Genomic DNA, 144,179 nt, shown 5'->3' with positions numbered 1-144,179 from the left:
GCTTTGCAAACTGAAAGATTTAAAATGCTTACTTTAACATTCTTCTTGTCCGTAGGAACATTTCACAATACTATGGGTTACGGCAGAGAGGGCTCAGCAGTTAGTTCTTCAGAGCTTCACTTCTCCTTCCTTATTGTGGAGTAATTGCTGGGAACTGGCTGCTCTATGAGAGATTACATTTCCTAATCCCCTCCTCCTTTCATCTACATATGGGCATATAGCTGACTTGTCCCAGTGGAACCGAAGCAGGAAAGATATATGTCACTTCCCTTTCAACATGGTTAAAAAGTGAGTATGCCTTTCTTACCCACACCAACTCCTTTTGCCTGTAAGATGTCAACACCCAAGGCAACCTGAGGAGCCAGGTGTTGAAGATGATAGACCACCCCACCAGCAATCTGGACCCTACATTGCACAGGGCAAAGCCCCCCCTACTCCCCCACTAGGAACATCTGTATTAGAGTGTTAATAAACAAGAATAAATAGTTTATCTTGTTATGTGGCTAAAGTTTTGAGATTTGTATTTTACAGCAGCTAGTATTACTATAACTAATATGTGGAAGCTAAAAACACGTCACAGCAGCCAGCTGGGGCCTCAGACAGAGCTTCTTATTGTGTGGTGTCTTAGTAGACTCATCATAATATACGTTTTAGCTCTCTATATCATGGGTCCAAAGTTGACTTTGCTCCGGTGACCTAAAACTTACATTAACCAAAATCACAGGAAATGAATTTGTAAACCTAAATGGCAATATGTTAATTTACCAAGACTTCTATACTTATCATGCTGTCTAGAGGACCCAGGACAACTATTCCTAGAGACATATTCACCGATCTTAGCTTTTGACCTTCTCCTTTTTCTCCTAGATTGTATATACAGCACAGTCCTTATGTTAATATACTCACTTTAAATAGTCAAGTTATAGCACAAATGAGTAGATAAATAGTATACCGTTATCTCCTTGCAAATATACCTCACTCAGTAGAGACTCTGAAATATTTTATTTTTGTACCATTTCTTAAGGTGATTTACTTCACAAATGACTATATGAATTCACTTTAGGTAGATATTTGCTAGTTTCCCACTAAAGGAGTGACCTTTTCCACCATACAGGGGCCACCTTGACTGTGACGAAGATAGATACATATGACCTAAGGGCGTAGAAGAAAAGGAGTAGGAATGAAAAAAAAAAAAACAAGGTAGAACAATTAGGTATTAAAGGATAAAGAGCCCTGAAGAAAGATGCATACATCAAACTAAAAGGATATTTCCCATGATGTCAGCATCTAGATTTCTGGCCAAGACAAGTTAGGTTGTTGGATTATTTACAGAATCACTGCGCTTATGTTTGTGATCCATAAACATTTTGCTATGTCATCCTGCATGCCTGAAGTAAATGAACATCTAGAATGTACTTATGAAACACCTGCCTCCTAGGCTATCCTTCCCTCAGAGTCAAAACCTAGGTCAAAAGTGTCCCATCAAAAAGTAAAATTTCCTCTGCCGGGGATTAGAAGGACAGTTTTAAGTGGTCAGGTTTTTCAGGATAGAAGAAAAAGAGAAACATCGAAGTAAAGAAAAATTGTTCTTAATATTAAATCTGTATGATTCCAAGAGAACAGAATGTATCTATTGCAAAGTTTGGAGTGTGCTTAAACTCAATTCAACATAAGAAGTATCTTACTACAAATCAAAGGCGGCAGACTGAAATATGTTTTAAATTTTATGTTTTTAGCAAAATTCTGTACAGGGACTCTCTTCTAGTCCACCATGACATGAAATACCTTGTTTACCGTTGTGTTGTCCTTCATTGTGTTTATCTGGTATACCAGATAAGATGTAAGCTCCCCAAGGCAAAAACTGCATTCTTCTTCCTTTATGCTTTCAACAGCCAAGGTTCTCCAGAATACAGTGTGCAAGGAAGGTTAGCAAGACAGTCCATGAAAATGGAGAAATAATTATTAGAATTGTTATTAACAATCTCATTCTTCTGATTAACTATATTTTATAAAGCAACAGAATATCTTATTTGTAAAATATGTATTTAGAGACTGCATGCACAAAACTTAATTAATAGGAGTGCATGACTAAAAATTATATAGACCACTACCTTACGGAAAATAACATAAGAAATTTAAAACAATCATGAAAAGAATGTGCTGTCGGGGCAGTTGCCATGCTGATGGTGTGGCTGCAGAGAAAATGAAATGGATGCCCTGGCAATAGAATTCATTCTTTCATCAGCAATTATGCATTGGGTGCCTACCAAATGCCAAAGGCCTTTGCCACTGGAGAAGTGATTGGGTTGTTAGAAATAGAGTAAATAAAACAAATAGTAAAAATAGGTAAATCCATGACCATCCCCTCCCACACCTCAGGATTATCCTCCCTTTCCTTAATAGTGCTCTGATCCTTATCTTCAAGTAAGGATCCCTGAAAGAACCCAACCATTTCTGTGCAACTGAGAAACTACAAACTACACTATGATTATTTAGTGAATATGTATTAACATACTGAGCGTGAGATTGCCAATTGTGAAAAAAAAGATGAATTAATTCAAATGATTCCAGTTTTGCTCAGGATCGTCAAGTACATATACTTTTCAAATACATGGACTAGGATCCCAAGAAACTAAATGTATATCCATATACATTTGTTGTGAGTGCCAAAAAATAATTTCTCACTATGCCCTAACAACCATCCTAACAGATACCTAATGAGCCCTGGATGCTAATCTCCTAAATAGATATAGACAAACAGCAAAGTTGTTAACAAGATTAAAATTATAGTGATCCTTAAGTTTAATATACATGAGGGGAAATTCATAATTGGCAAGTTATAAACATAAGGCATCCATATGATTGGAAATAATGTGAGGCAAAAAGGAAATATCTGATGCATGTTTGGGTTTTCTTTTCTATTTCTCCCCCTTTAAGAACATTCACATGCCTTGCTCAGTCACGTGATTTTCTGTCTTGCAGACATCTGGCTGAATACATCATGATGTTGTAATTCATGTTGTGTCTCTCAAGGCAATGTTTCTGTAAAATGCAATCCCTGTTTAAACAAAAACGACCTTCTCTCTCCCTAGTCAAATTAAGATCCAGAAAAATAGTTTGGAGTGTTATGGGTACCAGCATTTTCTATGTCTGTAAGAAAGAAACTTCAACAAGATTCAATCCTTCTTCGAAAGACCAACAATAGCCAAGGGAAGTCTATTTATATAAAGTTGACAATGAGAAAACATGTGGTTGAACTGATTCCTTAGAAAGTGGGGGAACAGGAATCAGCCAACCAGTCAAGCTCTTCTCCATGCACTCCAGATAGCCAATGAATGAGAACTCACCCCAGAAGAATATTGCCTTTCTTGGTTCACAAAGCTGCCAGAAAGAGTTCCTGCTGTGAAGCACTAGACAAAGAGAAAATTTTGAATGTCACTGGCTTCCCTCCATCATTGTTTACTCAGTATAACAGAAATTTTCAATACATTTTTCATTGCCCAATAATCTTCTGTTTAATTGCTAGACATAGGATCTCATCTGATTCAGATTTCTGTATTAAAATGTAAAGAGATTATAGTCATCCTATTAGGTGAAATAATTAAGAATTAAGCTATTGAATGTAAAGGAATGCACTAGTAAAAACATAAACCCATTTTTCAAAAATGATAAAATTTCAACATACCTCAGTGTATGTACATTGTATAAAACATTAAATGTATGTGATGAAAATAATATGATATAGAGTATATCCAAATTATTTAGTCTTAAACTTTCAGTGACAAATAAAAATCTCTAGTAGTCTAGCCACATAGTCTTGAAGAAAGGAAAAGAGGAAGCCTGCCAACTTAGGAACTGATTAAGTATTCAGCAGAGAATTTTCTGTGGCTCTGTCTAAAAGCCCTGTCAGTGCATTTAACTCTGGACAAAAGGTTGTTGAAATCACACAAAGGAGTTTCTCAATTCAAAGGCTATAGATGAAATAATATTCACATAGAAGCATGCCAGATCTTCAAAGTTTAATAATGGCCATGTCTATGCATTTTATAACTTTAATGTGTAAGCAGAGTAAGAACTTGATATAAAACAAGCATAAAGAAATCTCTTTAGGAATGAAATTTTTAGTGTTAATTTACACATTTATTTCAAGGCACACATTCAGGAAGAAGGCAAGCTTTAGTTCAGACACAAAGAAGAAATGTGATCAGGTTATTTTGCCCCAGTATAAAAATAGCGTCATTTGTATGAGGCCTAAAAAGTCTCATTGTGTGAAAAGTGACCAAAGACTCTTGTATCAGAACATTTGTATAATGAGATTGGAAGTTTAGTAGAATGATCTGAAATCTTGCATTCAAAGTCACCATATATTAAAATTTGGATAAGGCCTAAGAAGTAAGCAAAATGACTCCATGTTCTTAATGGCTCTTTGATAAAACTTCTTTACGTTCATGGGCCAATGGGTACAATGACTTCAGTCAATATTAACTCAACAATAGAGGGAAAAAGCAACAGGTCAGTTTGCCTCCTCTTGGCGGATGTAAATGCTGTGATCTTCTTGTTATGACTCTGTGCTCAATCTGTGGTAGAATCATAGAAGGTTCTGATTTAAAAGAACTCGGTGACATTTAAGACAGAGTTTGTCAAACTATGTTCTACACATTCCTCAGCTCCACAGGGAGGAGAGGGTTAAAATGAGAAGGAAGCCAGAAAAGCAGAACTTCAACCTCGTCTCTGGAAGACCAGACCGTCTCTTCTCCTACGGGTCTAAATATGGGGCTCCACGTAATAAGCCATTAAAATGAAGAAAGAGGGAAAGAAGGAGATGGAGGAGGGAGTGTCCAACTAATTGTTTTAATTGAAAATTATCTCATTGTTAGAGAAAATAAAACTAGAAACTTGGGGAAGCTAATTTCTCAAAATCACAATGCTAGGTTGAGGCAGAACCAAACCATGGATACGGGTCCTTTGCTCAAACTCTTCTCAATGAAGACTCTGTGATGAAGAGGCCACTTCCATTTAAAGGCAGCAACACTTAGAAAATCACAGGCATTAACACTTAGAAGAGGTCACCTTATCCAACGTCCCAGCCAGCACAGCCATCCTTTCACAGCATCCATGACATTCAGCCTCCTCTCAGACACGGGAAGATCACCTCTTCATGAAACAGCAGATTCTTCAAGGGTAAGGACACTGCTAATCTAAAAGCATTTTTTGATACTGGAAAAAGTACTGAGACTTTTCTCCTTTAGCCTGAAACTTGATTTTACGGGTGGGCCAAGCAAAGAGATAAACAATCCAAAATCATCACAAATGTGATTGTCCAGTACTTGTATTTAATAGTACTTTTCCAGTATTTGTATCAACTTAGGCAGAGCCTGCTGTACTCCAACAAGTTCAATGTATCATTAATGCTTTCAGTTGCTAGTCACAAAACAATTTGACTAATAGTGATGTAAACCATAAATATATATATTTGGGCTTTTTTTTTTAATTAAGTAGTTTGGAGATAGGCAGTATCAATATAAGGTCAGTGGGCCTGGTGCAGTGGCTCACACCTGTAATGCCAGCACTTTGGGAGGCCGAGGCTGGTGGATCACTTGAGGTCAGGAGTTTGAGACCGGCCTGGCTAACATGGTGAAACCCCATCTCTATTAAAAATACAAAAATTAGCCAGGCATGCTGGTGGGTGCCTGTAATCCCAGCTACTTGGGAGGCTGAGGCAGGAGAATTATGTGAACCCGGGGAGGCAGAGGTTGCAGTGAGTAGAGATCGTGCCACTGCACTCTAGCCTCGGCAGCAGAGCAAGACTCCATCTCAAAAAAAAAAAAAAAAAAAGTAAATAAGGTCAGTGGCTCCATTATGCTTTTAAGGACCCAGGCTCCTTGGCTCCTTTGATCTGCCATTTTCGGCATGTCAACAATGTCTTTTCTCATCTGGTTAGTAATACTGTGTCCCATCTGAAGGACAACAGGTTTAGAAAAAGGGAGAGCCCAAAGAGAAAAAAATTATTCTAATATCTCAAATACTGCACATCTGAAAGGGTACTCTGACTTATAAAATTAAACACAGGATTCCTTTGGTTGCTATATCCCTAGATAAAATAAAATAATCCGGCTAAACTGGTCAATTACAGCAGTCCTGTGTTATATCATTCAGCTCATCTCTCACTTTGATTTTCAAATACTTCCAGTTACAGTACAGTTTTCCATGAAGAATTTCCTATTAAAAAAAGGCAATTAGTAGACCAGAAGACTGTGTATTTCAATGTAGTAAAAATAAAATAAATAAAACATAGTAGTTTTGAAGCTATACAGATCTCAATTCATATTGGTGTTCTGCTATATATGAGCTTTGTGAACATGAATGGGTTATTGAACATTTTGGAATTTTAATTTCTTCATCATTAACATGGGAGCATTCATAAATAGGAGAAACTATATAAAAGTTCAAGCAAAGAGGAGGAATTTACTAAACAACTTAAGGAAAGAGGGAAGGAAGAAAGGAAGAAAGGGAAGGAGGGAAGAAGGAAGGGAGGGAGGGAAGAAGGGGTGGAGGGAGGAAGGAAGGAAGGAAGGGAGGAAGGAAGGGCAGGAAGGCAGGAGGGAAGGAAGGTAGAGATTGAAGAAAGAGAGGTAAATATGTACATTTTCATTATTAAGTTTATATTCTGACTTATATGTGAGTGTCATCTGAGATAGGTTAGGGTAAGTCCATCAAAAATTGTCTCTGAAATCAGGCAAATTTTGGTTTATGGTCCAGGGGCTAGACTTAAGCTCCAGTATTCCAATCAATAAACTACCCATACATTATCAGCTCAAGCAGCCATAACAATCTCAAATGACAGCTTCAGATTATAAATTCTGGGCATCACATCCAATAGCTTTAGCAAGTTCTTCATTGTTCTTGGGTCTGTACAAAGAATGACATAAACCAGGTCCCTGCCTTCTAGCAGTCATCCTCTGAGATAGTCAATACAGACACATCCATAAGAGGCATGGAGACAGCAGGCTGGTCGTGGTGGCTCACACCTGTAATCCCAGCACTTTGGGAGGCTGAGGCAGGTGGATCACGAGGTCAGGAGATCGAGACTATCCTGGCTAACATGGTGAAACCCCGTCTCTACTAAAAATACAAAAACAAAATTAGCTGGGCATGGTGGCTGGCGCCTGTAGTCCCAGCTAGTCAGGAGGCTGAGACGGGAGAATGGCGTGAACCCTGGAGGCAGAGCTTGCAGTGAGCTGAGATCGCGCCACTGCACTCCAGCCTGGGTGACAGAGCAAGACTCTGTCTCAGAAAAACAAAACAAAACAAAAAAAGGCATGGAGACAGCAAAATAAAACCAAAATGCAAGGAGCCAGGCTACAACATGATGTAAATTCAGGTAGAATATTCTTCCTCCACCATTAGAGTCTTATTTTGCCTTCCAACAGCAGAATTCAAGTTAAGAGTCTTGTTTTCTGCCTGCATCTTGTTACTGACTACGGTCACAGAAAAACAAACTCTTCTGAAAACCCCTGAATGTGATCGACATGACTCAAGCATGTGGGAGTTATTATTAAGTGTGACAGAGCACAAAATATTTTTCCTTAAGCTAAAGAACTTTACCAAACATCATCCAGGTTAAAACAACATACATTTTGATTGAAACTGCAAAGAGCATATTATGTTTGCAATGCGGCTGGCAGGAGGCAGATACAGACTGTCCATCACTGGGAAGAATGTGAGGGAAAATATATCATTCAGACTGGATCACTCCTGCAAACAGCTATCAACTATAGGCATCACAATTACCTATGCAAAGAAGAGCTTAATTTCAATGTGATAAATGACATTTGGGCATGTATCCAATACTATAATAGTTCAAACATTTATCAAGCTAGCATTTTTCTCAAAATGTTTTCTCTCCATAAGTGGAGCAGTAAAAGATTGCCTTACAAACAAAGAGTGAAAAGATTCTCAAAGGATCTACACCTTCTGAAATAGCACTATGATTCAGGTACTTCTTGACCAACAAATTGTTTTTGGTATTCAGGTTTGTTTTGTTTTGAATTTGAACAATTCAAGTTCTTCTAATCCTTTTTTTCTGTAGCATCAATAGATCTGCTTGATTTTTAGATCTGCTTGATTTTTTTTTCTGACAATTTGTTAACCAAGTTTTCTGAGTGTGAATATGCCATTGTCCCAGGCCATGTGTCTGCACTGAATTCTTTCTTTGGGAAAGATGCCGTGATTCATAGCTTAACACCATATCTCTTCTGCTTCTGCCACCTTCCCCTAGTCCCTCATCAGAGAGTTGTCCATAATAAATAAAGAGCACCTACTTAGAAATGTGTCCCAGAAGGATGCTGTTGCAATACTGGCAGCGCATCACTAACTTCGTGTGAAGAACACTGGCACCAAATTTTTCTAGATTTCAGATGTTGAGCTCTGTTTTTAAGTCTCACCCTCACCACACACATTTGGGTACTTAGCCAGCTGGTCAGCTGGTCAATTCCTATGGATCAAGATGAGAGCAAGTAGTTATTCTTCTGAGAGCTTCCGATGCCTAAAAAAGTAGGAAAATAAAGCCAAAATGAGGAAACCAATGTATAATAAACCTAAAGAGATTGTCAAATTGCAGGAGCCAGAAGCAGATATTAAATGAAATCTGCAGCATAGCACCTGGGCCCCTGACTGATCTCCCTTTCACTCCAGGCACATCATATGCTTCTGTACCTAAAACCTCCAGGGCTGCAAATGTGGAACTCTACCCAGCCAGAGGACCTGAGCATGCGCCATCATCCTCTCGCTGGAACATCCTCTCCCACTTCCCTTCTTCTCATCACCCACTGTGCCTAAATGATTTCAACAAATCCGTCAGGTGTCAACTCAAGTGTCAGTTTCTCAGAGATTTTCCAAAACTTTACATGTGCTCATTGCACCCTCCGCTTATCTCAGGGTATGATTTCCACCTGCTTTTTCTCTGAGACTGTAAGTTCCATGTGGCCATGAACCACATCGGTTTATACAATAGTATATGCCCATCCACTAACTAAGCATGTGGCACTTAGTAAATGCTAATAAATATTTATTGAATGAATGAAACGTGTAAGGACTCAGTGAAGTTATGTGTGTCGAGTACTTCATATAAAACTTGGCATATGAAAGTCTCTTGGTTCCTTTTTGATATATTCAGTATTAACAATTATGAGCACTTGGCAGCAGGCCTGGAAAGCAACCAGTCCAGATTGCTTCAGAATCTTCAGGAAGAATTTATTCAGAAGAGAAGCAAAGCCACTCTTTGGTAGTTTTGACTATGTGCAAAATTGAATTGAGAGGCATTGCACAGAGTTATCAGAGTACAGAAGACTTAGGCTTAGATTAAAAAATTAAGAAAACAAATTTAAAAAGCAAACAGGCTACAGTAATAGTTGAAAAGACATAAAATGAAGGAAATATAATTTATATATATTACATGGCTTAAAAATGAACATGATCACTTTTTAAAAAAACTACTAGGTAAAAAGTTAACCTAAGATTGTAATATAACTATATTTTGAGAATTAAAAGAGGATTAGGAAAAATAAACTGGGAGATTAAAATCCTAACTCATCATAATTGAAGTCAGTTGACCAATTAAGTCTAAAATTAAATAGTGGGCTGGGCGTTATGGCTCATGCCTATATCCCAAGACTTTGGGAGGTCAAGGCAGGAGGATCACTTGAGGTCAGGAGTTCAAAACTAGCCTGGACAACATAGGGAGACTCTGTCTCTACAAACAACAACAGCAAAACAGATTAGCTGAATATTGTGGTACAAACCTACAGTGTCAGCTACTTGGGTGGCTTATTTGAGGCCAGGAGGTTGAGGTTAAGTGAACTGCGATGGCACCACTGCACTGCTGTCTGGGTGGTGGAATGAGACTTTGTCTCTAACAAAAATAAAAAGTAAGTAAAAAATAAAATAAAACAGAAGAATCAAATCAGTATATGCACATTATTTTGAAAATGGACACAAATAGCAGAATACATTGCTAAAAGGTGAGCACAGCAGTAGGTGGGGAGCATAAAGCTCTTTTGCACTGTCTTTTAGTAATAGTACAATTAGTGTGTTTTATTTTGACTAAAATAAAAATTAATTTAATATATGCTTTAAAATATTTAAAATTACTTTATTGAAACATTTAAGTAGAAAGTCATAACATCTATTTACCATGTTTTAAAATATTTAAATATGCATACAGATTTAAAGAAATAGCACATAAAGTAGGATTTGTGTTTCATTCACTAATCCCACTCTATTTCAATTATGGCTGAATTTCACCACACTTCTGTATGACTGACAGAAATCCAGCTTTCATCAAACTAACATCAGTCTAGAAGCCATGGTGTTGTTAGTGATCATACATTTCTAATTAACTTTTCTTAAAATAAAAGCTTCTGGAATAGACATTTGTGACACTTTGTGGTTATCCAGTGTTTTGAATACCTTCCTTTGTTGGGGAACTTCCCACACCAGGAGGACTTTCTCCCCGTGGGAGCAGCCAGATATTCACTTTCCTGGCCTTCCTATAGCTGAGGTCGAGGAATGTGACTTGGGCTTTGCCAACGCTCTCAAGATGGAGACTCAGGAAAGAGCACCGTGAGGGTGCAGACACTGCAATGTACAGAGGCTGTTCCTGGACAGGCAGTAGCAAGGAAGGTGAGGTCTGAACTCTAATACTAGGACCAGGTACCATTGTCAACTTTCCTCAGTGGTGGGAACAGTGAGATCTTGCAGGAGTCACCACAGAGGTATTTTCTTTTTTAAACAGGATCCAAATCTAGTTCATCCATTGTGATTGTTTCATATGTATCATGTATCTCATCTAATCCACAGGGTCATTCTTTGTCCATTTTTATTTCTTTGCAACTTAAGTTGAAAAACAATGTTTACCACGTAGAGTTTCTCAAAGTTTGGATTTTACTGAATGCATCCCCATGGTGTAGTTTAAATGCCTCTCTATCTTCTTCAATAATTACAAATAAGTAGATGCTTTAAAGATTAAGTAGTTTCATGCTAAAAATTTTTAATGGCAAAACTGCTTCATGGATGCTACTGTATTCTTCCACCAGGAGGTTCATAATTTCTGATTGTCTTATTTTTGTTTTGTTAGCAGCTATTGATGACCAATGCCTAGATCTGTTAGTTCCTTAGTGCTTACAAAATAAGGATCTTCTAATTATCATTCCTTTTTTATGTATTAGTTGGAATTCTTCCATAAAGAGAAACTTCCTCTTGCATACTATTTGGTTACAATTCACATGAGAAAGGCAGAATAAATGCCTGATTATTTCCCTTTATTTGCCAGTTTGCCAGTAATTAATTGGTTCTGTAGTATCCTTTAATACTAGATGGTGACCAATTAGGAATTTAAATTTTAAATGTAAATGGTGACCAATTAGGAATATTAAATTTTAGCATTATTGTGAACTCATGGATTTAAGCACATTTCATGTGTTTCGGTCAGTTATGCTCATTATTCTTACTGATATTTAAACTGTCCCATTTTTGGCCAATGAAAGTCTATTCAATTGGCTCTTGAGAATGTTGAACATGGATTTTGTTTTTATTTATGATTGCTAATATCTTCCATAGTAGTTTTTCCTCCATGCCATGTCACCAACAAATATAAGTGGTTTTGTCTCTTTCTTTCACTTCTAATTACTTTCATTTTTCTAATTTTCTTGGCTGATACTATCAACACAATGTGAAATAATAGTGAAAATAATGGGCAATCTTATTCTATTCCCAACTTTAATGGGAAAGCCTCTAATGTTTCCCCATTAAGTAAGATGCTGGCTTTTGGTCTAAAGTGTATGTTTTATCATTTTAAAGAAATAGAGAGCCATTCCTATTTTACTGAGTGTTTTCAACACACACAAATGGATTTTGCCAATTTTGCTGCCTATTTTCAGTCACTGATAGCTCTAATGAGAATCCTGAATTGTCTATTCCAATTATATTAGGGAAATGCCATTGGTTTGCCTTTTCTGCATGCTGAATTAATTCTGTGTATTAAAAAAAGTATTTTCTCTACACTACTTAACACACTGTATAAAAAGACTACTTCTATGATATCATTTCTTTATTCTAAAAACCCCATGATCATTTTTAACTGATCAACAATTCAGGGCCAGCTAGCTTCTATGATTCTAACCCTGCCATTCATCAAGTATCTAGTTGATCTTTTTCTTTTTTATACGGAGTCTCGCTCTTGTTGCCCAGGCTGGAGTGGAGTGCAATGGCGTGATCTCGGCTCACTGCAACCTCCGCCTCCCAGGTTCCAGAGATTCTCCTGCCTCAACCTGCTGAGTAGCTGAGATTACAGGCATGCGCCATCACACTCGGCTAATTTTTGTATTTTTAGTGGATACAGGGTTTCACCATGTTGGCCAGGCTGGTCTCAAACTCCTGACCTCAGGTGATCCACTCGCCTCAGCCTCCCAAAGTGCTGGGATTACAAGCACGAGCCACTGTGCCAAGCCAAGCTGATCTTGACTGATTATTTTGTATCCATAAGCAATTATCACACAGAATCAAATACCTCTCTTCTTTGATAAAGACTTAATTTTGAAGAAATATATTGGACTTGACCAGAAGTTATATCTTAAAATTCCAAGTAAAATATTATAAAGGATTTAAAAATGTAATTCTTTATATACATACTGAAAGTTAGAAAATTACAGAAACAGACTACTTTGGTAGAAGGTCTTATAAGGAAGAAATTAAAAAATAATGTCTAGGGAAAAATGTGTGAACAAAGAAAAGATACAGTAGTTTCAGTGAGATGTATTTGAATAGAGAATAATCATTTCCTGTGTTTCAAATAGTCTCCTTTTACATTGCTGTGCACAGTAAAAGTTTATTATGCCTAAAGAAAATTATTATTTGTAAATTATGATCAGGAGTAAAGTGTCATAACGTCACCAACAAATTCTCTATTTAGGTTAGTGTCATGTTAATGTAACTATACCTGGGCCTGTTGGCTATATACAGAAATGGCTAGTCCATTTTTTCTTAGAATTAACATTCAGCAAATATTGATAGATCAATCAGGCTCTCCGGATTTCACTTTCTTCATCCACCTCACAGAAAATGTCAATGCCATTCATTCTCAGAACTCAAACTTCTAGTTAAGAAGGCTAAAAAGAGATGCTAAACAAATTCTCAAATAAAATTGGGAGGTTTTAGGTAATTATACAAGAGTTTTTCTTTGCCTTGTACATCATAAACCATTGTTATACATTTCTAAAAACATTTTCTGCCTTTTGGCATATTTAATCAAAGTACTGAGGTGTCTTTAAATACAGCTAGAGCCAGAGGCTTCTCTGATTTAGAAAATTGCCACTCGATTATGCATGTTCCTTTAAATATTGGATTTATCTCTACTGATTCATTGGATTTATCTCTACTCACATTCCTGAAGCACTATGTGTTGGGTAGGTGATTTTTAAAATTTTTAGTGAAATAAGAGAATGGGCTTGCCACACATCTCCTCTTGTTTTCATTTATGAGATGTGCTTGCTTAATAAAGTAGAAATGCTGGAGGAGATGGTAAGTGCAAACTGTGTGGCAATTTGGCCAAATCTGAACTGCAGGGGGAAGGTGTGAAAAGGTGGATGAATGAATAAACTGGATGGGCAATTTGGGGTGAGTGCATTTGGGACACCACCTGCTAAACACTGAAGCCTATAGAAACATTGCTCATGTGGAGAATGAAGAAGGGTAACCATGGAGCAGAATTAAGAATTGTAGATGAGTCCACTGGTTGGAGATAGTTAACACAGGGAATATACTGAAGTTACCAAAGTGAGGACAACTGTCTTGTTAGCACTTAATTAGGATGATAGGTATATCCCTGGTACCCTATCAGGCCTCTTTCTTACTTTTAAATTGTAAGAGTTGGGTTATTAGGCATGGTCTCTTTAATTACCTTTATATTCACTTGTCCAATAAAACTGATAACAGTCATAGTGTCCTTCAGACTCAAAACATTAACTCTACCAGCGGTGCAAATGAGTACGAGGGAGAGGACCCTCTTCACCTCTAATAGGGCTTTTCAACCAGCCTCCTCATCAACTCCACAGCCTGCTTATTGCTATGAGCCCTGAAGATTGGTAACAATTACATGAATACTGGGAAGGAAGACTTTACTTTTTGCCTCTTGTGCCCATTAAAAAGACCAATCTCACCTAAAACACATGTAAATGACTCAGGAGACATCTGAGAAAAGAATGCCTGTTCATACCATGAGGCAGTATCCAACATAAGGTCTACTCCTTAGCATATACCTTAAGTCAAAGTAATCAATTCTTTTGGCAATCAGCATTCTGAGGCTTCATTAATTGGCACTTAATTCTGGAATCCTAGAACCAGAAGGAATCTTATTGAATAATCTAATTTAAACCTCATCTCAAAGCAAATACTCTCTTCCTCAATCACATGAAATGGAAGATGAGATATGCTCAGAAAAAGAAAGGATTTCATTCATTTCTGTCAGCATTAGTGCTTACAGGTTAACCTTGACTTGGCTATAAGTCAATGATGAATAATACAGGTGCCAAGCTCCCTATGAGATGCTGTGGGGAATTGAAATGAATACACAATTCCTGGCCTCCAGAAATTTACTACAGAATGACAGAGACAGAGCAAACATAGGACATTAGGCATAACTAGTTGTAAAAAGAACTTGCTACCCTCAGCACTGAACCCTCTGGCTCTAATGAGGTATTCCAGCGCCTACCCTGTGGCCAGGTTGCTGGATGTAGCTTCTTTGCTCAGTCACTATTGATTGATGTCTTAGTTGAATAATCTGTCATGTTTATCCTTCAAGATGAGTTCTGTCACACCATGTAGTTAAGCCTGGCCCAGAAGAATTTTTGAGACAAAGGTAAAAAGGACACCTCAGATATGAGAAATTCCAGCCAAGGGATCAGAGAGGAGCTGAAAGAACAAGGGTTTTTAACCTTATGTTATTTCCCCAGTGGGGATGAATAAGCAGTATCCATCACACCATAAAGTACTTATTAATTGATCCTTCAATCTTTTATTTTTATTTAACACTATCCTATTTTTAAGGACCCCAGAAATTTCTCCTACTTATTTTAGTCATTTTTATATATTTCTTTAATACTTTTAAAAGTCCTCCTCACAACTCTAAATATGAAACAATACATTTTAATAGCAGGAAAATAAAGTCCCAGTTCTTATGTGTGCAATAATTATGATTCTCATTGTAATTATGTAATTATGATTACTCATTGAGTTAGATAAGCCCAATGTAAGTACCTACCTGCAAATGAAGGAAATAGCACATTCATCAATGAGGCTCCTGCCTATAATTATGTGAGGGTGGAAGAGTATCATTTTGTCACATCAAATAAGATGAAAACCTTGTTTCCAATAACTATTATGGAAAAAAATGTTGGATACGCCTATGCTTAGTTGAAAACCTGAAACTTTAGTTCAAACAAAGTGTTAGCACATCATTAAAAGTAAAATATATTAATAATTTGTTCCTGTTCAAGTCACTAAACAGTATGTCACTGAAAAGATCTTTCAGATCCTTAACTATCCTTTCTGATATCTGTAGAGTGGCTGTTTTATCTACTAAACCTCATCTTGTTATAATCATGAGTGGTATAATTAACATTCATCTTAGAACACAAAGAATATTTAGGGATCCTTTTAGTCTACAAGTAGGAAATATAATAGGAGATCCTGGTAGGCTAAATGACCTAAATTATCAAATTGTGGAACCCCTAGTGGCAGGGGGTGGCCTTGCTTTGAAATCCTGGTCTCCTCTAGGCTATAAGATCTCACTTGGAGCTAAGGATGTACTGGGACCTGTGTCCCTCTTCAGGACTCATAAATCAGGATCTCAAGAAGAAATAGAAGTCACCACACCTCCTCCAAAATTATTCAAATGAAGAGACTATAATAAAGGGAATAATTACAGAGCTCGGGGAAAGGTTAAAGGAACCAACAAAGTATGTTGAGGCACTGATAAGCCACAGAAGGAAGTCATTACTATGTATTTGGTTAAAGAAGAAAAGGGAGGAAATAGTGTTATCAAGATACAATGAAAACTGGAGCCACGAAGAAGGTTCTGACAGGCAAGGGCTGTATTTCAGCAACTGCCAAAGATGCGGTACCAAAGAGGGGAGGAGGTGGAGATGAAATACCCTGATTATCTCTCCTTCTGTCCTTTGATCTCCTGCCAGGGTTTCTCATTGGCTGAACCCAATCAGAATCTAGAAAGGGAGCAGTTTTCAGGGATCAGCCTCCTGGGTAAAAAGCAGTAAAAGAATAGATTGGGAGAAAAACAAACACAGAAGAACTAGCATGACCACTGAAGAGCAGGAAAACCAAGAGAAGGCAAAAACTGCATGGCCTTCCAGGCTGCTTTCTCCAAACTGCTAGACACTTCTGAGTGAATTCTTGAAAGAACTATATACTCGTATAGTTTTCTCTAGAAAACTGATGAAGCCATTCCAAATAATTCTGGCCTACACATGCAGGGAGTACTTGGAGATTTTAATCAGGACTTACAGAATCAGAAACAGCCAACAAATATAGTCCACTGGAGGCTGAATCGGGAGCCCAGAGTTTTGGGAAACACTGATCAACCAAGGACCTGGATGAAGGTGTATCTGACAGCATATTTCAGTGACCTACTGAAACTCAGAACAACTTTATATCTTTCCCCGGCTTCCAGACACCTCCATGGAATAAACTACCAGCATTTCAAACTAAATATGTATCAAAAGCAAACTTATCATTTCCCTTTCTGCCTAGACTCTCCCGTATCATCCTCACCCTGAGCCTTCCCCTAAACTGACACATACACACTCCCCAACAACCAAGAGTCTATTCTTCTTTCTGTCTTCCTTATTTGTAATAATGGACATTATAAAACTATCACCTAAGGAATTTATTGTCATGTCATTATTTTTTATTCCTCCCTGTGTACTGACATCTGGAGAGTGATGCCTGTAAGAGCCAACCTCCCCCAACATGGCACCTGCCAAGAGTGACCACCAGTCACTGTGCTTAGCTCACCCCATTGTCTTGAAGCACTTTGGCCCTTCTCATTTTAAAATTTCCTTTCTCACTTCTGGATCCCAAGGACTGTGTTATATCTGTTAATTCAAGACTCGGCTTCAAGACACCTTGATTCAACTGAGGGCATCATTTACATCTGCCATCTGCACTACTCTTGGTTTTCGGCATCTCCGTGGTAATAAATACCCTGTCTGGACTGACCCAGAAACTTCTCTCATATATCTGATTTCTCCTTCCAAGTTTGCTCCAGCCTAGATAAGAAGAACTGAACAATTGCCTCCCAAAACCAACCAGCTCCCAAATCCCATAGATTCTACATAAGCAAATTTCTAATTTAAAATAGTTTTTTTAAAAAAATGTTGTGAGTTCTTTTTCTCTTCTATTATCATGTGAATGGTAGCATCTACACAAAGTTGACATTTAAATCAAACTAAGGAGCTTGCTCTCAAACTTCCCTGTGTGAGGTCACTATAGCAGGGATAAGAGACTTTCTTGGTCAGTAGTTCTCAACTTTGGCTGAACTTTGGCACCACCTGAGGATTATGGGGAAAAAATATCAAAGCTTGGGTCACAGCACCCTGGTTTCTAATTCCACTGTGCTGAGTATGGTCTAGGTAAAGGGATTTTTAAAAGCTCTTCCCACCGTTTGATTCTAATGGAACAGTCAAAGTTAAGAACTACTACTATAGGCTCAGCAAGTGTCTCCATCCCTTCTGCAATGGGTGTGATTAATTACATAAATGCATGGGATCATTATGACATTAAATACATCACATATATAAAACTGACTTTCACACTGCCTGGCATATGGTAGGTGCCCAATGAATGTGTTTTCCTATTCTCCTGCATCCTTCCAGACTCCTCCCTAAAAATGCCTCTGCAGTTTTAAGCCTCTCTGGAAGAGACCACATTCTTTTTAGGTGACAGCTATGTTATCAAATAATGTTCAGGCAGAAACAAACCACTGAAAAGGAAAATTATTTAGAGATTAGAGAAGAGTGACAGCAAGAATGAGAAAAATGTTGTTCTCAGGAAAAATGGATGAATACCAAAAATTAGGTTTACCTGATTCAGACTCCTAACTGATTGTCAATCTCTTCAAAAAAAGCCAAAATTGTTTGTAGTGCATGGAGATTTTTCCTTGGCAGTCAGTTTGCTTCTCAAAAGTTCTACCATTATGGACTCAGAATTGTCAATTAATGCAAGCATCTTTAAAGTGCCACTTAATGATGAGAACACATGGACATATAGAGGGGAACAACACACACTGGGGCCTGTCAGAGGGTGGGAAGAGGGAGAGAAACAGAAAAAAAAATAACTACAATAAAGGGCCATTTAAGATGCATCAGAAAACCCTTCTTTCTATCTCATTCCCTCATACCTACTAAAGGCACCTCTCATTCCTCAGTGTGCTGGTCAAACCCTATGTCTTCCAGGAAACTCTCCTAGATCCTCTGGGGTAGAATTATTCTCTCCCTCCACCTTACCATTGTGACTCTTCATTTATGAGCACATTATAACTTATCATTAGAGACATTTGTGTGTGTGACAATCTCTGACAAACTATGATGCTAGAAGGCAGGGACCAGAACTGTTCATCTTTGTATCCCCCACCATGTACAGAATAGTGTCTGAAACATAACAAGTGCTAGATCATTGTTTGTGAAGTTTAAGAGTGTGATGATCTATATATAATGTGATATACACATTCCTAAAAATCACTGCCGTATGCAATATCTTGTAATATAAACCACAGGGCATCTGAGAAAATATGGGATTAGGTGCCATGCATGTCAGTGACACATAAAAACAAGACAAGAACCTGGAAAAAAGAGTAGCACACATTAAGTGGTTAAGAAATACACAAATACTGCAGTAACTATTGCACTTTACTTGAACAAAATCCGAAGTTTGCTTGCAGAAGTGGGTGTCTGGAAGGGTTGTAGCTTGTGAGTCATTGTAAAGTGTTGAAAGAGGATTTTCCAAAATCAGAAAAACAAAAATGTTGTTAACAGTAGATGTGAAGGGGAGTGAGGGCAGTGGGTCATAATACACCCAAAGACTTTAGTTAACCGGGAGACATTTGAGGTGCATAGGGTGGGCTTTGTGTATTCCTTTGATGTAAGGGCCAGCTGCAAGGGCTGTAGTTTTCTGTGTTTACCTAGTGCTTCTGAGGATGAAATTGTACATTTATGAACATGAACTTCATATCATGTTCAAATTCTTTCTTTATATATTAATCGTGTTGAAGCCAATTCACATTTTCAAAGTGTAGCAGAATCGACTTACCATATTTTATATACAGTGTGAAATGTTATTGATTTTGAATTGAAAATCGTCAGAAAGCTTTACATCAAAACACATTCTCAAGGTTACAAATCAAAAATGAGGGCTATGATCTCTTTTCAGGATGTAATTAATGTAGGTAAATCACTTAGACTTACCCCATTCTTCTTTTTCATTCTCTAAAATGGAGATAATATGTTGTCTTCTTACCAGACAGGTGCAGTGTGAAGACTGGGTAATATTCCACAGACCACTGAAGATGAAAGTCATTTAGATAAACTCTGAGGAATAAGCTTTTATAAGCTTCATAACAAAGTCATATTCTTTGCATATCAAAGACTGAGTTTTGTCAACAGATATGTTTGTGATGTCTATAAAAAGTTTAGTAGTTGAATGAAAGTCAACATTTTCATATAAAGTATACAGGTCCAGTGGTGCATTGCTTAAAGAGAAATCACTTCCAATTACTTTGTTCATGTCTAGCAATAGCCAGCTGTTCATGCAAAATAATCCCCAACTTGTTCCTATGGCCCTATTAAAACAAACGAGTGAGAACGTGACATCATACTGCAGGTTCTCATTTACAAGTGAGAGCTAAATGATGTGTACACATGGACATGGAGTGTGGAATAATAGACATTGGATACTTGGAAGAGTGGGAGGATGGGAGGGGAGTAAGAAATTAGACAGTACTTAATGGGTACAATGTATATTTTTTGTATGACAGTTGCACTAAAAGCCCAGACTTCACTGCTATGCAATGTATCCATGTAACAGAGCTAAACTTATACCCCTTACATTTATACAAATAAGAAGATGGGAAAAAAAGGAAATGGCATTATATATTCTTGGCAATATGGTTATGCAACAGCTTCTTCTGCCTTAAGTTTCTACTCCATTTAACACTGTTTTTAAAGGATATTTTAAATGATCACGCTTGACAGAAAAAGACATAATAAAGGTGTTTTAAAGTGGAGATATCAAGTAGGTGATTTGAGGAGAAATATAAAATCTAACTCTGAAAACATCTATCTCTGAGAAAACTAATAAGCAAATGAACTGAATTGTACATCAGGTAAGACATCCAATCTCCACCTTCTTCTTTGAACTGAAATCTGGCTTACTGCCTGCAAATTCACTTTTCCTGCAGCCCCTGACCATGAGACTGATTTTTCTCCTGGTGCCCCATTCTGCACTATCTGTATGTCCAAGAGGCATCTCCACTCCCCATGCAGTAGAAGGTATTTCTTCCACCTCACGTAACTATCCCTCTTCTTTGACATTAATGAAACTTGGTTCCAGCCTCTTTTACTCCACATCCCTTGTCTTCCACTGAACCTTCTGACACTAATTCCACATTGAATTCAAGACTTTGGTGCCCAGTCCCAAAATACATCTCTGTACTCCTGCTTTTGTGTTGTCCCAGGGAACCTGAACAAGCAAGTGGACAATCCGTTTGTACCTTTGCCTCAGAGCCCCAACCTCTGATTTCAATGAAATTCAGCTGAACTTCTATACTCAATTCCAAACCTGAATGGCATTTCCTAACCCAGAACCACACCACTTCCACAAGATTCAACTCTTCAGTAGTTTCCCATGGCTGCTGTAACAAATTAATACACATGAACTTGGTGGCTTAAAACAGCAAAACCTTTTTTGTCTTGCAGTTCTGGAGGCTAGAAGTCAAAATCAGTTTCACTTGTCTTTTTCAGCATCTTGTTGCCTATGTAGATGTGTATGTACGTGTACATATCCGTATACAGGCTTACCTCAGAGATACGGTGGGTTTTGCTCTAGATCACGGCAATAAGGCAAGTATTGCAATAAAGTGAGTCACATGAATATTTTGGTTTCCTGGTACATATGAAAGTTATGTTTACACTATACTGTAGTCTATTAATTGTGCAATAGTATTATATCTGAAACACAATGTACATACCTTCATTTTAAAATACTTTATTGCTAAAAATTGCCAATGGTCATCTAGGCCTTCAGTGACTCATAATCTTTTTGCTGCTGGAGGGTCTTGTCTCAATGCTGATGGCTGCTGATTGATCAGGGTGGTGGTTGCTGAAGATTGGGGTGGCTGTGGCAATTTCTTAAGATAACACAACAATGAATAACACACAATGCCTCTTCCTTTCATGAAAGATTTCTCTGTAGCATGAGATGTTGGTGGATAGCATTTACCCACAGTAGGAATTCCTTCAAAATCGGAGTCACTTCTCTCAAACCCTGCTGCTGCTTTATCAACTAAGCTTATGTAATCTTCTAATCCTTTGTTGTGATTTCAGCAATGTTCACAGCATCTTCACCAGGAGTAGATTTCTTCTCAAGAAACTACATTCTTTCTTCACCCATAAGAAGCCACTCCTCATCCATTAGTTTTATCATGAGATTGCAGGAATTCAGTCACATCTTCAGGCTCCACTTCTGATTCTAGTTCTCTTGCTATTTCTACAATATCTGCAGGTACTTCCTCCACTGAAGTCTCAAACCCCTCAAAGTCATCCAGGAGGGTTGAAATAAACCTCTTCCAAATTCCTTTTAATGTTGATATTTTGAGCTCCTCCAATGAATCATGAATTTTCTTAGTGACATCTAGAATGGTGAATCCTTTCCAGAAGGTTTTCAATTTTCCTTTCCCAGACTCATCAAGGGAATCACTGTCTATGGCATATAAGAAATGTGTTTCATATATATATGTATGTGTATATATATATGTAATACATACATATAAGAAATGTATTTCTTATATTTCATAAGGTTATAGTATTTCTTACCATATCATAATCCTTTGACCCATGGACTGCAATATGAATGTTGTGTTAGCAGGGATGAAAACAATATTAATATCCTTGTAAATCTCCATCAGAGCTATTGGGTGACCAAGAGCCTAATCAGTGAGCATTGTCAGTGAGCAGTAATATTTTAAAAGGCATCTTTTTTTTGAGCAGTAAATCTCAACAGTGGGTTTACGATATTCAGTAATCCATGCTATAAACAGATGTGTTGTCATCCAGGCTTTGTTGCTCCATTTATAAAAGTACAGGCAGAGTAGACTAAGCATAATTCCTAAGGGCCCCATGATTTTTTAAATGGTAAATGAGTATCAGTTGGCTTCAACTTAAAAGTCACCAGGTGCATTAACCCCTGGAAATGTTGTGGCTGGTTTCATCTTCTATCCAGGCAACTGAAACTCCTTCTCATCTGTCAAGTCTCCATATAGTGCTTAATTTCTCCAGAAACCTCACCCCACCCCCAGAATGCACCTGCACACATACATCCATTTCTGTATCTTAGGCCAAGCTACATGGGGCATGTGTTTATCTTGGTTCTTGTTACATTCATTGCCTTTTTTAGTTTTTAAAAAATTTCGATACATGTTTCTGTTCAAGCAAATACAAAGAGAAAGAGAATAAATTTTTAAAAATCTCCCAAATTTTCATAAGTAGAAATTATCGTAGTAATCCAAATTATGGAAGGAGTAAGTGGAGGGTGAATGTGGATGAGATTCATGTACTGGGTTGGAGTATGCACTGACCAGACAACTTCTGAGGTCCTGCCCATAAAATATTCTATAATTCTAAAATAAATACTACATTTTAGTCTGCTTGATGGTTTATAATTCGGTTCTTTTTGTAAACTATTTCCTTAAAAACAAAAGTCTTGGCACACACCAGAACCATTGTCTCACCTCCTTGTGGAATTTTCTCACAGCGATTGGAAAAGCCCAATCCCGTATGCTACATCTATGAGGATATTTGCTTTGAATATCTATCAAGCTATTCTGAGACATTGCTCAGGATAAGCTAGGATATGCTCCAGTATACACAAGCAGACCTTGAAATCTTGGTGAGTTAATATACAACCCAATGCAAGTCCAGAGGCTTTCTTGGGCAGCTCCCCTCAAAGCCATGACTCCAGGACTCTTACATTGTTTTTGTTTGTTTGTTTGTTTTTCATGGATTCTCACTCTGTCGCCCAGGATGGTTCCCAGGCTGGTTCCCAGGCTGGAGTGCAGTGGCACAATCTCGGCTCACTGCAACCTCTACCTCCTGGGTTCAAGCGATTCTTCTGCCTCAGCCTCCCACGTAGCTGGGACTACAGGTGTGCAGCACCACAGCCAGCTAATTTTTGTATTTTTTTTTATAGTAGAGACAGGGTTTTACCATGTTGGTCAGGCTGGTCTCAAACTCCTGACCTCATAATCCGCTTGCCTCGGCCTCCCAAAGTGCTGGGATTACAGGCGTGAGCCACTACGCCTGGCCGACTCTTACATTCTTAACACATGGTCTCCGTAGTCAGCACAAGAAGAGGAAATGAGAACATGGAGGATATGGAGGGAGGTTTATGAAAAGGCCCAGAGTGAAGACGTGTCACATGTGATCACCAAGTGACCATAATATAGTCACACGGTCCTGCCTAGCTACCACAAGGGCTGGGAAACAGTCTTCCTACCAGCCCAAGAAGAGGGAATGAGATTGGGAAATATCTAACCATCTGTTGTATATTTTTGGTCCATTTAATTTCCCCTATACATTGTAGCATTATGAAAATCAATTCCTGATTTCTCATTTTATAAGGAGCATTGTGTGAACTTCATGGGGCCACTGAGACTAAAATGACCCAAAGCTCAAGCTTAATAAACATCAGTTATTCATTGGTTCACTCTTTATTCCATGTATAATTTTGTAGGGCTTGGTAACAAGTACCAAAATAACTATAACAGCTTAGTAAAATAAGAAAGTATTCAAATTTTTAATTATAATTGTATTGTATTAATAGTCTCCTTCAATTAATTGTATTAATGGCTACCTTGAAGTTATGTGTAATTAACAAAATGGAAAGCATTCTTTGAGATAATGACACTTCACACAATGTATCTCTTTAGTGTGTCTGTTATACATTTCCTCTTATTATAACTTTGTAACATTCATTGCTTCATGCCAATAGCCAAGCATTTAGAAGTCAGTGTTGCTTGTGTTATCCATACTGGTCAATGAAGTGCACTAAAGCAGTTTGCTTCTTCAGCAAGAAAAAACTTAAAGATTTGGACTACAATTTAATATTAGGTTTGCCTTTTAAGACAAGTGTCAAGGAGCCAACTTCAGTTTCTTTTCCTATACTAAGGAAATGAACTTATTCTCCTCAAAAATGACTTGAGGCAAAAGACATTAATGGTTCTTCTATTCTCAGATTAGAAGAAAGTAGAAGACCACATGAGTACCACATGAGATCAACTAGTCATTTCCTGAGACTCTGGTTTGGATTCACAAATAATAAAATGGGAAATAACTGTATTTTTTCATTTATTGGTTATGATAAAGATATTTGCATAATAAGATATTTTATATGTATGTACCATCTACTAGGAGGTTATTTCTTAGTGAAAGATGTGAAGGTTATCATTGTCCTGCATTTCACTCATTGAAAATTGACGGTTTCATTTGCTATATGTTCATTCATTCCATATTTCTGAGATATACATCCTGTTCCTAAACAAAATTGAAAATTTTATATCAGTTCTTAAAGTGTTATATTGATATTCCTTTCAAAAGTTATTAATTCTGATATTTTACTATATAGAATCAATATGTTTACAGTCTATTTTTCATGTGATCCCTTACAGATTTTATAGAGTACTATAATAACAATAATATATAATGTACATATAATTATATAATGCTTTCTACGTGTTAGAACTACTCTTCTCAACAGCCCTATGGGTTATGTAATTATTCCTGTTTTACAGATAAGGAAATGGAGGAACAAAGCAGTGAAGTAATCTGTCCAAAGCCCAAAAGTTGAATTGTTGAAACTGGCATCTGAAAGCAAGTAGCCTGGCTTCAGAGTATATGCTTTTAATCGCTGTGTTATATACTGCCTCTTTATATGTGATAATATAGTATATTTGTTAAGTTATTAAAAGAAACATTAGTTTCTTTGTTGCCAATTCAGAGTCCCAAACATAGTTCCAAATGAGCTCGAATTGCTTTTGTGTCAAAAACTACCTATCCTCAACCTGTCTTGCAAACGCTCTAATTTTACAGCTCTTGTTTTCTCCACACTTTAGTTGATTTTGATGATTAAAGAGAACTGTTCATCTACAACAAAAACAAAAACATTTCTGCCGATAGCAAGAAGTGACAGCTGAAACAGCATTTAAAGTACATCTTGAATAAATGTTCAAAAGCGTAGCCTTAGGGCAATTTCCTGTTTTACTGGAAAATCTACTTTGCTAGTGTCTGATAAAATTGTATGAACAGTAGAAGCTTAATTCTCCAAGGCATGTTCTATGAAGAATTTGACAGCTTATCTGATGAAATCTACTCTACTACCAGTTCAGAGAGATCATGTGCCCCTCACAGAGGAAGCCCCATTGGAATGGCTCTTGTAGCCTTGGGGCTGATGTTATTAGTTCCTAAATGAAGTGATTAGTGTTTCATTGACTTATTTTCCAGCAACTGTACATATGCTTGACAAGCCAAAGGTTTTCCATCTTGTACAATCAATCTACTGTTGAAAATGACTTGCTCGTGTGTGGAAATATTATTAGGGCCATTTAATACTTTAAGCCATCCAGGTGATTCAATAAATTTAGACAAAATTAAGTCATTACTTACATGAGATTGAATGAAGTGTTACAATTAAATGTCTCACTTTCTGTAAACTATGGCAGGAATAAGCCACCATTCCTAAATGGAAAGCCAAGGGGACAGCTCAATGCCTCAAGTCTGCCACGAGGTGGTAGAAGAGAGTATGATTTTAAAAAAATGTGTCCTATCTAAAGTATGATCTATGCCAAGTATACTAGCTTATTCTGAGCTTCACTGTCAAAGCTTATGGTGACATATATAACCACTATTGGAGTCTTTGCACTCTAGGTAGTTGCTCAAGTTTCTCTCTCTCTCTCTGTGTGTGTGTGTGTGTGTGTGTGTGTACTTTTTCACATCAAATCCTGATCAGTACTGATCAGCCTGGTTAAAGAAAATATTTATGACCTGATATAAATGTGATCCTTCAAAAAATGATTTGAAATATAGCCTTTGGGCTAAGGCATCCCAGCACCAAGCTAGACAACAAAACAGCATCATTTTGGGGTCCTTGTAGAATTGTTCTTGGTGGTTCTCATAACATTATTTTTAGGGTCCCTATAAGTTTATGTTTTACCCACTCTGGCTTATATGTGCTATAACATTATAAGGGAAAACATGAAAATTTCGATGATATTTACCATATAGATGCTGTAGAGGATATTATTCCTCACATCACACAGTGTCTTTCTTCTGAGAAAAGCCAAGAATACTTCTCTGGGGTCCCAACATTATTCTGCTTTTGAATCTCTGGTTAGTTCTTGTCTTGTGAATACTGTGAACGTTGTAATTATTCTTCCTCTTCCAGACAATGGAATACCAAAATTGCAGCTCACCCCTAGAAAATGCAACAAAGATTCCGATAGGCATTTTGTATAATCTGATCTCGTGCCTGGCTTCATACATTTTTAATCTGATCTACTCTTGGGATGTTTCTACTCTTCCACTTATTCGACCAAGAATGGTATCCATGAAATTTCTATAGAGCATGTCAAGGTATAAATAAATGAATGGTTAAATGTCCTAGGGTTAAGCCTATCTGTCAGTCACACTCCAAGGTGATTCTCATGAAGGCATGACTAAGATGAGGATGAAAATGAAGACACAGATTCTGAGCCTTATGAAGACCTGATAAAGCCAATGACACAAAATTCCTTCATTTACTGGCTCTGCAATCACAAGGAAATTACTTAACTTTCCTGAGTTTTCCCATTTCCACATTTTTAAGTGAGAAAAAATATATTTTTTGTAAATATTAGATGAGATAATTCATTCATTTATCCTACCAGTAGAGTAGCTACTACACTATGTATAACAAACTATTCCACATGCTGAACATAGGACAGAAGACAAGACAGGAAAGGTCCCTACTCCTCTCAATGTACACTCTTATGGGGGGAGACAGAAAATAAACAAGTAACCAATAAACAAACAAGATAATTTCAAACAGTAGTAAATGCTATGAAGGCTGTGATAGATAAATTGGTTGCATGAGTCTTGTTGAGAAGGTAACATTGAGCTAAGACCTAAGTGATGAGTAGCATCAGTTATATGAAGGAGAGGGAAGCATGGTTTAGGTAAAGGCATTAGCAAATACAAAGGTTATGAGATGGAAACACACTTGTTACCATCAAACAACAGAAAGAAGGCCACTGAGGCTGATTATGTTGAGTGGGGACAGAAGGCTTGAGAAAGAGAGAAGATATACATGTCACTTGCTCTGTATTCAGCATATAGTCAGTTGTCATATGTGGTAAATGTCAATCATTGTGTTGTACTATTTTTAAGTAAAGATTGGAAAAGAGATTGCGTACGGTTATGTTTACCACTCTTAGAAGGGAAAAAAAAAACCTTAAAATTCCTAAGTTCTGCCATGAACCAACATATGAAGCAGAAAGCAAGAAAGTGGGGCAATGTTAACTCCCTAAAGAGGCAGCCAGGATTTGTTCTCTGAGCATGAGCATAAAGCAGGGGCTGTGATCAAAGTACCTAAAGGTGTCATCAATACACCTCCAGAGCCCACTCCAAAGCCCTGATATTCCAAAGAGCCAGACTCTTAATCAGGATACAAAACTAGGACTGAAGTGGGTTCTTCCTCAGTCCACTCATTCAGTAGAAGCTGCTTCATCAACATGGAGTCAACTGAACTCAATTTCCCCTTCTCAAAAAAGCAATAGAAAAGAACTATAATACAGCTTCTCCTTTTCAGGTATTTGATAACTACTAAGGAGGCAAGAACATATGCACAAGAAAAAATGAAAAATTACTACTGTGCAATGGGAAAGCTCACTACCCTCTGCAAAGGCTGAACATATTATTATATGTTGCATCATGCCATGGTGTACTACCCCCTCACTAACTCTGTATATAATCATCCTTTAGAAAGACAATAGCTATTTATTACATTAATTACCACAATCATAAGGGAACTTTTAGAGAATACGTAGTCTTTTGGTCATTTCTAACCATTTCAACTACAGCCATCATCCTAAATATCCTCAAATTCTCAAGCAGCATTTGTTTGCTCAATGAGAAAAGTACAGTGACCAAATCTATGTGGCTGAACTGTCAGCAACAACTAGCATTTGGTCAGATTCTTCCTTTCTGATATCTAGAGGGTAGGTTTTTCCCAAGGGTGAATAAGCTCTGTGCTGAAAGACTTCTGATCTCTACCCAGAAAAGCAAAGCAACAATTAAAGTGTCACTGCTCACATATGGTTACACTTCAAGCTACAGAAGCTTGTAGCTCCCAGATAGCCCCAGGAACTTCAGAGCAGAGTGCTTTCCCAACACTCTTCCCTCAACAGTGTTTCGAGAGCCCCGAAAGCATGTCTTGCTGATGTTTAGTGGAATCTGATGCTCTGCAGCTGAGTTCTTTTTACCAGCCATTATGCTTCACAAGCTCATCAGAAAAGACAGCAGGATTCCCCTCAATTCCTAGAGTAGATACAAATGTGGAAAAAAGAATTTTATTTATTTTCCACTCTAAGGAAAATTTAGAGAAAAGATAAGTAGTAGAGACAGGACAAAAAAACAAAACCAACAGGCCTCTCTGCTTATGTGACTTCCTGATATCTACGTGACTTTTTATGTGATAAGAACCATCTGGCATTTGTCGGACAGTTGGGCTTGGCATTTGGGTTTTGTTTCTCTGTTGTTGTTATTGTTGTTCATTTTATGTAGCATAAACGCAGTTAGAGTGGCCCTTGATATCTTGCTTTTAACATTCTCCTCTAAAACCTTAGAACTTTCACATGGAGGACATAAAACTGATTTATCGTGAGGTTCTGAAAACAAACTTTTGTTGATTAGCATTCTGTAGAGAGTTTGGTGAATTTGCTTTGGTCATTTAAAGCTGAAGAGCAAATGAAATGAAGACCAAAACTAGACTTTAAAAATTTCATGTGATCATTGATTCACCTACAACAACAAATACATTTAGTTGAGTCTTACAAGAAAATGTCAAGAAGCTAACACCAGCACATTAATATTTGTAAAAGCCTGCAAATTTTTAGAAATTCCAAATATTTCCTTTAGTTATAATTTGTCATGGGAATAAAAAAAGAGTTTTTCTTCCAAACACACAATATACTTTGTAAAGATGAGTCCTTTGAATAGGACTTGATTGATATCAAGACTCAGCATTTGCCACTGGATTTGCCCCTGCACCTCAATGTGATCTGAGCTCCAGGATTTAGTAACATGGTGGACTTGCATAGTTTATATGATGAATAACTTCTTTTCAAAGCACAGACAAAAAATGAAAAGTGGGTAGACAGGCTTTTTCAGAGTTCACAAGTTTTTTCCATCCGTCTCTGCTCCTTAGCCAAGAACGTCAATACAGGCTCTGAACATGTGTTTCTAGAACTTCTTATTTTCTTCATGTAAAAACAACTTAGAGCAATTGCATGTGAATTTACATCACCTGGTTTTCAAGTAGTCTTCTCATCATGAGCTCAAAATCTTCCCCACAGACTAAACCAAAACTTTGCTTCACAAACTTGGGCAGGATTCAAAACATAAATCACAGGTGCCTGTCAAGTTCATGTAAGCAGTTGAAGGCTCCCCAGGAGCTCATGCACAGAAAACCTGCCTAATTCCAGGAGCAGAAAGAGAGCCCAGCTCCATTCAGTGTGTAGGTTTGCTTTCCTTCTGCACAACTCAGACAATCCTAAGCAAAGCCTGCCTCCTTCCTCTTCACAGAGAGTCAGCTGAATGTAACAAACACAATTTAGGCAAAAATGGGTTGTAACCTTGTTCAAGGGATGCCTTGGAGCACATCTTGTGTCTACAGATTCATGTACCTCCATGAAACAAGAAGCAAAAGAAGCAGCCCAACCAACAACTCTTTCAGGAGAGAAATTGCTTCCACAAGAGCTCAGGGAAGTAGCTTCCTAAAAGGTCATTGTTTGCCACTGGGAACAGAAGTCCTCCTGAGCAATGGCCCTGGAGGAACAGTACTCCACAACAGGACAGGCTGCTGGAAAGAGTCTCAGAGCTGGTTGTGGAGAACAGTGAGGGCTCAATCACATCCTGGTCAATCAGTCAAAAGGGGTAGGAGCTCAGCCACTCCAAAAGTTGTTAAGGACTGGAATTCGCCAGCTAAAAATATACTATGCAGAAAGAAAAGAGCAATGGGGAAAACGGAGAAGCTCGAAAGAGATCTCAAAGTTAAGATCCATAGCAGCCTCCACAGAGGTCTTTCACTTTGTTTACACACTGGTAAATGAGAATAAGAATGAGTTCTCCCTTCCCTCAACCAAATGGAAGCTACAGCACCCAGAAGTGAGTCAAGAAGTTATCTAGTAGGAAATTCTCTTTGAGAATTAAAAGTGTCCTCCTTCTCCTTTCCCTCTAAAATAAAGAAGTATTATTTGTAAAATCAGAAAATAAAAGGAAAGAGGAAGAAGAAAGAAGAAAAGAGAGATATACAGAAGGATTAAGAGAAAGATGAATATCATTCTTCACAGAACTAGGAAAAACAGTCCTAAAATTTATGTGGAACCAAAAAGGAGCCCACATAGCCAAAGCAAGACTAAGCAAAAAGAACAAATCTGGAGGCACCACATTATTTGACTTCAAACTATACTACCAGGTTATAGTTAGCAAAACAGCATAGTACTGGTATAAAAATAGGCACGTAGACCAATGGAATAGAATAAAGAACCCAGAAATAAAGCCAAATACTTATGGCCAACTGATCTTTGACAAAGCAAACAAAAACATAAAGTGAAGAAAGGACACCCTATTCAACAAATGGTGCTGGAATAATTGGCAAGCCACACGTAGGAGAATGCAACTAGATCCTGATCTTTCACCTTATACAAAAGTAACTCAAGATAGATCAAAGATTGAAATCTAAGATCTGCAACCACAAAAACTCTAGAAGATAACATTGAAAAAACTTTTCTAGACATTGGCTTAAGCAAGGAGTTCATGACCAAGAACCCAAAGGCAAATGTAACAAAAACGAAGATAAACAGATGGGACTTAAACTAAGAAGGTTCTGCACAGCAAAATAAATAGTCAGCAGAGTAAACAGACAACCCACAGCATGAGAGGAAATATTCGCAAACTATGCATCTGACATAGGACTAATATCCAGAATCTACAAGGAACTCAAATCAGCAAGAAAAAAAATCAAAGAATCCCATCAAAAAGTAGGCAAAGAACATGAATAGACAATTCTCAAAAGAAGATATACAAATGGCCAACAGACATATGAAAAAAATGGTCAACATCACTAATCATTGGGAAAATGCAAATTAAAACCACACTGAGATACCACCTTACTCCTGCAAGAATGGCCATCATTTTAAAAAATTAAATAAATAAATAAATAAATAAATAAATGCTGGCATGGATATGGTAAAAAGGGAACACTTTTATACTGCTAGTGGGAATGTAAACTAGTATAACCTCTATGGAAAACAATATGGAGATTCCTTAAAGAACTAAAAGCAGAACTACAATTTGATCCAGCAATCCCACTACTGGGTATCTACCCAAAGGAAAATAAATCTTTATATGAAAAAGACACTTGCACACATATGTTTGTAGCAGCACAATTCGTAACTGCAAAAAATGGAACCAGTCTGAATGCCAACCAACCAACGAGTGGATAAATAAAATGTGGTATATATACACCATGGGATACTACTCAGCCTGGAAAGGGAATGAAATAATGGCATTTGCAGCAATCTAGATGGAGTTGGATACTATTATTATAAGTGAAGTAAGTCAGGAATAGAAAACTAAATATCATATGTCTCACTTGTAAGTGGGAGCTAAGCAATGAGGATGCAAAGGCATAAGAATGAGATAGTGGACTTTGGGGACCCAAGAGTAGGGTGGGAGGGGGATGAGGGATAAAAGACTACACATTGGGTACCGTGTACATGCTTCAGTTGATGAGTACACCAAAATCTCAGAAATCACAACTAAGCAACTTATCCATGTAACCAAAACCAGCTGTTCCTCAAAAACTATTGAAATAAAATTTAAAAAGAGAAAGATGAGCAGAGTAAAAGAGAGGGAGAGAGAGAGAGAAAACAGAAACAGAGAGAGAGAGAAAGAGAGAGAGAGAGAGAGAGAGAGATTGCATCACTTTAAAAAGAAAACAATCAAATAATTTCTTCCAGGAAAAGAATTCTGAGCACAGTGGCTGTTAACCTCACTCAACTTGGATGAAGCAGAAGCCAACATTTTAAAATTGAGCTACTTTTTATTTCTCCAGGATAAAAGAAATCCAAGGAGATAGAAGTCCATCCCTTTGGCATGAGCTTCAGTGTTCAATGACATATGTGTCCACACAACTTTCTGATAACACTTTAGAGAAGGAAGGCAAGTGACAATACTATTTATCGGTCCGTTTGCATATGCAATTTCAGTAAATTCTAGCAGGAATTTCTTGACACAGTCATTAATATTTCTACTTCATATACAAAGAAACCAAAATTCAAAAGGTTGATTTAGTGAAGGTAGCACAGCTGGAAGAGCAAGGATTTGGACTCAGACCATATAGACTTGGAAACTGGGTAATCTCTTTATCCCCTTGCTACCTGTGGGCCTGACCATCTTATTCAAGAACCATCTCCAGGATTCATTTATTTTATGAATTCAAGCTTCATGCAACCTAACCAAGACCTTAAAGGCTGGCAACTCAGCTATTTTAATATTAACATTAGTACGTTGTTAAGCTTAAGAAGAATATTATTGGGTTTTTGTTTTTGTGATTTTTTGAATCAATGCATTTTTTAACTTTTAAGTTCAGCAGTACAAGTGCAGGTTTGTTACATAGGTAAACTTGTGTCATGGGGTTTGGCATCAGTGTATTTGTTAGCCAGCTGCTAAGTTGCTAAAAAATATGTTTGCTCAATTCATCCCCACCACTATACTTCAGTCACACTTGCCCAGGTGGCCAGTGGTTCCATCTTGCCAAATCCAGTTATTAAGGGAGTTCTTATCCCATTTAACATGCTTGATAACATTTGATAAACTGTTGGTTATTCCATTTTGAAAGTCTTTATTCACTTGGTTTCCAGAACACTATATGGCATGGTTTTCCTTCTGCCTTAGCAAATGTTCCTCTGCAGTCTCATATGTAGGCAATTTCTCTTCCTGACCTCTAAACATTGTAGCACTCCAGGGCTCAGCTCCCTGCCTGTTTCTTTATCCACATCAACTCCCTCATTGATTTTATCTGCTGCCTCAGCATCAAATATCATCCATATGCACCAGTTGCTAGCTCTCCCATGAGCTCCAGATTTACATTTTGAACTTCCTAGACATCTTCCAATAGATGTCTAATCAGCAGCTCAAAGTCCACATATCCAAAACAAAACCTTTGATCTCCCCTCAATTTCTAATCCTCCTTCAATCTTTACGATTTTTGTCAATGGGACCAGAATTTATTCACATGCATCACCTAATTTCAGGAGTCATCTTTAAGTTCTTTTTTTCTGACACACCATATTGAATTCAATTATATTACTTCAGCTCAACCTTAAAAATTATTTCTAGAATCCAAATATGTCTCCAGCCTCTACTGCCATTGTCTTAATCTCAGATACCATCATCTCTCACATATTCGACTGCAGCAATGCCCATGCTCACTTCCAGCTTCCTCTCTTACAGTTTTAGAGTCTATTCCAATTACACTGTGAATAAAATCCAACCCCTTGCCATGGCCTACAAGCTCCTACATGATCTTGCCCGGCCCATCTCTATAATCTCGTTAACCTCCTCCCATTCTTCCCTCCCTCAAATCCTTCCAGTAACAACCTCTTCCCGTTTTCTATCAAACTCACAGACTCATTTCTTCCTCAGGGCCTTTGCACTTGCTATTCTCTCTGCCTTGACTTCTCTTCCACCAAATTTCATAAATTTATTCTCTCTGTTTTTGTGTGTGAGAGATAGACTCTCACTCTGTTGCCCAGGCTGGAATGCAGTGGCACAATCTCAGCTCACCACAACCTCCACCTCCCAGGTTCAAGCAATTCTCCTGCCTCAGCCTCCCAAGTAGCCGGGATTACAGGTGTGAGCCACCACCTGGCTAATTTTTGTATATTTTAAGTAGAGACAGAGTTTCACCATGTTGGTCAGACTGGTCTCAAACTCCTGACCTCAAGTGATCCACGCGCCTCTGTCTCCCAAAGTGCTGGGATTACAGGTATGAGCCACCATGCCTGGCCAATCTTCTCATTTCATCCACACCTATCAAAGATATTTCCCTTCATCTTTCCCCTGCACTGCATGCTGTATGAGGGTTCACTGCATCTATCACTAATGTATTACATATTGTTTAGTTTATTACCTGTGCTCCAGTAGGATGTAAGCTCCACAAGGTCAAGGACTTTGCTGCCTTTGCTTCTAGTGGTATTTACAGTGTGCAGAACAGTGCCTGATACCTATTAAGTCCCCAAAAAGTATTTGTCAAGGGAATAGATGAATCAATGAGTTAGTGTAGGAGAATATAGATAGCAAGAGGAAACTGGTAAGAGAGAACATCACAGAAGTGGCCCAGACCAAATGACATTGGCCCTTATATGTTATGATAAGCGGTTTGGATTCTACTCTAAACATAAGACAGCTACACAGAGTCTTAAGAAAAGATGACTATCTGCTTTGTGGAGAATGATATGTATGATTTCAGGTAATTTCTTGAAAGCCTACGTGCAAATCAGATTTTTGGTATATCAAATAATATTCTTAAGGCATTATAGTGACCTTCAATTTTATAAAATTAAGAAATCATAGCTTTCTATTTTATGAAGACAGATTTTCCTCTTAAGGTGGAATAATAGCTGATAGCTATGAACTAAATAGATTTATTTTATTTTATTTTTAAGAAACATCCTTTAATAGCGTGTTCCTAACACTTATTTACAGAGTTCTCTCTTTAACAGTTCCATTCGCTTAAAGAAAATAGCACATAATGCATCTCTAAAGAAGTATACTTAGATTTAGCTCTTAAACATGTATATGTAAACCTGTTATAATAAGGTTTTGTGAAAAAAGACAAGAAACATCACTAAGTAGATTTAAAAGAAAAAAAATCTTAATGTAGAAGAATAAATGTTGCCCTTTATTTTCATCTCCTGTAAATTTATAGAACTTTATCTTTTTTATTGTTGGTTTGAACAAGCAGAAAAACTTAACCTTACTGTCAGACTTTTAAAAGTTACTTTCCCCTTAAGCAGATAGAAAATAATATACGGATATAGGAGCAAGGCATAGTGTGAAAAGGCCCCGAAAGGGAGTTATAAGCCAAAGGAAGTTACCTTCACAAGTTGAATTCATTTAAGTCTTGTTATCTCATCATAACAATATAACCTTCCCCTTTCCAGAGTAAAAATGAAATCATGTAACTGACTAATAAATCCAAAACAGACAATGAAGTTCACTAAAGAAATATAAAACATTGCTTGTTTTTGTCAGTATCATGGCAATGGGAAGTCATATTTTGTGATATTCCACAATCTTAAAGTGTTTTAAGCAATAATGGTAACATTACATGCCCTTTTTTATGTGGCTCTTTTCTTATTTACAACATCTATAAAATAAACAGAGCCAATGTTCTAGAGGAATTCCCGGGACTGGGAAACTGAGGCAAAAACATGCCTGAGTATCATGGGCTGTCCAGTCAATTAATAATAAAAAGAGGTCTCAAACCCAAGGTCTTTGCCTACGCTTGCACAATTCACATTTCCTTTAACAACATTCACATGTAGAAGATGGATTCAATTAAGATAATAGAAGAAACCAACTCTAACCCCATGAATCACGTATATAGAAACACAAAACAGATGAGTTCATTTGCAGTCAGTTGTATTTCAAGGGAAAGGTTGTGTGGGTTTATGCAGACTTCCTAATTAAAGGCTAACAAACCCAAACTAAAGATGACACATCCCTCTGTGAGAAAAAAAAAGGAGTTTAGCAGTGTGGGTGGTATGTGAGTTATAAAAAATGATGAATTTGGATGATGATAATGTTTCTGCTCAAAGACAAAGCAGACTAGAGAATAGAGAATGTGATTTTAAATAAAAAGGAAAATGAAAAATGAAAATTATGTTCTTTTTGAAATATCCCTCCTCTTCTTAACTGAACAACAATCTCGATGTTAAAAGTTATTGCATTGACTATAAGAGTCTTGAAGATGAGAACTGTGTCTTATCACCTTTAAAAAAAGTTCTAATACCAGAAATTCAATGAATATTGCATAATACAGAGGAGAAGCATAGAAGGAGGCAGAAACAAAAAGAGAGGGAAGAAAAAGAGCAAGTGTTATTATACAAGGCCTTATTTCTGATCTTGCAAAAGGAGTAAATGGGCAAAAATGAGGGTCCACAGAACTTGGGGACTCTCTTTAAGTATTTGACCTTAATCCTAAGTCAAAATCACTCTCTCTGTAGTGAAGACAGCTGTCTAAATCAGAGCAGAGGTTTTAAAGTATACATTTTGAGTGCAGCTTTGCACATTGGCACAGAGTCAGAGTTCCTACTCAAGATATTTGGATTATGTTCAGAGCTTGCAGACCTAAGTAAAGGTAGGAGGTTGAAGCCCTATTCCCCTGGACCCTGCTAAACTTCCCAAAGTCCCTACCAATGCCCTGACTCCCACTTTTCCTGGCCTTCTCTGTTCACCGAATTTCTGTAAAGTGAACAGAAGGGCTGTGATCATCACCTCTCGACGCCTTTCACTCTTCCAAATATGCTTTGCTCACTACTTACAAAATGATCCAAAGGAACTTTTGATCTCCGTAAGAAGAAAATCCTCTTTCTCTGGATCCATGAATGAAAACAGCTGAAATCACTGTTGCTGATCTGTTGTTTAAAGAAGATTTGGCATTGTAATCTTCCAGAAAGTAGGCACAGTTTGGGTTCTGTTTTTAAACACAGATAAGTGCACTCTTCCCCAGTGTGTTTGGGTGCTTTTGATGGTAATAATTATTCTGAGTGATTTGGTTAAGCTAGAATAATAATTATATTCAATAAAGCAATACCCGTGTCAGGAGACACAGGGCTGATCAAAAGATTCTAAAAGTAGGAATCCGTTTCAGCAGAAGAGCCTGACAGATCTTGTAAGTCCAGGGGCGCATGGATTGAGATATATTGCCAATTAATATATGAGGAAGAAAGGAAACATCATAGATCCATGTAAGACACCTGAAATGAGTTCTATGAAAACAAGGGGATAAATAAACTGGGTTGACACACTCAAGCAGGGATTTCAAGCTAAAGGGGCTGGATTAAACAAATGCATTTATCTCTAGCACTCCTCAAGCTCTAAAATTTAGAATGAAGGATAAAAATGATACCAATTAATAAGAACAAAAAGAATTGTAGATGAGACTAAAGGAAACAGTATATGTCAGTAGCATTTTGGAAGATGGAAATTCCAATCAAAGAGGAGTTACAACTGATTTAATGGAGTCCATAAAACAGTGTCCTACCTGCCTGACATCAGTTCCCACCTCAGCTCAGATGTGGACTGGGGCTGATACAACAGAACTCATTCAAATCTTTATAAGAAGCAGACTTCCAAAGCCACTCATCTGCCCTTACAGCTGGGTGACTATCCCCTCCAATACAGACACAAAACAGGAGGTTTATTCTCTGGTGAAGGTGGACCAGAAAGTATCTGCTGGGGGCAACAGTGAACTTCTCTAGAAACAGGGGGATTGAATTGTATTTTGCATATTGAATGTTTTAGTGTTTTAGTTTTATTAAACTCACGGACTCTGTGGCTCAGGAATTCAGACAGAGCACATGGGGATGACATGTCTCCCCTCCACAATATCTGGTCTTCAGCTGGGAAGGCTGCAACAGCTGAGGTAACCCAATGACTGTGACTGGAATTGTTGAGTGGCATCTTCACTGACATGTTTGGCACCTGGGCTTAGATGACCACAGGCTCAGTTCATTGGGATCATTGAACAGAACATCTACAGACTAGAGAATAGAGAAGCTACATGGCTTCTCCGTGTAGCCAGAGATTTCTCACAGTATAGAGGCTTCAAGGTAGATAAACTTTTCCATGGTCTCTCTGGGCTACAAACATGAATGTCCCCTCTAAATATTGGTAAAGATGTGAACTGAATGAAGTTCATTGCTGATGGAACAACTGCTGTGTAAAACTGTCCAGTAGTTTCTAATAAAATTATATACATATAGAGCAATATGGATAAATTTCAAAAACATTATATTAAATGAAAGAAGACAAAGACAAAATAATATATATACACATAATTTCATTTATATGAATAGACAAAAACTAATCTAGAGTAATAGAAATCAAAACACCAGTACCTACGTTACACCTCAAAGAGGGCACAAGAGAACTTTCAATATTATTAAGTAAATAGAAATTATTATAGGGGTGATGATAGTATTGTGCTTATGTAGTCAAATCTCTGATGGTAGAAATATGCATACAGCAAGTGTCATGATATCTGTACATTACTTTCAAATTGCTCAGCAAACAATCAAATTGCTCTATGTAAAGAGAGAAAGAGAGGCAGAGAGTGAGATCCAGCTAAAGAGAGAATGAAAGATAAGAGATGCATAGATAGATATAGAGAACAAGGGAAAGCAAGCACAGCAAAATGTTAATAATTAGTCTTGCCGAAGTATATATGAATTTTTTTTATAACTTAAACTTTTGTTTTAGATTCAGAGGGAAAAGATGCAGGTTTGTTTACTGGGTATATTGGGTGATGCTGAAATTTGGGGTATGACTGATCCCATCACCCAGGTATGGGGCATAGTACCCAATAGTTAATTTTTCAGCCCCTATTCTCCTCCCTCCTTCCAACCTCTAGTAGTCCCCAGTATCTATTGTTGCCATATTTATGTCCACAATTACCTGATGTTTAGCTCCCACTTATATGTGACAACATGCAGTATTTGGTTTCTGTTCTTGCATTAATTCACCTAGTATGATGGCCTTCATCTGCATCCATGTTGCTGCAAGAGACATGATTTTATTCATTTCAATGGCTGTGTAGTATTCCATGGTTTATATGTACCAGATTTTCTTTATCCAGTCCATCATTGATGGGCACCCAGGATCATTGCATGTCTTTGCTATTGTGAATAGTGCTGCAATGAACATAATTCATGCATGTGTCTTTTTGGTAAAATAATTAATTTTCTTTTGGATATATACCCAGTAATGAGATTGCTACTATCAAATGGTAGTTCTAAGTTCTTTGAAAAATCTCCAAACTGCTTTTCACAGTGGCTGAACTAATTTACATTCTCACCAGCAATATATATGCATTCCTTTTTCTTCACAGCCTAGCCTGTATCTGTTACTTTTGACATTTTAATAATAGCCATTCTGACTGGTGTGAGATTGTATCTCATTGTGGTTTTGATTTGCATTTCTCTAATGATTAGTAATGTTGAGCATTTTTCTTATGTTTGTTGGCTGCTTATATGTCTTCTTTTGAGAAGTGTCTGTTCATGTATTTGGCCCATTTTTTCATGGGGTTGTCTTTTGTTTGATGAGTTGTTTAAGTTCTTTATAGATTCTGGATATCAGACCTTTCTCAAATACATAGGTGTTCAAGTATTTTCTCCCGTTCTGTAGGTTGTCTATTTACTCTCTTGATATAATAGTTTCTTTAGCTATGCAGAAGCTCTTTAGTTTAATTAGGTCCCGTGTGCCAGTCTTTTTTAATGTTGTTGCAATTGCATTTGAGGACCTAGTCATAAATTCTTTCCTAAGACTTATGTCCCAAATACTGTTTCTGAGGTTTTATTCTAGGATTTATATAATTTGAGGTCTTACATTTAAGTCTTTAATTCATTTTGAGTTAATTTTTGTATATGGTGAAATGTAGGGGTCCAGTTTCATTCTTCTGCATACCCAGCTATCCCAGCACCATTTATTAAATAGGGAGTGCTTTCCCATTGCTTATTTTTGTCACCTCTGTCAAAGATCAGATGGGTAGATGTGTGACTTTATTTGTGGGTTCTCTAGTCTGTTCTGTTGGTCTGTGTGCCTGTTTTTATACCAGTACCAAGCTGTTTTGGTTACTGCAGCCCTACAGTATAGTTTGAAGTTGTGTAATGTGATGCCTCTGGCTTTGTTCTTTTTCCTTAGAATTGCTTTGGCTATTCAGGCTCTCTCTCTTCTCTCTCTCTCTCTCTCTCTCTCTCTATATATATATATATATATATATATATATACACACATATATGTGTATATATATGTGTATATATATAAAATACATATATATAATATATATAAACTTTAGAAGAGTTTTTTTAGTTTTTTTTTTTTAGTTTTTCATTGGTGAAAAGATGAAGTTTGTAGCTTGATAGGAATAGCACTGAATCTGTAGATTGCTTTGGGCAGTATGGCCATTTTAACAATATTAATTCTTCCAATCCATGAGCATGGAATTTTTCTCCATTTGCTTGTGTCATCCATGATTTCTTTCAGCAGTGTTTTATAATTCTTGTAGAGATCTGTCACCTCCTTGATTAGATGTATTTCTAGGTTGTTTTTTCTTTTTGCAGCCATTGTAAATTGGATAATGTTCCGATTTGCATCTCAGCTTGAACATTATTGGTGTATAGAAATGCTGCTAATTTTGTATTCTGAAACTTTACTGAAGTTATTTGTCAGTTCCAGGAGTCTTTTGGTGGAGTCTTTAGGGTTTTCTAGGTATAGAATCAAATAGCTAGTGAAGAAGAGACACTTTAACTTCTTCTTTTCCTATCTGGATGCTTTTTATTTCTTCCTCTTGCCCTGATTACTTTGGCTAGGACTTCCAATACTGTATTGAATAGTAGTGGTGAGAGTGAACATCCTTGTCTTGTTCCAGTTCTCAAGGTGAATTATTTCAGATATTGCCCATTCAGTATGATGTTGGCTGTGGGACTGTCATAGATAACTCTTACTACTTTGAAACATGTTCCTTCTATGCCTAGTTTCTTGAGGGTTTTTCTTAATCATGGAGACATGTTGGATTTTATCAAAAGCTTTTTTCTGCATCTATTGAGATGATCATATGGTTTTTGTTGTTAACTTTGTTTATGTGGTGAATCACCTTTATTGATTTGCCTATATTGAACCAACCTTGAATCCCAGAAATGAAGCCTAATTCATCGTGGTGAATTAACTTGGTGATGTGCTACTGGATTTGCTAGTATTTTGTTGAGGATTTTTGCCTCTAAGTTTACCAGGGATATTGACCTGTAGTTTCCTTTTTTTATTTTGTCTTTGCCAGGTTTTAGTACCAAGGCAATACTGGCTTCATAGAATGAGTCAGGGAGGAGTCCCTCCTCCTTGATATTTTGGAAAAGTTTCAGTAGAATTGACGCTAGTTCTTTGCATGTCTGGTAGAAACTGACTGAATCCATCTAGTCTGGGGTTTTGTTGTTTGGGTTTTGGTTGGTAGGTTTTTTATTACTAATTCAATTTCAGAACTCAGTACTGGTCTGTTCAGGGTTTCCATTTCTTCCTGACTCATTCTTAGAAGATTGTGTGCTTCCAGGAATTTATCCATTTCCTCGAGATTTTCTAGTTCGTGTGCATCAAAGTTCTTCATAAGGCTCTCTAAGGATCTTTTGTATTTCTGTGGGATTATTTGTAATATCATCTTTATCATTTCTGATTTTGCTTATTTGTATCTTCTATCTTTGTTAATCTAGTGAGTAGTCTATTGATTTTCTTTATCCTTTCAGAAAAAAACAACCAACTTTTGGCTTGGTTGATTCCTTATATAGATATTTTGGTCTCAATGTCACTCAGTCCTTCTCTCATTTTAATTATTCCTTTTCTTCTGCTAGCTTTGAAGTCAGTTTGTTCATGTTTTTCTAGTTCATCTAGGTGTGATGTTGATTATTGATTTGAGATCTTTCTAACATTTCGAGGTAAGTGTTAGCTCCATAAACACCACTCTTAACAATGTTTTTGCCACTTTCCAGAGATTTGGGTATATTATTCCTCTGTTTTCATTTATTTCAAATAATTTTTTATTTCTCCCTTAATTTGTTGTTTACCCAAAAGTCATGCAGCAGCAAGTTGTTCAATTTTCCATGTAATCATGTGGTTTTGAGGGATCTTGGTATTGATTTCTATTTTTAGTCCACTGCAGTCTGAGAGTATAGTTGGTTTGATTTCAATTATTTTGAATTTATTGAGACTTACTTTATGACCAAGTATGTGATTAATCTTGGAGTATGTTCCATGTACAGAAGAAGAATGTATATTCTATAGTTGATAAGTGGAATATTCTGTAGATGTCTATTGGATCCAGTTGGTCAAGGGTTAAACTTAAGTCTATAATGTTTTTGTTTATTTTCTGCCTCAATGATCCATCTAATGCCAGCGGGGGGTGGGGGTGTTGAAGTCACCCACTATTACTGTTTGGCTATGTAAGTCTTTTCATAGGCCTAGAGTACCTGTTTATGAATCTGTGTGCTCAAATGTTGGAGACATATATATTTAGGATAGTTAGGTCTTCTTATTGAATTAAATGCTTTATCATTATGTTATCCCCTTCTTTGTATGTTTTCACTGCTGTTGGTTTAAAGTCTGTTTGATCTGATATAAGAATAGTGACCTCTGCTCTTTTTTGTTTTCTGTTTGCATGATCTTTCTCCAACCCTTTTCTTTAAGCCTATAGGTGTCATTATGTGTGAGATAGGGTTTCTTGAAGACAACAGACAAATAGGTCTTGTTTTTTTTCTTAATTTTTTTAAATCAAACTTGCCACTCTGTGTGTTTTAAGTCTAAATGGCATTTAGACCATTTGCTTTTAATATTAATATTGATATAATATGAGGTTTTGATCCTCTAATGAAGTTATTAGCTGGTTGCTTTGTAGTTACTATTGTGTGGTTGCTTTACAGAGTCTACAAGCTATGTACTTAAGTGGTTTTTCTGTTTGTTTGTTTGTTTGTCTTTTTTTGTAGCAGCTGGTATTGTTCTTTCATTTCCATGTTTAGAGTTCTCCTAAGGATCTCTTGAAAGGCCAGTCTAGTGGTAAGGAATTCCCTTAGCATTTGTTTGTCTGGAAAAGATTTTATTTACTCTTAGCTCATTAAGCTTAGTTTAGCAGGATATAAAATTCTTGGTTGGAATTTCCTTTCTTTAAGGATACTAAAAATAAACCCCCACTCTCTCCTGGATTATTACCTTTCTGCCAAGAAGTCTGCTGATGGCCTGATGGGGTTCTCTTTGTATGTAATCTGACTGCTTTCTTGATACTACCTTTAAGATTTTTTCTTTAGCATTGATCTTGGACAGTCTGGTGATATATGCCATGGTGATATTCATTTTGTATAGTATCTTGCAGTTGTTCTCTGGATTTCTTGTATCTAGATGTCTATGTCTCCAGATCAGACATGGTGCTAGGTCTAACCTTGTCTAGCAGAATTAGGAAAATTTTCTGGAATTATTCCCTCAAATTTATTTTGCAGGTTGTTTACTTTTTCTCTTTCAGGACTGCCCATAATTCATAGTTTTGGTCACTTAACATAACCCTATATTTCTCAAAGGCTTTGTTCATTTTTTAAAATTCTCTTTTCTTAATTTTTGTCTGGCCGGGTTAATTTGAAAGACCAATCATCAAGCTCTAAAATTCTTTCTTCTGCTTACTCCAATCTATTGATAAAGCTTTGCATTGTATTTTGAAATTCTTTTTTTTTTTTCAGTCAGAGTTTCACTCGTCACTCAGGCTAGAGTGTAGTGGCACAATCTCAGCTCACTGCAACCTCCACAGGTTCAAGTGATTCTCCTGCCTCAGCCTCCCAAGTAGCTGGGACTACAGGCATGTGCCACCATGCCCGGCTAAATTTTGTATTTTTAGTAGAGATGGGGTTTCACCATGTTGGCCAGGCTGGTCTCAAACTCCTGACCTCAAGTGATCCACCCACCTCGGCCTCCCAAAGTGCTGTGACTACTGGCGTGAGCCACCACGCCCAGCCTTGAAATTCGTTAAGTGAGTTTTTCAATTCAAGAAGCTCTGATTTATTTATTTTTAAAATGCTTCTCTCTTCCTTCTTTTCCTGGATTGCTTTAGAAGTTTCTTTGTGTTAATTTTCAACCTTCTCTTGAATCTCATTGAGCTTCTTTTCAATCCATGTTTCGAATTCTTTATCTGTCATTTCTGAGTTTCCAGTCTGGTTAGGGACCATTGCTGAAGAGCCAGTATGATCGTTTGGTGGTGTCACCACATTCAGATTTTTCATGGTGCCAGAATTCTTGCACTGGTTCCTTCTCATCTGAAGGTGCTGGCACTTATAATTTTTGTAATTATTTTCATGCAAGTGGATTGTTTTTCTTTTTATTTGTTTCCCTATAATATTACTGGGGTTTTTTATTTCCCTTTCCCTATCCCCCCTGCCTAGGGAAAGTGACAGTAGAGAATCCTGGGTGGGGTCTTTTGGCTTTGCTTCTATAGCCCTACGCACTTTTGTCAGCAGGCTTTTATATTGGGCTGTCCAGTTCAACCTACAAGCCAATTGATGGTGCTTATGGGTAAGAGCCAGCTGCAGCCAGTGTGGCTCTGTATATTAATTGATCCTTGTTTACTGGCAGAAGCTCTCTGTTGCCTCAGGCAATGGGCTGATTCATGGAATGCACAGTGCTCTGAGCTCCCTGCTCAGCCCCAGGCTGGCAGGGAATCAGATGGGCAGGGTCACACTGGGCAGGTCTGCCTGCAGGTCCTCCAATGGCAGGCACAAGCACCAGAGCCAAAGGAGAATCCAGTGGGCAGCCACCAAGCACTAGCGGTTTGTCTAGGTGTGGAGATGGGAAACTTAGTTGGCCCCAGTGCCCCATCTGGACTGGGATGGAGGGCAGCCTAAATTCTTAATCCAAGTGAGTGAGTGTTCCAGATACCTGGAGATCTGCCTGGGTTTGGAGTAAAGAGGGCCCCCCTGCTGCAAGATCTCTGCACAGAAAGGGTGTGGCCGCTCAGGCTGTTGTTTCAAGGAAGCTGGAACTCAGAATGCCTGGAGATCTGCCTGGTCATGTAGCAGAGAGGTCTTCCTTGCACCACAGTCTCTGCACAGGGAAGGTGTGATGGCTCAGAGCGCCACGGGAGAGTGAGTCCTTGAGATGTCTGGAGATCTGCTAGAGCATACAGCAGAGAGGTCACACCTGCACCAGGATCTCTGCACAGGAAGGACAGGGTGTCTCAGGCTGCTGATCCAGGTAAGGGAGCACTCTAAGTACCTGTAGATCTGCCTGGGCATGGAGTGGAGAGGGCCCTACTGCACCATGATCTATATCCACGAAGGGTGAGGTGGCTCAGGCTGTTGATTCAGGCAAGTTGTTGCTCCAAATACCTGAATTTCTGCTTGGGGGTGGTACAGAGACAGCCCTACTGCACCATGATCTCAGGATAGCAGGCTGGGGCACCCACCAATGACACACATAGACCAGTTCCAGGTCATCAAGCTGGCCCCAGCTATGTCTCATCACCCAGGAGAAACTGCAGCTGTGGCAGCTCTCCTCCCACCCCAAGCTTGCAACAGGGGAAAGCACAATTCTAGCACCTACTGCTAAGGAGCTTTCCACAGTTCTGGCTATGGAGGCTCCTACTACACTCCAGAGAAAGTGCTCCCATCTCCGAACTGAGACTAAAATGCCCACATGGCTACCCTGCTGGGTTGCTAAAGAATGGCTGACTTTGTATGCACCCGGATTAAAAGTGGCTTCCTACTCTTGGTCCCAGGGCTGGGAAAATGCCTGCAGCTTTTTCCTGTGTCTTTCCCCTACAGCAGCTCCAAGCCTCTCCCCAAGCTAGATCCGAGGATTGGGAGAAACAAAGTGCTCTCCCTCCGCCTGAGTTCCTTAAATCTCCAGTGGAAAGGTGAGTCACAGAGGGAGGCTCTCTGCCTCTCTCATGTACTGAGGCTTCACTCACTTTTATCAGCAAGGCACTGTCACAGAGGCTGTTTTCCTGCATTCTCCTCCCTGAGATCTGGGGTGTGCTTCACAATTTCAGTAGATTCTCATTTTCCTTCTTGAATTAAAGGTCACAGAATTGATCTTTATGCACTATCTTGTTGTTTCCAGGTGACTGAGTCACGCTAAAAGCCTTGAATCCACTATCTTGGGGGGAAAAACTTTTTATTTTGAAGCAAACCTCCACACATTGCATCATTTTATCTAGAGTTCAGTGTATATCTCTAAAATAAGTATTTCCAAACTGAGATTTAGAACCAACATATAGATTTAAGTATTTATCAAAGATCATGCTAATAGGTTGAGTTTGAGTTTTCTTTACACTTTTTGTTTAAATATTTTTTAAAATGAGAGGATAAATATTGCAGCCAGGACCTGATGGCATTGAAAAGCCACTTAAAGATATCATCTAAATGCCTTTAGTTAATCAATGTAATGTCTTAAAGTTAGGGTATTTAAGAGACTTTCTAAAGGTAGAGTTTTTGTTGGAGATAGTTTAGTACTCAAGTCTACTGACTCCTAGAATCAATTAGTTCCAAAGAAATTTATATATTTATGGCTGTATAAACTGTAAACTGTAGTAGTATATGCCATCTACTTTGATGACTTAGTATTGTGTAAAGTCAGCTAAACTGGAACTATACTTCCCAAAGTATCCTTCCCTGCATGGTTTAAGTTAGAATTAACCACAAGAGGAACTTGTGTGAGATTTATATGGTAGAAGAAAAGCAGCAGTCATGCTCACACTGGGAAGATCAGTTGAGAGTCAGGTACTGTTGTAGTTCACATCATGCAGATTGTCCCAGATCAGCTGAGTCACCTTGTTGGCATGGGGCAGTATCCAGGCCTCAGTATCCAGCTCCTCCTAGATCTTCTTTAGCTTCTCAGAGGTGCAGGTACCAGCTCTTTTGCAGTCACTCACATCATCCAAGCAGGAAACTTAGAAGCAGTCAGAGCTCACCATGAGTCCCAGTGAGAGATAAACACAGGTTCTAATTTATCCTCATGGGTTGCAGTTTGTTCTTGATCTCCTGTGCTTCATGCCCTTCTTCGCTTTACAACTTCTCACCCAACTGACTTAGACCAGCACTAGGAGTAACAAACTTACATAATAACCTATCCAGTTCCTGGAATTGCAGAAAGTAAGTCCCTATAATAAATCTCCTTTATTACTCAGTGTGGTTCTGCTTCTATGATTGAATCCTTGCTGATAAACCTGCATGACAAATTGTACTGAAATCAGTTACAAACATGGCTTAGAAACATTTCAAAATATTGGCTGCCATTTTCTATCAAAATAGTTTCTGTTAAGAGCATGAATTTCTGAAAATCCGTAAGTGATGTCACTGAAATGCACATGCAACCTCAATTTGTACATTTTAAGCTTTTCATAGCCTGCTCATCTCCATTATTTAATTTCATAAACTTGTAGAAATACATAAGCGTTTAGCAGAGAATGTTGTGAGGAACAAATTTTTTAGCATTCTATAATAGTAGAGATGTTCAATTGAGTTTCCTATTTGTCCATCAAGACATGGCAGGCCCTTTTCAATATTAATTTAGGGGTTTTCTGGAAAGTACATATGAAATATGAGTCCTGATGGACAGTGTGTGCCTGAAGATCTAATAGAGATGAGACACTTTCTGAAAGATGAATGAGCGATGAAAGCAGAAGTAGAGAAAACTAGGCACCGCTTCATTAATTCATTCAATCTTTTGTCCAACAATATTTATTGACAGCATACTACTATTCTCTGAAAATAAAGTAGTGAACAAGACAAATGAAATTCTGCCTCCATTGGAAGTATTCTCATTGGGATGTAGACATAAATAAATGAATGAATGGATGAACGGATAAAATAAAATAAATAATATAAATACACATAAATCTATAGAGTCATAAGTACTAATGAAAACAATAAACAGAGTAGTGGAGTAGAGAGTGAGTGGGCCTTGGGGTGCCTAGTTTAACTAGAATGGTCAGAAAGATTTCTCTGAGGAGGTAACATTTGTGCTAAGATGTGGATGATAAGATTGAGCTTGGCCACACAAAGACCGTGGGGAAGAGAATTCCAGGCAGAGGGACGAGCAAATGCAAAATGCAAAATGCACACCAATGTGGCAAAAACATGGGGTGAGTAAAGAGTGTGGAGAGGCAGGCAGAGGCCAGATTGTATGGGGCCTCATGGGCCCTAAGAATTGCTATGGTTACAAGACATTTTAATCAGGAAAGAGGCCTGGCACAGTGGCTCAAGGCTGTGATCCAGCCCATTGGGAGGTCAAGGCAGGAGACTGCCTGAGGCCAGGAGTTGGAGACCGGCCTGGGTAACATAGTAAGACCCCATCTGTACACCCTCTAGCCCCCCAAAACAGAAAGAAAGAAAATTAGCCAGGTATTGTGGTAAGTGCCTATAGTCCAGCTGCTAGGGAGGTTGAGGCATGAGGATTACTTGAGCCAAGGAGTTCAAGGCTGCAGTGAGCTATAATAGTGTCACTGTACTCCAGCCTGGGTGACAAAGCAAGATCCTGTCTCTTTAAAAAAAAAAAAAAAAAAGGAAAATTTAAAAATTAATTAATCAGGGAAGAAATATAATCTGACTTATGTGTTGAAGGATCAGTGTGGGTTAGAGGGTCAAGAGTGGGAAGAGTAAGACCAGCCACAAAATTAGCCTTCTTGAAGGCATCTTCCTTGAAGGATGAATCTTTACAGACATTATAAATGACTAGGTCTCGGAGGACTTTGGGGAATGGTTACCTTTCTCTTGGGGTTATCTAAACAAAAAGTAAGGTAACTATATGCAGACATCTGACTAAGTAGTGGCTGCTGGATTGGCCCTACCCTCATATAATGCTGGGTAATAATGGGGCATCAATGCTGGTTTTTGATAAATGAATTTGGCAGTGTAAGTGGGCATTCCCTGTGACAGGTGCTTACCTGAGTCAAAGACAGTGTCACAGGACTCTGGTGAGCACCTGTGAGGTCTGGAATGGTATTGCAAGGCCACAGGCTCCAGTGAGTACAGTAGTCACTGCTGGAGGGAATTATTAGTCCCCCCATTACTCCATGATAGTAGGATTCAGACTTCTTACCAATTCCTGTTCCCTGAAGGGAGTTGAGAAAGCTGTCTCAAATGCACATGAGGAACTGAGCTCACAGGCAAGATGCTTAATCATTAGATAAATATCTTAGTTTGACTGGTTTATCTCTTAACAGACTTGTTCAGTTACACTGTTTATTTCAAATATTTGAAGCTCATATTTCATAGCTTAGGAAGACTGTGGACAAAATCCTTATGTTTTTATTTGAAAGGCTTCCCCGGCCTTCAACAATAAGCTGTCAGAGAAAGAGAAGCAAGCATGGAATTTTAGAGAATGAGCCAGAGAGGCTAACTCAGCTGCAAGGTAGAGTTTTGCTGGAATGGCCAGCAGCTTAAAGCACAGCGTCTGACAACAGATCCAGGACGGTTTAACTGCTGATGAAGTTTGCCTGAGCGCAAATGTAAATCCAGCTATGATCCAGGCTGCTTTAACTACTAAGAGGTCTGAGTTGTCTCAAATCCTTACATGGTAGAATCATGGTCCTGGAGAGCTTTGACTAAGGAAGGGAGGAAAAGTATACAATTGGGACAGGGTATTAGCAGGTATAACAGCAGGTAGGGAATGAAAAGTGGTCACAGTCCTAGGTATGTAGATCATGCTTTAGATGAGGCTTTATCCCCATAGGCAGAGTAGAGAACAATCAGGACCTCAGGCCAACCAAATTCTAGCATCACTTCAGGAACCACCTGTTAAAGGGAATGAAGCCGAGTTGGTCAGGATTGACTAAGGAGCCAAGTAAGACTCAGCTGACAGCTGAAATTCTGAAATCCCTGAAGCTGAATAACATATGCCCAAGAGCAACATCTCCAGCAGGTAGATTGACACTGGTTTTTCTAGAAAGTATCTGTTTATTCATTATCATGTATTTCCCTTTAGCTTTTCTATGCAAACTCTTGCCTGCTCATCATGACCTATTTGACAGAATAGGCTGATAAGATGCAGGACTTTAGGTAATGAGATATCAAGTACTGACTAAAAAGTTGACATGATCATTGAGATGAGACTTTGGGTTCTATCCATTTCTATTAGGCTCCACTTAGCTTCCAGACAGAATAGTGATTAAATATCAATTTATGTTTATAGTCAAAGCATTTGTTTCAAAACTTATATTGTGTACTTCAGGGGTTGGCAAACTTTTTCTATAAAAAGCTACATGGAAAATATTTTAGGCTTTGTGGTCTATATGGTCTCTGTTGCAACTACTCTTCTCAGCTGTAGACAACATGTGAATGGATGAGCATGGCTATGTTGCCTTAAAACTTTATTTACAAAGTCAGGTAATGGGCTGGATTTGGTCCATGGGCTGTAATTTGCTGATAATTCCTCATGTCATAATTTGCTACCTACAATCAACAAAGAGGTTGATTGATGTCTTTGATTTCTCTGCATTCTTTTTTTTTTCTACTTACAATGTTATTTTGTATTTTTCCTAATTATAAGATCCATTTTCTGTTATCTAAATTTTTTAATTGATATATAATACATATACATATTTGGGGGAACATGTGATAATTTGATACATTCACATAATGTGGAATTGAGGTAATTAGATCAAATTGAGGTAATTAGGATATTCATCCCCTTAAATATTTATATTTTCTTTATGCTAAGAACATTTGAATTATTCTCTTCTAGCTCTTTTGAAATGTACAAAAGATTATTGTTAACTATAGCCACGTTACTGATCTGTCCGACACTATTTCTTACTTTTTCTAACTGTATATGTGTCCATTAATCAACCTCTCTTCTCTGCATTCTTTAGAATTGTTTTTTTGTTGAGATAGCTAGGCCTAGCATGAAACATCCACTTCACCACCACTCAGCAACCTGAGAAACCTGTAAAATTAGTTATATCCAGGGCTTTTTCTTTATGTTTTGGAAACAATCAAACTATTTGCTGTGAATCATAAGATGATAGTTATTTACTTTCTTATCCTAATTTACTAAATAGGAGGTGAATGGCAGAAAGATCTCTGCAGAGCGAAAAAACAGTCACCACATACAGGTGCTCTCTGGCTCTCTACTTTAGTAGCTAACCTGTGGTATGAATGATCAACCCTTTTGGAACAGAGCTTAGCATGTGTACTTCTCTCACCTAGAGAGGATGACTAACTTGGACCCATGAGCACAGACATACAGAAGAACGAAAGGAAAACTTCCAGTCTTCCTGAATCACCTTGGCATAACTCTCACTACATCTTTCCCACAGAGAACCCTCAAAACACTAGTTTATAGACAGACACTGTGCAAACCCTCAGAATGTTATGGTAGGCACTGAGAGAAAATGTGCTCAGGCTCTTGTCACAGTCAGGAGTATTGAATGCAAGCTCCTTTCAATAAAATCCAGCAGATAACACACTGTCATTGTTCTCCACGTTTATCAATCCAGTAATGAGCCTGATGCAATCCAGACTTATCTATCTCAGCAGGATTTCCCAGGTCATCTTTCTTAGAACAAAGCACTTCTGCTTCCACACTGAAAAGGATGAGACCATTGCGATAAGGCAGAGTGGCGCTGGTAACATGATCTGAATGGGATTCTCAGGACCCCAGTGAGGCGACAGGAGGGAATCCATGTGAACCTGCTTTGAGCTGTTCATAAGAACAGCTCAACGTTTTGTTATTGATATTTTTAGCTATCTTTGTGTTCCTAGGACTTGGCTGGATTCACTAGATTGGTACAAGAAGATCAAAGACAATCCTTTCCTTCAAAGAGCTCCCATTTGGGAGAAAATAAAAACCTCCTGGTAGCCAAAGACTTGTATTTGTTTGCATTTCTTCTCCATCCCACAGCTTCTCCTTTCCTCTAATGATTTCACAGAGGAATGGCTTTGGTTGGCACAATTTAATAAAATAGGGTTTCTGTTTGAAAAGGCTAAGAACGGATGAGCTGAGTCTTTTGACAACCACTCTTATGTGACACATAATTTTTAGATGCTTACATTTACGTCTCCTTCATTTTATTTTTATGTCTCAAAACCACCAAAAACACAAAATATAATAAAACAGACTTCTGTATACTATTGAAAAAATTCAATAAACTTTAATAACATCTTTCCCTATTGACTCCAGAATTTTTTTTAAACAAAGATGATATTATAGTTGCAACTACAAGCCCAATCCCTCATCTTCCCCCCCACTCTCTGAAAAATCATTTCAAAATTTGAGGTTTAGTTTTCTTGGACTTTTCAGTTGTATTATAATTGCATACAGTTTATATGATTTTTTAATTTTGTTTCAATATTAACATTTGCATAAGTGCTATCATTTTGAACATATCCTTTTTCACTTGTTTTCTTCATTTAGAATTATGTTTTCAAGATTTTTCTATGCTGTTCCACATAACTTAGCTCATTCAGTTTAATTACCACATGGTCTTCCACTAGGTACCGTGGTTTCTTTACCCGTATTCCTTTTGATTCTCATTTGATTTATTTTGATAATTTTGAGAATCATTTTGATTCTCATCTGGTTTATTTCCTATTTTTTGCTATTATGAAAAATACCTCTTGTATCTTTTCATACATCATACATATGTTTTGCGTTTTAGGTACTTGTTTTGATACTCTCTTCTTTTGGGGAATATTAATGAAAAACAAAATTTTTAAATTATTTTTATTGTTTTATTTTTCAACTTTTTTTTTAGGATCAGGGAGTATATGTGCAGGTCTATAACATGGGTATATTGAATGAAGGTAAGGTTTGGGGTATGAATGAACCCATCACCCTGGTAATGAGCACAGTACACAAGAGGTAGATTTTTCAGCCCTTGCCCTCCTCCCTCTCCTTCCCCTCTAATACTCCTCAGTGTCCTTTGCTGCCATCTTTATGTCCGTGAGTATCCAGTGTTAAACTCCCACTTTTAAGCAAGACCATGCGATATTTTATTTTCTGTTTCGGCATCAGTTCACTTAGAATAATGGTGTCTAGCTGCAACCATGTTTCACGAAAGACATGATTTTATTGTTTTTTATGGCTGCATAGTATTCTACGGTGTATATGCTTTCTTTCTTCAGTCCCCCATTGATGGGCACTTGGGTTGATTCCATGTTTTCACTATTGTGAATAGCACTGTGATGAACATATGGGTGTATGTGTCCTTTTGGTAGAGCAATTTATTTTCCTTTGGATATATACCCAGTAATGGGATTGCTGGGTCAAATGGTAGTTCAACTCTTATTTGAGAAATCCCTAGATCACTGTCCACAGCAGCTAAACTAATTTACATTCCCACCAGCAGTGTTATAAGCATTCCCTTTTCTCTGCAGCCTCCTTGGCCAGCATCTATTATTTTGTGACTTTTAAATAACAGCTATTCTTACTGGCATGAGATGTATCTCGTGGTTTCGATTTGCCTTTCTCTGAGGACTAGCGATGATGAGCACTTTTTCATGTTTGTTGACCACTTACACATCTTTTTTTGAGAAGTGTCTGTTCATGTTCTTTGCCCACTTTTTAATGGGATTACTTGGTTTTTGCTTCCTGATTTGTTTAAGTTCCTTATAGATTCTGGATATTAGACCTTAGTTGGATGCATAGTTTGTGAATATTTTCTCCCAATCTTTAGGTTGTCTGTTTACATCTTTGATAGCTCTCTTTCTCTATAGAAGCTCTTCAGCTTGATTAGGGTCCACTTATCAATTTAAAAAAATATTTAAAGGAGAAACGCTCAACTCACCCCTTGTGCTCATGTGTACCTACGCACCCAAAATGAACAACCTTCCTCAAACACTTGTTCTGAATTACAAAAACTTTGTATTTTCATCAACTGCAGTATACTCTATAATATCAGGAAAGTAACTCAGCTTTCATCTGTTAGCTATCTGAGTTTTCTTATTCTCTAAGGGTTTGCTATTCCATAACCAAAGGGAGAATATCTGCATTCACAGGAGAGAAGCTATCCAAGTTCTAAAATGTGCTCATTTCTGGTATTTAGAAATAAGAGAGGTTTTGAAGTTATCTCCAAACTGTGATTTAAAATGGTTGATTCTGGGATTTTAAAATATAGAAACTTGCCATGCTATGTTTCTGGTCTGTGAAATCCTAAACTGCTTTTCTCTACACATAGGCCCATTTCCTTTTCAAGCACTGAAATGACAGTCTTGCTTCTGGAGTTGCTCAGGCACTCAAGCACAGCAACCCTGTTGGCAGGGGTCACTTCCGGGAAAGAAGTGATAATGAGCTTGGTCCAGCTGGGCTGCTGGAAGCCAGTCCCTAAGCAGTGGGGGAGATGAGTGTTTGGGGTTGCCTCTTAAGGTTAAGGGACCTGAGAGCATGTGTGAGAAGGGAGGGATGTGGTGCTGAATGGTTATAATAACTTTCTAAGAGGATTTGGGGTTTTTATAATGAGATTTAAAAAAAAAAAAAAAAGAAGAAGGAAAAAAGGAGCATGCATTTTGGAGTAAAGCCCAAACCAGGAGTAAAGAGCTCTAGCAAACTTATATTTGGGGCTTTGTCCAACAGGCAGTGTGTTAATCCTCCTTTCCTTCAGAATATGAGGCTCCTTCTCTTCAAATTTCACTCAGGGTTCAAGTCAAGCCCATGCTACGGAGTGCATGTTCTCTCTCGTTTTCCAGTGCCATTCTACTGAGTTCACAATTCCTCCCATACTTAAGTAGCCAACAGGGCTATTGTCCCTTCCTGGTAGTCCCAGAAACCAGAAAAAAATCACGCCAAGCTGAAGGCCTGTCACCTGTCCCTCCCGGAACCAAAGCATTGGGCTGTATTTGCAACCCACACCCCTCTAGACCTCTTCAGATTCTACATGTGTCTATCATCACCACCATACTGGCCTCTTTCTACCTGTATTGGTCCTATATTAGACCTATATTGTTGACCGACAGCTTATCTATTATATCAAGTACCTTGTCGATCAACTCAAGGTCAAAAACAGCCTCAGCAGTTACTTGTGATTTAATTCATACACAAAGTTTTGTTGCATGTCAACTAGGTGTCAGTTGCCATGACAGATTCTAGAAAGAGGACATAGCCCTGGTCTTGAAGGGGCACAGTCTGTTGAGGGAGACAGACAAATCTATCAGCATCTACCATGTCAAGGTGCTATAAGACATAGTAGTCACAGCCAAGATATACCAGAAGAGGTATCAGGTGACTCTGGAAGTAGGGAATGGAGACAAGAAAAGGGTTGTGGGAAGAGCATTTTGAGCAGAGCAAGCAACAAATGCAGAGGACCAAAGGCAAGAGAAGGCAGATCAAGTGTCAACACTCTATAAGTAGCACATGGGTAAAAAGAAAAAATGTGAAATTCACATAGGCAGCTCTACTCAACAGACTTCAGGCCCTTAAAAAATGGAGAAACATGGCCAGGTGCAGTGGCTCATGCCTGTAATCCTAGCACTTTGGGAGGCCAAGGCAGGTGGATCGCCTGAGGTCAGGAGTTTGAGACCAGCCTGGCCAACATGATGAAACCCCGTTTCTACTGAAAATACAAAAATTGGCCAGGCGTGGTGGCGGGCGCCTATGATCCCAGCTACTCGGGAGGCTGAGGCATGAGAATTGCCTGAACCTTGCGGGGCAGAAGTTGCAGTGAGCTGAGATCGTGCCACTGCACTCCAGCCTGGGCAAAAGAGTGAAACTCCGTCTCAAAAAAAAAAAAAAAATGTGTAGAAACATGATACAGTCAACCCAATGTCTCCCAAAATATAATTATTTGAAGCAAATACACACTTAGGGCCAGTATTATAACCTGTGACAATAGGGACGTAAGTAAAACAAAGGGCAGGAAATTTGCTCTATGTCTAACTAGAGTGTGTGGGACCCTCCTGACTATTTTCTGTTGATTAGTGACAGAGCGATGTCAACCCAGACCATGATTTTAGGGTGAGACTATGGTGGGTCCAGAACAGAGGTGGGAAGAACAGATTCAATATACTATATTTCCTTCTATAGTCACACTTAGATTTAAGCCTAGAAAGGCTTAACTAAGAACATCAGATTAGACAGCTTGATTTTGTTGTGTTTGTGGGTCAGCAAAAGCCTCTCTCAAGCACCTGAGAGTTTGAAGATAAGAGAACATGGTGAGTCATCTGCAGGGCAGCACTTCCTCTTGTGCACTGGTTAAGAGAGTCCTGTCTGTTCACAAAAGAGGCACTGAGGGAGCCACCAGTTGGCATATGCCTCAGGAAGTCAGGAAGTCAACATAGTGTGGAAATGAAGAGAGGGACTTTACGACAACTCTGAATTAGCAGAAAATATTTATGATTGTCATGTCCTCAGCCGCTATGGTTATTGGGCCCTACTTGGACCACCTATGCAAGACTATAAGCCAGAGAGGGACAGACAGGACAAAGGAAAAATGAAAGCAGAAAGGAGCAAGGAATAAAAGAATTCAACTAATCCTCTTGGGTCAGACAAAAAAAAATTAATCATAGCACTTACGGTTTTGACAGGACTGATTCTCAATTGCCAAGCATAAACCAATGTTTGCTTAGATTAATACACTCTAAGTAATTTACTTACCGGAATTCCTAGTCAGTAGAAAACTTCTGAGCACACTTAAAGTTTCAAATATACCTAGAGCAGATGCTGCCCTCCTGAGGACTGTAGTGATATTGCTGATTGTCTTGTAATAATTTTAAATAAACTTTTGAAGATTACCAAGGTGTGTACCCATTTGCATCTGTAAGTTAGTCCATATTGATTTATTCAGAAAAAACTTTTTTGCATAAATATATTTTAGTGTTTTTTCTGTAAAGAAAAATGTTTCCAGATTACTAATTGAAACCTGTCTCCATTAAGACTGTTTTTCCTGTCATGAATCATAAAATCCATTTTGTGAAATCTATTTCGTGAGTCATAATCAGATTTTTTTTAAAAAAAGATATAAAATAAAACAGAAAAGAAGAAGTAGAAAACATTAGAAGGGGTCCCACAGACCCTTAACATGACCTGTGTGTACCAGGATATGGTCATCGTGAAGTATAAGAAATGTAAGACTTGACTGATGGGATCATGTGAATGCATGCCTTAGCTAGGAAGTGGCATGTGATCCTTTCCTCACTAGTATCTCGTTTGATTTGCTGGCCTGTGATAGTTAATTCAACTATCAACATAATGGAACAGTGTGGTAGGCAGGATTCTAAGGTGGCTCCCAAGATCACTGCCCCTTAGTGTGCACGCTTTGTGTAACTCCCTCCTAAGTGCAGGCTGAACGGGTGCATGTGATAGAATTTGACTCCCATGATTGGGTTACTAATCTGCTGACTTTTTGATCAATCAAAATGGAGAGTATCCCGGTGGGCCAAATCTAAACGAGTCAGATTTATTTTATTTTATTTTATTATTATTTTATTTATTTATTTATTTTTTGAGACGGAGTCTCACTCTCGCCCAGGCTGGAGTGCAGTGGGACGATCTCGGCTCACTGCACCCTCCACCTCCTGGGTTCAAGCGATTCTCCTGCCTCAGCCTCCTGAGTAGATGGGACTACATGTGCACGCCACCACGCCTGGCTAATTTTTGTATTTTTTTAGTAGAGACGGAGTTTCACCACGTTGGCCAGGATGGTCTCAATCTCTTGATCTCGTGATCCATCCGCCTCAGCCTCCCAAAGTGCTGAGATTACAGGCGTGAGCCACTGAGCCTGGCCACAAGTCAGATTTTTAAAAGGCCTGGGTCTCTCCAGAAAGTTGTGAAGCGTTAAGAGGGCATTAGGGCCCGGCGCGGTGGCTCACGCCTGTAATCCCAGCACTTTGGGAGGCCGAGGCGGGCGGATCACGAGGTCAGGAGATCAAGACCACGGTGAAAACCCGTCTCTACTAAAAATACAAAAAATTAGCCGGGCGCAGTGGCGGGCGCCTGTAGTCCCAGCTACTCGGGAGGCTGAGGCAGGAGAATGGCGTGAACCTGGGAGGCGGAGCTTGCAGTGAGCTGAGATCGCGCCACTGTACTCCAGCCTGGGGGACAGAGTGAGACTCCGTCTCAAAAAAAAAAAAAAAAAGAGGGCATTAGGAGAGGCCACGGGAAAAAGTACCGTTGGTGATTGTTAGGACCTGAGCTGGACGCTGGGCTGACCCCCCGCAGAACAAGGGCCTCAGCCCTACAGCTCAAGGAACTGAATTCTGCCAACAATAGGAATGAACTTGGAAGACGACCCCCAGCTTCAAAAAGGAAGGCAGCTCATCTGACATTTTGATTTCAGCCTTGTGACTCAAAGTAGAAAACCCTGTCCAGCCAAAACTGGACTTTTGGCCCCCAGACACTGTGAGATCATAAATTTGTTGTTCTAAGCCCCTAAATTTGTGGTAACTTGTTATGCAGCCATAGAAAACTAATGCAATTAATGTTCCACAATGTAATTTTGTATTTTACAATTAACCGTGAAACAAAATGCAGCATAACTTTATCCTCTGCAAAAACGCTGAGACTTTCCACTAGTTTGAGTGATGAACTTTCAATATTACCGCAGGATGCCTCTTTCAACATTTGCTAAGTTCTTGACAACTGTTACTTTTTCATTATAATAGTTCAATTATCTTTCAAAATGACTTTGTTATTAGAAGGAAAAAGAAAAATGACATGCAAAATACAAAGGCATGATCAAGTTCAAGTTTAACTGCTGGATCTAAAAGTGCAAATAGTATATTAAGAAAAGTGTTGACTCTACTCATGAAACTTTTAATTCATTTGAGCACCATCCCTAAAAAGGGCAAGATTTTATAATATTATATAATATTTGTTTTATTGATTATGCAATGTAATGACAGACCTAGGCATAATACTTTTTAAACTGTTCTTCAAGTTAAAGCTTACACACTTCAAAATTGAGATATCTGAAAGTACAAAATATTGAACTTATTAATAAGTCCCTTGAATATTATTTAAAAAGAAAAATAGTGAAGCTTGGCACTGTTTCGTAGCTATTCTACAACTATTAGAAAGTCTCATATTAAAATAGGATTGACAGATTGATTATCTGATAAGCTTGACTACGTGGAAGAGAAGTGTTTTACAGAGCCATGCAGAATGTAAAAACCATACCTGCAAGCTCAAAGAAATCTAAGACTTTTTTGTTAAATGAAGCAGTTATTAACTCCAGGAAAATATGTGAAATCAATGAATGATGTTTTGACCAAAATCTTGTTTATATTGGGAAAGTGAAGGGAACTTCATACAAGAGAGCTATAGTAGACAGGAGTACTGGCCACCAGTATTTCCAGGTCTCTCCTCCTTGCTGGACACAGGAGATTATGTTTCCCTGCTTCCTTTGCAGTCATGTGACTGGTGGTGGTAATAGACAGTTATAGGAGATGACACGTGTCCCTTTCAGTCTGAAGCACGAGGGACCTAGTTGGTGCTCTATTTTACATATTCTCTCTCCCTGCTGTTATAAACCCTGGCGTCTTGTGTTGCTACCAGAAGGATTTACTATAGGGAAGCGTTATAAGGTAGAGTGACTACGTAAAGCAAGCCCACTTCTGCCCTCTATTAGACATAGACCACAACGGAGAAATAGTTGTTTTTAACCTGAGATTTGGGGATTATTTCTTACTGCAAGACCATGTACACCAAGAATTGGCAAACTTTCTGAAAACCATAAGTGAATATTTTAGGCTTTGCAGGCCACAGTCTCTGTTACATATGATTTTTTTCAACAACTCTATAAAAATATAAAAATCACCCTTAGCTTGTAACAAAAGAGTAGGCTGTGGGTGGAATCTGGCTCATGGACCATAGTTTGTGACCAAGTTCTAGCCAACTGTGGAGGGGATTATCAGGGGGCTGACAGTTTTCTCAAAAGCTGAGATGGCAGCTTCAACACAGGAGGGCTGGAAATTCACACCCCTCAGGAACATCCTCAACCTTGACTGATGGGAGGAGGTGTATACATACCTCAGCTCCTGAGCAGGCTAGCCCTGAGGTGTGCATTTATATATGAGAATTTTCTTGTAGAATTTTCCAGTTGCCCACAGTGCTAACTTACTTAATAAGTCTTCTTTATTGCCAGTTTTCTCAGTTCTTCCTCAATTCGCCACCCATCTATGATATTTCCTGCACCTTCCAATGAAGCTACTACCCTTGTCTCAGGATCTGCCTTGGGGCAAACCAAACTAACATACCTATACTTAGGAATAGAATCATTAGTGCAGGAAATTGAGTGTTTCTATGACTAAAATGTAAAATGTGTGCTACTTAGCAGTTAAGCGGGGCAGGGGGGCATTAGGAAAATGGTATCAAAAGCAGAAAGCAGTGACTCATGTTCTGCCACAGTAAGCATCTGGTAAAGCCATTGCCTGTAACATCTTAGTCTGCGAGACTGTGGGAGAGTGGACCACAGCCCTCACTCACTCTAACCCTTGGATGTGATGTGCACTAAACAGAATCTGCCAAGCACAAACCACCAAATTGGCTTAGCTCTGTTAAAACCAAGTCTTTCATCTATATTCCTGTCTTCGTGCCCCTCCTATATTTTCCTTCCAGTCTATCCACTGTTTATTAGGTGAATACAATCATCTCCATGGTGGATATGGTGCTTCTCTGAGCATGTCTCTCTGCATAGGACAGGGACAAAGCTAAAAATCACATCTATCAAACTTCCTTTCTGCAAGGATTCCAGATGTGACTTAGAGCACACCCATCACTATTGCAGGAAAGGTGACAGTTCCGCAGTTTATGGTGTTTCTGTTGCAAGCACAGCCATGAAGACATTGCCTTTACGGTGTGGCAGCCTTTGCAGAGGTCCCCACATATGGTCCCTGACTTTCCTGGGTGGGACAGGTGGGACATGTGACCTATCCACTTTCCGTTGGTGCAAATGTGGCAGGCATGATGATGCAGCCACGATGGTGCTTCCTGATCCCCGGACCACAGTTAGTGCAGTGTGTTAGTGGGGCCAACGGTTCCAGTGGCAGCTTCAGATTCCCCACGTCCCTGTCTCTGGCCATGTTAGCAGATCCCCTGGCAGGCCAGATCTGTGCTGCTATGCTACGGGCTGTTCTCAGAGGCCCACCCTAATTGGGCCCACCAGTCCTCCCAGTGATCTTGCAGACACTGAATTCCTCTACCAAATTCTACTTATGTTAAAGGATGCAAAATTACAGCTAGATAGAAGGAATCAGTTCTGGTGTTCTGTAACACTGTAGGATAACTATAGTTAACAATAATATATTTTTATATAGTTTCAAACAGAAGGAGGATAGTGAATGTTTTGCAACACAAAGAAATGATAAATGTTTGAGATGATGGATATGCTAATTACCCTGATCTGATAGGTACTGCAACACCACCATGTACCCCCTGAGTATGTACATTTATTTATCACTTACAAAAATAAAATTAGGGCAGGCAAGGTCACTCATGCCTGTAATCTCAGCACTTTGGGAGGTGGAGGTGGTAGGATCACTTGAGGTCAGGAGTTCAAGACCAACCTGGATAACATAGCCAGACATTGTCTCTACAAAAAAAAGGTTAAAATTAAATGGGTATGGTGGAGTGTGCCTTTAGTCCCAGCCATTCAAAAGGCTGAGGTGGGAGGATCACTTGAGCCCAGGAGGTTGAGGTTGCAGTGAGCCACAGTTGTACCACTGCACTCCAGCCTGGGGTGACAGAGCAAGATCCTCTCTCTAAAACATAATAACATAAATGAAAAAAATTAATTTAAAAAATTCTGCCTTAAAAAAGCTAATTAGTGCTACCTGCACTGAGCCTGGCTAACATAGAATTAGGTATCATTCTTGCCTTCACATCTTCCCTCAGAGAGATCTAGCTCCCCACTCCTACTTTGCATGAGCTACGAGGCCCTCCCCAAATTGGCTTCTGCCCAGCCTTCGACTTTGTTTCTTACAGCACTTCCTTATACGCTACAATGCAGCTAAATTAAACCAATCCCTGATTGACTTAGCAATGTAACTTCAGTTCCTTGCACACACCATTCCTTTGTACATACTGCTGTCTCTGCAAGGAATGTCCACTGGCCTTGTGCCTGCTTCCACTCTTGGCTCTCTTTAATTTATTCTCATATAAAGGTAGAGTAAGTTTTTAATTTGCCCAACTCACTCCTTTTGAACTGCGTTCAAATCCAACTTCTGCCTCTTAAGAGCTCTGCGTCCTGGCATAAGTTAACCTTTCTGCACCTGGGTCTCCCCATCTTTAAAATGGAGATAATAATAGTATTTACTTCCATAAGGCTGTGTGAGGATCACATAAGTAAAACGTTCTAAAGAGCTACACAGAGTATCTGGCACATAGGAAAAGCATTATGAGTGCTGGTATTATTAAGAAATCATTTCCCATTGAATTGGAAATAAAGCTCAACGTGCTTCATGTAGCCTTGAGGTTCCACAGGATTTTCCCTCTGCTTCTTCCTCCAACTCAGCTCTTACCTCTTTCCTCTTAGCCGGGGCTGGCTTCACTGGTGTGCCACCTACACAGTATGCAGGGACCCATGATTAGGAGAGTCCCAGGCTTGGTTTAATACTCCACTGTCACCACCCTGAAATTCTTAATATGTTTTCAACAAAGGGCCCTGCCTTTTCATTTTGTGCTAGGTCCCACAAATGATGTAGCCAGTCCTGACACCAGCACACTGAGGTCCTGCCATCCCAATCTTCTGTTGATCCTTCAAACACCCCAAAATCTTCCCTATCTGTGCCTGGAAAAATCTTTCTCCTTCTCTTCACTTGATTAACTCCTGTACATTTTCAGCTTAAATATCCTTTTCCCAGAAGAGGAGGTCCCAAGGATGATTATTTAAATGGGATACCTTCAGAGAACCCCTACTGAAATAATCATTTTTCTCTTCCTCTCATTCCCTACCATTCTATATCTCAGCTCCTGCTTTTTCCTTTGTAGAAAAGAAATAGTATTTTGCTTATTTGATTTGAACCTTTCTCACTAGAATCAGGAATGTAATTTCCATGAGGATAGGAATCATGCCTGACTAATTGGCTATTACATCCTCTGCATCTAGCACAAAACCTAACAAATAGTAGACCCTCAATAAATATTTGTTGAATGGATAAACTCAGAGCCTAGTTTAAAATAAAATAATAACACTTAAGCTACCTGGAAAACCTTTCGATCCCATCAAAGTTGATCATTTCCTCTGTCCTAAAACCACTCTGTGTATCTTTTTCTATCTTTTGTCGACACAGTGCTGCATTGTTTATATGACTGTTTTCTCTGAATTTCAGAGAGCCTAAAAGTCTGTATATGATTTCTTCTCCCCAGTCCCAGGCTGACAATTCAATTGCACATACATAGATTAGGTATAACACTAAGCGTCCTTATACTCCCTAGAAGAATGGTAAAGATAAAGATTAATGCAGATGCAAATTGTAATTTCTTGGGTGACCACTAAAAGAATAGCAAAAGACAATTAGGCTATAATTTTCAAACTAGTAGGAAATTAAAACAGAATGATAAAGCAAACTAAAGTAAGACTAAAATGGAAACCAAAGGAACAGACACAACAAACAGAAAGCTCATAAAAAGGTGATAGATTGAAATCTAAATATATCAGTGATTATTTTAAATACTAATGGTTTAAATGCTGAAGTTGAGTCAACAATGTTCATACTAGATTTTTTAAAAAATCAACAAACTATATGATGCTTAACATAAGAATTCTAAAAGTTTGAAAGTAAAAGGTTTAAAAATATACATTATATAAGCACTAAAAGAAATCTGATGTGTTTAAAATTTAACATAGCCTTGATATCAGAAAAGTAGATTTCAAGACATTAAAAAAAGATAAAGAATAGTTCCATTGATAACAGGTCTACTTTGCTAGGAAGATAAAACTTGTTAAATATGTATACACCAAAGTTATATGGTGTATGTCAAAAAAACATAAAGCAAATTTGATAGAACTGTAAGGGGGAACAGTTACATTCACCATTATAGAGGGAGGTTTTATCACAACTCTTGGAAATAGAGTAAGTATAAACAACATCAGATTGTAAAACATGACTTGATCTGAACTCTAATTCCTGAAGGCTTCACTAGAGATTTATCACATATTTAAGGGAAAAATAATTCCAATATTACGCAAATTCTTCCAGATAGAAAAAGACAAAATATCCCCAACTCACTCTGTGAGATTAACGCTATCATCATTCCAAAGCTTAATAGAGACAGTTTTTTAAAAAATTATGGACCAATTTTATTCATAAAATTGGACGAAAATCCTAAGCATTAGAAAGTCAAATACATCTGTCTTTAAAAGAAAAACACAATCATGACTAAACTGGGTTTATCTCAATAATTCAAAGTTGATTCAACATTCAAAAAATCTATGTTAAAGTCAGCATATTACCAGATTAAATGAGATAATCATTTTAATCTATTAATAATAATAGATTATTAATAGGATCATATTTTATAGATGCAGAAAAAATCTGTTAAAATTCACATTCTTTCACAATAAAATAATACTATTAGCAAATTTAAAACTAAGGGTAAAATAGAAAGCTTTTTTTCTGAAAATAGCAAAGAGAGAAAGATACCTATTATTATATATTTAATATTGCATCAAAAACCATAGGCAAGAAAGAAAAAAATATACAAATAGGAAAGGAAGAAATAATCTAATATCCATATGTTTGACTATATGTACAGATACAGTTTCTATGTATTCTAAAGATAAGTTAATATAAACCAACATAAATTTAAGGTTGTTGAATAAAACATTAAAAAGAAACCACTAGAGATAAAATTTTTTAAAATATCATTTACAACAGCATGAAAAATCAAATACTTAGAAATTATTCCGGCAAGATTTCTCCATAGAAAACCTATACAATTTTAATAAGAGATTTAAGAATACTTGAATCAGTAAGAGGTAGACCATATTCACGAATTATGACTTGAAATTGTAAAGATTCAATTTCCCTCAAACTGAATGCAATCCCAATCAAAATTCCAATAGGATATTTTTCTTGAACTTGACCCGCTTGCTTAAAAATGTATATGGAAATGCAAAGAGACAAGAATAGTCAAAACACTCTTAAGAGAAAACAAGGGAGCAGGATTGCTCTGCTATTTAGAAAATATTATATGGAAATGCAAAGAGACAAGAATAGTCAAAACACTCTTAAGAGAAAACAAGGGAGCAGGATTGCTCTGCTATTTAGAAAATCTTATATAAGGCTACAGTGATTAAAACAACATGGCTCTGGTGCAAAAATAGACAATTCCAAAACAGACAAATATAAAGCTATGACAAAAAGCAGTAGGGGTAAGGATGAAGTTTTCAGTGTTACTAGGACAATTAGATATGCACATGGAAAATATAAAATATAATTGTAACCCTACCTTGTACAATATACAAAGATCAAATCCAGGTAGATTATAAATTTCTAGGAGAAAAGTAAAATAACAAAACTTCTAGAAGAAAGGAGAATGTATTCACGATCCTAGGGTAAGGAAATATTCCTTAAACAAGACACAAAAGAGTAACCTTAAAAAATGGCAAATTGTACTATATTAAAATAATTCTATTTATCAAAACACTCTATTAAGGGAATTAAAAGTCATGCTACATAGGGGGAAGATATTTTTATAACACATATAACTGAAAAAAGGACTATAGCAGAATATATGAAGAACTACTGCAATTAGCAAGAAAACCCCAAAAGAAAAATAAGCAAAAGATCTGAACAGGAATCCATCTAATAAATGAATGAAAAGGAAAAGGTATTGGTCTTACTGGCAACCAGGGAAATGCAAATTAAAACCACAAGGAGACATTGCTATACACACACTGATTAAAAAGTTAAAGACTAACAATATCAAGGATGTATAGCAAGGAGATACTGGAATTCTCATACACTGCTGGCAAAAACGTAATATTATACAGTTATTTTGGAAATTGGTTGGGAAATCTGGTAAAGTTAATGGCAACGTTTTACAGGCAGCTTCTATAATTAAGATGGTCCCAATCATCCTCATCTCCAGCATTCACATTTTTGTCATTCTCTCCCCGTGAATAAGGGCTGGACCTACTGGCTGGCTTCTGATGAACAGAGTAGGGCAAAAGTGATGAGACCTCCCTTTCAAGATTATGTTTAAAAGGCCTTAATTTCCATCTTGTTGGATCATTCTGATGAAGCAAGATGCTACTTTTTGACCTGCGCAAGGAGAGGTCCACACAACAAGAGACTATGAGAGCAGCTTCTGTTGACAGCACACAAGGAAATGGGTTTTTCCAACAACCACAAAGGTGAACTTGAAGCAGGTTCTTCCACAAGGCTCGAGATGACTGCATCCTTGTAAGAAACACTAAGCCAGAGAACCCAGCTAAGCCATAGCCAGATGCCAGACCCACAGAAACTGAGATAATATTGTTTTAAACCACTAAGTCTTGTGCTAACTTGTTACACAGCACTAGCTAACTAGTACAAGTGTAAACCATGCTAGGTTGTCCGTATTAACCCAACACCACAACTCCCTTCCACATTGGAGAAAAAAGCATCCTCTTTCCTGTATGAGTTCCAGGTTGTTATCCGTGGTATCTCCTTTGAGCAACTCACATGAGATAAAGGGCCTAAGTGCCCTAGATCTCAGTCCTGAGTCCTCTCCTATCTACCTGAACTCACTTTGGTGATCTCCGCAAGAACCATGGCTTTTTGAACCTTCTCCCAGCCATAGCCTTTCCCATATCTGTTGTAGGAGCTCTGTCCTCCTAGTTGATCAGCCCAAAACCCTTGGAGTTTTTCCTCAATTGCTAACACAGCTCATCTAATCCAATAGTTCATCCAAACCAAATAAATCTTACGGTTTTATTTCTAGAATATATCTAAAAATCTGACCACTTTACCATCTTAAATGCTACCACACTGGTTACCACACTGGTTCAATTCTTCATCATCTCATTTGAAAGACCGAAATACTTGAATTCATCCTGGTAGCATCTACACTTGGCCTCCTACAATCCATCCTCACCAAGTGCCAGGTTAATGCTTTTTAAAATAAGTCAAATCCCATACTCTGCTGCCCAAACCCATGCAACAGCTTCCTGTTTCAGAGTAAAGTCAAAGTCCATTTGTAGCCCACCATATCCTACCTGGCCTTGCCCCATCACCTTTCTGAACTCATTTCTATGGCTTTCCTCTTTGTTCCCTGTTTGCAGACACACTGGCCTCCTTGCTCTTCCTCAAACACACAGGCATGCTCCACCTCACAGCCTTCCTCCACACAGGCTATTCCCTCTTTTTTTAGCAGCTTTCCTCAAAGGGTATTCTGCAAATCATCCAGAGGGCTCATTCAATAGATCTGGGATAATGCTTGAGAATATCAGCTTCTAACAAATTCTCAAAAGATGCTGCTGGTGTTAGAATTACACTTTGAAACCACTGCCCTGGGACATCCACTATCTATAATGTATTAAATTCTTTCCTGTGCATTTAGAATAATAATAGTTATAAACCCTCCTGGGAAGAACTGTGAAAATAGTCACTACAACTATTTCATGTTCTGTAGAACTCCAGATGAAAAAGGTTGTGAAACATCTTCAGAACTAACTCTCCATCGTCAAGCCTTTGCTCATACTAGCTCCTTAATGATATTGAAGTGGCATCGTTTGTCTGGGGAAACACCCGAGGTTCGTTGTCTCGCACTAAGAAAAATGAAGACCACAAGGTGTGGGTTTAAGAGCGGAAAGTTTAATAGGTGAAAGAAACAAAAGAAAAGCTCCCCCATGTAGAGGGAGGGGGATTCCGAATGGATCTCCCTGTTAGCAGCGGGATGCGGTTGGTTTTATAGAGGGGCTCGAGGAGGCGGTATCTGATTTACATAAGACCCAGGGGATTGGTTGGACCAGGTGTGACATTTACATAGCCCTCGAAGACGCTGGCCATCCCACTCTAATCTTTTATTATACAGATGGGGTTTCTACCTGGCCAGCGCCATGACACCTGCACATGTGGTGACAAGGAAAAGGGAAGAGAAAACCTCCATGTTGGATGCTTCTGGCACGGCTGCCGGCATTCACGTATGCAAGCTTCCAGTTGCTTATCTATGTTTGCAGCTTGATTTTTCAGGCTGCTTTTTTTTTTGTTAGAAAAGAAATGATTTGGGGGCTGCCTTTTCATTAAAGGAAAACCTTACCAAAGACTCCTGTACCCTCACTAACTGCCTAAATAATTTAACTCCTATATTAATATCTACTGAGGTGACCCTTTTAATAGTATGATTTCTCCCCACCCCTATTTTCTCTTAACTCCTCTTGTCTTGATCTCCTCTTTTCCCCCACAGAACTTATGACCTAACCTGCAGTGATTTTCTTACCTGTTTATGGTTTCTCCCCAACAAGAATGTAAAAGCCAAGATGAAGGGATCTTTGTTATTTTATTGCAAGGGCTAAGCAGACTTTTTTGAATATAAATCAAACATTTGAATGGAGAACGAATCGAATCCTTTAATTTTCTCTGCAGAATAAAAAGTGATTAAAAAAAATACCAGCTACCTGTGTTCATTGGAAGAGAGCATAGTTGTGGGGAAAAATAAGACTTTTGAGCCAGATAAACCTGGATTCAAAGGTAAGCTGCACTATTTAAACATTGCTAAATGTTTACCCAAGACTAATGTCACTAATATGGTTTGGATATTTTGTCCCCTCCAAATCTCATGTTGAAATATAATCCCCAGTGTCGAAAGTGGGTTAGTGGGAGGTTTGTGGCTCATGGGACAGATTCCCTCTTGAATGGCTTGGTGTCCTCCCCAGGGTAATATGTTCGCATGAGAGCTCTAAAGAGCCTGGCACCTCCGCCCTCTCTCTCTTGTTCCCTCCCACCGTGTGATACACTGACTTCCCCATTTGCCTTCTGCCGTTATTGTAAACTTCCTGACTCCTCTTGGGAAGCTGAGCAAATGTTGGCACCATGCTTCCTGTATACTCTGCAGAACTGTGGGCCAGTTAAACCTCTTTTCTTTATAAATTACCCAGCCTCAGGTATTTCTTTATAGCAATGCAAAAAAATAAACACAGAAAATTAGTACTGAGGAGTAGGGCATTGCTATAAAGATAACTGAAGATGTGGAAGTGGCTTTAGAACAGGGTAACAGAGGTTAGAAGAGTTTGGAGGGCTAACGACAGGAAGATGAGAAAAAGTTTGGGACTTCTTAGAAACTGATTGGAATGGTTATGACTAAAATGCTGATAAGAGATATGGACAGTGAAGGCCAGGCTGAAGAGGCCTCAAATGCAAATGAGGAACTTATTGGGAATTGGAGTAAAGGTCCCCCTTGTCGCTCCTTAGCAAAGAGCTTGCTGCATTGTGCCGATGTCCTAGGAATCTGTGGAAGGTTGAACTTAAGATGACTTAGGGTATCTGGCAGAAGTTTCTAAGCAGCAAAACATTCAAGAAGTGCTGTGGCTGCTTCTAACAGCCTATAATCAGATACAGAAGCAAAGAGATGACTTAAAAGTCAGAATATATATTTAAAAGGGAAGCAGAGAGTAAAATTTGGAAAAGTCAGCCGGGTGCAGTGGCTCACACCTTGTAATCCCAGCACTTTGGGAGGCTGAGGTAGGCAGATCAACCTGAAGTCAGGAGTTTGAGAATAGCCTGGCCAACATGGCAAAACCCTGTCTCTACTAAAAATACAAAATTAGCCAGTGTGGTGGTGAATGTCTGTAGTCCCAGCTACTCTACTCTGGAGGCTAAGGCAGGAGAATCACTTGAACCCAGGAGGTGGAGGTTGCAGTGAGCTGAGATCATGCCACTGCACTCTAGCCTGGACAACAGAGCAAGACTCTGTATAAAACAAAACAAAACAAAACAAAAAAATTGGAAAAGTCACAGCCTGGCCCTGTGGTAGAGAAGGAATCCAAGTGGCCTGTGGAGTAACCACTTGAGAGATCAGCATGACTGAAAAAGAGCGAAGAGAATAGGGAAAAGGGCTCAAATGTATTTCAGAAATCTCTGAGGCAGCCCAATGCATCACAGGCTCAGGAGGCCTACGGGGGAAGAATGGTTTAAGGGGCCAGGCCCAGGGCCCCACTGCGCTGTGCAGTCTCAGGGTATCGTTCCCTGCATCCCAGCCACTCTGGCCCCAGCCTCGGCTCAAAGAGCCGCAGGCACACCTTGGGCTGCCTCTTTAGAGGGCAAGTCATGAGCCTTAGTGGCTTCCACATGGTGTTAAGTCTGAAAGTACACAGAATGCAAGAGTGAAGGAGGCTTGGCAGCTTTCACCTAGATTTCAGTGGATGCATCAGAAAGCCTGGGTGGCCAGGCAGAATCCTGCCACAGAGGCAGAGCGTCACAGCAGCCTCTACCAGGGCAGTGCTAAGAGCAAATGTAGAGTTGGAGGCCCCCCTGCAGAGTTGCCACTGGGGATGGCCTAGTGGAGCTGTGGGAAGGGGGTTGCCGCCCTTCATACCCCAGAATGGTAAAGCCACTGGCAGTTTACATCCTGAGCCTGCAAAAGCTGCAAGCACTCAACTCCAGCCCATGAGGGCAGCCACATGAGCTGCACCCAGTAAAACCACAGAGGCAGAGCTGCCCAAGGCCTTGGGAGCCCACCCCTTGCACCAGTGTGTCCTGAATGGAGGACATGGGGTCAAAGGAAATTATTTTGGAGCTTTAAGATTTAATGACTACCATGCTGGGTTTCAGACCTGTATGTGGCCTGTTGCCCCTTTCTTTTGGCCAATTTCTCCCTTTTGGAATGGAAATGTTTGCCCAATGCCTGTACCACCATTATCTTGGAAATAAATAACTTGTTTTCATAATACAGGCTCACAGGTGGAAGGAGATGAGTTTCACATCAGACTTAGGACTTTGGACTTGATGTTGGAATGAATTAAACTTTGGGGGACTGTTGGAAAGAGAAGATTACATTTTGCAATCCAAGAACGGCATGAGACTTGGGGGCCGGGGTAGAACGATATGGTTTGTATATCTGTCTGCTCCAAATCTCATGTTGAAATGTGATCCCCAGTGTTGGAGGTGGGGCCTGGTGGAAGGTGATTGGATCATGGGGGCAGATCCCTCATGAACGGCTTAGTGCCATCCCCTGGGTGATAGGTGAGCTCTTGTTCTGAGTTCACACAAGATCTTGTTGTTTTTTTAAAAAGCGTAGAAACCCTGCCCCACCCCTTGCTCTCACTCTCACCATGTGATGCACCAACTCCCCCTTTGCCTTCCGCCATGACTGTGAGCTTTCTGAGGCCTCACCAGAAGCCAAGCAGATGCTGGCACCATGCTTCCTATACACCCTGCAGAACTATGAGCCAATTAAACCTCTTTTCTTCATAAATTACCCAGTCTCAGGTATTCCTTTATAGTGATGCAAAAACTGACAAATAATCACCTCTGTGGGACTTAGTGTCTTCATCTTTAAAATGGTGATAATAGTAGGTGAAAGTTAGTCCTAGACAAATGTATAAAAAATATCTTGCACAGTTCTTTTGACTGAAGGGGTGCTTAATAAATATTACTTCCCTTTTCATATCTTACCTCCTCTAGCTCACATTCCACTTAAAGTGCAAGTTATTTAAACAAACATTCCTTTTAGTTCTAGACAGAATTACATACAAAGGTACACTTTAAAAAAACTAAAAACCTCTAATGACTATAGGTAGAACTCCATTTCAAAACCTAACCTAAAAATCTTTGCCTAAACTTCCCACAGTACCTTCAAGTAAAGTTTTCCAACATATATCAAATATAATGTAGAATAAGGATAGTACTTGCTATTTTACTGATACTGAGAAAGTATTTCAAATTCAACTCCTAAAAAATATTAAAATCTCCACTGACAATGTTCATCTGTAAATGTGTTTCTCAGCAACATGCTGCGTGAGTTTTAGTGGCCTCTTTAAATGGACCTAAACCTCACTGTAAAACTACCTAACTAAAACTAATGTAAGAAAAATCATACATTTCTTATCAGGAGTACTTGGGAAAAGAAGAATAATTTTACAAATGTGAATATTCTAAGTCTACCTGCTTGAGATATAAATGCCCTGCACAAGAACAAAGTAACAATAAGCATTTTCACAATTGTAGTGAAACACATGTGTAGTTACACTGTTTATGCTGCACATTCATGCATGACCTGATATTGCTGAAATAGAGTCTTTATTTCTGAACATTCCAAAACAGCAGTGTACACAGTAACAAATATTAAGTTATATGCCATAAGAAAGCATTCATTAGTGCAAATGGATTTTGTAAAAGGTCTATCAAAAAGATTTATTTGCTTTAAAATGCATTCATTTCCAGAAGCATTGTTAATAAAACATTACAGTTTCATCCTTCGTAATAAAGTATTGAAAATCAATTGTGGTACAGTAGCAAACATTGCAGGTATTAAGTGCAATGAGCTCATGATGCCGTTATAAATATGAAACCCATGTATGACAATAAATTAAAAATGAAAAAGACAGGACCATTTAATTCTGCTGTCTGGCTATCTCCTTGCAATGCTTCAAATTATGTTGTGCTCATTCAACACAAAATTATGTCTCTCAAATTGCATGATGTGTTTTTGCTGATATATCCCTAGAGCTAAAAAAATAGTACCTTACCACAAAAATATTTTTATGGCACAAAATTTAAGTTGTTCCATAGTGGTTCACATAGGTGTAAAAAGAAATAGGCACAAAAAATAAAATTCCTGTAAACTATAAAAAAGTAAATTTCAAAGCATACATTATAGAACCTAGTTGTCAATATGCAATGTATTAAAATACAGAACATGTAATGGAAAGATGTTTAGAACACGTGAGTAAATTGAACAAGTTACTTTAAAAAACTCATATGGCAAAGCATTATTGATACATCTTAATTCTCTCAAAAAGTATTCAGGTACAGAGCAGTTCTACAAAAACTTCCTAGATCTAAGTGTCACAATACTGCAACCATGGGTTTGAGAATGTTGCAGTATCTCAGGCAAATATTTAAGTGCAATAATTAGTCTCTGGTGACTGGTCCATTGAGAAACAATGCAGTAAATATATTAAAACACAAAAGGGAAAGAATATCCCAACATCCACTGCTACCCAGCCAGCTAGGTAACACAACCCTCATTTTTACTTCTTTCCCATTTTTCAAGGGTACATAAAACTGCATTAGTAGCAACCATCTCTCCAATTTCCATCCCTCAGAGTGCTGAGTGAAGACAGAGGCTTTGGAGGCTGAAGAAAACTAAAAAGAGACAAGAAAAACAGAGAGAGAGATTGTTAATAATCCTGTGAGTCACATCACTCACTTTGACCTACTCTCCCATCTATGTTCTTCCACTGAAGTAATGAGAAGCCACTGGCACCATCTCAAGTGTACCTTGTGGTTCACACTTACGGGTCTTCACTGCGTGCTTATCTCCCAGAGCCCCAGTTCATGGCAAAGTGTCATGCATGTTGTATTTGTACAAGTAAATTTGCAACATAAATAAAGGGGCCAATACCCTTAACGTATAAAACATATTTTAAAGTAAGAAAAATATAAGCTCCTGGCTAGAAAAATGACCTAAAAACATAAATGGTTACTCTGTTGAATACAAACAGCAAATGAATATGATGACATTTTCAAAACCTTATTAGTAATTGAAGATTTGCCTATCATATTCGCAAAACATTTAAAAAGAATCTTTGGCTGAGTGCAGTGGCTCACATCTATAATCCCAACAGTTTGGGAGGCCAAGGCAGGAGGAAAACTTGAGGCCAGGAATTCAAGACCAGCTTGGGCAACATAGCAAGACCTTGTCTCTACAATTTTTTTTTCAAATTATCTGGGAGTGGTGATATGCACTGTAGTCCTAGCAAGGCAGGAGGATCACTTGAGCCCAGGAGTTTGAGGTTACAACAAGCTACAACCATACCACTGCACTCCAGCCTGGGCAAAAGAGCAAGACCCTGTCTCTAAAAAAAATAGATAAAATAAAAAATTTAAATTTAAAAAAATTAAAAAGAATAATACCTAGCATTTGCTTAAGTTTGGAGAAATAGACCATCTCACATTGTCTAGCAGTGACCTTTCCAAGAGTTTAGTTTGGAGACACATAGTCAAGGATAAATGTATGGTCTACAATAACCATATACATCAAATAATGTGATTCTGGTCAGCCATCAGCATGATGACACAGCTCTGCATTTACAAAGCAGAATAAGCCAAAACTTACTGAATAAATAAACATGTACCAAAATTATTTCTATCTGGCAGTAGGATTATGGGTCAGTCTTTACTTTTCTATTTTTCAATAGTTTCTGTTTTTCGAAATTTGTTGTTGATCTGAGCATCTATTACTTCTAAACAAACAAAACAAAATAAAACTATTTATATATCCATAAATACATAAAGACAGAAAAAAATTGCTTGTTCCACCTCTTTCAAACTTTTTACTATGGTTTCCTCCTTCTCCTCCTTCATATCCTAATTTCTTGAAAGAGCTGTCTGTATTTATTGTCTTTATTTCCTCATCTACCAATCTCTCCTCAAACCACTTTTACGGATTTTTAATATAAGATACTCCATGATATCCAATCCAAGAAGGGAACATCATGACCAAGAGCTAGACTAAATGTCCTTTGAAGTACTCTGAAACTTTGAAGGGAAAAAAAAAAAATTTCTACCTGGACCATACTGAACTTACCAACATAAGCTGATAAAGCCCCAGGTGAATGTCATTAAGATGCTTTTCAAACCATAAATGTGTGGGAGGAGGGTGTGCGTGTGCACATAGGCCTGACACATTTTTCCATATTTTGATTAAAAATGACTGATTCAACAAATATTTGAGATCCTACCTGTATTGGGCATAGTTCTTGGCATCGGGGATACACAGCAATGAACCAAAGAGTCAACTTCCCCCCGCCCTACAATTTTTGGATAGAGCTGCCATCTGAGCAAAGACCTGAGGGAGGCACAGAGCAAGCCACGCAAATAACTTGGGAGCAGAAAGCTACAAAAGCTCTGGAGACAGAGCTTATCTGGTAAAAGCAAAAGCAAAGAGCGTCTTAGGAGTGATAGTGATGAGGGAGTAAGGGAAGAAAATGACATCAGAGAGAAGGGGACCTGACCCACACAGGGATATCCATCACTTTTCAAAGGGAGGAGAGCACAAGTCAGGCCATAAAGGGTAGTGTCTTACTAAGGTTAAAGTGAGCCAAAGGAAAAGTCAGCGTGTGTCTGGAGCAGTTTCTAGTTCCAAACTGCAAATGAAGTTATGCAAATACACATTCTTACCTTCTAACAGGTTGTGCAATTTTGCTTCGAGGCAGGTTACTCCCATTTATTGCCAACGAAGGTCTTGGGAGTGCACTGCGACCCATTATCCCAGAAGCTGCAGCTTTGTTCGGTGTGGGGATTCCTGTGTTGGAATACAGCTGTAAGCCGTTTGATAAAGGCATGTTACTGCTGCCTTGAACGGTTGGACTCACATAGGCTGTGGCTTTAAGAGGTTGTCGGATAGACACTGGGAAATGCCCCACGCTGTGGACTCTGTGTTGAAGCTGTCCCGGTGATGGAACTAGAAGAGAAAATGATATTCACGTGAGCAAGCTTCTACCACTATCCGACTTAGGAAATGTGTGTTATTTTCAGAAGAGTCCATTATGCCTGAGAGTACAATATACACAGGAGGAGATAAATGGAATATAGGTTCCAGACAGCACTGAGTAATGGAAAATTCTAATCCTTGACAAAGATCTCCTGGTCTGTCCATCAGCCACATTTTGGAGTGCCTGGCTATATGCAGAAGCCAGTTCTAAGCACAGCCTCCTTTCCTTTACAAATGTGATGATGTCTGAGTTCTTACAAGAGAAAGTCTTCCCCGTTTACTTGCTAGACATTAGGATTTCTTGATGCTTGCTTTGGTGGTGGTTCCATGAAAATAAAATGAGGAGATACTTTAATAGTTGTAATTACAGAAAAGAAGACAAGGTGGTATCTGTAGGTACAAACAGTTTATTACAGATATATTCCTTAAATAATATTCATTATGTCATTTATCTATCTGAGTTGCTGGGCATTATTACATTTATAATAGTAGCAAAACCTATAAAATGAAGGGCACTGGGAACTCTGGATAAGAACCCTTAAAAATTTCATCAATATACTGATCCAACTTTGTGTATCATTTCACATTAAAAGTAACAAACTGGTAGGCAGAAGTTTTAAAATTTTTTAATCCCTTTCTCCAAGGAAAACAATCAAGTTTAATAGAAACTTATGCACAGAATTCTGCTTACATACTAACTACCCAAGCCTTTGCTGCCTAGTACTTGCAACATGGTTAAACATGGACATACCCTGTTTTCTAAAACAGTTGAATTTACTTAATCATGAAATATATACTTTTTTTGAAATAAATATAAGGGGGGAAAAGACCCAAAAAAGTATCTATGGTTTTATTTATCATCTCTTGAAAATATTTCCTTAAAAATAGTTTTTCCTTAAATTTTTTTTCCTTAAAAAATGTGCTTAATTATACAAGGCAAAATCTATACACAGAAATACTGATACATGTGCTATCAAAAAGATAACACATCATGATCAAGCAGGTTTCATCCCAGGGATATAGAAATGGTTTAACATAGGCCAATCAGTAAATGTGGTACATCACATAAACAGAATTAAAAACCAAAACTATATGATCATCTCAACAGATACAAAAAAGCATTTGATAAAATCCAGCATCCCTTTATGATAAAAACCCTCAACAAAACAGGCATAGAAGGGACTTACTTGAAAGTAATAAAAGCGATATATGACAAACCCATAGTCAACATCATATTGAACGAGGAAAAGTTGAAAGCATTCCCCCTGAGAAATGGAACAAAACGTCCTTCACAACAATGTCCACTTTCACCATTTCTAGTCAACATAACACAGGAAGTCCTAGCCAGAGTACTTATAGAAGAGAAAGAAATAAAGGGCATCCAAATTGGAAAAGAGGATGTCAAACTGTCACTGTTTACCAATAATATGATTAGGTACCTAGAAAACCCTGAAGATTCCTCCAAAAAGCTCCTAGATCTGATAAATGGATTCGGTAAAGTCTCAGGATACAAAATCAATGTACACAAATCAGTAGCACTGCTGTATACCAACAACAACCAAGCTGAAAATTAAATCAGGAACTCAATCCCTTTTACAACATCTGTAAAAAATAAAATAAAATACTTAGAAATATACTTAACCAAGGAGGTGAAAAATCGTACAAGGAAAACTACAAAACACTGTTGAAAGAAATCACAAATGACACAAACAAAACACATCCCATGCTCATGAAATGGAAGAATCAATACTGTGAAAATGACCATACTGCCCAAAGCAATCTACAGATTCAATGCAATTCTATCAAAATACCATCATCATTCTTCACAGAACTAGAAAAAACAATCCTAAAATTCATATGGAACCAAAAAACGGCCCACATAGCCAAAGCAAGACTAAGCAAAAAGAACAAGTCTAGAGGTACCACATTAACTGACTTCAAATTATACTACAAGGCTATAGTTACCAAAACAGCATGGTACTGCTATAAAAATAGGCATATCGACCAATTGAACACAGAATAGAGAACCCAGAAATAAACCCTAATACTTACAGCCAACTGATCTTCAATAAAGCATACAAAAACATAAATTGGGGAAAGGACACCCTATTCAGTAAATGGTGCTGGGAAAACTGGCAAGCCACATGTAGAAGAATGAAACTGAATCCCTACCCCTCACCTTATACAAAAATCAACTCAAAATGGATCAAAGGCTTAAATATAAGACCTGAAGCCATAAAAATTCTAGAAGATAATATTGGAAAAATTATTCTGGACATTGGCTTAGACAAAGAAATCATGACTAAAATCCCAAAAGCAAAGGCAACTCAAACAAAAATAAATAAATGGGACCTAATTAAACTAAAAAGCTTCTGCACACCAAAATAAATAATCAGTGAGTAAACAGACAACTCAGAGTAGAAAAAAAAAATCTGCAAACTATGCATCTGATAAAGGACTAATAGCTAGAATCTACAAGGAACTCAAATAAATCAACAAGAAAAAAAAACAACTAATCCCATCAAAAAGTGGGCAAAGAGCATGAATTGACATTTCTCAAAAAAAGATACACAGCCAACAAATGAAAAAATGCTCAACATCACTAATCGTTAGGGAAATGCAAATTAAAACCACAATGAGATACCACCTTACCCTGCAAGAATGGCCATAATTAAAAAGTCAAAAACAATAGATTCGGTGTGGATGTGGCAAAAAGGGAACACTTTTACACTGCTGGTGGGAGTGTAAATTAGTAGACCCACTATGGAAAACAGTATGAAGGTTCCTTAAAGAACTAAAAGTAGAATTACCATTTGATCCAGCAATCCCACTACTGGGTATCTACCCAAAGGAAAAGATGTCATTATTTGAAAAAAAAGACACATTCATACGCATGTTTATAGCAGCAGCATTTGCAACGGCTTAGATATAGAACCAACCTAAGTGCCCATCAACCAACGGGTGGATAAAGAACTGTGGTATATATACACCAAGGAATACTACTCACCCATAAAAAGAAACAAATTAATATTTTGCAGCAACTTTGATGGAGCCAGAGGCCATTATTCTAAGTGAAATAACTCAGGAGTGGAAAAGTAAATATCGTATGTTCTCTCATGTAAGTGGGAGCTTAGCTATGAGGATGTAAAGGCATAAGAATGAGATAATGGACTCTGGGGACTTGTGGGGAAGTCTGGGAGGGTGGTGAGGGATAAAAACTACATATTGGGTACAGTGTACACTACTTCGGTAACAGGTGCACCAAAATCTCAGAAATCACCACTAAATAACTTATCCATGTAACCAAAAACCAGCTATACCCCAAAAACTATTGAAATAAGAAAAAAAAAAAAGAAATGTTGATACATGTGTATAGTAGTCAAAAAGCTTTATAAAAATAAAGTCTCTGTAAGATCCTCCCTTAGGTGTGTTCCCATTTAGCTTTGTGACACAGCAAAGTTCTCTTGGTTGACGAATCATCTCTAAGATTCTTTCTAATCAATTCTGTAATGCCTTAATTTGCTAGTTTTTAACCATGCAAATGTTTAATATACTAGTTCAGCAACTGTAACAAGTCTACTGCACTAACACAAGATGTTAATAATAGGGGAAACTAGGAAGATACAGAGGGTGAGGGATTACATGGGAATTCTTTGTACTTCCTGTTCAATTTTTCTATAAACTGAAAACTGCTCAAAAAAAGTGTTAATTTTTTAAAAACCTTCAACACATGAATTTGGCTCAATTTCTTCTGAAGCATAATATACATAAAATACATACATCTTAAGTCTACAGCTCAGTGAATTTTCAAAGTGAATATGTTCATGTAACCACTAATCCTATCAAGATAAAAAGCATCACCAGCAACTTACAATGCTCTCTCATGCCTCTTCCTAGTCAAAACTCCCCCAAAGGTAAGTGTTATTCCCACTTTTATCACAACAGACTGTTTTTCCCTATTTTGAGCTTCCTAGGAATAGACTTATTAGCATGTTAACCTTTTAATCTGGCTTCTTTCACTCGACACTTTGTCTGTGAGATTCACCTGTGTTGCTGTATTACTAATTAGTATTCCATTGTATAAATGTGATTATTCCCCTGATGACAGAAAGCTAGGTTATTTCTAATTTGGGGTTTTATGAACTTCCTTGAACATGTTTTGGTGATCATATGCACTCATTATGTTGGGTAACTATTAGGAGATATTAATTTAGCAAAGTTGCTGGATTCAATATCAAAACACAAAAATCAATTATATTCAAAATATCAGCAAACTAGTAGAAACTGAAAGAAACCTGAGGAAATACTATTTATAAAAATACTACTTATTAAAAATCACAATACCTAGAAATTAATTTAACTATAGAAACATAAAACCTCTATATAGAAAGCTACAAAACTTCACTGATATTAAAGACCTGAGTCAATGGAGGACTATTACATATTAATGGATGCAAAGACTTAATATTGTTAAGATCTTCCAAAAATTGATCTGCAGAGTCAATGAAATGCCAACCAATTTCATTTGAAATGAAATTACAGGACAGTTTATTCAGGAATAGAGTCCTACTATCTCTCCTACATGTAACATATATAACCACCCTTGATTTAAAAAAAAACACATAAGAGAAACTAGTTAGAATTAATAGGCATAATCCTAATTTTACAAATGAGAAAACAAGACTGAGAAAGAATACTTAACTTTCCAAAGAATTTATGATTAAGAAAAGACCCAAAACCAGGTCTTTGACTACAACTGTGTTCCTCCTTCTATACTTGCAGCCTTTCCAACTCTCTATCCTACCTCTGTTCTTTCCAGAAAGCAAAATGGCCCAGAACCAGAAATTGTCATGATAAGAACTTAGAATGCATAAAGAACAGTGGCTTAGAATGCTCAGAAATGAAAGTAAATGAGAACATAATCTTAAGATTTGAAACAAAAGTTATGAGAGTCCTCCTTCTCCTACACATTAATATTCTTCTTGGGGGCTTTCTCTCAGTATTATGCTTGACTTAGAAATGATGATTTTTATATTTTCCTCATTGCTTTTACACGCATGAATTGGAATCTACTACAAAGAGGATGTTCCCCTCTATTTATCCAATTAAGTATGAACCCATGCATATTTATTTTATTCCATCAGTTATAATCCATTACTATAATTATTTACTCTGTGGCTCAAACTGCCCCAAATTTGGCCATTAGGAGGTTCCTTCAACTTGGTTCCTGTATCCTTTTGACATTTTCCCGTCATTTTGGGGGCACTTCAATCAAGGCTGAACATTCTTTGCAGTGTACATTCTATTTTGGGCTACATACATTTTTCTGGCACTCAAATCTGCTACTAATACACATTGAGTTGGAGTCAACAAAAATTCCTAATTGTTACTATATTTGCTATTCTCCAAACTGTATTTCTCCCCTCCCACACTTACACTATTGATTTTTTTTTTTCTTTTTTCAAGACAGGGTCTCATTCTATCTATTGCCCAGGCTGGAGTGCAGTGGTGCAATCTTGGCTCACTGCAGACTCAACCTCCCAGGCTCAAGTGATCCTCCTACCTTGGCCTTCCAAGTAGCTAGGACTACTGACATGTGCCACTATGCCTGGCTAATTTTTGTATTTTTTGTAGAGACGGGGTTTCATCATATTGCCTAGGCTGGTACGTTACTGATTTTTGTAATTCAGACATAGAATTGTATATTTCTATCAGCTAAATTTCTTCATGATACATTTGGCCCATTCTCCTAACCTCCTGACATAAAATGAGTTGTTAGTTCTCTCGGTTTCTACTATTGGCAAATTTCATAGGTTGTTTATGTGTCCTTATACAAGTCATTGGTTCTAAATATTTAATAGGTCAAGCCTTAACATAGAATCCTGTGGCATTCATTCAAGCATTCACTAAGAGTTCCTTATGTTCTGGCAATACGTCAGGCACTGGGAACAGAAAATCAAATAAATGATGGCCCAAGCCCAGAGGGAGCTTACAATCTAGTAAGGAAGACAAACATATTAATAGTAAAACACAGTACATTGAATAACAGAGGTAAGCACCGAAAATCTAATCCACTCTAGCATTGTTTAGGGGGTATTTGAGAAAGTGTGTTAGGGTGATTAAGTAAGCAATGAAGACTTCCAAAGGCATGGTATTTGGACTGTGTTATAAAAGTAAATAGGAGTAAACTGAACGAAGAAGGAAAAGGAAGAATGCTAGGCAGAGAAGAACAGCACGTGGAGCTAGAATATGATAGCAGTTAAAAGCTCTGGGAGTAACCAGACCTAGGTCTGCCTCTCTGCTCTTCCAACTGCATGGCCTTAGACAAACTGTTCCTTAACCTATCAGAACTGTTTCCTCTTCCACAAAATAAGAATGGCAGTAGAAACTAATTCATAGAGTTGTTGGTAGAACTAAATAAGATAATGAATATAAACTAGTTAGCACAGTTCCTTGCACAGAGTAAATGATGTCACTTGGTTGTTAGGAACTAAAACATAAAGAAATGAAAGATCGCTGCATGTTAGGGAGATACAACCTGACACCTAAAACTAAGTTTGAGGGAGAAAAGCTACAAACCATTTTGGATGCAGACTTAAAACATCCGGTTGATGACTCTTGGCCAGTACACTCAGAACATGCTCAGCCTCCCAAGTTTGGGCATTTTTATGAATACTGGTAATATAACCTTGTGCCTTCCTCCTGGAAGTCAGTGTAAGACTTAACTGCAACAACCCATATAGACAGCATGAGTAGGAATGGGGGGATGCCGAAGCAGCACGTCCCCACATAAAGTGAAGATACACAGCACTAGGCCTAATGCTAACTGTGTCACTCCCTGCTGGGTAAAACATAGAAAGTAAGTAACAGAATGTGGAGTAAGCTAAAATAGAGTGGACAAAAACTACTTTAGACACTCTAAAATATAACTTCATTTAGGGGGAAAAAGACAAAAGTATGCACAGGTGAAAAAGAAGACAAAAGGAACGGCTAAACAGAATTAAGTGTGCTTATTCAGGTAGACAGCTAGAAGGAGGAGGATCTGCAAGGAAAACAATTTTTGTATGATGAGTGGATAAATCAATCACCATGTAGTACTTCTACTATCCTAGGATATAAAGGACTACAAATAATTTACTATTATTATACAAATAACAATTTACTATTATTAATTGATACCACAGGCACTGGTAAGTAATTTATACCACAGGCACTGGTAAGTTGAATAGTAAAAATACTATTCAACTCTAATGGTGAAATAAAAAAATAAGTTACACGGCAAGGAAAAAAGTTTACTGTTCTTTCAAGTAAATATAAAGAAATAAAACAGATATTTTCCTTACAATTAAAAATTATAAAAAATTATACAATTATACAATATATAATTATATCAAATAATTATACTCACTACAAGATTGTATTCTTGAAATTCCATTTCCAGCTCCATGCAAGCTTGAGTCAAAACTCTGACTATTTCGCACGGTGACTGGAGAACTAACGTTGCTACTAATGGCAGTTGTACTTGGCATCCGGGCTAGGTTAGGCATACTTCTTCGGAGCTTATCTGGAAAAGAATTTTACTAAGTTAAAAATGACAGATGTTATGCAACCAAAGTACTAGCTTTCAAAAGCAAATAACAAAAGTCATATTGTGCTCAATAATAAATAAAAATTATTACATGTTGATGATCAAGCTTTCTAACCTATTGTACAGGAAAACACCCTTCCCAACCAGAAGGGTTCCCACCAAATAAGCATGTGTGATGGTTAATATTGAGTGCCAACTTGATTGGATTGAAGGATGTAAAGCATTGCTCCTGGGTGTGTCTGTGAGGGTGTTGCCAAAGGAGATTAACATTTGAGTCAGTGGACTGGGAGGGGTAGACCCACCCTCCATCTGGATAGGCACCATCTAATCAGCTGCCAGCATGGCTAGGATAAAAGCGCAGAAGAATGCAGAAGGAGCAGACTTCACCTTTCTCCTGTGCTGGATGCTTCCTACCCTCGAGCATCAGACTCCAAGTTCTTCAGCTTGTGGACTCTTGGACTTACATCAGTGGTTTGCCAGGATCTCTCAGGCCTTTGGCCACAGACTGAAGGCTGCACTGGCGGCTTCCCTACTTTTGAGGATTTGGGACTCCGACTGTCTTCCTTGCTCCTCAGCTTGCAGACAGCCTATCATGGGACCTCACCTTGTGATCGTGTGAGTCAATACTCCTTAATAAATGCCCCTTCATATATACATTTATCCTGTTAGTTCTGTCCCTCTAGAGAACCCTAACTAATACAATGTGTTAAAGGAGAACGAGACTTCTATAAAAAGACATAGGGACTAGCTAAGCAGTTAGCTATCTGTTCCTATTCAATAAGTGGCTAAAACTATATTTAAAAAGTTAGAAAATAATCTTATAGCCATTAAATTTACCAAAACAACCCCAGAAATTAAGTTACATGCTTCTTAAAAAAAAAAAAAAAAAGAACCCTAGAAGAATCAAAACCAACATTTACTGAATCTTTTGCTACCATATCAAAATGGAACAAATTAATAAAATTCAAACTTCAGATGTCTTGAAATATCCACTCATCACATTAACATGACCACATTAATCTCTGGAAAGTTTTAACTTTCATGAGTACGCCACCAAATGTTTGCAGATAAAAAAGACCAAGAGAATGCTTCAATTTTTTTGCCTTGCTAAGTTCATCTTCTGCCACCAAGAGGCAGCAGAGAGTCACATACAGATCTCAATGTTGAGATGTGTGAAATAACACATGTGAAATAAGCCAGCCACAAGACCACAACTCTATGAGACACTTTTTCCTTGATCAATACACATCCCCCAAAAACTAAAGTACCTATGTCAGGTCATTTAAACTGAAAAAAAAAAGCATATATACGAGTACTAAGCCATAACTAATTCAAGGACAAAACTAATTCAAGTACTGAATTCATTTCTTTCTCCCCTTCACACACTACTCCTTCTGCATTACTTGGATCCATAAATTGTAGCCCTGTCCAGCACATCACCTAATCCAAAAGTCTGGGAGTCTCCCAAGATTCACCTTCTCTTTGCACCATACTTTCCAAGTCCTGTTAATTCTGCCTCATAAACATTTAGTGAATCTTCCACTACCACCTAGTTCTTACCTCATTATTGATCACTTACATTTTCACAAAATTCTCTTAATTGGTCTCCATGTACCCTTGTGTCTTGTTTCTCCCATCCATCTCCCATACAGCCGATTCCACTCTTCCTAGAGCACAGCACGCATCACCCACTTGCTGAAATCCCTCCAACTCCTCAATTCCTCCCCTGCTCCCTCTTCTGAAAGGCCAAGCTCCTGAGCACAGCCCAGATGAGGGCTTCAAGGCCCAGGCTCTTTATACTTCTCCAGCCTGGCCTCTCAGCCTGCTCCCCAACCACAGGGGAGAACTCTCTCATACCTGTGAGCAGGCTGGTCCCTCCATGTGGACACCCAACCTCACTTTGGAGAAGGAACAAATGAACAAGGGAACAAACATCTATTGTGTTTACACTAAATACCAGACACTCTGTGAGCTGTTGGGGATACCATAGTGTATTAGGCAGATACAGTCCCGAGTCTCATTGAGTTTATAGTCAAGATTTATGGTCTAGGTTTATAGTCTAGACCAGTGCTTCTCAATCCATCCCCACCCATTGTTGATCCTAAAGAGAAAATCTAAAATAAATTTAATTAAACTTAAAATTAAATTTTTCCCAAATAAAATAAATATTAAAGATTAACATTTTGATAGGGGTAAACCATGGAAGATCATAAATCATTGTAATATCTAAAGTTTTTTTCACCCCTCCAACTTACAAGATATTTTTATCTTTATTGATATATACCGCAAAACACTAAAGTGCACATATCAGAGCATTCAATCTTGTGGTCATTTTCTTTCAAGCAAAACCAGAAAATAATGATATACTTGAATACTAATCCAAAAGGCATTCAAGTCAAAATCAAACTCAGCTCTTCTTATTCCCCTTTCATACACTACTCCTTTGACATTACTAATACCTATTAAATGTTGCCATGTCCAGCAATTTTTGCTACCTTGGGGTGGAAAAGGCAGAAGATTAAACAAGCACAATAAGTATACTTAGATAATACGTATAATAAGAAAGCATAAAAAATTGTAGAGAGTGCTATGGTAGAAAGCACAAAAGAATATTTTACTCATGTGGCTCTTACTAATACTTTAAGAATTGGCACAATTATCCCCACCATAGAGAAGCTTTTCTATGGACTTCCCAGCTGGAAGTATCTACCTCTCACACATTACTTTCTGTGTGTAGTTCTAGAGTAAGGATGCTCAAATATTGCCACTGACTGTTAGATTCCTTGGCAATTTTCCTCATTATCTTCTTGATGCCTATTTTTAACAATCATACGTCTCGTATTCCCAAATTCCTATTAAAGTTCCCAGCCTCACAGAGCAGGTACTTTATATATCAGCAAATATTATGTGTATGATTTGGCAGACAGTGTGTAGTAAGAAGGGAGGAATTAGAAGGATTCATCTCTACATAATCTTAGTGGCCATATCTAGATCTTTTGACTATTACAAAAACTGGTGTAAAAAAGTCAGCCTCTATCAGTACTAGACTATTTTCACTATACATATTTCCAATACATATATTTTTAAGCAGCAGGGAGGCACAGGAACATAATTATATGCTATTGAGAAAATTAATTGAGCTTCTATATTTCTTTTTAAAATCTCTCTCCAACTATTTACTATAATAGTTTTCATACATATAGAAATGTTAAAAAATAGTATCATAAACACCTGTTTTTCCACCTGGCTATACTGGTTGTTTCAATTTTGCCATATTTAATTCATCTCCACATGTACTTTTGTTTGCTTTGCTAAACAAGATAAAACTTCAGACATCTTGACACTTTAAATGCATATTGATCTCCTGAGAAAATTCTATAGAATCACAATACTGTAATCGCATGTAAACAAATTAACAATATCATATGATAATCTGCATACAAAATTTTTCAGACATCCCAAGAATATCTTTCACAAGCTTTTTCCTCTAAACCACGATCCAATCAAGGTCCACACGTTACATTTGGCTATGCCTCTAATCTGTGTTAGTCTTTAAAACCAATCTTTACTCATATTTAAGCAACAAGTCAGTTTCACAAAGCTTTAATCTTGAAATATGCTCTTAAAAATAAGGTCTTCCAAGTGTAAATATTTAGGACACTATTCCCCTTGGAACAAAGCTGTGATCTCCAACTTGTGTCAGACCATCTGGAAATGAGGTACATTTCCTGTCAAACAATGTGGAACGTTTTAATAACCACATATTCTTTAAAGTTCAGGGAACCAAAAGTAATGTTCTATTTCTATCTTCACAAGAAATCAGCAGTTTAATCTTCAAGGGCTGAGATGCAGCAGAAAACTGGAAGAATAGACCAAGTAAAGAATTCAAATGAGCTTGCTCACATTAAAGAGGCAGCAAGACTCACCACTCTATGAACAAAGACTCAGGAATCTTTAGGACTAAAGGAGACACTCATTGTCCACCAAACAGCTAGATCTAGGCATCCAGGCAACACAGGCTCCAGGGGAGGTCCTCATGATAATAAGGACTACATCATGCCTCCAGTAACCCTGCCATACCGTAGAATTATAAAAAAGTTGGTAAAGATTCTACAAGTTGAGTCATTTTGATATTTAGCAAGTTATTCCAGTTATGCTTCTTTTAATTCTATGAATCTCAGAAATATCCCAGAAAGTTTTATGAACCATCTCTTTAAATCTAGGCAGTGTAGGAACTACAAAAGCAGTAAATATTAATATACATTTCTAGTTTATTCTCAATTATTTTAAAATGAATCAACAGTTTACAATTATTTTCTATCTATATTATTTTGATAATTTAGAAAAATATTTAATAGATTAGCTTCAAAGTTACCATTCTTATTTCAGTTTTTTGCTCAATATTCTATAGTAACAAATGCAGGCTAGGACATCTGAATCATATGTTAATAAAAGTTTAAAAACAAAAGGGGAGAAGACAACCTTTATTCAGCACATCCACTCCAGGCTACATGCAATGTAACATTCATTATTCCATTTATTCCTTATAATATATTTAGGTGGAGAAAATGTGTACCAGATGGTTTGGTGTGAAATTATACCTAAGTTTCCTAAGAGACAGATATCATCTTGTCCACATTTTACTTAGGGAAACCGAACCTTAGAGAGTTGAGAAACACAGGATCTACTGGACTTCAGAGCCTCTGCTCTCAACCATTAAGCTAATTAGTCAGAAGTCATATCCAGAAAATTGCCTTTGTATTCCATTTTTCTTGTATTGTGAAAACTAGACATTTTAGGCAAAATAAAACTACCATAAAGGGACCTAAACTGTGATATGTCTCCACTTTCCTGTGAAGAGTATCCCAGCACAGGATTCACAGAAACCTAATCCTTTTCAAACGGTGTTTGATGGAAGTGAATACCACTTTTCTGAGGTGCAACAAACAGCTAAGTGGAGAAAAATGATCCCATTGACAATATCAATCAAGATGCAGAGCTAGCATCTGCTTGGCAACTTGACTACGATGTTCTAAAACACTTTAAGTAAAAAAAAAAAAAAAAAAAAAGCTTTAGAGAAATGACTCTAGGTGCCCTCTCAATTTTAATAAGATGTTATGACTTCCACTAAGCACATGGAATACATTGTCTTTCTGATCTATGAGCTTTAATATGTTAGTCATGATGACATTTTTTAGCCACCACTCCTTTAAACTTGAAATCTCGAGGTAGTAAGAGAAATTACAAATACAAAATTTTAAATATTTCCAAATGATCTCTTAATTAGCATCAGCATGAATGATACAAGTATAAAGGAAGAAAGGGTAAAAACTAAATACAGGGTTATGGCTGATCACTAATACAAAATTTATATTTGGCCTATAAATATTTTTAAAGACCATTTGATCACATCTGGACCCAGCTTTGAGAAATAGTGCTATATAATAATTAAGAACTGTAATTGTATAATTATACATTATTTTTTATTGGTTTGTTTCTCCATAATATATAGAATTTATGTGTGAGGGTTCAGGTGATCATTAGTACAAAAACACAACAGGCTTAGAATATTACATGATTGCTTCTCCCATAGTTCTTAGAAGTCAGAGTCCAACTCCTGCAAGTGTGGAAGAAAGATAAATGATGAAGAGATAGAATAAAAGAATGACACAGACAGCAACCCACCATGTTGACAAGACAGATCAATTTCCCATTACCCTGTCAAATGCTAATGGAAAGCAACCTCCATGTTCCTGCTGCTACACAGATCTTAATTCTAGATGTCAGGAGATCAGAGGGAAAGACACGTCCCAAACTTGCCTAGATCTGGCTGTGTAAGAGCAGCATCCTCTGCAAGCATCATCATTCATGCTTACAACCTCACTCTGTGCTAGGAACAGACAGTAAGAGACTGAAGGCTGTGGACAAGGTAAGGAATGACAACTCACAGACTTTGCCTCCATGGGCTTGACCACAAACTTCTCAGCTTGTACAACCCTGTCTGTGCCACAGGCACCAGCAACAATGCAGAGATGCCGCACATTTATAACTCATTCCGAGCCAGCTATGTCATGAAGGTTTTCTTGAAGCTGTGCGTTTATAAATCTGGGACACGTAATCAGAAGCCAGTCAATTAGAGACGCAAATTTAGACCAAACTGGGAAGGTCTGGAGGATGATTTTTAATCTGAGAAACATTGACCAATTATCTATATTTCTCTTAAAACCATTTCTTGGCCGGGTATGGTGGCTGTCATCCCAGCACTTTGGGAGGCTAAGGCGGGCAGATTACCTGAGGTTAGTGGTTCAAGACCAGCCTGGTCAACAGGGTGAAACCCCATCTCTACTAAAAATAAAAAATAAAAAATAAAAAATAAATTAGCCAGGCATAATGACACATGCCTGTACCCCGGCTACTTGGAAGGCTGAGGCAGGAGAATCGTTTGAACCTGGGAGGTGGAGGTTGCAGTGAGCTGAGATCGTGCCACTGCACTCCAACCTAGGAGACAGACAGATTCTGTCTCAAAAACAAAAACAAAAACACAAAAACCATTTCTTGACCACATATAAAAAAATTAAAGCATATCAAATACCAAAAAAACATACAACCTACCTCCATTGGTCCTATTTGGTTGCTGATCTGGAGTTTGGGCTTGAGGTGAATAATACTGTTGCTGCTGGTAATTATTTGAAGGAAAATACTGGGAACTGGGGCTCCTCCTACACTCCCGAATGCTGGAGAAAGTCTGTGAATGGGGAATTCCTCTTTGGAAAGGGGAACATCTTGGAAGACGAGGCTGAGGTGGTGGCAAATGATCAAATTCCTCTTCATCCTCCAGACTGTATCGGTCATATTCTTGATCACTACATGTCCCTTTTTTTCCTGAACTCAATGACACACTGGAACTATGTCTTGATACAGATGCTGAAGTAGAAGCATAATCTTGCCTGAGACCTATAAAATAACAAATAGTACTCTCATGTATTTTGATCTAGCTAACATTTAGTTATAATTAACCAAGTATTAGATGAAAAATTGTGCCAAATAAATTACTCACAGAGACTTATTATCTTGTTCTCAAGTTTACTAAATTGACAAGTTTACCAAGACAATAATCACATTTACCTATGAAACAGATATCTAATATTGGACAATTCTGTTTTGCAAAAAGATTGCCCCAATTCCAGTGAGGATTATATATACCTGCCACAGCTCATTCGTTAATATCTATCAATTTCCCCTTTTCAAATCAAGAGATATTTTAGAAGGGGAACTTAGGAAGAAATATTCATCTCATTATGAATAGTTTGCTATGAGTTAAAACAACTAAAATCTTCAAATCTCTGCCCAAGTAGGAAGTCATTCTGCTCCCCACCCCCAACTTTTAAAGTCAAAGGGAAAGTTTAAAAGCCGAGGTACAAATATTTTCCCACAAGGTCATCTCTCTATTGTTCTTTTATGTTACTAATATTATCTCTTTCAAAGCACACTGACACCTCAATACTTCTAATAGTTTTAGGTCATCCTATAAGGTAATCATCTAAAAATAGTCAAACTACAAAGTTCTCATTATTTAACCCATTGCCAGTACTACAATTTTTTTTAAAAAGTGGTCTATCCCTGACTACTTAACTTCTGAAACTGACATACAATCTTTTAGCCATATATATTTTTAGAAAGAGTATTTAAATTTGCTTTTACTAAATAATTATATAAAATAACCACTTTTCCCCTTAAAAATGTATCTTATTAAATCCTGCATAAGCATTACCATGTTTCTCATAGAAGCCTTGACTAATTCTGAAAACAGGAAATTATTATGCTTAAATGATACTTGATTATTTCTACTTATGTTGGTGGAAAAGATAACTCCAAAACAAACACTCCAGTTCTGTGCCTTTTGATACCATTAATGCCCTTCAACTAGTTCACTCCCAGATAATTTTTTGTAACTTTATCGCAGAACCAGTGAAAAACTATCCTATTTCTACTTATCTACTCTTTCACAATTATTTACCTGGAGAAGTATGTCAATGCATTTTAACTGAAATTTTAAGATAACTGTAGATTCACATGCAGTGCTTAAAAAAAAACAAAACTGTACACTTTGCCCAGTTTCCCCCAGTGGTAACATTGTGCAAAATTATAATAATATGACAGCCAGGGTATTGGCAGTGATATAATCCACTCATTTTATTCAGATTTTCGCAGGTGTGTGGGGGTGTGTGTGTGTGTGTGTGTCTGTGTCAGAAAGAGATAGAGAGAGTATTAAGCTGTATGCAATTTCATTACCTACAGGTTCAAAGATCCACCAATGAATAGTACCAACACTGCAAAAATCCTGTGTTGCCCTTTTATAACTACATCCAGCTTCGAGACCCTCTTGAGACCCTAAGCCCTATACCTAACTCCACCAACCACTAGTCTGTCCTCTGTTCCTAACATTTTGTCATCTCAAAATGTTATATGTGTGGAATTATACAGTATGCACTCTCTTATGATCAAATTTTTTATTCACCATGATTCCCTGGAGCTTCAAGCAAGATGTTGTGTATATCAGTAGTTTGTTCCTCTTTATTGCTGAGTTATACTCCATGGTATAGATGTAACATGATTGGTTTAATCATTTACCCACTGAAGGCCTTCTAAGCTAATTCCAGTTTTGGGCTATAAAGGTGCTCAGAACATTCATGTGCAAGTTTTTGTGTAAACACAAATTTCCACTATTCTGGGATAAATATCCAAGAGTGCAGTTTGCTGGGCCACATGGAAGTTGCACCTTTAGTTTTTTAGGAAACTGTCCATCTGTTTCCACAGTGACAATACCAGCAATGTCCATGTATCAATGTGTTTTCATCAGACTAAGTCCTACCACCTCATGATAGTGTGAGAAGCATATAACTGGCTCCACCTAAAAAGTAGGACAGTATGAGAGAAAGAATCTAATTATTTGCCCATTACCTGGAGAGAAATGCCTGAACCTCCCCCTCTGCCTGTATATTCCAAGTGGAAGCCTCATTTTGCTAGTTTAGAAAGAACACATACTTTCTTCTTGCAGACGAGCCATGATCTGAACATCAGTGAGGTCCTGTAATTTATATCCCATGGAGATAGAATCATCCTCCAATTCTGAAGTACTCAGCTCACTGTCGATAGATGACTGGGGACTGAGCGGGGAGCCCCTGGAAGTGTAACCTGAAACACAAAGGAAAAGTGTGTTCTTTCATCTGCAGGACTGATATCTATACATGCTTCACAATTCATATATAAACAGTCAGCAATTTGTCTCATGTTTTCATGTTACAAAAATCACCAACATGTCACCATTTAATGGTCAACGTGCACATCATGTGTACACAATTCATATATACAAAACTACTTGTTCATTGTTTTCAAATTGAATTTTCACAATTTAAAAAGTCACCATGTACTATATACTTAAATTGTTAAGAGGGTAGATTTCACATTATATTTTTTATCACAATAAAAAATTCACTACTGCTAAAATCTACATCCTATTAGATATGTATATATCTAAAGGCATGGTATAAGAATATATATTCATGTATACTTTAATAATAAGACAAACTTGTCTGACAGTAACTGATAATATATTTTTAAATTAAATTTTAATCTGGTCCATTTCTTAATGAGTACAAACAGCAGTGCTACAAATGGGTAAGAATATCACATCTAAAAGGCACACATACATATGCAGAAATATATACAACACCCACATAATATAGACCAGAGAGTAGTCACGGGAGACTTATAGCCACCCATGAGGATAAAAAAATCAATGGCTTCAGATAAAAGAACCAAAGAACAAATAGAAGAAGGCTATAGGAATGGAATCACACCAATGCTGAGAAAAATAAGAAAATGGTGAGATCCTCATCTCATAAAAAGCCACTATGACTATTTTCTTCTACACAGCCTTAGCTAAATTTAAAAGCTACCAGAAAAAAATTAAAAAAAAATAAAGACTTACAATCTTGAATAATAAAAACTACCTTAATTGTGTTTGACATTTAATTTTAAAAGCACATAAGCATTTGGAAATACAGAACTGCATGCATATACTTTTGCTAAAGAGGGAAGACTGTCTGCTACATACAATTGAGAGCAGTAGATCAATGGTGTTAGAGTACAAATTAGTGCTAGGCCTTTTGTACCCAAAGTAAGTGTGCAGCACAAACTCTCCACTCTTAAGATTACTCTCAAGCTTTTCAAATGAAAGATGAATATTTAAGCTGTGTTTAGTAACTGAATTACAAAGCAAGCAGCTAGTCAAGAAGTTAAAATATTACCTGTTTTTTCAGGTGTTAGTATTGCTTTATTTGAGGTTTTAGAGAAGCTGGGAGTATTAATGCCATTGCTATAAGGGCTGAGTCTTGCAACAGGACTATAAGGAAAAGCCAGTGAGGCAGTTGAAGAGAAGAGACTCCGCCATCGGCTAGCTGTCACAGAAGCAGAAAATAGCAGCAGTTAGCTATATGGAAGCAGATGTTGACTTGTCAGAAGGAGAAAGGGAAGAGAATTAAAAAAAAAAAAAAGACAAAGCAACTTTTCATAGGACTATCTTAACTGACTTCCACTTATCTAAATAAAAAATATATACAAAATAAACAATTTGTGAATTAGGGTCCTATTTATACATCCATTTTTAAAAAGTAAATCAATCTTACTTTGATTAAAGCCAACATGCCTGTATAATAATGAAAATTTATTTTGAGTTTCTACGTTAGAAATGTTTTCAATTTTCTATTTCCACATAAGGATTTAGTGTTTTGCAATATAAAAAAGGATTAGTGTCAAAAGAAAAACTCAAGTTTATAATCTTCCTAATCTTTAGGAATTAAGGGAAATGTTCTTAATATTAACTATATGTAATTCTATATTTTTTCTACTCAGTTAATATCAGAAAATGTTGATAAAAAATATTTTATGTAAATTCAGTATTGGATTATGGGAGGACTTAGAATGACTATTGTGTTTCCAAATGGCCTTGAGACCAAAACAAGGTTTAAAGGAAAAACAGTGTACAAAGTAACAGAGGGGTATCTATACCAGAACTTAACAATGACTATCCGGTACAGAGACTATTGGTGATCACTCGGATTTTTTCTTTAAAAAAAACCTTCCAAATTATCTGCATTAAACATACATATTATTTATATAACTAGCTTTTCAAGGTAGGAATATACATGTTATTACTTTAATATTATTTTTTAAATTAATATAATGAACAAAAAGGAATTACACCAGCCATGGGCAGATGATCTCATTCTTACATTACCTCACTTGTCTAATTAATGTACTTCTCCCCTCCAAAATTACCACCCCTTGTATTTCCATGTTCTTGGGGTCACACACACACACACACACACACAAATCCCAAATCATAAAAGCTTAAGTCACACCAAACATGGTTTACTCTCCTCTCATGAGATACAAATCAATGTGCTAAGCAAAATTCACTTTTCTGAAAAGTTATCATTTAGACATGTACTAAGCAGAAGGAATAATATAAAAAATATAAACAAGGCTAAACTTCAAGAAATAACTTGGTTTGTATTCACCGGGAATTTGACAGAACTTGAAAAACCAAGTATTAAAAGGACTGCTTTGAAATGCATGCCCCCAGACCACTTTTAATGAGCAATGCTAATGAGCAATCAGACAGCTGAAAAGTGCTTTAAAATGGGCAGTGGGATGGAGAGAAAAAAAAAAAAAAAAACTGTGGGATGTGGACAGTCAAGAAAATAATCAGCTCCAAACTGGGATTCTTCAGATCCTTGCAAAACACCAAGTTTACTTAAAAAAAAAAAAAAAAAAAAAAATTTCCTTTTACTTCAGAATCATTACGTACCAACACATTCTAACAATTACATTAAAAATATCTTTTCCTTAAGTATGTGGAAGAACTAGGCAAGGAAACCACATTCGCAATGACAACACTTTCAGAATCCACACATTTCATGAAACTGTGAAGCCTGGTTGCCAATTGACACCAGTCGTATATGTCACTTATCCAACCCGTAACTTACAGTGGTTAAGCAGCTTTTCCCAATCGGAGCCAGAACACAGACATGCACTTCCAGTTCCTTCTCTTCTATGTAGGTCAACTTGACTCCAGAATACACTACAAACTAGGGGTTAATGATGCAACACACACTAGGTAGCTGTTCTCACATGTTCAATCTCTATTATTCAAAGTTTCTCATTAAAAATTCTATATTTTAAAAGGCCAATAGTTCTTTGTGACTGCTATCTTGCCTAACAGATGATGTTATTTTATACCAGTCTGATCACTTGCCAGGCAAATTACAGTAACTGCGTGTTCTCACCCACAGATGCGGGCGGCAGCACATCACAAGTAAGCAGCATTCATCACTCTGCACAATAACCACTGTGACCCAGCCTCCCCGCACAATTGACACAGTTATTGTGGCTATGACAGCAAGATCCCAACTAGGAACACAATTAGCGTCTATTGCAAGAAAGAATGCTCTACATTGTTGTTTAGCATTGAAGCTTTTCAGAAAGGGGAGGAAAATTATTGTAAAGGCAAGCTAACAAAACAATAATGCTCCACTAGTGCCCAAGGTTACAGTGGAGGAGGAGGAGGACAGGAGTGGAAGCTATCACATCCTAGTTGTTCTTCAGTACATAGCTAAAGAATTGTAACAAGAAGCACTTTTATAAAGAATAAAACCAACAAAAAGAACTTGTAAAAAAGAGCAATTTTATCTTTTTCAACCAATTATCTCAGTGGATTTTTGGTATATAAAATGATGTGAAATGATTCAAGAGGCTCAGTGATGACCGAAATAGCTCTAAAGAAAGGAGTGAGGCAATTTTGCCAAAAGAGAAAAAATGGGTGATCCATTTTTGAACAACAGTTAAATTTCCCTATACTCCTACTCCAGAGTTCTATTTATAAAAAAAGAGGGGGGCGGGGGGGCGGTTCGCAAACTTGGAAATGGCATAGACTATGCATTTTTTCATTTTATTCCATTCCCTAGAATAGCATCGAACTGGCCCCAAACAGGACTACACACTGAATCAATGTACGATACTTGGCACAGTTTTCTTTCCCAAATGCCTTAAGCTAAACTGCCTCCCAGGACACTTCTTTCTGCATAATCTCTGTAGTTCTACCGCAACTTCCTTAACCACTCACCACCTCTCACCAGATTACTGCAACCCGCTCTTCAACAAACTTCCAGCCACCAACACTGCCCTGAGCAAACCTGTTCTGAATGTCATGTATTTTAACTGTGTTACTCTCATCAATTAAAGTACCGCAGGGGCTTTTCATCAAATGCAAGACCTTAAAGGTACTTCAGCTCATTTCACTACCACCCTTACAGACTGTCATTTATCTCATGCCCACCTCTACAGTGTCTCTGAAGCTACCCTAAGGATGCACCCTTATTGGTTAAACTTTCTACTTCACCTCCCTTGTCTGACAATCATCTTCTACTGAATGAATGTGATAAAGTACTACATTGTAGACTGATACCTCATTTTTTTTCAAAAAAAAATAAGTTGAGGGTGACTAATGGTCTCTTATTTTTTGTACATTTTCAAAGTTGCCTGACTGAAAAGATAAGTTATAACACATCTGTGTAGTTATTTTTGTATACCATTAAGCAAAGTATGACCAAAAAAACTAGATTTGATAAATGCTCCTGTGATAAAATCAAGAAAATCATAAAAAGGCAGACGACAGAATGGGTTTAAGGAACAACCTAAGTTTCTTTAATTTGTCACACTGAAAATTATTCTGTGACCAACAAAAAGTTCCCAGAAACAATGACATTCCTACCATTGCTTGATCATCTTTGCTTAGACTCAGAGTAAAGTATTCAAATTGTTGTTAAATAGACATGTCTCTACACATAATGAAAATCAAATTTAAGAAAGCAATTACTTAATTCACATAAAAGAAAAAACTGATTTAATAGAAGACTCAAAAGGTCGGTAGTGCATTAAACTAAAGAGTTCAAAAATAAAGCAACACTATAACATATTCTGGCAACAATCCTTTTCATTGTTCTCACTACAGTCATTTCAGTACCTAATACAAGACTTGGAACACAGTATGCACTCAATAAATGCTAAATGTGGTCAAAATTTTGGCAAGTTGACTAATATTTCCTTATCTCAAACCATTCTACCACTCCTATCCTGACATATAAATTACTTTGCCCAATTTTTTAAACTTAAGTATAATTCTGTTAACTCTGAAGACAAATAATAGTCTAATTAGATGTTTCAAACCAGCTAAAATCTTGGTGAAAAATATACCTGGAGAAGCACTTCATTAATACTTTCTAGTAACTACTAAGTTGCTGAATTTTATATCAATCTTCCGGTTTCCAACTAAATGATGTTATATTACTAAGGCCTAGGATCTGTGTGACTGGGGTAACAAACATGGAAAAGTGGTTAAACAGGTGACACTAAGATGAGTTAGTTCCTACAGCACTGCATCGCACAGTTAAAAGGAAGGATTATGCTAAGCACACTAACCGGTGGAAAACCATGCAAGAAGGCAACAAAGCTGCCACCGAATTCTGGAAATGCTGCCATTTCCTGCAATCCAAGAAAGAGTTACAAAACGGCTGCAATTCTGTTTGGGCCGTTTGGTAGCATTTCGATACATTCTACTGTCAATAGCATGGCATCTGGCTTGGTTTCAGTTAGGTGAGGAAGCCCTGGAGGTCAGGACCCTCACTCTTTCTAGTGAGTTCTAACAGGAGAGCCACATTTCTCATCAGGCAGAAGTTATTCTAGAAAACAAGCCCTCCCTGTGTCCATGTCTTCTCACTGTTCAGCTCCCACTTATAAGTGAGAACATGCAGTGTTTGGTTTTCTGTTCTGCGTTAGTTTGCTGAGGATAATGGCTTCTAGCTCCATCCATGGTAGGAGGAGGGACAGCATTAGGAAAAATACTTAATGCATGCTGGGCTTAATAGCTAGGCTTAATACCTAGCAAACCCAATAAAAACTCATTAGCAGCAAACTTTAGGTCTGTTTCACTAAAATTCACAGCCTATTTTCTAAATAAGTCATGGTTTTGTATCCATGCTCATGGCTGTCTTCCCATCTAGCCAAATTTATATTCTCCCTCATTCCCTAACCCAGGTTCTGCCTTGTGGAACTGGCCAACTTTTTATTTAAATCTTCATAAGTAATGCCGTGTACATGAGAAAAAATATATATATATGTATATGTATATATGTGTATATATATGTATATGTATATATGTGTATATATATGTATATGTATATATGTGTATATATGTATGTGTATATGTGTGTGTGTGTGTGTGTGTGTGTGTGTAGTGCTCCAGAATGATTCAGATGCCCAACGTTTACAACATCTAGAGTCATTCCTTTAATCAACATTTGGCAACAGATACTAAAAAACTTCAAAGGTCAGTCTCCAAGCAGTTACCTAAATATCTTCCACAGATACACACAGCATGTGGCATTTCCCTGCTCCACAGTCATTCCAAGAAGTCTGCCTGGCCCCTATACTCCCACCCACTTTTAAAAATTCATTTCTCTATTCATTTGAATAGGCACTAACTATTGTGGCTATAGCATATCAGATGCCCCAGGTGCTGACATGAATAAGATATGGTGACTGTTCTCCTCTCCTTCCCACTCCAGTTTCTAAAGACCAGCTACTACAGAAAACAGGCAAGTAAGGTGGAATATGATGTCATATTGTAAGTGCAGTAAAAGCACCATAAGGAGTACACTCAGAGCAAAGTAAAAGCAATGATTAACTTTCTGGGGGAATCTAAACACTTCGGGAGACATTATGTTTAATGTGGCCCTTGAAGGTTGAGGAGCTTATCTCACAGGATATGATACCATTCTAAATAGAAGTAATGCCTATGAAACCAAGAACACATGAAAGAGCAGTGTACAATCAGGGAATGGCAAACGTTTGGACTAAAGCATAGGGTATAAGAGAAGAGTTAGGGCTGGAGAGGTTGGTAGGTTTGGGTTTTGCACTGTCTCATATCTATACACATTAATGAACAGTTTACACTTTAATGAACAGTTAGTGTTTTGACTGTGAGAAGGTGAAAGACATAATCAGATTACATTTTATGAAGATGACATAAGTAGCCATAGAAATGATGAACTAAATGGGCATGGAGACTGATGTCTGGGAGACCAGTTAAGAGGCTTGTAAATAGACCTGGTGAGACATGATGAGATCCTGAACAAAAGCACAAGCAGAAAATTTGGTGAGAATAGGTTCAATGAGCCACATTTGAGCTGAAGTGCAGCTATCTGGCAACCCAATGAATATAGGGAGTGGGAAAAAAAGAGACCGAAGCTAATGCTTTAGTTCTTAAGACACTGATGCCATCGCACATGGAGAGCATGAGATACTCATGTTTAGATTAAAAAAAAAAATTAGTTGAACTCAAGATGGTTACTGGAAATGCCTATGTGCTTGTGTCCAGTATGGAGTTGGAGTTCAGGGAAGAGGGCTAGAGAGACAAACAGATTCAGGGTACATCAACAAATAGGTGTTAGATGAAGCATGATTGAAATCACCCAAGGAGAAAATACACAAGGAAAAGAGAAGGGACTGGAAGGAACAATTTAGAGTAGACAGATGGAGAATGAGTAAAGGAAACTGAGAAAGATCATTTGGGGAGGAGAATTCCAGAGGCTCAAAGATGCGTCCAGTCCCAACCAAAAAAAAAAAAAGACTAATGCAGAAGAGTTTCAACATGGGAGCTAATAGTTAATAGTGGCAACTACTCAGGGAGGGCATGTAGGATAAGGACTAAAAAGAGGCTACTGGCTAGAACAACCAGGCCACTGATGAGAGCAGATTCAGCAGAAGACATAAGGAAAAATCAGTGTTAGCAGGTCAGGCAGATATAAGGTGAGGAAAAAGTCTTTGAAGAGAGATTTGGCTATAAATGTTTTTGTTGTTGTTTTGTTGTTGTTGTTGTTGTTTAAAAAAAGAGGGGGGCTGTAGCTTGAGGAGTATAAGGCTCAAGGGAGGATGGCTTTTAGGATCAAGGAGACTTGGAGATTAGAAATAACAGACAAGAGAAGAGTCTAAGGAAAAAGAAAAGCATGGAAAAAAGTTCCTGGAGATGAGAGGAATGGGACAGAGATTAGCTAGGGGGAACAGCCTTGGAAAGGGAGGGTTCTCACTTCCTCTGAAACAGGGAGGTAAAGACAGAATACAGAGAATGAGGGAGAGGAAGGTGAGTTTAAGGCTTTTTAATCTGTAAGTTACAGGCAATAAATATGCTGAGAATATTTATTCCAGAGGCTGGAATAAAGAACCTCATGTAGTAAAAGGCTAGGATGGCCACTACTGGAAACAAGGAAAATGGTTAACCATGAAAGTGACTGCCTGGGTCAGTCTGAAAAGCATATCTCTGGAACAATTCTAATCTCAACACAAGAGCTGAGATTGAAAATGTTAGCGTGTGCCTGCCTTATCATTCTGTAAAGGGTATTTATGTCTTACAGGTTCAGGTTGAGAGTGGCTGTGTGAGAGTCATATTGTTGTCAAAATAAACAAATTTACCATAATTAAGAGGAATTTACCATAATTAAGAGGAAAAAAAAAAACCACCCCAGTGACTGAAGATAATCTTCCACTGGAGATTTTAGAAACCACAGGGAAGGTCCTGAGAAGAAGAGTTAGATGGGGTCTGGAAGGCTGTATCCAAAATGAGAGCACAGCCACAGACTAACAGTGGTCAAATATTTTCTGTAAAGGGCCAGCTGATATTTTGCTGGCCATAGGGTTTCTGTCACACCAGCTCAATGCTGACATTATGGTATGAAAGCAGCTATTGAAAAAACTGAAATGAAAATGTTTTATAGAAGCATAGATACACTTAATTTATATACACTGAGAATTGAATTTAATATTCATGGGTTATGAAATATTCTTGTTTTTTTCAACCATTAAAAAACATAAAAGGCATTTAACATTTTACATTTTAAATGCTCTTAGGCCATACAGAACAGGCAGAAAAACAGATATGGCCATAGTGTGTCAACCCCGGGCTAACATATATTACCAGTTTTATAATAGTCACTCAGAAAAACGTGCAGGGCTGGAACCATAGCATCAGGTGTTGAGACACAGCAGTGATGGCTGACAGGATACTTCTTCACTACAGTTTTCCATAACATACTGTAATAAAGACCAAGAAAAGACTGAAAGGACACTTCAGTAAAAATTCAGATGCCCGAGTTCCAGTCTTCATCCTGCCACATACTAGCTTTGAAATTTGGAGCAAATCATAACATCTTAAATGTTGCAGTGTTCTCATATGAAAAAAAGTTATGTTTGTAGGAAGAAATAAACAGGCTTTTCATGGGTACAGGATGAAAGCCTGCAGCAAGCATTCACAAATGGTAATACTTTTTTTAATGAAATGTTATAGCAAGTTGTAGCAAAAACATTCTACATTCTTTTTTATTTATTTATTTATTTATTTTTATTTTATTTTGAGACTGAGTCTCACTCTGACACCCAGGCTGGAGTGCAGTGGCACGATCTCAGCTCACTGAAACCTCCACCTCCCAGGTTCAAGCAATTCTCCTGTCTCAGCCTCCTGAGTAGCTGGGACTACAGACATGTGCCACTACGCCTGGCTGTTTTATGTATTTTTAGTAGAGAGGGGGTTTCACCATATTGGTCAGGCTGGTCTCAAACTCCTGACCTCAGGTGATCCATCCGCCTCAGCCTCCAAAAGTGCTGGGATTACAAGTGTGAGCCACCGCCCAGCCAACATTCTACATTCTGAAAGAAAATGTTCTAGAAGCTAGGTAGGAGAAAAGATTCTGTAGGAGTTTTCTACTTTTCACTTTTCCTGATTCTAAAGAAGTGTAACCTAGTCTTCTCAAAACAATGGGCCGGCTTCTTACGCTGTATCTACCTAGACAACTATGGCGACTTAGTCTTTGCTCAGTTGTTACCAACTCAGAAGTAAAACTGAACTGTCTGACCTTCAAAAGCTTGGTCAGGATAGGTCAACAGTTCTTACTTATTTATCTTGACTCTTAATGATGTTCATTACCAGAGTTCTGGAAAATAAGGAAAAAGTAAGTGAAGCAAATCCTGCTTTTTTCTTTCTTTATACAACAGGCATGCAAGCCTCAGTTCCAAGCCAAACAGAGGAATCCAACTTCTAGTCCTTTATAAATACCAGTTACCGAATGGCCTAAGATCAGTGAAGGTAAAGGAAACATCAGCTCCTTTAAGTATTTTTTATTCTCCCTTAAATTGGCAGGAAGTTTTACCCAGAACACAGCATTCTGACCCAAACCCATAAACCACCAGGGCAGGAAAATCTCCATTTCCATAAACCATCCTCTCAGGTATAAACTTCTTAGGTGATATTATATCTTTACGTATTTAGAGCCTATAGAAATCCTTGGCACACAGATGCGCTCAAATGTTTACACTAAACTTTAACAAAAGAATTCAAAAACCAAGGTGAAGACAGCAATTTACTGGTTCACTCTCATAAACTCTGTCTGCACAGACTGAGATACAAGCTTTCTGGAAAGGCTGTAAGTTCACAGTAGGTAAGTGCTGCTGACTTGGCTCCAACCTGAGCAACCCTTCTGGAGCAGTAACATATGGCTTGCAGCTTATCTGATCCAATATTTTTTATTGGGTAAACTTGAGTAGCATTAGTTTCTCCACAGTGCTTGACGACCTGATAAACAAGCATATGGGGTCTAGGAAGTCCTACTACTTTGAAGCAGATGTTCACAGTACTCCTTCCCAGACATGCATGAAATACAGAGAATTCAACTGTAATGTATTTGTCAGTGTATTTACATAAGAAGGGTTGAAGAACTACTAAATGCACCTAATTGGTAGTCTTAGGGACGATTCAATCAAAGTAAGTTAGTCATTATACCCAAGTCTCACAGTCTTCAAATTTAGCTATGAAAAACTTATCAGAAAGTTAGTTTGTATCTTTTCCTGCAGTTCCCATTCATTCAAACTATGACAATGAATGTAATAACTTAAAAATCATTAACCATCATATATATGTATGAGTACCTATGATCCCAGGATACTACAGATACTCAATCTTTAAATTTCCAATTTTACTAAAAATGTAATATTTTTAAAACATGATTTATATACCATCTTTAAGAAATACCCAATGCAAGAGTTCATTAGTTCATATGTAATTAATATGCAGAGTTAATGAAGAAAATCACTTTTGATATTAGGATTAAGCTTTAAAATATATTTAGTTCAAAAGTAACAAAGCAGTTGTATACTCCTGACAATTGGCAGGTAAATGTTTCATAAATATTTGTTGAATGAGAGTTACAAATTCCACCATGTTGCATAAGGAGTACTACTGAATAACATTTATTCCACGGAAATCAGAGTTTTATAATTATTCTTGACATTAAGTTTAAAAGGTCAAGTGTTTCTTAGGTTTTAATAGGAAACATAATCTTAATGGATAAGGCATCTAATCATAATTAAAGGATTAGACCTTATCTACTTCTCAGATCTTAACCCACTGCACGATCACACATCTAATGCTCTTCCCTCATAACTATTATTGGATCCTTCTACGGGACTTCTTTAACCAGGACAACAGTCTCAAAGTAGAGCTGAAACATAAAGGTCAGAAAGGGGAAGTTATCTTGACTATCAACTTGTTTCCACTTAATCATTGGTCAAAACTGAAGATAAGACAACAGCTTTAAGCACACGAGATCAAATCCAGTATTATCCAGGACCAGAGTGACCGCTACAACTTCACAAGTCATCTTCTGACTTCCCATCTGCAATTAATAGTGGAGATTTAAAAAAAAAATGTAGTAGTAATTACACTTCAAAGGCATGTTTAAAAATTCCCTTTTATAGAAGCCATTTTCCCTTTAGGTCTGTGTGTCTGCTATAGTTAAAATCAAACTTAATAATTTAATCTTAAAAGAACAAAGAAGAAGACTGATCTAATAATTTGGCAACGATGAGATGTTGTCAAACAGATTACAGACGGCTGCTTCCAATTTAGACTACAGCCACAATGCAAGCTGACAACCAGCTAGAATAACTTACAGGTTCTACACTGAAATCATGAGGTAAGGTAAGCAATATGTTACAGAATCTAATTACATGAAGAAATAGGCTAAATAATCTCATGCTGAAAACAGAGGGCCCTCCCTCTGAAAGGACAGACTAGATTTTTACTAAGAGTCTTCACGCCTATGACTGGGTAAAGTGTGGTGGCAAAACCAAGCTTTTAGAAAGCACTGTCAGTTATTGAATGGAAGAGTGATGAGAAGAGAATTTGTATAATCCTTCCTCCCCAGTGTCTCTGATACTAAAAGACTCTTCTTTGAGTTATGGCTTATCCCAGTAACAGAAAAGGCCTCTGACCCACTAATCTTAAGAGACAATAGAAAGTAAATATACAAATTCAGAGTTCTGACCAAGGGAAAACTATCTTTGGCCCTAAAACTAACCCATTCATGATTTTATTAAAATACGTGCACACAAAACAACACTAAAATATACATTAAAGGCCTAAAACAGGAGTCTCTTTTCCTTCCCCACCCAGGCCCACTTTCCACTTTGTTTTTCATAATTTCAATATAATTACAGAATTAGTATATAACTTTAAATAGACAATAGAAAATCCAATCATTGCCTTGTTGGTATCTGATTTCCCACCATGAAAGGTTATTTAGTATATATGCACCTTCTCCGTATCCATCTCCAGATTTGACAGTTCTATTTTTACACTGTCAAGGTTTACTGGATTTTCATTCTGTTTTATAGCTGTGATTGGGATAGCTATAAGGTGATCACTAGATACGACAGGACCAAGGTAAAGAAAGTAATTTTTCTGCTCTAGAACACAACCACCAGGTGAAGAACATCACAAGCCTGAGAGTCAATCACTGTCTTATTTCATCTTCATCTTTCTCAGCTTCTCCTAGGTCATCTCCGAGGCTACTGTTTTCTAGATCTCATGTGATCTTTTTTCCTTGTACATTTCCCACTGTTAAAATAGGGTGCACAAAGGGTAAAACTTTCAACCATTTTAAGATAAAATCCAGACTTTGCATAAGCAAAAGTTTCTTTTGCTCCTACACTTATTTGCTTCAGTACAGGATTATAGTTTGAAAATAACTTTCTTCCTTAAAACTTTAAAGACAATATTAATTTTTTATCTAGCATCCAATATTACTTATAAAATGTCTGAAATTTGTTATACTATAGATAAACTCCCAATGTTCAAATGAAGGAATAGTTTATCTTTAATTCTGGAAAATCCGAAATTCAATAACCAGGAGATCTAGGTGCACGGCTTTTTTTCATCTATCTTAATTCATCCTGAGGATCTGTCAAAGAAATTTTCTTCTATTATTTACTGATTATTTCCTTTGTTCAGTACGTTCCTGCTTCTAGAACTCCTGTTAAAACATGAGAGGTTCTGGGTCTGTCTTCTTCTGTCCCCTCACTTCTCTCATATTTTCCATCCCATTTTGGTAGATTCCTTTGGCCAACTTTCAGAGAAGCAGCTTGGTTCTTAGCCCTGTCCATTCTTCCTTCAATACGTCTAAGAAATTAAAAATGACCAAAAAACTTATGATTTCATTGCTTGTTTTCCCAGCAGGTATCCTTTTACTGATCCAACTTCATTTATCTGAAAATACTATAAAAATGGAAGACCAGACTGAGCATGCATATGCAAATACATATACACAAGTACAGGACACACCCGATGACAGCAAATCTGCATTTCAAAAGACTAGTAAATTTAAATACACTGTTTCTTGAAATACAACCTTACAACTATGACAGTAGAAAAAAATTAAACTCACAAATTGACAAGAGCTCCAAAACTCAAATATATGAAACTTATTACTATATAGAAGTTTAAAGCTCCCAAATATTATAAATAATTGAGAACATCAACAAATCAAACCCTTATGTTTCCAAAGTAAATTAAGTGTCACGAGAACTTGGCCACATTTTCATCTACCATTTCTCACATTAGTCACACAAGAAATTTGGGATATTAATGAAAAAGAAGAAAACATTCCCAAGTTTATCTAAGACTCTCCCTTAAAAATTGCTAAAGCCTAACCTTACCCATGTTCCAAAGAATTTCTAAAACCACTATTTCACTCTCCACAGTTCACCAGATTTCCAAAAAAGGCTCTGCCTTCTAAGACAATTCAGGTAATATCCTGTAGCTTAGCTGTTCAGTTACATCACTCCTTTACTAAAAATTATTCAAAGGTTTTTCAACCATTTTAAGATAAAATCCAGAATCTTTAACTGCCCTGAAGACGTTGCACACATGTCTAGTTTCTAGTTTCATTTAGAGTCATTTCCCTCCATTACACCCCAACCACAACAGCCTGCCGTTTCCTCACATTATGTCCCACTGCAGGGCCTTTCCACATGCTATTGCTATCCTTCCTCTCCAATGTCTCTGAGACTGAAAGACTCTTCTTTGAGTTATGGCTTATCCCAGTGACAGAAAAGGCCTGGGACACTCTTCCTCACCTCCTCCTCCCGTTGGATGGACGAACAGATGGACACACGGACACACACACACACACACAGAGTTATTGGCTTAACTCCCACTGACTCTCCGGTCCCAGCTGATGCCTCACGTCTTTGGGAAATCATTTTCTGATCATACCCCTGGGTCAGGCTGCCATTCGCATCATTATGCTTCTTTTATGGGACAGGAAGAACAAAGAACTGCTATCTTGTCATCTGTTTTTTGCACCAGAATGCATGTTCCCAAGGCCAGGCGCCGAGCTCATCTTGCTTGCCACTGCACTCTGTATTTAGCACTGACTGTACCTAATAAGTACTCAACACATTTCATGTATTGTAATCATCTGATCAAGCCCCAGTGTTTCAGAAAAGAGAGTCTAGAAAGTCTTGCTTTAAACCTGACTATTCTGTAGAGGTCCCAAGAAACAGGTACCAACACCTACCAAAAAAAAAAAAAAAGAATTTCACTACCATAGAGTCAAATTTAATCAACCGTCACAGTAGTATGAAAGCAGTAGACAACTACTTTGGGAGAATCTCTATTGTTTTATTTTTTCCTTGGTGGAGATAGGTAACAAAATAGCATGTCAATAATAAATTCACCAGAACAACCATTATTGTTTATTTTGAAAAACACTTTTCGAATCATGGTAGAAATGCAAAGTGAAACCAAAGAAAAAAAAAACACATGGAAACACAAGTACAAATTAGCAAAAGAAAAAAGGATTACTTAAGGAAATTTGGCAAACACATATCAGGTTGTAGGGTATAATGGACTGAAACTGCAAATTTCATAGAAGCACAATCCCTTATTATCTGTTACTGTACTAAATCATTGCCAATACTGAAGTAAATGCACTGGGGCTATTCTGAACATAAGAGCAAAGCAACATAAAGATGTGATGAAATCCCACAGCTATGACAATGCATTTTCCATTTTCAGCACACAGGAATGATAGCATGTATCAGGAGACCCTGTCTCTGCACAAAAATTCCAATATGATTCCAGATTGTTTTTCCAGTGAGAAAAGAAATTCTTTACAAAGCTTACCCAAAATGAACCTCACAGACTAAGTTTTAATTTTGTGTTCCAAGTTTGACAGAGCATCTCGAGACTAGAAATATGAGCTAGTGGAGATAACATCTTGGGCCAAGCAAGGAGAGACTGGACAGGTTCCAGAAGACAGACATTTGATAAGCTTAATGTCTCAGTTCAATCTGTGTGGATTTTAACAAAAGAAAGGGTCACTCGCAGAACTGTGGATTAGTCTACAACTTTCTTCTTCATCGGCTAAATTTGGACATTAACACTCCTTTATAACAACTAAAATAAGATTGGGAACTGGCACCATATGAAGATAAAAGAAAAACTCAATGAATGGGGTAATTTCTATTCACATTTCCTTAGTATCTAATCCCAGAGGAAATGACAGATGGTCATAGCGAAACATGAGCCAAGGATACAATTGTGTAGGCCTCCACTATCTGTGAAAAGTACACCTACTCTGCTCAAATGTGACCTGTCCTGATTCAATAGTTATAGACATTCAAGTACCTTAAGCCAAGATAAGCTTTTATTAACTGGCCCCAAATTAACTGAGCCACATTTTGGGTGTTTCAAATTACTTAGATAAGCCTTTGATCATTATTTGGTTATTTAACATCCCAGCCTCATGCATGAATTTACCAAAGACCCTAGATTAGCCTTATTTCAATTTAGGATATCAAGTGAGTTAATCCTACCCATGAAAGTTCTATGCAGTTTTGTTATTTTTATTCTAAAGGGGTAGAGGGGGTTAGAAAGATGGGCGAGTTAGAAATGGAATACACATAGATCTAATAAAAAATAAAATAAAAACAACCAACTAAAGAGATTGTTGTGGATTTTCTATGTTGAATAAACTACACTTACAAAATTTTTCAGTGTAAGATCCCTAACAAATATCTATATTTGTAGGTAGAGAAAACAGATACCCACCCTCTGCCAAAAACACACTTAGTTTTCTATGAAGTATAAGTAGCCAGGCAAAGAGGATTCCCTGTATTTTATGTTCAATTTCTAAATGAAAATCTGTACATTAGGAATGTTTCTGTATATGTAGTACTCCACATTTCTGAAGTAATTTCACATCCAATATTTCCAGAAATCTTTCTAAAATAGCCCTGTGAAATCTGCTAAATGTCCCCACTTACTAGGCAAGGCCCTAGAAATAAGGACAACCGTCTCAATCACAGTGGAGCAGGGATGAGGCATAACTATTAAGGTGAAAACTTCCACCATATTCACTCCTTCAACAACTAGCATACAACACCTACAGTGCGATGGGAGTTATTCCAGGCACAGAAAGGGTCACAGCAATGAACAAAACAGACTGAAACCCCCACGCTCAGAACTAACACTTTAATGAACACCACTCTGTTTTGGTTTTTTGAGGGTTTTTGTTTTTTTTTTTTTTTGGCTTGGCTAGTGGGATGCCATTTACAACACCAAATGTTCAATGAAAATTGTTTTGTTTTTTTTTTGCCCAACTTAAAAAATTTAAACATACTCAAATTAGTCAATCACAAAAAAAAAAAAATTCAGTACTTAAAACATGCTGAAAAATTTATTAAGCACTGGCAATTCAAAAAACAATTTTAGGTATAGACCTCCATCTTCAGATGCTTAATCTATTTGGAAAAAGTCACATATATTAACAACTAAATAAAAAGAAGTTCATAAAACAGGGTGCCTCAAAATAGAAAGCAAACATCGTTAGGACCATCTTCAAAAGAGGAAAACCAACCAAGATACTGAGCTTTGTTGAAGACTGCATACTCAAATAAGTGGCCAGTGTTCTGGGGGAAAAAAGAGAGAGATTATTCTATTCTAGGCTTTATTAGTTAACTTTATACCAACAGACTGCAGATTTAGAGATGCCAGGAGATTTTAATTTCCAGCAATGTTATTTCACTTTTAACATTACTTTCTGTAAATTATCCAAAAAAGTCATTTACACTATTCAAATATAAGGGGGAGACACCTAATATTTGAGCCATTATCTCATCTAATTTACAAATATCTATTTCCTTATAACAACACTACAAAATAAATACAAATGTAAAAGAGGCTGAGAAAACTTAAGTAACTTGACTGTGCTGACTACATGATACATAAGACTTTATAAATTGTAAAATCTGAATATTAAAAGATCAGCTTGGAAAAGAGGATAATAAGTTTTACAATTTATAATAAAAAGTTTCTTAGGGACAAGCACAGTGGCTCATGCCTATAATCCCAGCACAGGGAGGCCAAGGTGGGCAGATTGCTTGAGCCCAGGAGTTCAATATCAGCCTGGGCAACATGGCAAAATCCTGCCCCTGCAAAAAATTTGCCAGGTATGGTGGCACACATCTGCAGTCCCAGCTACTTGGGAAGCTAAGGTGGGAGGGTCACCTGAGCCCAGGGAGGTCAAGGCTGCAGTGAGCCATGGTTGCGTCACTGCACTCCAGCCTAGGCAATAGAGTAAGACCCTGTCTTTAAAAAAAAAAAAAAAAAAAAAAAAAAAGTGTCTTAGATCCAAGTCAATTAATATTCCCTATAAGAATTAGGGGTATTAGATACATATTAGTCATCTGTAGGAATATACTATATGCACTAAAAATAACTATCTTATTATATCTTTTAAAAAATATTTAACCATTTGCAAAATTGTGGTTGTGAAGACAACGTATTTTTTAGCAATATTTTAAAAACAGTGATAATGCAGGTGCTGTCTCCCTACAAAATTAAATCTTATAAAAATCCCTTTCCTTCATTTTCTTCAGAAAAAAAAACTTTCTGCAGAAGGGCAGAATTCTAATAAGCTTGTTCTCACAATCTCAAGACAAAGCTCAACTGTGTCCCATACATTCTCTCATAACTTAGCAAGTTTTGTTATCTAGGTCCAGGGTCAAAAGTTGTCAGATACATCATGAAAGCTTTTTGAGGAATCTATGAAATCACAAATGTAGGCAGCAAGAAGAGAAATAGGCCTGGGCCCTGCAAGAAGTTACAGTACAAATAAGCTCATTAGCAATTGTGCAGTTAGAGACAATCTTGGGAGAAATGGACCAGATGGACCACAGAAACCAACCTTGACAAACCCTTACTCATATGGCTTCCTGGGGATGCTTACTCCATAAACAAGGAGGGACGGCTAACTTACCACCGTGGCTAACTTGCAGCCAAGAAAACAGCCTGGGCTAACGGCCTAGGGTAAAGAGGAAATAAGGTAGAAGCGGGTTTAAGACCAGCTCTGCCCACCAGAAACATTCTGGCTCCTCACAACTATGCCCCTCTCCACATTTCCTACAAAGGAATTAATCTTTACTTTTTGAAGAATTTTCTTTTCAAAACATCAAGGTCAAAAAAGAGGAACGAAGTTTCGAAAATATTTGCTCAAATATTACATAAGCAGCATCTCATCTGAAGCTCCAGGCTCACATTAAGGAACTTTTAGCTATCTGTCAATGAAAGAGTTAAGAGTATGAGAGACAAAAGCATAATGCAGAGAGGAAGAGGGTGAAAAGGAGAGGGTAGCTTTACCCTTTGTTCACCTCTCATCACTCCTACTCATGGCTGTGAATTTCTTAGTGAAGTGTCTTTAATTTCTGTGTATACAGAGGGAGATGTATAACTCCTAAGGACTTCAATTAATCACTTTGCAACAAAGTGTGTAAGATAAGTAGAAACTGACTGTTTTAGAGTAAACATACTTGTGAATGGGAAAGCAATACTGCAAGCTGATACTTCAACTGATGCTAGTCTATGCCCTGAATATAAGAGGTGGCTAATAAGGAAAATGTTGCAAGGACCCCGACCCATCTTAAATTATTCAACACCAAAACTGAAACAGTAGTAATAGTTACATTGGGCTCAAAAAAAATTCATTTACTTTAGCAACAGCATCTATTTTGTGTCAGGTACCCTTCTAGGAATTAGAGAACTGGTGCTCAACAAAACAAAGTCCATTCCCTTGGGCAATTTATATTCAAATGAAAAGAAACAACTCTAGTCTCAAAGAAAACACTCAGTAATATCTGTTACTCAAAAATGCGGACTGCCCAAGGGAGAAATTAAGTCTAAGCAAAAAGAAAAATAAAATGACGAGTTACTGGGTGCAGCACACCAACATGGCACATGTATACATATGTAACAAACCTGCCCATCGTGCACATGTACCCTAAAACTTAAAGTATAATAAAAAAAAGAAAAATGCTTTATTAGAGAATTATTGAAACCAAAAATATGGAAAGCTCGCATTATTCCAATTAAATCTTTATGTTGTGAATAAAGTGTGGGTCAAAACCATAATTTTTGATATCTGTCAATTAACCATCATTGACAAAGGACCCCCTTAATTGGAAGCCAGTAAGTATTCTTCAATATGGGGGATTAACTATGAATTCCTCCCTATTCTCTTATAAAACCACACTACAGTAAGAGTTAAACTCAAACTCTTATAAAGCCATAGGAAGACTGAACGGGACAGGAGACAATTATCACACTCGGGATGGTCACAACATCTTAGAAATGAAAAGCGGAAAGAGACTTGGGTTTTGACATCCTCTGTTCTATGACCTTACAGCAAAAAGAAACTAATAAGGACCTAGCAAGGTTCTGGAATCGTAGGTGCGAAGTACCACAGAGGGTAGGGAGTTTTGTGGTGAAGTGAAAAAAACCAGGTGACTGAAAATCTATAGGAAAGCACCTAAACCCTCCAGCTCCCCACCCCGCCTGCTCAGGCAACTGCTCCTCTCCTACTTTTATCAAAGACAGGCTTCATTACCTGAATAAACTGAAATAGAAAGCCACTAGATTTTACAAACACAAATAAAAATACCTCACAGATCTGGAGGACTAAGTGAAAATCTGAATACCAGAAGGTGAGCTCAATGAGGGCAGAGACTTAATATCTGTGCTGTTCACTGATGCATCTCCATCACCTACAATGGTACCTGGTACATAGAAGTCACTCAATATGCAGCAGTAGAGTTTAGAAGATGTGTGTTTTTTTTTTAATCTCCAAGAAAGTAGAACAACAGCAACAAAATCAAGAATAGAAAGCCAGAGAGAAAAATATAAAATTTGAACATCAATCCAGGCGATTCTGACCCACAGAAGTATCTAGAAAGAATAGAGAAAACAAGGGCAGAGGGCTACGAATACAAAGAAATAATGCAAGAAATTTTGCAGAACTAAAGTTTATAGCACACACAAAATAAATGAAATTTCAGAATACCAAGAATAAAAGACAATATTCTAAAATATTCATGTTATTTTAGGTAGAAAGGTCACAAATAAGAATCAGAAATAAGAACGGTGCTGAACTTCAACAGCAACCCCGAAGCTAAAATATAATGGAATAATGCCTTCTAAACTCTGTGGGAAATGGTTTTTAACCTAGAATTCTATACCTAACCCAAATAACAATCCTGCATAAGAGTGAAAGTAGGAATAAAGATGTTTTGAAACACAGGAGGTTCTCAAAATTTACCTGCCACATATCCTTTTTCCCTCTACTCTCCCAAAAAAGCAAATGCAGAAATATTCCTTTCTTTTAATGGAATAGAAAGGAAAGTACTTGTATCTCAGAAGCAGGTAATATAGCACTGAAGAGGGGCCAGAGAAATTCCCAGGATAAGCAAAAGAAAGTCCCACCATGATGGCTCTTCAGAGGCTAAAGATGACTAGTTCCAAGTAGAGTAAGAGAATAGGGCGCTGCCTGAAGGAACAGTAACAAAACAAAATTCTTGGATTTATGTGTCTCATACTGCGGATGGTTCATCAAGAGAGTTTGGGGATAAATTAATGACAAGGACCCTGTCTTATAAATTATAACAGCAACAACAACAAAACTAGGCGTCTTTTTCCAATTAATTCTGAAAAAAATGTTAGATGGGCTGGGCACAGTGGCTCATGCCTGTAATCTCAGCACTTTGGGAGGCCAAGGTAGGTGGATTACCTGAGATCAGGCATTCAAGACCAGCCTGGCCAACATGGTGAAACCACATCTCTATTAAAAAATACAAAAATTAGCCAGGCGTGGTTGCGTGTACCTGTAATCCCAGCTACTCAGGAGGCTGAGGCCAGAGAATCCCTTGAACCCAGGAGGCAGATGTTGCAGTGTGCTGAGATTACACCACTGCACTCCAGCCTGGGCACAGAGCAAGAATCTGTCTCAAAAACAAAAAAGTTAGATGGAAAAAGAAATGATAAAATATTGCATGGCTTGAATATAACTTTCTATCATAATATATACTGATGTCCCCTAAAGGTAGTAAAAGGTTACATAGAAAGGACATGCAGAGAAAAAATATAGAAGTGAGGTGTAAAAGAATTAAATCTTCACCATCCAAAGTCAAAAGCCAATGGATAATGTTTAAAATGAAAAAATTCAAAGCAATGGCCATATAAACATGGAATTTAAAAAGAGAGGTAAACAGTAAAACCAAAACAAATAGCTTTTCTTAAGTCCATCTGGGAAATAAAAAGGGCATGAGAGATTGGGGCAGCAATTTGATATTTGTCTTATAACAGTTGTAAGACTATTTTTTAAACTATATTTTATAAAATATAAGTTGAATTTTTTAAAAAAGAATTTTCTCCAGTAAACAACCTAATTGGTTACTTCTTATCTCAACAGGATTATGGATTATGGATCTCTGGAATAAAAACATTTAGTGTCACAGCAAAAGAAGTTTTGAGTTTATATACAAATTAAGTAAAAGACTAATTTTGGTTTTGAAAAACTCGTTCTCTAAACTTTTACAGGAAGTTTAAATAAATTACATCACGAACAAAACTGCAGTATGCCAGTTCATATCCTCATGACCTCACGATTCTGCCTGAGCTCCACATCAATGAAAGGAAAATCGGATAATGAAGCACTTAGTCTAATATCTCAATAGCAACCACCAATTAGGATTACTTTTTAGAAAAGAAAAAAAAAACCTAACCTTATATGTAAATGTATCTAGTGTGCAAATGACATAATGCTTATATGTATGTAAATCTATCTAGTATGCAAATGACTTAATGCCGGAGTGGGTAAACTGTGGCCGAGAGTACCCCAAATCCAGCCCACTCCTGCTTTTGTAATAATTCACCAGCTAAGAAATGTTTTCATATTTTTTTAATAATTGGGAAAAATATATACATTTTGTGACATGTGAAAAACCACACAAAATTCAAATGTCAGTGCTTGTAAATAAAGTTATATTGGAATACATCCTCATTCATTAATTTCTGCATTGATCATTGTTTTCTGGGCATGGCTAAGTTGAACAGTCATGACAGAGATTATGTAGCCCACAAAATCTAAAATATTGACTATCTATCTCCTTTCAAAAAAAAGTTTGTTGACCCCTGAGATAAAGGACTAATTCTGAATTCAATTTGAATTTTACTTCAAATTATTGAGCCAAATTTGTATGTTAAAATGTAGATATAAGTCACTGAGTCAAGGATTAAGTAAGAAGGCTTAGGAATGGTCTATATAACCCTTCAAAGAGTTAATCCAAAGGGATTTAATGGTTTGTGTATTAGTCTGTTCTCACACTGCTACAAAGATACTACCTGAGACTGGGTAATTTATAAAGAAAGGAGGCTTAATTGATTCACAGTTCCCCATGGCTGGGGAGGCCTCAGAAAACTTGCAATCATAGTGGAAGGTAAAGGGGAAGCAAGGCACATCCTTACATGGTGGCAGGAGAGAGAGAAAGTGAAAGAGCGAGGAAGTGCCACACTTAACACCATCAGCTCTCATGAGAACTCCCTATCATGAGAACAGCATGGGGGAAACCGCCCCCATGATCCAGTCACCTCCCACCAGGTGCCTCCCTCTACATGTGAGGATTACAAATGGAGGTGAGATTTGGCTGGGAACACAGAGCCAAACCGTATTAGTTTTCTTAGAGTCACTTAGGTAAATGGGAACAGAATGAATACTACAGCCTCCGACTCTGAGATGGCTGCTCTGTTAGATGAGCATCTATCACCAAAGTTTTAACCCTAACATGCCTTTGTCCCTACACTGCTCTTCAACTTTCCATTATTAAGTCACCTGTTTCATTTCAGTTAAAATGTTAATAAAATACATTCTTTCATCCCACCTTCCGAGTATTTAAAACAGATTTCTGTTGATATTTACTTATGACCATGCCAATACGGCAGTACAGAATACTAATTAAGTATGGAGACTCTGGTTTCAGAGAGACCCTGGCTCTGACTCTGTCCCTGAGTATCATTCTGCCTTGTAACCCTGGGAACTTCTCTAAACTTCGTATTTCTCACCTCTAAAGATGAGTTCAGTTACACTGAATAAGATGAAGGATGTCAAGAATGTAAAGGTAATGAATGTCATAGAATTAAGAGCTCTTGAAGCATTATCTATAATGCTTTGTCTTATGTCCAAACATGTTATTCATTATCCTCAAAGAGCTTCATGGGCAGCGTTCTCAAATATCAGTGTACATGAGAATCACACTGGTGAACTTCTCAATGCAGACTCCCCTGACCCTACCCTCAAACAGTATGATTCTTTAATCTGGAGGCTCCGGAATCTGTACTTTGAAGCTCATGTATGATTTGGATGCAGGTGGTCCATGGAATAGAAACAGTGTTCCCAGAGGATGAAACAGATGCCCAGAGGTTAAGAGACAAGCCAAAAGCCTACATAATTACAGCTTCAAGTAGTTCCCTGCATCAAATAGCAAGGAACTGAGTACCACTCATTCATTTTTGCTGTTTTTCCAACTGCCCTTTTTTTAAATTTAAACTTCTGTTAGGCTCCATAAGTTAATTAATGTTACAGACAATATGAAGATTTCTTAGTTTTTAAAGGTTAGCACTTTCAGTTATACATCCAACTAAATGTTAAAGACACTCAGTAAGGTCAGTACTCAGATCCCCATGAAACCCTGTTTTCTGCCTTAGAAGCCAGCCACACAACCTTGTTACTGACCCCAGAGCTCTGATAACTGACAATTTTTTTGACTGGTATATTTGCAAACAGAAAAAAAAAAGAAATAAATTTGTGTGTTCCTACATTGCAATATGAACTAAAGCAAACTAAAAATATGGCTAAAATCAAGCACAAAACTAAACACATCCTACATTGAGAAAGCTTGATGTGTAATACATGTGAAGCAAATTGCATGCAACAGCTGCACCTCAGGGTAAGAATTTTCAATTGAAATGTTTATTCCAAAACCAGCAACAAAAGCAGCACTGAGAGTGACAAGAGTTGGAGAATGTAAATGCACACACTCACAATTACCTTGCTCCAGTCTAAAGCACAGGGAACGTCTCGCTGCTTCCATCTCAGGAGTTGGGTTATCTAGGACATGTCTACACCACTGCAAAGGAGTCAGGGATTTCTCTGATGAGGTGAACGTCTTTGAAGAGCCAATGTATAACCTTAAAAAAAGAAATCTACATTATAGGTATGATATAGGTATACAGAGAGTACCTCTCTCTGGGGAAAGCAACATGTATTTAACAATTTCCATAGAAACAGAACTCATATTTGATGACTTCAAAGTATCAGAAATAGTTTTTAACAGGCAAATATCCCCAAATAGAATATGACACTTCCTGTAGCCTGGTGAGAACTTCCAAAAAAAGGTCTAACAATTTTCCCCCTAACTGTGTGTTTCAGCATCAGAGATCAAGGGCTTTTTTTTTTTTTTTTTTTTAACTAAACTAGCCCTAAAAAGGCACTATCATGATCTTACTATCTCTATTGACATGTCAAGAAATGAACATTTTCATCTTTCTCTTTGGCAACAGAATCTTTTGTAAACTTGGGCTAATGAAGGTAAACATGATGTGACAAACAAGGCAAATCTTATGTGTATTTTTTAAAAATAAGTCTAAACACTCGTAAAAGCCAGTCACTTGATTCTTTGAACCCTTACATAATCACATATTTCTCCTGTCTCAAATCTATACTAACCTCGGTATATGCTTCTTTTTCATTAAAGCCAAACAAAGAGCTTTAAAAGATATGTTTTACGAAGACTTCACTTTCAGCACCTACACAATTACACAGTAATGGGTAGTATTCAAAATGACTACCCGGAGGCACTGCAAGTTATAAAAAAGCTTCTCTCATTAATATGCCATGTTAAGGTAGATTTTAGAATATTTTCAGTGATAGGGCTATACAGAAAGGTTTATCTTGAGGAATAAACAGCAGTTAACTAAAAAAGGGGGGAGGGTGAATTACCTCCCCAAAACTGCTGGCTCTAATACATGACAACTTACTACTATAAGCTTACATTAATTACAAATCTAAAGTAATCTTCTTTCCAACAAAGCTACCACAATTCTAATAAGCACATATTCTTGAAATAACATACTTCATTATTCATACTTTCACTGTTCTAGACAAAACGTTCACCTATTAGAGTAATTTATCAGTTATACAAGATGGTTGGGGAATGTATTATTCTTCAGTAAATTATTCTTATAGATCAGGGATTGCCAAATGTTTTCTGTAAAGGACCGGCAAGTAAATATTTCAGGCTTTGTAAGCCACATGATCTCTGTCACAACTACTCAGCCCTGCCATTCCAGTCCAAAGGCATCCTAGACAATATGTAAGCGAATAAACGTGGCTGTGTTCCTTTAAAATTGATTTATAGACATTGAAAGTTGAATTTCCCATAGTTTTCACATTCTTTGTATTTTTTTCATCATTTAAAAACATAAAACCGTATCTTACCCACCATACAAAACATGCAACAGCTCTGATTTGCCCTTGAGACAGTTTGTTCACTCCAGTTACAGATAAGGACTCTAAAATATAGATCTCAATGGATTTAATTGTAAGTCCAATATATTATTTTTTTTCCTTAGAGTGTGTTGCACAGCTGTGACTCCATCAAGAGTATATATAGTTAAAAATCATATTCTTGGGCCCCAGCTCAGTCCTACTATGGCAAGATTATCACCTACCTATGTAGGTAATAATCCCTTCCACTTCCTTGCAACATAGCCTAAACTGCCCAGTACACGGTACTTCTCCCTACTCACAAGTATAGGTTAGTCCAGGCTAGTTATTCTCAATGTCTCATGCCTCAAAATTACTTAAACATCTTGTTAAGACAAATTGCTAAACCACACCCCTTAAAAGTTTGATGCATAGGGTCAAAGAATCTGGATTTCTAAGCAGCTTCCAGGTGATGCTAATATTACCGGTCTGGAGACCACATCTTGAGAGGCACTCAGCTAAGCCAATCATGGTATTTTCATTGTTCCCCTTTGCCTATGACTGGTTTAGGCCCACGCCCCGGACACAATCCTAGTCAACAGAAACTGAGAGAAAATCATCTGATAAGCTTGCGGACAAGTTTTTCCTTAAAGGGAGGTGGAAGTGTCACAAAAGACTCAATTATATGCTTCCTACAGGAAACGCACCTTAAACATGGGCATACAAATAAGTTAAAAGTAAATAGCCAGAAAAGTAATCAAAAAATAAAAAATAAAAAACTACCCACAAAGAAAAACCTGGGCCCAGAAGACTTTACTGCTAAACTCTACCAAGTATTTAAAGAAAACATCAGTTCTTCACAAACTCTTCCGAAAAACAGAAGAGGAGGGAATACATCCTAATACATCCTATTAGGGCAGTGTTACCTTGATACCAAAATCAGACATTACAAATTAAGAAACTAACGGCCAATATCACACATGAACACAGATGTAAAAAGTCTAAATATTTCAGTAAATTGAGTCTAACTTCACCATAAGCATATTTCACCATTAATAAGTGGGGTTTATATCAGAAATAAAAAGTTGGTACAAATTCAAACATCAATATAACTTATCAGATTAACTAAAATAGAAAAAGTATATAATATCAATAGAAAAAAAAGGCATTTGACATCCACTCCTGATAAAAATTCTCATCAAATCGGAAACAGAAAGAAACATCCTCAACCTGATTGAAGGCATCTACAAAAACAGCATAGCTAATGGTAAAAGGCTGAATGCTTTGCCTGTGATATCAAACAGACACAGACATTGGCTCTCATCGCTTCTATTTAACACTCTGCTGAAGAGCCTAGCCAATGCAATCAGGCATTACATTAAAAACATTTACATTGGAAAGAAACAAGTAAATCTGTCTTTATTCACAGATGACATGATCATCTATGTAAAAAAATCTGAAGAATCTACAAAAATGATAATAGCATAAGTGAGTTTAGTAGCAAGATTGTAAGATACCAGATTGATGTAGGAAAGTCAATTGTATACTTATATATATTAACAACAAACGAATTCATATTTTTAAAATTTCACTTTTCATTTACTATAGCATTTTTTAAAAAACCATCAGATGCTTAAGGATAAATCTGACAAAAGATGTGTAGGACCTGAACACTGAAGACTACAAAACATTCTGAGAATTAAAGAGGACATAACTGGAGAGATATGCCATTTTCGTGAGTAAGAAAACTAAATATTAAGATGTCAATTCTCCTTAAATTGGTCCACATAATTTGCAAAATCCCAATAGAAATTCCAGCAAGCTTTTTTGTAGAAATGTAGATGATCTAAAATTCATATGGAAATGCAAAGATCTTAGAATAGCCAAACAAATGTTAAAAAAAAAAAAAATGGAGAGCTATACCACTGATTGAAGCTCATGACAGTAATGAAAACAGTTTAGTGTAGCATAAAAATAAACGGATCAGTGGAAAAAAATAGCCCAGAAATAAAACCACACATATATGGAGGATTTTTAGTAAAACACGATTTAAAGGATAGTCTTTTAAATAAATGGTGTTGGAACAAAATGGGTATCTATATGTGAGAAAAAAAAAAAAAAAAACTTTGATCCACAGTACAAACACTATCCAAAACTAACTCAAAATAGAGCACAGACAAAAATGTAAAACTTGAAACTGTAACATTTTTATAAGAAACCAAAGGTAAAAGTATGTGTGTCCTTGAGTTGGCAAATGCTTCTTAGATACAATTTATAAGACTGAAAATATGATCCATAAAAGAAAAAACATCAATTGGACTTCATCAAAATTAAAAACTTTTCTTTTTGAAAGACATTGCTAAAAGGATGAGTGATAAACCACAGATTGGGAAAGACATATTTGCAAATCATATATCTACCAAAGAACTTTTATGCAGAAAACAAGAAACTACAAATAGCAAACAACTCAATTTTAAAAATAGACAAAAGGTTCGATTACACATTTCACCAAAGAAGACCTATTATGGCAAACAGCTATATGAAAAGATGTTCATCATTAATCATTAGAAAAATAGCTAAAACCACAATGAGATTCTACCACATACCTACTGGAATGGCTAAAATGAAAAATACTACCCATAGCAAGTGTTAAGAAAGATTTGGTGCCACTGAAAACTTCATACACTGGTTATGGAAATGAAAAATAGTGAAACCACTTTGGAAAAGAGTTTGGCAGCTTCTTAAAAAGTTAACCTACACTTACTCTCTGTTCCAGACACTCAAGTCAGAAGTATTTACCCAAGGGAAATGAAAGCATGTTCATATGAAGACTTAAACATAAATGTCTGCAGTTTTATTTGTCATAACCCAAAACTAAAAACAACCCAAGTGCCCATCAAAAGATGAGTGGATAAACAAGCCATGGTTACAATGATGAAATCTAACAGCTCCCACAATAAAAATGAACTACTGATTCATGTAATAACACAAATTTCAAAATAACTATCTAGCTTGAAAGAAGCCAGACCAAAACAAACAAATGGAAGAGTACATAGTCTGTGACTTTATTGATATAAAACTATAAAAAATGCAAACTGCCTGTAATCCCAGCACTTTTAGAGACCAAGGTGGGCAAATCACAAGGTCAGGAGATCGAGACCATCCTGGCCAACATGGTGAAACCCTGTCTCTACTAAAAATACGAAAATTAGCTGCATGTGGTGGCATGCACCTGTAATCCCAGCTACTCAGGAGGCTGAGGCAAGAGAATCATTTGAACCCGAGAGGTGGAGGTTGCAGTGAGCCGAGATAGTGCCACTGAACTCCAGTCTGGGTGACTAATCTAAACTGACAGAAAACAGATCAGGGGTTGCCTGGGTTGGAGGTAGCAAGGATCAGGAGGGAAAGAATAAGGAAAACAAGGGGCCACAGGAAACTTCAAGTGTTGAAATCTGTTCACTACACATTAACTGTGGTCATGATTTCCCGGGTATATATACATGTTAAAGTCTATCAAATTGTACATTACAAGAATGTGCAGTTTACATATTAATTGTATTCCAATAAAGCCGTTTTTAAAAAGTCACAAGATAAGGAATCACTGCTTTGTGGTTTTGTTTGTTCTGTTTTGAGACATGGTCTTGCTCTGTCACCCAGGCTGGAGTGCAGTGGGACAAACACACCTCACTGCAGCTTTGACCTTCTGAGCTCAAGTAATCCTCCCACCTCAGCCTCCTGAGTTGCTAGGATCATAGGCATGCACCACCACACCCAGCTATTTTATTTTTTAAGTTTTTTTGTAGAGATGTGGTCTTGCTATGTTGTCGAGGCTGGTCTCAAAAGCCTGGGCTCAAGTGATCTTCCTGCCTTAACCTCTCAAGGTGCTGGGATTACAGGTGTGACCCACCATGACCAGTACTCAGTGTTCTTAAGATGAGAAATTCATAGCTGCCATCTACCACGTATGTAAAAAGCCATGAATACCACAGCCCCGACAGAAATGAGCCACTAGTTAGTCAACTGTGGAGTTTCCTTATCTCAATACTTTTTTCACCAATTTTCCTTATTTTTTTTATTACTATACTTTAAGTTCTGGGATATATGTGCAGAAGGTGCAGGATTTGTTACATAGGTATACACGTGCCATAGTGGTTTGCTGCACCCATCAACTGTCATCTACGTTAGGCATTTCTCCTAATGCTATCCCTCCCCTAGCCCCCCACCCCTCGACAGGCCCTGGTGTGTGATGTTCCACTCCCTGTGTCCATGTGTTCTCATTGTTCAACTCCCACCTATGAGTGAGAACATGCAGTGTTTGGTTTTCTGTTCCTGTGTTAGTTTGCTGAGAATGATGGTTTCCAGCTTCATCCATGTCCCTGCAAAGGACATGAACTCATCCTTTTTTTATGGCTGCACAGTATTCCATGGTGTGTATGTGCCACATTTTCTTTATCCAGTCTACTATTGATGGGCATTTGGGTTGGTTCCAAGTCTTTACTATTGTGAACAGTGCCACAATAAACATACGTGTGCATGTGTCTTTATAGTAGAATGATTTATAATCCTTTGGGTATATACCCAGTAATGGGATGGCTGGGTCAAATGATACTTCTGGTTCTAGATCCTTGAGGAATCGCCACACTGTCTTCTACAATGGTTGAACTAATTTACACTCCCACCAACAGTGTAAAAGTGTTCCTATTTCCCCACATCCTCTCCAGCATCTGTTGTTTCCTGACTTTTTAATGATCGCCATTCTAACTGGTGTGAGATGCTATCTCATTGTGGTTTTGATTTACCTTTCTCTAATGACCAGTGATGATGAGCTTTTTTTCATGTTTGTTGGCCGCATAAATGTCTTCTGTTGAGAAGTGTCTGTTCATATCCTTCGCCCACTTTTTGATGGGGTTGTTTTTTTCTTGTAAATTTGTTTAAGTTCCTTGTAGATTCTGGATATTAGCCCTTTGTCAGGTGGATAGATTGCAAAAATTTTCTCCCATTCAGTAGGCTGCATAAGCTCTTTAGTTTAATTAGATCCCATTTGTCAATTTTGGCTTTTGTTGCCATTGCTCTTGGTGTTTTACTCATGAAGTCTTTGCCCATGCCCATGTCCTGAATGGTATTGCCCAGGTTTTCTTCTAGGGTTTTTATGGTTTCAGGTCTTACATTTAAATCTTTAATCTATCTTGAGTTAATTTTTGCATAAGGTGTAAGGAAGGGGTCTGGTTTCAGTTTTCTGCATATGGCTAGCCAGTTTTCCCAGCACCATTTATTAAATAGGGAATCCTTTCCCCATTACTTGTTTTGGTCAGGTTTGTCAAAGATCAGATGGTTGTAAATGTGTGGCATTATTTCTGAGGCCTCTGTTCTGTTTCATTGGTCTATATATCTGTTTTGGTACCAGTACCATGCTGTTTTGGTTACAGTAGCTTTGTAGTAGAGTTTGAAATCAGGTAGCATGATACCTCCAGCTTTGTTCTTTTTGCTTAGGATTGTCTTGGCTATATGGGCTCTTTTTTGGTTCCATATGAAATTTGAAATAGTTTTTTCTAATTCTGTGAAGAAAGTCAGTGGTAGCTTGATGGGGATGGCACTGAATCTATAAATTACTTTGGGCAGTATGGCCATTTTGACGATATTGATTCTTCCTATCCATGAGCATGGAATGTATTTCCATTTGTTTGTGTCCACTCTGATTTCCTTGAGCACTGGTTTGTAGTACTTGAAAACGTCCTTCACATTTCTTGTGAGTTGTATTTCTAGATATTTTATTCTTTTTGTAGCAATTGTGAATGGGAGTTCACTCATGATTTGGCTGTTCATCTATTATTAGTGTATAGAAATACTTGTGATTTTTTGCACATTGATTTTGTATCCTGAGACTTTGCTGAAGTTGCTTATCAGCTTAAGGTGATTTTGGGCTGAGATGATGGGGTTTTCTCAATATACAATCATGTCATCTGCAAACAGAGACAATTTGACTTCCTCTCTTCCTATTTGAATACCATTTCTTTCTTTCTCTTGTCTGATTGCCCTGGCCAGAACTTCCAATACTATGTTGAATAGGAGTGGTGAGAGAGGGCATCTTTGTCTTGTGCCAGTTTTCAAAAGGAATGCTTCCAGCTTTTGCCAATTCAGTATGATACTGGCTGTGGGTCTGTCATAAATAGCTCTTATTATTTTGAGATACATTCCATCAATACCTAGTTTATTGAGAGTTTTTAAGCATGAAAGGGTGATAAATTTTATCGAAGCCTTTTTCTGCATCTATTAATTATGTGGTTTTGTGATTGGTTCTGTTTATGTGATGATTATGTTTATGATTTGCATATGTTGAACCAGCCCTGCATCCCGGGGATGAAGCCGACTTGACCGTGGTGGATAAGCTTTTTGATGTGCTGTTGGATTCGATTTGCCAGTATTTTACTGAGGATTTTCACATCGATGTTCATCAGGGATATTGGGCTGAAATTTTCTTTTTTAGTTGTGTCTCTGCCAGGTTTTGGTATCAGGATGATGCTGGTCTCATAAAATGAGTTAGGGAGGAGCCCCTCTCTTTCTATTGTTTGGAATAGTTTCAGAAGGAATGGTACCAGCTCCTCTTTGTACCTCTGGTAGAATTTGGCTCTGAATCCATCTGATCCTGGGCTTTTTTTGGTTGGTAGGCTATTAATTACTGCCTTAATTCCAGAAATTATTACTGGTCTATTCAGGGATTCGACTTCTTCCTGGTTTAGTCTGGGGAGGGTGTTTGTGTCCAGAAATTGATCCATTTCTTCTAGATTTCCTAGTTTATTTTCATAGAGGTATTTATAGTATTCTCAGATGGTAGTTTGTATTTCTGTGGGATCAGTGGTGATATCCCCTTTATCATTTTTTATTGTGTGTATTTGATTCTTCTCTCTTTTCTTCTTTAATAGTCTGGCTAGCGGTCTATCTATTTTGTTGGTCTTTTCAAAAAACCAGCTCCTGGATTCATTAATTTTTTAAAAGGGTTTTTAATGTCTCTATCTCCTTCAGTTCTGCTTAGTTATTTCTTGTTGTCTGCTAGCTTTTGAATTTGTTTGCTCTTGCTTCTCTAGTTCTGTTAATTGTGATATTAGGGTGTTGATTTGAGATCTTTCCTGCTTTCTCTGGTGGGCATTTAGTGCTATAAATTTCCCTCTGAACACTGCTTTAGCTGTGTCCCATAGATTCTGGGACATTGTGTCTTTGTTCTCATTGGTTTTAAAGAACTTATTTCTGCCTTAATTTCTTTATTTACCCAGTAGTCATTCAGGAGCAGGTTGTTCAGTTTCCATGTAATTGTGCGGTTTTCAGTCAGTTTCTTAATCCTGCGTTCTAATTTGATTGCACTGTGGTCTGAGAGACTGTTATGATTTCCATTCTTTTGCCTTTGCTGAGGAGTGTTTTACTTCCAATTATGTGGTCAATTTTAGAATAAGTGTGACATGGTGCTGAAAAGAATGTACATTCTGTTGATTTGGGGTGGAGAGTTCTGTAGATGTCTATTAGGCCCACTTGGTCCAGAGCTGAGTTCAAGTCCTGAATATCTTTGCTAATTTTCTGTCTCATTGATCTAATATTGACAGTGGGGTGTTAGAGTCTCCCACTATTATTGTGTGGGAGTCTAAGTCTCCTTGTAGGTCTCTAAGAACTTGTTTTATGAATCTGGGTCCTCCTGTATTGGGTGGATATATATTTAGGATAGTTAGCTCTTCTTGTTGCACTGATCCCTTTACCATTATGTGATGCCCTTCTTTGTCTCTTTTGATCTTTGTTGGTTTAAAGTCTGTTTTATCAGAGACTAGGATTGCAACCCATGTTTTTTTGTTTTGTTTTGTTTTGTTTTGCTTTCCATTTGCTTGGTAAATATTCCTCCATCCCTTTATTTTGAGCCTATATGTGCCTTTGCATGTGAGATGGGTCTCCTGAATACAGCACACCAATGGGTCTTGACTCTTTATACAATTTGCCAATCTGTGTCTTTTAATTGGGGTATTTATCCCATTTACGTTTAAGGTTAATATTGTTATGTGTGAATTTGATCCTGTCATTATGATGCCAGCTGGTTATTTTGCCCATTAGTTGATGTGGTTTCTTCATAGTATCAATGGTCTTTACAATTTGGTATGTTTTTGCAGTGGCTGGTACTGGTTTTTCCTTTCCATTCTTAGTTCTTCCAAGGCCAGATGCGGTGGCTCACACCTGTAATCCCAGCACTTTGGGAGGCTGAGCCTGGCAGATCATCTGAGGTCAGGAGTTCAAGACCAGCCTGACCAATGTGGCAAAACCCCGCCTCTACTAAAAATGCAAAAAATTACCCAGGCCTGGTAGTGGGTGCCTGTAATCCCAACTACTCAGGAGGCAGAGGCAGAGGAATCACTTGAACCTGGGAGGCGGAGGTTGCAGTGAGCCGAGATCACGCCATTGCACTCCAGCCTGGGTGACAGAGTGAGACTCTGTCTCAAAAACAACAACAACAACAACAATATATTTAGCGCTTCCTTCAGGAGCTCTTGTAAGGCAGGACTGGAGGTGACAAAATCTCTCAGCATTAGCTTGTCTGTAAAGGATTTTATTTCTCCTTTGCTTTTGAAGCTTTGTTTGGCTGGATATGAAATTCTGGGTTGAAAATTCTTTTCTTTAAGAATGTTGAATATTGGCCCCCACTCTCTTCTGGCTTGTAGGGTTTCTGCAGAGAGATCCGCTGTTAGTCTAATGGGCTTCCCTTTGTGGGTAATCCCTCTTTGGCTGCTCTTAACTTTATTCCCTGCATTTCCACCTTCGTGAATCTGACAATTTTGTGTCTTGGAGTTGTTCTTCTCGAGGAGTATCTTTGTTGTGTTCTGTGTATTTCCTGCATTTGAATGTTGGCCTGTCTTGCTAGGTTGGGAAAGGTCTCCTGGATAATATCCTGAAGAGTGTTTTCCAACTTGGTTCCATTCTCCCAGTCACTTTCAGGTACACCAAATGTAGGTTTGGTCTTTTCACATAGTCCCATATTTCTTGGAGGCTTTGTTAATTCCTTTTCATTCGTTTTTCTCTAATCTTGTCTTCATGCTTTATTTCATTAAGGTGATCTTCAATCTCTGATATACCTTCTTCTGCTTGATTGATTTGGCTATTGATACTTGTGTATGCTTCATGAAGTTCTCGTGCTGTGTTTTTCAGCTCCATCAGGTCATTTATGTTCTTCCCTGAACTGGTTGTTCTAGTTAGCAATTCCTCCAACCTTCTTTCAAAGTTCTTAGCTTCCTTGCATTGCATTAGAACATGCTCCTTTAGCTCGGAGGAGTTTGTTATTACCCACCTTCTGAAGTCTATTTCTGTCAATTCATCAAACTCATTCTCCGTCCAGTTTTGTTCCCTTGCTGGCAAGGAGTTGTGATCCTTTGGAGGAGAAGAGGCGTTCTGGTTTTTGGAATTTTCAGCCTTTTTGCACTGTTTTTTCCTCATCTTCGTGGATTTATCTACCTTTGGTCTTTGATGTTGGTGACCTTTGGATGGGGTTTCTGTGTGGACGTCCTTTTTATTGATGCTGATGCTATTCCTTTCTGTTTGTTAGTTTTCCTTCTAACAGTCAGACTCCTCTGCTGCAGGTCTGCTGGGGTTTTCCTGAGGTCCACTCCAGACTCTCTATGTCTGGGTATCACCAGCAGTAGCTGCAGAACAGCAAAGATTGCTGCCTGTTCCTTCCTCTGGAAGCTTTGTTCCAGAGGGGCACCTGCCAGATGTGAGCCAGAGCTCTCCCGTATGAGGTGTCTGTCAACCCCTGCTGGAGAATTCATGTTTCTGTCTGAGCTTGTGCCTGTTGTTTTCAAATCCCTCTCAGCTACCATCTGAAACTGCTATCTAAAGCACGGCTCTGCCTGTTACCTCCAGTATCCAATGGGAGAATTGCTGATCTCTTCTGCTGCTAGGAAGCTTCCTCCAACCAGCTTGACTCTGGATTCCAGATACTCCCATTCACTTTTTTTGACAGAGTCCTTTTTTTGTTTGTAGGGGAACACCACAGGAAGGTGTCTTCAATTACTTAGGGCCTATGTGATACAAATATTTCATTTGTCCACACTGCCTCACAGCATATTCAAAAGCAGTGCTCATTTCTACAGGCACATTCAGTTTCTAAGTGACCCACTATGCCATGTTCACTTATGGAGATTTCTCTTTCATACTCCATAGTCCAATTCCTATTGTCTGGTACTATATCTCATTCCCACTCCGCATTTCATAGAAGGTAGGGATGATCATGGCACTAAAAGCAGTGAATCCAGTTGAAAGTCTACCTAAGGGACAACTGGAATCCCAAATCCCCTCCAATACAGCCAGTCCTACCACCCCTCTTCATCTCAACCTGAGACCAGAGACTTTGCTATGTGAATAAGCTGATCCAGAGAAGCCCTGACTTCAGGCACACCAAACTTAGCTGAAGGATAAATGAGGTACCTTACTTAATCAAACATTAAATGGAAGTCCACATGCTGACTCGTTAGAATTCTGGTCCCATTTCTCTCTTTATATTCCTAGAAATGACTGCCTAGATTACATCTCCTAGGAGTATAGAAGGTTTATGCATAGAGAAAAAGATGAATCCAAGAGAAGACCTAGAGATGCCTGAATGTGGCCTGGCTACCCATCCAATCACTAGTAAACTGCACCAAGGAGCTCCATCCATTAAGAACTTTAGATCGGCTTCGGCACCTCCTTTGGGTATGAACAGACAACCAGTGACACCAAATATGTGAAATATTCCTTTTACATGAAACACTGAGACTAAAAGTAGAGGGAGTAAAGAGAACCAAAGAGAAAAACAATGCAGGGAACAGATGAAAATGTCAAGACGAATATAATTTATATCATCTAAAAGAAAATGTTACATTCACACACACACACAAGCACACACATACACATGGATATTGAAAAAAACAGTTTATTCATGCTTGGGAAATGAAACTATCATAGCAAAAACAAAAGAGTCAGTAAATGAGTTTGGAATATCAAGTTGAAGAAGTCTCCTGAAAACAAAATAAAGACAGATTAGCAATGGGATAAGACAGATAAGAAAATCAAGTGATTAAGCCAGATGGAATGACCTACATCTGTCTGTTACAAGTTCTTAAAAAAAAGAAAGAAAGAAAAGAAAGAAACTGGAAAGTTATTTTGAAGAAAAAAAAAAGAGCAAGAAAATTTCCAGAGTGGAAGTCAGGCCATGCAATTCTAGAGTGAAAGTGTGCACGAATGTCCAGTATACTAAATAAAATAACCCATACCAAGGTACAACATGACATTTTAGAATACTAGGAATAAAGGAAGCAAAAGAAAAAGTCAAAAAGGATTAGATATCCAAACACAGTGCACTCAACAGCTAGAACATAACAGAAGCTAGAACAAAATGGAACAGTGCCTTCAAACATGAGGGAAAGGTTAACTTAGACTTTTATAGCCAGTCCAACTATGAATCTTATGTAAGGGCAGAACAATGACATTTTCAAATACGCAGGATCTCAAAGTGTGCCTCTCCTGCAGGTCTCCTTTCTCAGAAAGCTATTGAAGGCTGTGCCCCACCTAAGAGAATAAAAAAATACAAACGAAAAGGATTTAAGAAGAAGGTAATCCACATTGCCAAGAAACTGAAAGAGTTCCCATGGCAACAGCAGTATGCATCCAGCTTAGGGGGCAAACAGTAAAAACTAGAGCAATGAGATTAAGAGTTTCAGAGGGGATAGCACTACAATATAAATTTTTAAAAAGCAGATTTAACAGATTGCCAAATGTGTATGACCTTAATGAGGGATTTTATGGCTCCTTTAGCGTGTTTGGGGAAATAATTTCTGATAGGTAATTAAAGAAAGTGAAGAGAAGAGAAGAAGTGCCATTACTAACTCTTGGAGGAACAAAGGGGTCAGAGAAAATACATGTTTAACATGCAATTAACAGGACTCAGCTAGTAAATTATAATCATAATGCAGACATTAAATATAAAAGAAAAACCATAAAAACCATTATGAGAAGGGAAAAGAGATATGGTAGTCAAGGGTGAGAGGAAGAGAGCTAAGTTTTCATCTTTCATAATAAGTCCATAGATGTCTAAGATCAGAAAAGTATAAAGACTGTTTAGGAAAAAGAAACAGCTAGTAGAGTATAAAGTGATGCCTATGTGAAGGACTCAGCAGGAGGAGGGAGTAGAGGACTGCTTCCTGTAATAAGCCTAACAAGAGGAGTTTTGAAAACTACTAACATGTTATTATATTATTTTGATAAAACCGTTGAGGTGCTATACAAATGTATGGCATTAAGACAGAAGTGATCATTTTCAGAGTCAGTCTCCTGACAGTGAGCAGGATAGCTTTGAGCCTAGTGTTTCTATGACTTGGCCTAGAGCTGGATTTAAAGAAAGAAAAAGCCCACAATAACCCTGAATGTTTCCAATGAAGTATGACAATTGCCTAGAAAAAAAAAGTCTCAGTTATTCTCAAAATATTTGGTTCTAAAGTCATCTTTTTGCAGATAATACAAAAAACTAGTTACAGAGATCATGTGGCTAAAAACTCCTTGAGTACAACACGGCTCCAAAATTAGATAGGCAAGGTTTTAAAAAAAAAAAAATCTGTATTTCTCCTATATACCTCTAACCCTCCAAAAAGTCATTTTAAAAATCACTTTATTCAATGTCATTAGAATGCAAGTAACATTTACAATGTCCTATCTGGCCATCATTAGTACATCATACATTCTAGTGACTTATAAACATTTTTTTCAACTTCAGTAGTTTCATTAATGGTATATTGGATTCTGGCAAGAGCATCTGAAAAGTCTTAATCTAAATTTTCAGAATTTTTCAAATTATATTTGAAATATACATTTCAACTACTATTTGGAATGTCACTCTAATTTTCTTTAACTTTTCTTCAATTGCTTCCAAACCACACACACCAGAAACTACTATCCTTCTCATAGAACCCCTTCTTTTCCATACACATCACATTCTATGCTGGGAGACCAAAAATAATACAAAGCCCATGATAACCCTGAATGTTTCCAATGAAGTATGACAACTGTCTGGAAAACAAAGTCTCAGTTATTCCCAAAATATTTGGTTCTAAAGTCATCTTTTTGCAGATAATACAAAAAACAAATGGTACAGTCACATATATATACACACAAGTATATATTTTATGTGTGTATATATACATATAAAACATATGTATACATATTTTATATTTATATATATACATATAAAATATACATGTTTTATATGTATATACATATAAAACATATGTGTATATACATATAAAACATACATGTTTTATATGTATATATACATAAAACATACACGTATGTTTTATATGTATATATACATATAAAACATACACATATGTTTTATATGTATATATACATAAAACATACACATATGTTTTATATGTATATATACATAAAACATACACATATGTTTTATATGTATAGATACATAAAACATACACATGTTTTATATGTATATATACATAAAACATACACGTTTTATGTATATATACATAAAACATACACATATGTGTATGTTTTATATGTATATATACACATAAAACATGTGTTTTATGTGTATATACACACAAAACACACAAAACATATGTATGTATGTTTTATATGTGTATATACGCACACAAAACATGTATGTATGTTTTATATGTGTATATACACACACAACATATGTATGTATGTTTCATATGTGTATATACACACAACATATGTATGTATGTTTCATATGTGTATATACACACACAAAACATATGTATGTTTCATATGTGTATACACACACAAAACATATGTGTGTATGTTTCATATGTGTATACACACACAAAACATATGTGTGTATGTTTCATGTGTGTATACACACACAAAACATATGTATGTTTCATATGTGTGTATACACACACAAAATATATGTATGTTTCATATGTGTATATACACACATAAAACATATGTATGTATGTTTCATATGTGTATATACACACATAAAACATATGTATGTATGTTTTATGTGTATATACACACATAAAACATGTATGTATGTTTTATGTGTATATACACACATAAAACATGTATATATATTTCATATGTGTATATACACACATAAAACATATGTATATATATTTCATATGTGTATATATACATATAAAACATATGTATATATATTTCATATGTGTATATATACATATAAAACATATGTATATATATTTCATATGTGTATATATACATATAAAAATATATATGTGTGTGTGTGTATATATATATAATTTTTTTTTTTTTAGACCTGCCACTGAAAAGTAATATGTGGTAATTTTCGGACAAATAATTTTAAGAGCCTTCAATCACTGCAAGTTTTATTTTAAGGAAAGCTGAAACATCAACACTAATAAGCACGATCAACGAATCTTTAGTTCTCTGTAACAGTGTTTGAGTCACTGGCACCTGCTAGGATCAAACTAGATAGCCACTACAATACTTAGTTCCAACAGGCTCTTAAAAGGATACATGAAGTTCAAGCTTTACTTACTAAGCTGTCCTATAACAAACTTTCCCTCCACCCCCAACCCTGCCTCGCCCAGTTACAGCTAAACTACTTCAGCACCTCACTTCAACATTTAAAAGTTACTTATTTCAAACACACGTCATACACTTCAGTCAACTCCATTTGCTCCTAGAAAACATTGTACATTTTCAATTAGCACTGTCAAAAAGGGAAGCACCCTCTGGTCTTTTCACTGAAAATCAATTATGCAAAAAACAGTTTAGGTGGTCTAATTTAGCTGTGCCATATGTATAGCACAAGGTGTTCAACAGCTTTGATGAAAAATTGGCAATGATGTTAGCCAGCTGTCTGGGGTCTTGGTATTACATGTGGAAGATGAATATCTCATTCATTAAATTTTTCTTAATTTGTACAAGTCACCATTTTTCCTTGTATAATTAACAACTTTTCCATTGTCTTTCCCAGTTGGGAAAGTTAAAAATCCTTGCCACATCCTGTTTATATAGTCTCAATGTTCTGTTAATTGTCATTCTACTAAAATAAAGCCTCCTTATATGGCTGCATTTTATATTGGCTGACTTATTTTTATCGTGGCATTTTCTCATATAGAACCATCTTCCTGGTTGAGGTGTGCAAGACCTAACTTCCCTTCAGAGTACTATACTATCTTTAGTGCTTTTCCACCTGCTTTCTCCGTTTTGCTTTCAAACAGTATAGAGTTTTGCTAACTTTGATCATAATGCAAAAATACGTTTAATATTTCCACATCTATAAAACTAAAACATATTTAATCAAAGCAAGCATTGTATTATAAGATGTGATAAACTTTGATTTTCTATTCTACTGCACTTCACTTTTTTAAAATGCTGGTCAATCCACTAAATTGACTTTATAAACTTACTAATGAGTTACACAGCTAGCTCTGGGGAAAAAAAAAATATCAGTGACGTAAACACTTCTGAATCTGGACAAATAATCTGATTTTTAGTCTGAACTCTATCAGTAACTAGAAGAGCTTACATAAGCCATTTTGCCTCAGAGCTCCCGTCCCTCAACACTGAAATAAGAGGGCTGAAACAGGTCATAGGAAGGTCTAGTATGCAGTTAGCTAATGGCTCCCATTGCCACTTCAGACCAATCTGAATTACTCTGTTTGTACTCTGGTGCTGCACAGCCTGGTGACATTAGGACAAATATAAATCTTAAAAACATTTCTTCCATAAAGATAGAAAAAGCATCCAATCACACTGTGTCCCATGTATGCATGGATATTTTAGTCCCTTTGAGCTTCTTATTTGCTCCTGATACTCAGACTTTTCCCTTTTCCTTTCTAGCCAACGGCCTTCCGGAGAGCTAAGCCTATCAAATTAGTAAGATAACTGAGGAATCAGTATAGCAGGATGAGAGTTTTACTATAGGGCTATAAGATGACTTAAGAATTCAGGTTCACGATAGCAAAGACTTGGAACCAACCCAAATGTCCAACAATGATAGACTGGATTAAGAAAATGTGGCACATATACACCATGGAATACTATGCAGCCATAAAAAATGATGAGTTCATGTCCTTTGTAGGGACATGGATGAAATTGGAAATCATCATTCTCAGTAAACTATCGCAAGAACAAAAAACCAAACACCGCATATTCTCACTCATAGGTGGGAATTGAACAATGAGATCACATGGACACAGGAAGGGGAATATCACACTCTGGGGACTGTTGTGGGGTGGGGGGAGGGGGGAGGGATAGCATTGGGAGATATACCTAATGCTAGATGACGAGTTAGTGGGTGCAGCGCACCAGCATGACACATGTATACATATGTAACTAACCTGCACAATGTGCACATGTACCCTAAAACTTAAAGTATAATAATAAAAAATAAATAAGTAAAGAAAGAAAGAAAGAAAGAAAGAATTCAGGTTCTGGAATTGCCATCAACTTTAACTTTCTGAGACACTTAATTCCAGCAATACTGTGCTAAGATAATCAGGTAGTATTAAGGCAACATTCAAGACTTAAAATTCAATTAAGATAAATATTCAAAGAAATAAGAAAATTGTTTCATCAAAGCTTTTTTGTCAAAAGGGAGAGCATAACACTCCATTCTCTTTAAAGCTGTTTTTTTTTAAGATACTACTTATAGGTTAAATAATTATTCAGAAAAACGATCTCAAAGCCCTGGTTAATCATTAACTAATGAACTATCATAAAAAAATATTGGTTCTGTTAGTCATGATTTTCCTTATACACATAACTCTTAACCCAAATTTTGTCCAAGTTGTTAATAAAAGGAAAATAATGTATTCTAAGGTTTTATTAGAAAAGATATACTTACATAAAAGAATAGCTAAAATATCCAGTGATTAATCTACATTTGTAAACTTTCCTGAACTTATGACATTTTAGCAGGAAGTGCTATTCTAAATAAATAAGCAAACACATTTTGTTCAACCCATTAGGATGAAATCACAATAAAAAATGCATGAAAAACTGTAGGTGATACAGTTAACAGTAACTTGTTCCTTAATATTGTCACTCTAATAATGATGCCTTTGTTACTGGGAGATGTGATGTCACATGAATACACAAATGTCCAATGTATGTTCAATGAAAGGCAAGTGTTAAAAAAAAAACTGATGTGTATATGTTTGTATATTGATTGTTGTAATTATTTTTTTTATCTTGAAGGAGCTGCAGAGTATTAACAGGGTGAATTCTGAGTCACGGTAATAAATTGGGGACAAGGAAGATAATTTTTGTGACCTTATACCTACATCTATGTTTTAGTTTTTTTACGATGAGCATGTAAAACTTGTAGTTTTAAATATTTTTAAAATAAGGTACTATATACCCACTCCAGTTGTTTCTTAATAAACACAGGAAATAAAAATAAGTTGCCATCCTGCAAACATATCAGGGAATCCAAATGAACAGCACTCTTATTTCTGAGACCACACGACTGGGACACTATAGTCTGCAGTGATAAACGAACAGAGTGCTTTGCAAGCATTAACAAGTGGGTTAAACTTTAAAAATTAAACCCTGTTGATATTTTCTTCATCAGAAAGATTTGCAATGCAAACAAAATCTTGATGCATAAAATGTAATAATAAAATTATGTAAATCAGGTAACTTTAAAATTTTTAAGACCATCTCACTAAGATTAATGAACCCTCCTTGTTTTTCCACCTGGAATTCTAATCCCAGGCTTGTTTTCAGGAAGATTCTCTGCCATTTGTCTCTAGAAACATTTGTAAAGCATCAAGGCTTTGATTTATTCACCTGTGTACTTGTTGAATGAAATAGAACCTGCTTCAACTTTGATTTGCTTCAAACCATCTGAAGAGCTAATATACTAATACCACTAAGTGGGTGATTTCTGTTAAAGTTGGTTATTTCAATGCTATTTGGACAAAATTAAACTACAAAAAGAAAGCCTAGGTACCAAAATGCTAGTAATAGGATGCTAACTAAATATGACAGAAATCCATTCAAAAGAAGGAAAGTTATTAATAGATTACTAATCTCATATTTACAAACAATATCACAATAAATTTTAAAATGCAAATATTTTAAGCATAAAACTGATCCCATATATCTCCCCATCAAAAATGTAAACAAGTTTCCTTCCACTGTTTACATACATACCATCAGAAAAGGCTAAGTAGGGACTAAATCAACCTAAAATAATTTGAAAGTGGCATAAGGGCTGAGAGTTATTAGTGAAATCTAAGGACCATCATGAGAGCATTTTCTAGTACCACATTCAGACTGAAACTGAGATTACAATACACCCTGGGCTTTATAGAAATAAGGGTGCAGCTTTGAAAAAATGGCTTAAAGTTCCCGAAAGTGATGAGTTGTTTGATTTTTTTACACCTTGAGCTACCTGCACAGCTGCCAAAAAGTATTAAGGTGGATGATGAATACACCTCTGAAAGGCTTACTGTAACTCCATATATTTTGATTCTTGAATGAAACCAATTAACTAATGTACTTTACAGTTAGAGCTCTCACATGATAGAGTGTAAGGGAAAAGGAACACTGCAGTTCCCAATAGGAAACCAGTAAGGATCTCCATTTCCCAATCCCTTCCATGCAATCATGCAACAGAGACACAAAGAAAGTAATGAAAACACAGCTTGGAAAAACAGAAAGGGTCCTACATAAAAAGGACCTAAAGTAAAGAAGGACTACAGCAAGCCTCCCCCTAAAGTTACTCATTCATGGAAAGTAGACAGTGCTAACCAGATGTCAACTGAATAAATGCTGTCAGCCTCAAGTTTTCTGATAACCAAGCTAAAAAGTTTCCAAGAAATAAGAAAATAAGGCTTCTCTAATCTCACTTTTCTTCTACAGTTTAATTTAAAAAATTAAAGACAGTTCGTTGGTTCCTAGGTAAAAAATAAATAAATAAATAAAAAAGTCCCTCCCACCTGTTCATTCCACTCCAAGAAAAGTCCTCTTTATTGGCACTATTTATGGGAAAGCCAGTGAGGTCACCCCATTTTAAAAAGCAAGTCAGTCTCTGAAAATAAGATTTCAATGAAAATGCAACGCAAAAGGGCACACGACTGCAAAATTCAAACAGCAAGAACGAACCTCTCTATAAAGAGAGATCCATCACTGCGCGGCTTCCGATGCCACCCGAGGAGGAAGAGCACGCAAATCCTGTCCAGCGTTCGTTTAAAACGAAAGAACAGTAACAGTCGCAGACAGAGGCCAACCCCTACCATCCCCCGTCATCCCTCCGAAAACACTGGGGAAAAGAGCGGCACTGAGCAAAAAGACAAGATGACATGGATTTTGCACTTAATGCTAACGAGGAGCTTGGGACCCAACAATCAGCAAATAGCAGAACCCATGGCAGATGGGGGGAAGGGGGGCCGGTTCATCCGCAGTCGGAGCGATTAGAAAACAGGTTTCTGCCTTCGTGAGAAGCCTCATCGTGGGAAGTGTCACCGCCTGGCTCAACACCTGCTGGGTCGGCCCCTCCGGGAGCCGCGGGAAGTCACCCCGGCTGCCGCGAGGGGACCCCCGTCCGCCCCCCGCCCCCGCTCCCCGGTGCCCGCAGCCCCCGAGGCCAGGGTCTCAGGGAAGGAGCGGAGCCAGGCAGTACCAGGTATAGTCGTCCTCGTCCCGCCAGGCGGCTACGCTCTCCAGATCCAGCAATTCCACCTCGTCCAGCAGCGTGGGGGGCGGCGAGGGCGGCGCTGCAGCTGCCCCTGGCGGCGTCCCCGCGCCCCCCGGCTCCGGCCCGCCACCGCCCGCGCCGAAGAAGCCTGCTGCCGGCTTGAAGTAGACGAAGGGCGCCTCGGGTGGCTGCGCCAGGCTGCAAAGCAGGGAGGGCGCGGGGCTAGGCAGGCAGAAGGTGCCCGGGAACGCGGGGCTGGAGCCACCGCCGCTGCCACTACCGCTGCCGCCACCGCCCCCCGCGCCCAGCGCCAGCCCGAGCCCCAGGCCCCCTGAGGCCGCGGCGGTGGCCGTGGCGGCCGGGGGGCTCCGAGGACCCAAAGGGCTGCAGGCCCCAGCGGGGGGCGGCGCGGCGGGCGGCGGCGGCGGCAGCAGCAGCAGGTGCGGGGCGGCGGCCGCGCTGGCCGCTCGACTCCGCAGCTGCTCGTTCTGCTTCTCCAGCTTGCGCACCAGCTCCTGCAGCTTCTTCACCTCCAGCTCCGCGTTCACCACCGGCCCGGAGCCCGCTCCAGAGCTGACCCCTGCCGAGGCGCATTTCACCTGCTCCGCCATCATCGTGGGCCCCGAGGGCGCCGCGGCCGCCAGGGAGTGCGCGCCGCCGCGCCGGCTCCTCGGGCCACGGGGAAGCTACGGCTCCTTCCCTGTCGCCCCGGCCTGGGGGGCCGACCACGCGTGGGCTGAGGCCGAGCCGGCGGTTCGCATCAGCACCGGGCCCTCGCCTCCGGCCGCGGCAGCCACCACCGAGCTGATCTGCACATGCTCAGTGCGTCCCTCCAGTCCCCTGGGCGTCGCGGCGGCTCCGGGTTTTAGCCGCGGCCCCGGAGCGGGGCGGGGCAAGAGCGCCGAGGGGGCGGGTCGGGGGGGGGGGTGGAGAACCGTGGGGAAGCCCACCCAGGGGGCGGGGCCGGCAGCCCGGGTTGGGGCCGGGGAGCCGCACCCACCCTCGCTACCTAATCCCAGGTGCCTGATTGGACCTGGCCTGAACTTTCCCGCCACAAGCACCTCCTCCTGCCGCTTGGTGGGACAGCGAACTGCGCGGGTCTCTGAGGCGTTTGCGGGGACCAGGGGGTTCCCAAAGAAGCAGCTGCAGGTGCTGGCCCTCGAGTAGTGCACCACCGGCCCGCTGGTTTGCTCCCTTCCCAGCTCTCTGTTAGGCTCCGTGACAGCACTTAATAGCCACTGGCTAACGAATCCTATAGAAAACTTAAAGGCTGGGGATCGTTATTCTAAAAACCGAAAAGTGGAGATAGGGGGAACAGAAAGGCTTTGGGACGATGCCACTCATGTTCTCATTGGTAATAGAGAAACAAAATGGTGGGAGACAGGAGACCGAGAAGAAAGAGAAGAAAGCCCTCTCTCTAAGAGGTAGAGTGGCCAGCTGCTAAGGAGACAAGTGTTTACTTATTTATTCTAAAATAGTCAAATTTGAACTGTTACCATCATTGTTTGTCACAATAAAAGAAGAACTGCTTTTTTTTTCATACTATGTATATTCATGCATTCCCCAAACAAAAGATCTTTGAGCACCTACTCTGTGCCAGGAACCATTCTAAGAGCTCGTGATGCGGGCAATGAGTACAACAGGCAAAAATGGTTATGGGGAGAAATATGAGTAAAATTGTTTAGTGCTCCTTCTATTAAATAATGTATAAGTTTTTAAAGTCAGACTTGCTGGTGGGAAAGCAGAAAACAGAAAACCTCAGAATTCTACCCAATACACTTTAATCTCACCTGCAAACCTGCTATTTCTTACCACTTGGAAAACGAGCAAATCTGCTTTTTTTAAAAGAGGCTTTTAAGCAGAAGAATTTAATCGAGTTGTGTTCAATGAATACTGACTGACTTAGCATTTTGAGTGTTTAACACAATCAGAGGAAAACCTGAGATTATATTATGAGAAAAATCTAAACCACTGGTTCTCATCCTCAGATGATATACTATCTAGTGAAAGTCCTTGCGAGGGACTTTACATACCAATCTTTGTGACAATGTACCTCATTTCTCTGGAGCTGCTAACACATCGTATCTATTGGTTTCAGATATGGTTTTGTGTCTTCCTGCTCAGAAACACTTGTATCTTCTCAGTTGTTAATCTACATCTCTAGCTTCTGTGTGCAGGGTGGATGTTCTGCATTTAACATGCTTGGTGAGCGCTTCCATAAATTAGCTAAACGCGTGTGATGACTCCCTTAACCTTCCCTGTGTCCCAGCTTGCTAGCCCACCACCTAACCACCTGTATCACCCATCACCTTTCCAAGTTTTGGTATATCTTTAGGATTTTTTTGGTTATTACCAAAACCTGGAGAAATGGAGTAATACTACTGAAAGTCCTAAGTAAAGAATCTATTGAAGGATTTTTCCCGCATGCTCAGTGGCAGATGCGGGTAGCAGTATCTCCCTGCAACACAAAGAAAGGGAGACGACAGACACAATGAGAACAAAGAGCTGCTGGGTCCCAGACTAGAGAAAGAAATTGGGAATAGGCACATAATAGTGAAGACAACAAGAATTAAGATGTAAAGAAAAGCCGTCATTTTACTGCACAATTTATATACACTCTGAAGAAGGAGAGAAACAGACAGCCCTTTCCTCCTTCATTTACCCAATATGATCTATATACATCCAACAAGCAGTAGCCAAGCTTTTGAACCCTGTTTTCTAAGTAATAATTATCATAAAAATCTTTGTTCTTTAAAAAGAAAGCATGCATTGAAATTTAGACATAGAAAAGAGATGAAACATTGTTTTACAATTCTAGTCTGCATTATTCTTCTGAAAAGACAAATTTGTCCTTTTCCTACCTGTTTTAAAAGTGTGAAATTATTAATGTCTAAAGAAAATTTAAATCATGTTTTTGCTTTCTCTTAATGCCCCTCTTTTTTTCCCTTCTGTGAATTGCACATGTACACACACCAGAGACACTGATTTCAAGTTTCAAGTTGGTGTCCCCAGGATGCCAGTCTCTTTAATGTATAATTAAAGAGGTTGATGGTGTCAAGGTTTTAATTAAGCAGTCTTGATTTTTTTATTTTGATGCAAATTAGTAAGCTTTGTGTTTTGAAAGAAATTGCATGCTGTAGTTGCTCAATTGTAATGTTTTGATTTTAAATAAAATATGTAGGTGATTTCAGAGGTTTACAAAGAGGATATGAAAAATGAAAGTGCATGTCTCATTTAAAAGTTTATGCTTTAAGCATACATTTGATACACCATAAGGTAATGTGAAACATCCACATATCACACATTCAAAACTGGATAAAGAAATGCATATTTCTCTCTATTCATTACACTTCAGAACTATCATCACTCTAGTGAATTTTAAGAAAGCACATGAACTTATTTTAATTTGTATTTTTCACATATATTTCTAATACTGTGTATGAACATTAAATAGATCCAGCAACAGAATCGCAAAAGCACCCATAGGTTCTTGAGTATATAAAAATAATTCTCAAAGGAAATCTAGAAACAGCCTGTTATTATCCCAGTTTTACAGATGAGCTTACAAGGTTATGTTACTTACCCAAGTTCACTCATGAAAATGATGGTTCTTAGCAGTTGCTAGTGGGCCAGAGTAAAATTTCTCCTAGAGTAAGATTCATACGTTTAAATTTTGCGATCAGTGCAGCTGACATACCCTAATATGAGCACTACATTAATTCAAGTTTATAGATCCAATTACTGCAAGAAAAGAAAATAACCTAATGTGTTAAACTAAGATCAAAGATCCCCAACTGTGTTTTCAAGTTGATTTGAACCACAATGTTTGAGTGATTCTTATGCCTCTTCATGGAGATTCCTGTTTATACATACAGAATAGACTCGAACACTGCAGGTCCCACTGCCCATATGCAGTGCCTAGCACAGTGTCTAGCACATGGCAAATAAATACTCAAAAAATTTTAAAAGATAAATGAATCAATAAATAAATCCCCAAGTTCTAGCTGGAATTTAGACAAACACATAATTAGCTATTTCCATAAACCTCATTTATCATATGGTAACAACATAGGAAGACTAGAGGCTTTCTGCAGATCCCATAATAATCAATTATTTTACATCTGACCGAGTTAATAGCCAGGAAAATACTTGCTGCACCTAACGTGTTGCATTTTAATGTAAGGAGATTATGGAAAGAGAAAACAGAAATACAAGAAGTCAGAATTTATTCAAAAAAAATCCCTGTGTGAGTTGCTCCATTCTAACCCCACCCAACTCTACTACTCATATTCATGCCCAAAACCCACATAATTATACCCTATAAGGTCACATGTGGTGGTAGTTATAATAACAATAATAGTAATAACAATCATTCTGTTGATTTGTCAAGCTATACCTGTAAGAGCCCTTTAGAATAAACACTCATTACATGTCTATTATTTTCAAGTGCTAGATGAGTTTTGAGAAGTGAGTAAGAAAACAGTGTCTCCACCATCAAGACCTTATCTAGTTGGAGAAAGAAGCATATAAGCAACTAACTATAACACAAAAATTAGTGTTATGTATCATGAAGAAAATATAAATAAACAGCATAGGGAGTGATCAAGAAGGAGCAATTTTGGCTAAAAATTTTGGGAAGGCTTCAAGTAGAAAGCAAACATTATTTCAACCAGGCACGGAGGCATGTGTCTGTAGTCCCAGCTACTCAGGAGGCTGAGAAAGGAGGATTGCTAGAGCCCAGGAATTCAAGGCCAGCTTGGGGAACATAGTGATATTTCATCTCTAAAAGAAAGAGAGAGAGAGGAGGAAAGGCAGGCAGGCGAGGGAGGAAGAGAAGGCAAGAAGAAAGAAAGAGAAGGGAAGAAAAGAAAGGAAGGAAGGAAGGAAGGAGAAAGAGGGAGGGAGGAAGGAAGGAAGGAAGGTAGGAAGGAAGGAAGGAAGGAATCCATTATCTCATTTGGATCTCCTCATTTAAGAGAATTCATTATCTCATTTGGTTCTCCTCATCAAGCTGTTAGGTAAGGCATCAGGGCAAGTATTGTGATATTCATTTATCAGTCTTCATGGGATGAAAACTAGGAAATAGTACCCAGCTCTAATTCTTAATCTATATCCTTTCCTCTGTGGTCGATTTGTTTTGTTTTTATGAATAGCTCACACATGTATTACTGCCATTAGAAAGAAACTTTCTACAATTTATCTTAGAAGCTATCTAGTGCTTACTAAATGCCAAGAATTGCTCTAAGCCCTTTACATTTATTAAGTTATTAAATTGTCAAACAACTCCTGGAGATAATTATTCTTATTGTATAAACGAGAAAACTGAGGCACAGAGAGGTCAATTTGCCCACAGTTACCCAGCCATAAGTGGCAGAGCCAGGATTTGAAGCTAAGTAGTCTGATTTCAGAGTCCAAGCTCCTAAACTGTATTATCTCTTTTTAGGTCTTAAGCAGCACCAAGCAGAGTACTCTGCTCTGGTCTTTGTGGCTTTTAAGTAAAAACTATTGATTAATGCAAAACCAGTCAATGGAATGCCTTGAACAAAGTCTGATTCATTAACAGGCAAATATTACTGGAACTTTAAAGGTCACCAAGCACAGATTAGAAAACAGTAAGCTTCCAAGATCAACAAAGTTCCCAGTGC

General features: G+C 37.8%; 1 protein-coding gene and 1 long non-coding RNA gene across 7 annotated transcripts; one reads left to right on the top strand and one right to left on the bottom strand.

The window, feature by feature from the left end:
- The first annotated feature begins 42,517 nt into the window (after positions 1-42,517).
- Positions 42,518-73,058, top strand: LOC129393651 (uncharacterized). Its single transcript, XR_008620654.2, has 3 exons — positions 42,518-45,644; positions 46,214-46,305; positions 68,340-73,058. It is a non-coding gene; the product is annotated as an uncharacterized LOC129393651 (long non-coding RNA).
- Positions 72,525-139,375, bottom strand: SLAIN1 (SLAIN motif family member 1). Of its 6 annotated transcripts, none has more exons than XM_008950563.5 (8): positions 138,520-139,375; positions 117,429-117,568; positions 93,858-94,007; positions 92,593-92,742; positions 90,160-90,501; positions 83,368-83,523; positions 75,647-75,929; positions 72,525-73,609 (listed from the first exon to the last, which is right to left on the bottom strand). In XM_008950563.5, exons 1-8 carry the CDS (start codon positions 139,146-139,148, stop codon positions 73,534-73,536), a joined length of 1,926 nt encoding a protein of 641 aa, XP_008948811.2. In that variant the 5' UTR covers positions 139,149-139,375; the 3' UTR covers positions 72,525-73,533. The 6 variants fall into 6 exon arrangements, with proteins under 6 accessions (XP_008948811.2, XP_034792708.1, XP_014202953.2 ...); XM_034936817.2 differs by lacking the exon at positions 138,520-139,375 and adding an exon at positions 138,003-138,451; XM_014347467.4 differs by lacking the exon at positions 93,858-94,007.
- Between the last annotated feature and the right edge of the window lie 4,804 nt (positions 139,376-144,179).

The sequence above is a fragment of the Pan paniscus genome, chromosome 14 (genome assembly GCF_029289425.2).
Source record: "Pan paniscus chromosome 14, NHGRI_mPanPan1-v2.0_pri, whole genome shotgun sequence".
NCBI classification, from domain to species: domain Eukaryota; kingdom Metazoa; phylum Chordata; class Mammalia; order Primates; family Hominidae; genus Pan; species Pan paniscus.
Note: the sequence above shows the minus strand (reverse complement) of the source record. Positions and strands in the feature narration are given on the sequence as shown.

What these genes read in the sequence shown, in the direction of transcription:
- SLAIN1 (XM_008950563.5), bottom strand. Translation starts at nt 139,148, where the DNA reads ATGATGGCGGAGCAGGTGAAATGCGCCTCGGCAGGGGTCAGCTCTGGA. An exon ending in GTGCTTTAGACTGGAGCAAG is followed by an intron (nt 94,008 to 117,428) that starts GTAATTGTGAGT and finishes CTTCTGTGACAG; the next exon opens with CTAGCCGATGGCGGAGTCTC. An exon ending in GGCTCGTCTGCAAGAAGAAA is followed by an intron (nt 90,502 to 92,592) that starts GTATGTGTTCTT and finishes GTTATTTTATAG; the next exon opens with GTCTCAGGCAAGATTATGCT.